The sequence below is a fragment of the Grampus griseus genome (assembly GCF_964374135.1).
Source record: "Grampus griseus genome assembly, chromosome: 1".
Lineage (NCBI taxonomy): Eukaryota > Metazoa > Chordata > Mammalia > Artiodactyla > Delphinidae > Grampus > Grampus griseus.
In genome coordinates, this window is record NC_139017.1 from 21,986,539 (window position 1) to 22,130,717 (window position 144,179).

The 144,179-nt window shown below is 46.7% G+C and overlaps 1 protein-coding gene across 3 annotated transcripts; it reads left to right on the forward strand.

Annotated features, from left to right (window-relative positions):
- Positions 1 to 1,091: 1,091 nt before the first annotated feature.
- CNIH3 (cornichon family AMPA receptor auxiliary protein 3) lies at positions 1,092 to 120,497 on the forward strand (the record flags this gene model as incomplete). Of its 3 annotated transcripts, XM_082653170.1 has the most annotated exons (6): positions 1,092 to 1,172; positions 49,602 to 49,670; positions 55,159 to 55,206; positions 111,873 to 111,985; positions 116,210 to 116,353; positions 120,461 to 120,497. In XM_082653170.1, 6 exons carry the CDS (start codon positions 1,092 to 1,094, stop codon positions 120,486 to 120,488), a joined length of 483 nt encoding a protein of 160 aa, XP_082509296.1. The 3 variants fall into 3 exon arrangements, with proteins under 3 accessions (XP_082509296.1, XP_082509297.1, XP_082509298.1); XM_082653171.1 differs by lacking the exon at positions 55,159 to 55,206; XM_082653172.1 differs by lacking the exon at positions 116,210 to 116,353 and having other exon boundaries at positions 120,461 to 120,488.
- Between the last annotated feature and the right edge of the window lie 23,682 nt (positions 120,498 to 144,179).

Here is a 144,179-nt window from a genome sequence, read left to right on the forward strand (position 1 = left end):
CTTCCCGCCTCCTCCAGACGCACGTGTTTAAAGAGTCCCTGCTCCTCCCCACCCAGCCCCACCTCGGCGCGGCCGTCCTGCCCCGCCTACGCCGCTGGCTTCAAGTTTCCTCGGAGAGGCTGGCTGGCGCAACCGCAGCGGCGGCGGCGACCGGGATCCTGCCTGCGCTGGGCCGCCCACCTTTCCCCAGCCCCGGCCGCCTCAGTCTCCGCCCGCCGGGGAGGGCGTGCTCGGCGGAGCCGGAGCCGAGAGGGAGGGGATCCCCGGCTGCGCGTCTTCACTTCTCGCAGTGGCACAGGCGGCGGCAGCAGCAGGTGGAGCGAGCTTCCGCGGCGAGCAGCTCTTGGCCTGAGATCCACTCCAGCTGCCCGGGCGGGAGCAGGCCCGCTGGGCTGGAGCCCGTGCCCGGCCCGGTCCAACCCCTCATTTCCGGGGAACTTGTATTACCGAGGCCGGTGGGCCGGGGGCCGCAGCAGGGGCCGGGGCCGGGCGCGCCCAAGAGCGCAGGGCAGCCGTGGAATCCGCGTCCGGGGCGCAGGACCAACGGGACCTGGCTCTTCCCGGCTACCTGAAGACCTGTTCTCCAGGGACTTGGGAGCAGCTCGGGGTCTGCCCGGGCACCTCGCTGGACGCTCTCGGTTGGCTCCTCGAGAGTCCCGAGCGGCGCTGTCGGCTCTCCTGTGTGGCTTAGGCGCGGAAGGCAGGGGGCTCTTCCCTGGGATTCCGAGGCCACGGGAGCTGTTCACGCGGTCCTCCGTGGAGTCCTCGCAGCCCTCGCCGTGTTGTCTCGAGAAGCTCGCCGGTTGACGCTAATCTGCAGGACTTCTCTACTGATTTGGTTTCTTCCTCGATTTGGGGACAGTTCCCGCCAACGACGCCCGACGCACTTATTTTCGCAAACAAGCAGGACTCCCGGGTCGCCAGAGCCTGCGGGAATCCTGGCCCCGTTCGCGGACCCTCAAGGCGCTTTCCGCTTGGCGTACCTTTTTTGCCCCCCTTTTGAGGGAGTGCGGTCCTTGAGGGGGACAACGGCTTCCTAGGCGCTGCTTTGTGTGTGGTGGGGTTGGAGTGCGGGCGGCCCCCGGCCGGCCATGGCCTTCACTTTCGCTGCTTTCTGCTACATGCTGTCGCTGGTGCTGTGCGCTGCGCTCATCTTTTTCGCCATCTGGCACGTGAGTAACCGGCAGCGGCTTCTAACTCTTTGCTTTCGCCCCCAAACGCGCCCCTGGCCACCTCCTTCCTCAGGTTCCCGAAGATGCCACCTCACTTTATCCACATTGCGAGTGTGGACGGTTGGGAGGCCGGCTGCGGCGCGCCCGAGGTTAGACTCTCTGCCGCTCCGTTGTCCCAGGGCGGGAGACGGTTCGCGGCAATCCTGAGGCCGGGCGCGCCTTCGGTGCCCTGGCTACTGGCTGTAGGCGGAGGGACCGCCGGTTTCCGGGGCAGAGCACCCTTGCCAGGGCCTGGCCTTGTGTCCCAGACCCCGGGGACTAGCGTCTACAGCCCCATCTACCCCGTTACTTCCCCGGCCTCCTCCTCTGCTGCCCGCGGGAGGCGAAGGAGAAGCGCCACCGTCGGCCCGGCAATTAGTCAAGTAACTATAACAACTAAACATTTAAAATGTCAGCATCTGTGGTGGGTTGCATTTAGACATAATTGGAGACAAAGTGGAAACACGACGGGAGCGCCTTGTAAGAGGAAGTAGGGAGAGGCCGGGCCCGGGGAGCGGAGTGGACGGGAACCAGGTGATGGGGTTCGGCAAGGAAGGCAGCGGGCGGTGAGGACGAGAGAAAAGCGAGGAGAAGGCAAGGGAGACTGGGGAAAGACGAGCGTGAATGAGGCTGTGCAGGGTGGTCACGTAGAGAGAGGTGGAGGAGGGCGAGTTTCCTCCTTTGCCTTCCTGGGGACCGAGACAACCAAGTCCCGAAAGACTTTACAGGTAGCACATCTCCGCTTGGCCAGGTGCGCAGCATCTCCAGCGGGCACAAACTTGCGTGCTGCCCTTCCTGGGGCTACACCAGGTTGAGGGCAGTCGTGGTGAGTCCTGGTTCTGCAGGGGTGGTGTGGGAATAGTGGACAGAGTACTTCTGAAGAGAGGGAGAGAGGAGTGAGGAATGCTGATTCTCTCATAAAGACAGCACAACATTGGCCAAGTCAGTTGAACTCCCAGAACTTGGTCCTCTGAGGTTGTTTAAGCTCCCTGGCTTCACCCTCAGAAATTTGGTGGGAAGAATGGTTAAGGTCACACGTTTTAGAAGGAGAAGCACCTCAGTGCATCTTCCTGCCCAGCAAGTCAGGCGGCAGGGAAGGATCCCAAGATGAATTCCTGGACAAGGCTCTCTGGCAGGGAGGAGGGGAACCCCGGGAGGAGGAAGACTTCTAATTATGTCACCTTAGGGAAGACGCTTAGGGAAGACATCTCAAAAGTGAGAAAGTTGACCTGGATGATCTCCAAGCCTCCCCTGATGTCTAAGATGGTGTAAGTCTGTGAATCAGTTGCCTTAGGAATCTGGGGGTGAGAGAGAAGGAATTCAGACATGGGAATTTCGGGACTGATCAAAAATGCTGCGAGTGAGAAGTGATGGGATTTTGCACCATCTCTTCCTCTGCACGGGAAGGCTGGGTCTAATCTGCAGTGGAGAACTGAGCCTTGAAGTTGTTGACAGTTGTTACGGGAAAACAAACCTTTACCTAACTTAGAATGAACAAGGGGTACAGAACAGATCGTGCCCAAACAGTGCAGTGGACCTCTACTAATGTGTTTGAAAGGAGCTTTCTGTGCTTCTTCGGATTTGGTGAGGCGTTTGCAATGTAGAAGGCTAACTACCTCTCTTCTTCAGAAATACTTTATTTGCTGTTTCTTTATGTTTTTGCCTTGGCCAGAGAGTGGCAGGTACCAGAGACCTCCATCAAACTGTCAGGCTTGGAGTTCTCTGAATTAGCCCTTGAAGCCAAGCAGGTAACCAGAAAGAATAATTTTCTCTCAGTCGGGAAGACAATAAATAATTCAAGAGCAGGTTAATTAAATGGGTGGTTTGTGCACCTGGTTGACTAACAGACATTTGACTCAAAATCAGGCATTGCTGTGATCCCATTGTTGGCCTCTACTCTTCAGGTTTCCAACACTCACCCCCTTGTCTAGGGGTAGCTGAATGCAGTCAGATTCCAAGTCTGGGTCAGGTCCTGACCTCATCCCTAACCTGGCAAGATTCCAGTTTCTAATGATGAAAAGAATTTGTGCTCTTTGAATTCAAATTGCGGTAACAACTCAGTCTCAGCCCCTTTTCCTTTCCTAGTCTTTTCCTTCTCCCTCTGTCCAAATCAAACATCCCAAAGCCCTACTGCGTTGCTTTCGTCGCTGAACATTGAAAGGGGAAATCTGAGACACATCGACACAATCTGTGTACGCATTGTGTGTGTGGGTGTTGGTTATAGGCGGGTAATTATTTAAACCAAAATTTATGTTGGTCTGTGTTAGACTCTGTGTTTGCTTTTCAGCTTATATTCCTTGTATATTTCTCGATCTGACGAACCATATTGATTGCTTACTCTATATTGACATCCCAAATAGTGAATTGGGCACTTAACAGTATATAGCAGTTAAAAGACCCACCCCACTGCCATGTCTGGGTTGTAAGATAAGAGGTTAGCACTTTTTCTTATTTAATGGTACACACCTACTTAGGGATAGTAAGAGTAGTTACTATTTATTGAGTGTCTGTAGTAGGCCAGTCTTAGGCATTTACAGAGGACCCCTCAGATGTACCTCCAACTGTTTACCTGCCTCTTCTTCCCACTGGAGGTCTGGACACAAGGATGGATGTGGCTGGCTGTAGCACATTTCTTTCCAGTCTTGGTTTTTACTTTGAAAATTTATCTGCATTTGTTTTCAAATGAGAAGATTTCAAATTACCAATTTATTTTATATGAGCCACTGTCTTTGAGTACATTTGTCACATTTGGAAGGTGCAGAATAAAACCGAGGGTTTTGGTTTTTTGTTGTGTGTGTGTGTGGCTTTTCATACCATCAGGCACATGGCCCCTTACTGCCCAGGCAGCCTTTTCATCCTCACAACTGACATTTTACAGATGAAGAAACTGTATCAGAGAGGTTATGAAACTTGCCCAAGGTTGCACAGCTGGGATGTATTAGATCTGAGATTTTAGCTGAGTCTGAGACTCTTAGGCCCGTGTCCTTTTTTTTAACCCTAGTCACTGCCTTTGGATTGTTTAACTTTGATAATAGTGAATAATGTTTCTATCCAAACGATTACCTTTCTCTGTATAAATGAAATATTTGGAGTTGGAATTTCTGATTGGCGTTGAAACAAGAAGAAGATGACACCAAACATACTATGTATCCTTTTTAAAAAGAGGAAATTCTATTTCGTTTTTAAAAAAATTATTTTTCTGCTTATAAAATTCTACAGGTTCATTGCCCCAAATTTTGAAAGTACAGGGACATAATAAAGGAACAAAATCACTACTAATCTTATCATCCAGAAGAGATTTGGGTGTCTCTTTTTCCAAATATGGTGTATACGTGTATCTTAAAACATTGCATACTGGATGTTTAGAAGAAAAAAAAAGTGTTCTAAAGGGTTTCAGATGTGAAGTGATGTCTGCTTCCAGCCAATATAAAATGAACAGTGTTTATTAGTAAGAGCCCTCTCAGCTCCAGCTTGGTTGAGCCTGTTTGCAGACTGTCTCTTTTATATAAAGACAGATGAAACCATTCTTTGGAAAGATCAAAGATTCATACCAGTTATTTCAGGTTAAAAAAAATTTTTTTTTAATATCTAGAGTCACTTTTTAAAACTCTGAGTTTTGACAACATACAACTAAAATTAATTCCCAATAATATTTCATTGGATTCCCGGCAGCATTTGCTACTGGAGAGTTTTAACGGGGCCCTGACAGATGATAACAAGTAGTACGTACTGAGGGACAGTTTTGCTAGGTGAAATGTCTTTATGGTTGATCCTTTCAGCCAGTTCTAGCCTGTCAGAGATTCTGTCACAGGGAACTGAGTAAACCTCTCAGTTTCTCAGATTATCCATCTGGAAACAAAAAATGGGTTTACATAAATGATAGGATGCCTGGGGTTGACGATAGCCTGTCCCTTGAGGACCCTCCTTTGGCCTATTCATATGATGCTGAGCTCTTAGCCATGTCTTATCTGGTCTCCACTTTGTGTTCTGTCCGAGGCATCCCCATGCCCCCCACCCCCGCCGGTATCTCACTTTGACATGTGATGTTTGCACCTCCTGCCTCCCCGATTCCCCTCCTCTCTGGTGCCTCCACCTGGTTCTCCACTGCCTCAGAGCTAGCACAGGAGGATGCGCCACGAGAGCAGGGCCCCTTTCTGCTCACCATGGTTTCTCCGGAGTCTGGAACTGTGCCTGCCATGTAGAAGGGGCTCGGTAAATCCTCATACAACTTAATGATGAGGCTGGCGATATTCTTAATTTGGCATAGAAAGAGAGGCAAACAGGAGACATTCTTACATATGCTAAAATACAGCCAAAGTATAAAACACTAAAAGAGATAGCTAAACCAAGATTAAGCTTTTGGACTCTCACAGAGCCACCAACATTTCTGTGCGAAGCGTCGGAGTCATTAAACGACTTGGTTGGGACAGTCCCTGCTACAGGGCACAGGGACTGCAGACTAAGGGTGGGATCTCAGGATATCTTACGGGACAGTGTCCACATCAGTTTGGTGTTGGGGGGGGGCCTGTCACGGAGCGGTGTCTACCTACCCCTGCCGCCAGTCTCCCACTCTTGCCGTCTCACAGCCCCAACTCCATAGGTAGATTCTATTGCCTCCTGGAAATGTGCATTTTATTCCTCTTTGCAAAAGGAAAGACTTCTACCCTCTTGGATCTAAATTCTGCACAGTTTTTTCACTGTCTCGCTCACATCTCACCATCGTCAACTCTGCTCACTCCAGCCTCCCACAGACTCCCGAGACAGCTCACATGGCTCTCTTGCTCTTGTGCACATATGACCTTGCATGAGGACACACTTTCACATGTGTGTGCCTGGGCTGTCTACGTGCAGGAGAAGCAGATGGAGGGCAGGGCCCTTATGTCCACGTTATGCATTTGCAGAACTTAGGAGGACACAGTGACCACGTGGGGAGCGCGTGGCTGGCCGTGAAAGGAGGAATGAACGTCCCATCTTTGGTAGCCTCGTTTGGCTTGGGAACTCAGAACTCCCCCTTCAAAGAAACGAGGGAGCCTGTGGCTCTGGGCTGTGGTGGCTGGCTGTGGGAGCAGTGCCTGGGAACTGGCCCGGCTGGGTGGCTGTCCGGCTGTCCGGCTGGGTGCTGTGGGTGCTGGGTGCACTGGCAGCTGCTCCTACCATCTGCTCCAAGACTCGACTCGGAAGGGAGAGTCAGCGCAGTACAGCCTCCGGGATGCAGCGGTCAGGGTCAGGGCCGGGTGCCACTGTCAGAGACAATGGCTTCGCCCTCCGGGGCTGGCCACCACCACAGGCCTCGGCACTCCTGTCTGTGACGGGATGCTGAGAACAGAACCTTCATCACCACCTGACTCCGAGGCCATTGTCCTAAATGAACAAGTCCATTGCTCTAGCTAAAGGGTTTGTAAGGGCCTCGGTTACATACAGGCCTGGAGAGACAAAGGTTGTGCAGACGCTAATTCAGCGTGTGTTGAATTGGACTGGGTGTTCCTGTCCAGTCTCCGTCAGTTAATTACTCTAGCCCAGGTTGAGACTCAGCCTGCCTGGTCAAGCAGTCTGTTTTCTCTAGTTCTATCCTGTTGCTACCTTTTGCTCAACCTTCTCTGTGTTGCCCTGGTTACCTGAGAGAGAAAGTGATTTCACCTAGGCCCGCAGTTTCTACTTTGGGCTGTCTCTGGCTCCTCTAGTTTTTCAAATTGATTTAAAAAAAATTGTTTTTTTAATTGGGTAAAGTAGACATAACATAAATTTGACCATTTTAACTCAGTTTTAAGCGTACGGGTCAGTGGCCTTAAGTACATTCACATGGTCGTGCAGCCATCGCTACCATCCCTCTCCAGAACTTTCTCATCATCCCAAACTAAAACTCCATATCCATTAAACAATAACTCCTCATTCCCCCTTCCCCTCAGCCCCTGGCAACCACCTTTCTACCTTCCGTCTTTAGGAATTTGACTACTCTATGTACCTTATATAAGTGGATTTATACAGTATTTGTCCTTTATGTCTGGCTTATTTTACTTAGCATAACGTCTTGATTGTTCATCCATGTTGTAGCATGTGACAGCATTTCATATTTTTTAAGGTTGAAAATATTCTGTTGTGTGTATGTACCACATTTTGTTTATCCATTCATCTGTTGGTTCCACCTTTTGGCTGTTTTTGTGAATAGTGCCGCTGTGAACATGGGTGTACAAATATCTCTGTGATACCCTGTTTTTCATTTTTTTGGTGTATAGACCCACAAGTGGAAATGCAGGATCAAATCGTAATTCTGTGTTTAATTTTTAGTGGCTCCTCTGATTTTACAAGCAGGAACTCTCTTGGTCCCTGGTCTTTGCTGCACCAACTCTGCCCTTTGTTGACCCTCTGGCCCCTGTGTGTTGCTTCTCTTTGTGTTCCTCTAGGATGGACCAACAGTAGGGTCCCAAACAGCCCATGTTTATTTGCTTGCTTAAATATCTGGTCTGTTTGGCTACATCACTCTGGAATCCTCAGGTCTTTTAGGTGAATAAAATAGTTACGGAATCTTTCTTCAAGTCTTAGCATTGGGTCCTAGCTGTCAGAAGTTATAAATGCTCCTTAAACAGATTTTACCAGAGACAAATCTTGCGGTTTGCCGTCATCCCTTGACCACAGTCATTTCTTCCAAGGGATTTCATCAGAAAGAGCTAGCAGTGTTTTCCAAGATTTTAGGCCTGAGAATGTTTTGGGTATGTGAGAACTGCGAAATGCACCTGACATTGAGAACGAAGGGATCTTGTACAAAAATTCGTTGTTGTTGTTCATTTAAACCATTGCATTTCAGCTCTTGAATCAATGGGAGGCCCAAAGGCCTAGCACTTCATTTGGTGGCTGCCAGGGAGGCGGACCAGGCAACCTTACCTGGGCCGCAGAGGAGTCAGAGACTCAAGTTTGGGCTTCCCTGGTGGCGCAGTGGTTGAGAGTCCGCCTACCAATGCAGGGGACACGGGTTCGTGCCCTGGTCCGGGAAGATCCCACATGCCGCGGAGCGGCTGGGCCCGTGAGCCATGGCCACTGGGCCTGCGCGTCCGGAGCCTGTGCTCCCCAACGGGAGAGGCCACAACAGTGAGAGGCCCGCGTACTGAAAAAAAAAGACTCAAGTTCATTTCTGCTCTTAAGCTGGGGACTGCTGGGGCTTGGAAGTGAAGCAGGTTTCAGCTCACAGGGAGACAGTTTGGAGAATGGCTTCATTTCCTAGTCTCTTTAATCTGCCTTGGGTCACAAAAGTGGTTTTAAAAGACAAACCAGATTTGTAAAAAAATGTCATTCACACACACGTGCACACAATTAACACCACAACGAAAAATACTCCCCAGCAATGCAAATCCCACACTTTCCTGGCCATAAATTTTGGGAGGATGGAATTAGCTTTTCTCTGTCTCTCTGGGGTCAGGGTGGGTGTAGGAGGTGGGGCATCCCTGTGTGTCCATTTGCAGTCCACACGGTTGGGGTTGAATGGCTTAGTGGGAGCAATTAACTATGCACTCGTACCCAACCCAGTGTCTGCTTCTCACCACGCAGAGGGTCGGGGCCAAGGGCCCCCACCTGTGTCTGCATAGTCTGCCCTTGAGTACAACCAACACCTGGGACTACTGGTGAGCTGAGGTCGTATTTCTGTGATGCCGTCTGGCCAGATGGAGCCATGGCCCCTTGTCCTCTGCAGTGTCTGTAAAAACTGTAGGTCTGTACTCAGGACATGTTTCCAACTGAATGACACACTGATTACTTTTCTCTGGATGCCTTTCCTTTCTAGCGAGGAAGAAACTACAGGCCAGGCCACTGTGAATCAAAGGTTCATCCCCCTCTCTCCGTTCCTTAGCTTTCCCATTCGCGTTCTCTTCCGGTTTTGGCTTCCCATTTGTATTGTTTCCTTCCCTGGCCAGCGGCCTGCACCCAGAGCTCCGCTCCCGGGCTGCCCGGCAGGTGCTCCGGGCTGGCTGGCATCTGTGGTTGTTGGTGAGTCCCTGGCATTAGGGATCCCAGGCCTTGACGGCTCTCTTTCCTTCCTTCCTTTTCCCCTTTTTCTACTGCTTCCTTTTCTTCCTTTTCCTCTGCATGTATCTTAGCTCTGCCGGAGGCCACACAATATTACTTAGCCCAGCTGGAGGGCCTGAGCGCTGGGAAGTGAGCTGACACCACCTCCCTCCCAAGGCATCTAGAACTGTGGGCTGATATTTCCAGAGCATTAGTTTTAGGTATCTTTTCTGTTTTTGTGTTCACATGGTCCATTTTGATGATGGCATAAAGCTCTCCTGCTGAGGAAAAGTGCAGGGGAGGAGAGCAGAGTCTTGGAGCTGACTTTCTTTTTTTTTTTTTTTCCTTATTGGCAACTGATTCATGAACCCTAAAAAAAGAGTTGATAGCAACATAGCCAGCTAGCGATAGCAGCCCAGATGGTCCCCTATATAATAGAGACATTTGTATCTTGGATAAAAAAATATTTAAATGTGTTCTGTGAACCTTATTGAGAAAGGAATTAGCAACAACTGCATTCAAGGGCTGTGGGTATGGAGATAGCCAAAAGATTCTAGTCCCCCTGAATGCAAAAATGAAGAAATGGAAATTGGGAGGTGTCAGGCTGAGATACGGGGGACTCCAGTGCGGGGAAGATGGGTTTGGAATACATGGCACTGCTCTCGTCTGTCGGCCTGAGGTAACCCACCCTCGGGTGTGTCAGGGGAGAGGGGTCCAGTCTGGTCGTGTGTGTGTGGAGGTGGAGCTACGTGTCCGGTCTGTGTCCACCCAGGCATACTGCCAGCTGTGGAGGCTTCACAGCAGCTGTAGGCAGACCGGGGCCAAAGAGAACAAATTTGCGCCAACGGTCTCTAAATTTTATGTTGAACAGATATACAGATGCTGCTTCCCATCTTCCTTTCTCCGTTCACTGGGAGATGGTACAGGCCCAGTGAATCCCATGGGCCGGCCTGAAATCTTCATAGAACGTTTATTCTCATTGTCCTGTGTCCTAAGCAGGCCATCGCGGGGGGCTTGGAGATTCCTGAGAGGCGTTCTGAATTGCGGTGGCATCAAGCTGACGTTGGCCACTTTGGAGGATGGAGGGGGAGGTGATTAGTAACAGTCACTGAACTAGAGTGTGTGAGGGGCCGTGCGTGGGGAAAGCCGGCCTCTTAGAGCGCGTGGAGTCACTGTCTGGAGTTAGGGGCAGGGACCAGATGCTGAGAGCGTAAAGCCACTTCGTCATTACCGGACTGTGACTTATCCCGCGATGATTCTGCTTGGAGGTTCTGGAGAGTGATGAGGAAATTGAGCTGAGACCAACCAAGCATATGTGCTGACTGGAGAAAAGTGACTGGAGAAAAATGTGTTTGGGCTTGACATCCTTTTCTTTCATTGGTTGGCAGTTTTAGAACCAGAAGGCCTGCCCTAGAAAGGGGCTGACAGCTAATGAGGCCGATGAGCTGCTGCTGCAGCAGCTCTCAGCAAGCTGCCCTGGGCTTTAGACAAGTCCCTGCATCTCCCCGGGCCTTTTGTTTTCGTGTGTGTAAAATGAAGATGCTGAGCCAAGTGCTCCCTAAGCTCCTGTCCAGCTCCAGAATTCTGTGGTCCTTGCATTGCCTGCTATATGCATCTCATCCAGTGCTTGCTACGTGCATCTTGTATTTCTCTTCCTTTTCTCTTGTCATAGCTTTTCCTTTCCAATGGCCTCCCTGGGCATTCGGTGTCCGATTTCTGTGTAGGGAATGTACTGATTAAGGTTCTTAGAAATCAGTGCAGGCCACCTTAATCAAAGAAGGAATTATGGAAATAGAATTGGAGTGCTCCTAGAAGGATGGAAAGCCTGGGAAACAAGACTTACAGCAACGGGATAACCTTGATTTTGATTGCTGCCCGCTCTGTCTTCTGTCCCTGATTCTCCTTCTAAGGATGGAGAGTCTTACGGGCTGAGCCTGGGTCAGTGCCCCCTGTGGGTTGTACCGAGTGGTGGGTAGAAGTAAGACAGGGATCTCCAGGCCTCCCCGGTGGAAAGACAGGCCCCTGGGTTTACCCTCCCACCAGGACTGTGCTCAAAGGGAGAGAGGTAATTCTCCAGAGGAAATCAGACCGGTGTAGGAAGGGGGCATGGATGTTGAGTGACCAAAAAAATGACAGATGTTCACTACTTGAGCTCTTCAGTTTAACTGTCACCTCCCCTGTAATCGGAGAAAGCAAAATTTTCTCTAAAGCGAAGGTTAACTTGTTACCACAGGCCCTGTGATGTGTTTTCCCAGGGGAGTTGCCGGAAAAGCTCTGATTTATCTTCATTCTCAGCTTGATGAGGAACAGCTGTGCTCCAGGAGGATGGACTTACTGGACTCCCGGTCCTGAGTGTGTCTCCCCCACTTGAGTGACGACTGCCCACCGCCCTTTGTAAAGTCTCCGTCTTCTCATCCTTAAAACATTCCACGGAGGCAAGGTGAGGGAGCCTGCAGCTTTCACAGAGGCCACTGGATGAAGCTTTGCAGGAATTTAGCAAAGTGCATGCTAACCTAGAAGGTGGAACAGCAGTTGTGTGAATCAAGAATAAGAAAAAATGGTGTCTTGCCAGTTTGGTGTCCTCCAGGCTATTTAGCCCCAAATTCTAGAGCGCACGTGGTAAAGTGAAACCCAACTCTTCCTTTTCCTCTTGGAAAAGCAAACCCGTACCCTCAAATTCCCTCCTCTTTCTGAGAAAGTCCCCCACTGCCCCTCATCTAGACTGTGCTGAGCAGATCTGCTCAATTTCCATTCTCTGCTTCATACAGAGCCCGGGTCAGGGGACTCCCTCCCAAGCCCTGTCTGAACCACTTAATATGACCCCTCTGCATTCCTACCAGGAGTCACTCTCTTATAATTAGCAAAGTTGGCAACTTCCACCACTGTACAGGTAAGTTATTTTGCTTACTTTGACAACTGAGGCAGCATCAGTTGTCTCCCGAGGGGAGAGGTGATGTTATGGCTCAGAGCTGTGCCGTGTGCCGGCACCTCTGTTAAAATTAGCTCCTCCGTCATTCCAGGGTTGTCATGAAGGAACCAAAATGAAGTTTGGTGTGGCAGGATTATTAAAGCCAAGGGAGAAATGACTCTAGGACCAGCATGGTGTTTTCAAGAGGTCAGTCCCACTGAGCCACAGGGAGGCAATCGAAGTGCTGGGCCTGAGACATTGACCTTGGAGAGAGAACGCCGGCTTCACCACACCGAGAATTGGTTGCTGGAGCTGATTCGTAGTCCATGTAGTCCCTCAGTTTTTCAGTTTTTACTTCCTTATATCAAAACACCAAGTGGAGGGCTTCCCTGGTGGCGCAGTGGTTGAGAGTCCGCCTGCCGACGCAGGGGACACGGGTTCGTTCCCCGGTCTGGGAAGATCCCACATGCCGCGGAGCGGCTGGGCCCGTGAGCCATGGCCGCTGAGCCTGCGCGTCCGGAGCCTGTGCTCCGCAACGGGAGAGGCCACAACAGTGAGAGGCCCGCGTACCGCAAAAAAACAAAACAAAACAAAAACCACCAAGTGGAATATCTTTTTCAAGAAAAAAAATCGATAAAACAAATGAAAACCCAAGCTAGTAAAGTGTCTGGGGTCCAGGCTCAGTCAGCTGTTAGGGAGCGTGGGTGGCTGTGCATTGGCCCACGGCACCCTGCACTCTACTTCTTCTGGAAATGAGGCCGAGTTGGATGGGTTAGCTTTACGGTCTGCTGATTTGTTTTCTTTTTATTGACTTACATTGCTGACAGAGGACAGAGTCATATAATCGTATAGTCCTGGAATCCCAACACGTAAGGCGACCTAAGATCATCTGGTCTGTCTTCACGTCTGGAATGAGGTACTTGAACCCAGAGAGGCGAGGTCATGGCCGAGCCCAGAGCAAACCTCTAGGTTTCCAAATTCCCCTGCCAGTTGCTTCCTCCAGTCCAGAGGGGTTTCATCAGGCAACTTGTCGTGTTTTACAGCTACTGAAATAAAGAATAAAAATGTATCTCCTTGACCGTCACAGCTGTGCAGACTAAATCTTCATACTTCCCCAACAACTCACCATCGGATTTTGTGACATTTGGTTGTTTTCTAGATGGAGCTAAAGAGAACAATGTTGGTTGAATTAAGAAAAGAGGGACATGTAATATTCCGGCAATCCCCGTATTTAATTTATTGCATAGCTCTGAGGAAGATGTGCGTTGAGGGTTGTTTCCAAATTTTCGTTTATTTACAATGCTTTATCTTTGAGAGGTGCCTTCTCCCCTTGTGGACAGAGGTTTCCATTTGCGAGGCCCGGACACGTGGGTAGTCCAGATTCAGGGTCCTGATTCAGGATGTGTGCAGCACCCGGTGCCCGTCCCCAAACCACGTGACATGTCAGTTCACCTCTCTTTGGGTTGCAGTGTCTTTAATCTTCAAACAAGTGGGTCTTTTGTTCTTCCTGGTGTCCTGACTTGGGGGTCACCTTCTTTCCTGCAGCTTTCGTGCAAGATGATTTGGTCACACATCTTCAGGGTCAGGTTTAGCACTGGCCCCCTGCCCCAGCCCCTTGCCTTGAGAAGGTCTTTGTAAACGGTCAGTGGAGCCACACCGTTCCTCCCTTTTGTCATGGCGTCTGTCCTCTGACTCAGCCTTGAAGGACACAAGGTCATAAGCTAGGCGACGGCTGGCTTGTTGCTCACACTGTGGCTGTGTAACCACTGCCCTCTCAGGTGGGTGTGGACAGCGCTATGGTGGTATGTCCTCCACCACTAGATTTTCAGTTGATCCCTTTGGCCAGTGAACACCTGCCCTCTGCACCCCGACTCCCGATCCCTCCCAGGTGCTCTCCTCCCTGCCAGCAGCACGTGTGACCCTTGCCTTGCAGAGGACAGTCAGATGCGCTTGTGATTTCAATGCTTTGCCAATGGATGAATAAGAAAGACATACAAAGCGAGTGGCATTTCTGGTTTAGTATAGTGACTCCAAGATAGAAACCCCGCTTTGGAGTGAGATGGGAAGAATGCTTCGCAGCCATGTCTGGGGAGAAGGTGCCAACCTGCTGGTGGACGAGACAGGGCTAACCTGCGCCTTGGACCCGGGACCCGCGAGCGTCGGCCCCGCTCCATGAGCTTTACGGTCACTCTGGGTGACGCTGAACCGCCTGGGAGACGGCGGGTGGTGTCTGCAGAGGATGCAGGCGAAGAGTTGAAAGCCACAGGGAGATGCTGGAGGGACACAGGATGGTGATGGGGCTTCAGCCCAGCCCCTGCCTCCAGGCTGGACAGGGTCCGCCTTTTGTGGAACCTCTGCGAGGCTCCACGGCCCGCCTCTGCACTCTGCCCGCCAGGGTGCTCGTCCCAACGGTCAGGTGGATTCTCTTCGCCTGTTGTGGACCCTTCTTCCCTGTGTCACGTCAGGCCTGACGTTCTGAATCTGGGCTCTAGAACTCTCCTCCCGTTTGCCTTTCCTGACTTCACCAGCCACATTCCACTGCTCTGGGCCTCACCCTCCTGCTCTGTGAAAGGAGGTGGCTGGGCTAGTGTCACCCCGAGATGTTATTTCTCAGAGGGGTAGGGGCCGGGACTCTGTATTTCTAGAAAGCTCCCAGGTGATTGGGACATGCAGGCAGCGTTAGGAAGCGGAGGCACTGGACCGGGGATCTCCCCGACGGTCCATGGCTCTTTTGAACCTTATTTGCGAATGATTCCTTTCCAGGACAACACGTTAAATAAAGTGAATCACCTTGTCGTTCCTTTACTCTCAGTTTGGTTCCACATGTGTCCCTCTAGCGTGTGATCCTTTTATTGGCAGTTCTATTTTCTATTTATCCGTACAGTATTTCCATTTTTTCCTTCTCCAGGAAGTTTCCTATGATTTGCTCCCTACTCCCTGGTTTCTCTTTTGATTCAGGGCTCCCGTACGCCCTCAAGGAGGTGTATCTATCTCACAACAGAGAGCAGTCCTTGCTGTTTTGATGAGGAAGTGTGTTCTCTTGGTTGTTTGGTCTGTGAATTTTCATTCCCCCCTAACTAGGTGGACTCCTGACTGTTCTCCCCTCCCAGCAAGGAGCCTGGTCGTCAGTAATCAGAGGCCCAGTAAACACGATTGATCTTTGACCTCTGTCTTCTACGGCAGTGGTCCCTAACCATTTTGGCACCAGGGACCGATTTCGTGGAAGACAGTTTTTCCGTGCACGGGAGGGGGGCGGGAGGGAGAAGGGGATGGTTCAGGCAGTAATGCGAGCGCTGGGGAGCAGTGGGGAGCGGCAGATGAAGCTTCCCTCACCTGCCCACTGCTCCCCTCCTGCTGTGCGGCCCGGTTCCTAACAGGCCGCAGAATGGTACCACTCCGTGGCCCGGGGCTTGGGGACTCCTGTTCTATGGAACATTGACGGCGCTGTTCACTCCCTCCTTGAAGTGGACTTTCAAATACAAGAAGCCCCTTTATCTGATGCTTCTGTGCTTCAGACCTCAGTCGGGTCCACTTGTCCCCTCCTCCCCCAACACCGCCCCAGCTTCAGGCCCAGCTGGCTCGAGTAGGAGGGGGACAGGGCGGAAGAGGAGTGACATCGGCTGCCCACCTTGTGGCCTGCAGTTTCCTTTGGCTCTCCGTCGTGTGGGAGTGCAGGCCGGATCACCTCTGCTTGGTGACAACGGTCTTCCTATATCACGGCCTCAGCCCACCTCTCTGGGCCGTGGTTTTCCCATCTGCAAAGTGAGAGCGTGGGCATGGTGACAGCTGAAGCCCCTTTCTGTTCTTAGGAGAGGCCCCACTCACGGCCCGGTGCCCTTAACAACAGGTACCTGCAGAAGCGGTTGATGAGAGCTGCTCAGAAAAGTCCTTTCTTTGCAAAGGATGTTGGTGTCAAGTCTGTCTGGGGAAGCCACGTGTGCGCTCTGGTGGTTCAGACTCTCGGGGCCCTTTGTGTCTTTTGGTTCCTGTGATGATCTGAATAAATTATTTCCCCTCAGCATCCCCACTGCCTTTTCCACCTCTTCTCTGCTCGTTAGCGTCTGTGCCCTGAGTGGGCAAGGCCCAGAGGGGCAAGGGAAGTGAGGATGAATTGGTGGAGCGGGTGCGGCACTGGGCCCAGGGACAAGAGGTTTGGGTGATGAGGGAGGACCTCTGCCACCATCTGCTGAGATGCCCTGTATGCCATCACTCGAGGGATGGTGAGTGGTCGTTTAGGGGCAGGGCTGTTAGGGGTGGGCCGAAGACCACTGCTTGTCGCTTCCTAAGCGGCGGGTCCAAAGGTGAAGGAAGAAGGAACACTCGATTGTGAAGAGGAGTTGGAGGTGACACGTTTCCCTTGAAATGGTTGACGTTCCACCACGATGACACTGAATTATTGTACTTTGCATTTGCTATATTTGCTTCCTTGAGCAGGCAAGTGCAATCCCCCAGGGCCTCCGAGGCTTATCTTCAGTGCAATTGGGATACGAAGACGCTGCAATTAGAGTCTTCGAGGCGCGGTGTGGTGGTGACAGAGCTGCTGAGGGGAGCGGCCCGGGCTCAGCCTCCCCTGCAGACCCAGGCATCACCCCGGGCTGACTTGAAGGGCGGCACCTGCTGCGTGGAAGGCGGTTTAGCCCCACCTGCAGGGCAGGCCTGCAGTGCCTTCGGGAGGAAAACAGAAGGTTCCCTTGCCAGGGAATGCACCTCCCTGCTCACCAGTCATTTCCCGGGGATGTGCCCAACATGACCATGTATGACCCAGCTGGGAATCCCCCCTCCATCCATCCCGAGCTGGCCTCTCTGAAGTCCTGCTTTTATTCAGCGATGTTGTCCTTTCCCAGGCACGCTGGAGACCCTGAGAGAGCTCTTCCTTGCCTCTCCATCCCCCAGCTCCGTGTGCGGAGAAGCAGGGCCTTGTGGTACCTTCCAGTCTTTGCTTCCCCTTGCAGCCACCAGCCCAGCCCAGGACCCCAATTTCTCAGGCCCTGAAGGAAGCCAGGAACCACCAGCTCTGTGACTAATCAACGTCATGACGTCCGAGTGGAACATTGCCGAGAGCACGGTTTCCACAGGCGTGACCTCTGCTCCTGCAGATTGAACTGGATTCCAGGGTCTATCTCAGCAGTGGTGCGTTTCTCAAACGAAGGACAGCCAGCTCTCAGAGGCTGTGGGCCTCTCGCCACAAACACACTTCCTTTTTCCTCTGTCACGTTCTCTTTGTCGTGTTCTAGCATCTCTCTCATAGGATAGGGATATTGGCCTCTCCCCACCTCCAACAATTCCTGAAGCTGCCAGGCCCCCACTTTCCTTCCGCATCAATAGTTAATGGAAACTAAATGGGCTGTCATTTGTGAGACTCCTGGGGCAGTGGTTTTTGATTTGTCAAGAAAGTTGAAGGAGCGGTCCCATCTAAATCACTTGCACGTCACCTGAGATTAGGACCGTGAACCGTCCCGTCTTGTGTGCTCTCTTCCCCCTGTTCTGTCTCCTCCTCTGATGATGGTTAATTGATGAGAATGGAACACTGAATTGTCTTTGTAAAACCGGTGAAAGCTATAGGTTCCGTTCCTCCTGCATCTTGCTGTAGTTTCATTTAGGGTATCCCCTACAGGTATGCTCAAACTTGAGTATGCACGTGAATCACCGGGAAACTTGCACAAAGTTCAGATTAATTCCTGCCCTTGGGGATTCTGGCTTGGGTGGGTGGGCTGGTCATACTCAGTTTGGGCATAGAGATTGGTTAGAGAATGGTCTTTTACATGGATTGCTATTCTGTGCATGGATGGGGAGGCTATTAGCTACGATGATAGCTAATATTGATTGAATACTTAGTCCACCAGGCACTGTCCTAACTGTAGTGACTCATTTAATCCTTACAGTGTCCTCTTATGCAGATCCTGTTGTTAGCTCTAGTTTGCAGAGGAGTAGACGGAAGCACAGAAAAAGTGCCCGTGGTCACACAGGTAGTACATGGCCAAGCCAGGAGTGATTCCAGGCAGTCCGATCCCAGAGTGTGGCTCCTTTCCATGTGTTACCCCACCTCTCTGCTCTGCCGTAGCTTTTGAGTAACAGTTTCAAGCTCTCTGTGCTCTGTAGGTAGAGATTTTTGGGTTTTTTTTTTTTAAGAGAATGATTGGTATTTCTGATTTCTCATAGTCCTAGAACTGCACGTACATGTGAGTAGCTCTGATGAAAGAAAACTCAAAGATGGTTGGGTCCTCCATCTCGAAATAGAAAGCCTGACCCCTACTCGATACTCTGTAATGACCTATACGGGAAAAGAAAAAAGTAGATTTATGTATATGTATAACAGAGTCACTTTGCTGTACACCTGAAACTAACACAACATTGTAAATCAACTGTACTCCAATAAAAGCTAAAATAAAAAGAAGGGAGCCTGACCCTATGAGGTTGAAGATAGCGGGTGAGGTGGAAGAAGAAGTTGGGACATTGTTGACCGATGCTGCTGTGAGTCATAAACTCTCCTAAGAGAGTTCTTGGCGATGCATCTGGACGTAAAAGTCAAGATGCAGCCCTTCTCCAAGACCCCCAAAGGGTCCCTATTTCTGCCTGTGTCAGCCAGCTACGACCTGGCAGCTTGGATACATCTGCAGGCCTTCTGTGGTCCTGGTGGCTCTAGGCAGGCGTTCGGAGAGTGTGCGTTTTGGTTTTAGCTCTTATATTCCTGTCCTCAAATGCATATAGTCATTCCACAATTATCAAATACCTACCGAGGATCCTGGGCCTCAGGAAGAAGGGAGGAGCAAAATATGGCCGGCCCTGAAGGAGATAGCAGTCTACAGGAGAAAATGCACACGGTATGAGCAATTGCACTCTGGTGTGCTGGTTGCTGTCTCCACAGAGCATCTTATTTGCGGTACCTTTTGCATATTGGTTCCAGCCGCATCTACGTGGAGGCTCATTCACACTTAAGGAAACTGGAGAAGATGTAATAGATGTTAAATATAACCACACTGGTCCTGCTTTGACCCCTGCAGGCCCGTCACCTTGATGGGAGTGACTGAGGCAAGACAGTGGGGCCAGGAGGCAGGACCAGGCAAGGCAGGAGGCCAGGCAGCCTCCTTGCTGTGGCCCCGATGTTCGGGGCACCTGGGGTGAGAATCCAGCCCAGGCGAGGCAGCTCCAGTGTCTCCAAAGCTGGGAGGTGGCTACAGGAGCAACCCTGCTGAATCTGGTGGGGCGTTTGAACTGGGGTAGAGGCTGAGTGACCCTGGGGGCCTCTTAGACTGGACATTCTCCATGAAGGCGGTGCTGGGTCTGCCCTGCTTTAACCATCACCCCAGCGCCTGCATGTACCAGGCACTCAACATGTGCTTGGTGACTGAATGTGTAGAAGAGACTGTAAGTATCTCTACTGGATAATTTCACATCCAAGGTGGTCGGTAGCTATGGGGCTAGATTACGGCATATCGGAGAGAGTGGGTTTGGACTAGTTGGTGTCTGAGGGACCTTTCAGCTCTAACATGCTGCCCGGCATACAGCAGCATGCATTTGTTGAAACAAATTCTACAGTTCTCTGGAGGAAAAAAGCATCCACGTAACCCTTCCCCGTTTATCTTTGTTCTCATCCGTCCTTCGTTAAGTTTCTCCTGGCTGCTGCAACGGGACGACTGTCCTTCATCCCGCAGACACCTGACCGTTCCAAACAGCCCGGTCTTCAATTTGAGACCCAGTTTTTTCTCTAATTCGCTGTAATGCTCATCCCCTGCCACTAGGTGGCTGAGGTCTTCCGGATCAGCCTCCAGTTCAAAGGTCTGGGAAATTGGACAGTAGGCAAAGGCCAGTCCTGAAGACTCAGCAATAGATGCGTAAGCGGCCAGGCGCCTGCACATCTGAGCTGGGGGCGCAGGGGGATGGCGATGGCTTCTGTGCCAGCAGCCCCTGTGCAGTGGTGGCCGAGGTCTCTGTGTGGCTAAGGGAGGTGGGACTGTATTAGACCCTGTGTGGGCTGTGCCCACGGGGGTGACAGCGGCTGCCTCGCCACTTTGAGCCTTGAGCAGTATGAAACTGCTCTCTTTCTCTGGGAGGGCGGGGCTTCTTTTATTTTAAAGGGGCAGAAATACTCAGAAGGAATATTTCTTTTCTTTACGGAGGAAAATGGTATGCTTGCTCTCTGTGCCTCCCTACCGTGTTTGAAGCTTCTTGCTGTCTCGTCTCTCCCCCCTCCCCCCTGCCCCGCCTCTCCTTTGCTGCCTTGGCTCACCCCTCTCCTCCTCTCTCCTGCATTACTCTCTTGGGTTTTACCTTCTTTGGTGTCTGGCCATTGCTGGGTGCTGCTCTGGGTACTCAAGCCCAGCTCTAGAAGGGAAATCCAAAAAGGAGTGACCAAGAGACTGGGCGTGGCCTCCCATCCCTGGTTCCCTGCCTGTTGCGGAACTTGCCACGGGAGGATGCAAAGCCAGCAGTGCCGAGCGTTTTCAACCTGCTCTGCAGTCAGGGCTGCGCAGCTCACCCAGGAACATGTGTGTAACACGGCCTCCGTGCCCCTGATGTGTCCGTTTCCGGAGCACGGAGGGTAGTGAGGTTTAGGCCCTGGTCCAGTTTGGGACGTTGACCTATGGAAGTGGTCCTAGTCTGGAAGCCTCTGCTATGGCAGCTCGTACAGCAACCATTATGGCCACCGAATGTTTACATCTATCGTAGCTTGAAAATCTAAGGAAAAGCAGATCCAAAAGCCAATCGTTTCCACCACACCACCCCCCCGCGCCCACCCCCAAATGGAGGAGTTTATGTTGTAGCGTATATATTCTCTTTCCCCAGCCATCCCTTCCCTGAAAGAGTTAATAAGGGCTGAAATGACCAACCAGCAGGAAGCAGCGGGGGAGATGCGAGGAAAGGATGGACCATGTTTAATTCATGGATCAGATAATCTCTTGCCCTTGGCAATGTGCAGGATATTTTCAGCCCTGAGCTGGGCAGCCCTTTAGGGAAACGAGTTGTATTTAATTCTATTCATATTTATTAAGCACTCGGTTGTCAGTCACTTGTGTTTGGACTTACAAGAGACATAAAGTGTAAGATAAAGGCCCAGTCCTCAGAGATCTTGGAGTCTAAGATAATAAGTGTAAGATAGGGCTGCTGAGGTCTATGATGGAGGTTCAAAGTGAGGTCACCTCTGATTGGGGGCGTCACGGAGAGGTGACATTTATATGGGCCTGAGCACTTTGGAAGATGGAGAGGAGGAGAAAGATGGAGGGATTAGTCCAAATGGTTGGGACACATTTGGGGAGCTCTTATGTAGTCTGGCCTGGCGTGTCCATGGAGTATGAACTTCAAGGAGGGAATGTTGAGGTGAAACAGGAGTGCCTGGGCCCGGGCACCAGGAGTGGGCAGAAGCTGGCTAAGCATTTGCTGGCAGACTTGGTTCTATGTGGCCAAGTCTGTGACAGGAAGTTCTCACCCAAGACTGAGGTGATGACAAGAACCAAAGCAGTGAGCTGGGTCAGAAACCCTAGGAGAAACTGAAGCTCAAACACTTGGGAGACCCTAAAAGAAATGCACCGTCAAGCCATGAAAAGGCTTGAAGGAAACCTGACTGCATATTACTGTGTGGAAGAAGCTAATCTGAAAAGGCCATGTACTGTGTGATTCCTACTCTATGACATTCTGGAAAAGGCAAAACTGTGGAGACATAAAAACATCAGTGGTTGCTAGGGGTTGAGGGAGGGATGAATAGGCAGAGCACAGAGGATTTTTAGGGCAGAGAAACTCTCTGTGTGATACTGTAATGTGGATATACGCCATTGTACATTTGTCCAGACCCGTAGAATGTACAACACCAAGCGTGACCCTTAATGTTACTGTGGGCTTTGGGTGATGATGATGTGTCGGTGTAGGTTATCAACTGCGGCAAATGTACCACTTTGGTGGAGGATGTTGTTAATGGGGGAAGCTGTGCGTATGTAGGGGTAGGGGGTAGAGGGGCAAACCTCTGCGTCTTCCACTCAGTTTTGCCGTGAACCTAGAGCTGCTCTAACAGATCAAGTCTTAAACGACTTGGGAGAATATGCGTTAACCTCAATTCTGGAGAGGACAAAGGCTGGCATGGGGCTGAGACTCCGTGAGCCAAGAGGTTGTGGCTTGGTGGCAGAGTGGTCAACAAGAAAGCAGGTTGGATGCAAGTAGGGTGGTGGAGAGAAGAGGAGACATCCTAGGAGATGGTCAGATCATCAGCCGGTGAACCCAGATCAGGGTAATGAGCAGGTAGAGGGTCTGGGTGGGTTAGGCTGGCTTAAGTGACCAGTGGCAGGTGGATGAGAAAAGAGTTAAAAATAGATGGAGTCTCTGAGCCCCTCTTAGGGGTGCCGCTTACAGAAATGGGAGGAGCTTTTGGAGAGGTGTGTTGATGAGTTCTTTTCTGGGCACGTTGTGTTTGAGGTTTTGGAGGACGCTGGTGAGGAAACTTCAGGTCTGGAGCTGGAGAGAGAGTGAAGCTGTCCAGCTAGGAGTTATCAGTCTAGCCATGGTAGTGGAACTTGTGGGAAGGGATGAGTTCACCAAAGGAAAGAGCATGGAGAGAGAATGTTTTCCATTCTTTTCCTCATTCATCTAATGTTTGTGTAGCACCAGGAACTGTAATAGGCAATCGTCATTATTCAGAGTCATCTAGGAGCCGAGAGCACTGTTTGGGCTTGGGGAGAAGTTTGCTTATTAAGGTGATGTTGGAGTTAGTGACGCAGGAATATCTGAATTTGTCACTTCTACCCTGGGATGTTTCTGAATGAGATGTGGATATAAGGAACGATAAAGCACTCTGGGAAACGAGGATTCACTTCATCACGGCCCAGGCCAGTGCTCAGGACTCTCCCCAGTGCAGAGAGCTCTAGCAAAGCTGCACGGGGGCTCACGGCTTATATTTAATGCCGAACTGGGAATCTCTACCTCCTCTTAGCTCAAATCCAAATTTGATCACCAGCTAGCGTCCACACCCACAGGGCACGATGGAGAGCTAAGACGGCAGGGCGTTTGGCTCAGGAGAGAGGAACGTCTTGTAAGGGCTTTGTGAGCTTTTCGTGCACGGGGACCTTGCCCACCAGTGAGCAGGGCACTCAGGTTCTGCAGTCAGGCTGGTAATTGTTCCTTCCTCGGTGGGAGGAGCAAGGAGGTTCTCAGCCCTTCTACACGCATGGGCTCCAACCACCACTACAAAATGCTCTACAGAATGTTAGAGCAGGAAGTAGCAGGCCCAGAACTGCGATTTGTCCTGAGTTGTGAATAACCCACGGTCCCTTGTTCCTTGAGTTTCTTCCTTTGGGAATCCCTGCCCTCTGCAGCCAGCCCGTAAGTGGTGGGGCTTCCCTTAATTATTGTGCGCACAGATTGTGGTAGAAAGATGCCCCAAAGATGTCCATGCCCCATCCTTGGAAACTGTGACTGTGTTACCTCACGTAGCAAGAGGGACTTTGCAGATGTGATTAAGTTAAGGACGCCGAGGTGGGGGAATATCTGGGTGGGCCCAGTGTAATCACAAAGGTCCTTTTAAGAGGAAGACGGGAGGGTCAGAGTCAGAGAAGGAGATGTGATGATAGAAGCAGAGGTCAGAGGGTTGCCATCGCTGGCTGAGGCCCACAGCCAGGGAATGCGGGTGGCTCTAGACGCTGGGAGAGAGAAGGAAACAGATTTTCCCCTAGAGCCTGCAGGACTGTTGACGCTTGATTTTAACCCTTTGTGACCCATTTTAGAATTCTGACCTGCAGGACTGTAAAATAATAAATATTTGTTGTTTTAAACCACTATGCTTCTGGTAATTTGATACAGCAGCTATAGGAAACCAATACACCAGTATCTACCTGATTTCCAATATATACCTACATATAGGTGCTCAATTAAATTTATTAGATGAATAATTTAACTCTAAGGCCCAAGGTAGTGCCCTTGACAGTATTTTCCCGAATCTATTTGGCTTCATTTGGGTAGGTAGAAACTTGGGGGAAACTGCCCAAGCCAGGAAATCCCCAGGGCCTGCTCCTTTGTTTTTTTTTTTTTTTTGCGGTATGTGGGCCTCTCACTGTTGTGGCCTCTCCCGTTGCGGAGCACAGGCTCCGGACGCGCAGGCTCAGCGGCCATGGCTCACGGGCCCAGCCGCTCCGCGGCATGTGGGATCTTCCCGGACCGGGGCACGAACCCGTGTCCCCTGCATCGGCAGGCGGACGCTCAACCACTGCGCCACCAGGGAAGCCCCTGCTCCTTTGTTAATTGCAAAATGATCAGTTCTCTAGTCCAGGCTGCCCAACAGAGCGGTGCGTCTGCTGGGCGGCCCTGCGAGGGCTGACTTGATCGCCTCTGCTCTGTCTCACGCTTCACTGCTTCCACACTCTCTCCATCGCAAATCCAAATCCAGGAGATTCCCAGTGAGTTCAGAGAGCCAGGTGGAGTGATAGCTGCACGTGGACGTTGTCCTTGACGAAATCTTAGAGGTCTTGGAATTGGCAGGAATTTAGAGTGAGCAAGGTGTGACAGAGAGTGGAGTCAGATGGGCGTTTGTCTCAGGAGACCTCTCTCCTGAGTGTGTAAGGGCTTGTTGAACGCGTGTGCTTCCTACTCTCAAGGTGCTCATACAGGCCAGTGGCTGTTGTCTGTAATGATCTACGGAAGAGCTCTTGTGTCGGGGCGACAGCTGAAGCTCTGCTTTGCACACAACCTAAGTATCCTGAAAGAGGTGAATTCCCCAACGCTGGGCCTGGGGCCCTGCTGGCCACACCCTCAACCAGCTTCTGAGGCCAAGGAGCCATTCTGGGCTGGGCTGGGGGGCTGGGGCTGGGGAGGGAGGATGGAGAGCTGGGAAGTGGGGGGAACCTCCCCCGGAGGACTTTCTGGAGCGTGGAACAGGCACTCCTTGCTTAAGTAGCGCTTTTCAATGCGATGGCTGCGTCTCAGGACCCAGACCAAGCAGGGAGGCTAGTTGGACACATATTTCCAAGAAGTTGCAGAAACTAAGCAATTTGATTAAAAAAACTTGGAATTAGGCCTCTTGAGACCCACGTGTAAATTTGCACAAATAAGCTCCAGAGCCATGTGGCCTGGCCCGGCTCCCTGGCTCCGGACGGCGCCCCTGACCCTGTTGCCCTGTGTGTAGCTCTGTTTTTGGCTCTCGGACTCTGGGCTGTCGTGTTGGCGAAATGTGGGCAGGAGTGGGCGGTAGAGGGAAGGACTGTGCCAACAGCCACAGCAAGGAAAATCCATTCAGTGCATTGGTGTGCTGTCCTAAACAGCTTTCTATTCACAAGGTTTGAGAGGCCTTATAAACTCTCTGCTTGGAAGTAAGAAGTTAGGAGAAGATTTGTCAGAACCCAACTCCTGAGATGGCGATTGAAGAGAAGGCTCCTTGGCTGTCTGGTGGAGCCGCCATTGCTGCTGCCGGAACTCAGGCAGGGCTCCCCCGAGCTTGGTTTAAGATCTGGGCTCCCTCCTCCCACAAAGGTGAGGAGGTAGGTATGACCCGCCTGCCTGTGTTCAGTATAGACACTGGCCTGATGGGGTCTTCTGGCCCAAGTCAGAGAGAGAGAGAGAGGAGGGTGGCATATCACACACATAAACACACACACGTCAACACTGAGTCCAGTGCAGTGGGCAGCTGCCTCTATGATGCGGTTTATTTGGTTGGAAGGAAGGACTTGGGAATGACAATACAGTTAGAAAAGCAGGGGAATAAAAACAATTAACAGTAAAATAGCTTTGAAGAGTATTTTTCTGATTATATGAATAATTCATATTTATTATAAAAATGCAAATAATACAGGAATGGTATAAGGCAACCACCTAGCGATAACCTCTATTAACGTTGTGGTGACTATACTTTCATCTCTCTTTTTATGGATAAGGATAGCATAATTTTACATAGATGAAATTACATGGAATTATGTCATAAATTCTATTTTTTTTACCACCACTTTACATATTTTTAATATTTATTTTTATTTATTTATTTTTGGCTGTGTCGGGTCTTCATTGTGGCACACGGGCTTCTCTCTAGTTGTGGCACGCAGGCTTCTCTCTAGTCGTGGCACGCAGGCTTCTCTCTAGTCGTGGTGCCCGGGCTCCAGTAGTTGTGGCGCGCGGGCTTAGTTGCTCCACGGCATGTGGGATCTTAGTTCCCCAACGAGGGATTGAACCCACATCCCCTGCATTAGAAGGCGGATACTGGACCACTGGACCACCAGGGAAGTCCCTTTACCACCACTTTAAAAAGTTCTGGTTTTTGTTGCTGTTCTTGTTGGACTGTTCCCTCCACCTGTGGGCACGTGTCTTCCCCTCCCATATTCAAGGTCACCAGCGTTGGCAGCCTGGTATACATCCTTCATATATTTCTTCATGGTCATGTAATCATATACAAACACAAATGCTCTTTAATAGTGTGTCTTGGTCTTGGTTTTAAAGTTTTCTGCACTTGCCTGTCTCACTGAATAACAACTCAGTGAAGTCCCTCTCAGCACACCAGTACAGATCCAGCTCAGGGCTGCATCAGAAGCCATGGACAGGATGCATCACTGCTTAGGCAGTAATTCTCTTATTGATGAGCACTTACTGTGTCTCCAGTTTTTTTTTGCCATGTCAAACAGTGCTTGGACATCTAGTCTTACTCAGTGGTGCCTTTATTTCAATAAGTCAGAACCCCAGAAGCAGGACTGCTGGGTGAAAGGTGTGTATATTTTCCTTCACAAGAGGTGTTACCACATTGCCTTCCAAAGGCTGTGTCCCTTCACATTCTCACCAGTAGTGGGTGGGGCTTCGTTTTTCTCTGCTTCCCCGGTATCAATTGACTTATCACAATTAAATTTCTTTTCCATCTGATAGGTATCAAGTAATATCTCGTTGTTACCTTCATTTGCATTCCTTCGCCTATCAGTGAGGTTGAGAAACTTCCATAACGTTATTGACCTGTTGGCTATTCCTGCAAAGAAGTACTGCATGGAAGTTTGACCTGTAATTTCTGGGTTTTGGGCGGATGGAAGGCAATTGGCCTGTGACCTCACCCAGACTTTTCTTCCCTGAGTTGTGCTAAAGCTAAAGGCTTGGTGGAAAGGGAGCAGGCAGATGGTGTCTGTGTTGAAGCAGATCAACAATGGGGAATGGGGGAACTTTAATGCCTGGACTGGGACTCCACATAGGGTGGCGGGAAATAATGCGGCCCCAGTCCCCGAGGGGATGCTGGGTGGTCTGTGCACAAGAGCCAACAGGTTTGATGAGTTTAGCAGTGGCAGGGAGGCTGCTGAAAGTCAGGTTGGCACAAGTATCCATTCCAGGTAATCAGTCCTTTTGCAGTCAGCTGGACTCTAGCCAGTTGCTTGGTATAGGAGGAAAGGGGGTGGGATAAGGGGAACAGACTCAAGGCCCCTAGGAGAGGGGTAGACAAGGGCTAAGCAGTGCTGGGGCCCTGACAAGTACATTCCTTATTCAGCAAGCAAGTGCTATACTGGGCGGGGTGGCTGAGGAAGGATCCTGGTTGTACAAACCACATCCACATAGAAAGAGCATGAAAGACAGCAGAGATACCCCACAGGGTTACCTCTGGACTTCCTTTAGAAACCAAACCCAGGGAAGCAAAACTAAGTCTAGTCTGCAGCAACTGGTGGGCCTGGGGCTGCTAATGTGCTTCCTGTTCCTGGTGAGGATGGCCCAGGTCATGGGCTTCTCTGTTCTGCACCCAGACCTATCCAGGCAGGTCTCAGCAGCTCTGGCTGTGCAGGAGTAGAGAGGGCAGAGGTAGTGGAAATGAGGCAGAAGCAGGAGTCATCAGAAATTTCCTTCACCAATGGTGAGGGCCGACACAAGGAAAGGAAAACATTTTGTACCAACCCAGTTGAGTGGCCACGTTTTAACAGCTAAAATAAATTGTTGATCAGGTTACATATTACTTCTAAATCATTTTTTGGCTAATCATATTTCAAACTGGGAAGACCTCATCCTTAGAAGCGACCGTATCTTATTACACATTGCATCTGCAGTTGTTTTTCTTCCTTAAGTTGTGGGTCTGCATTTCTCAGACCAGTTTACATGAGGAGCAGTTGGGTTTCAAGTATTTCTACCTTTATATTGATCACTTGAACACACTTCTCTCAGGAAGGAATCTGTTAAAGAAAATATAAGACTGTCTTAGGCTTTCACTCTGTGGATGGTGAAGCTGTATGAACGCAACAGAAACTCTGTTACTGTTGCTTTTTAACATTGTTGCAAGTCTGTAGACTCCAGAGCCCTCCTACTAGGTCAGCTATCTGTTTTGAACAAAGTAAGGCAGCTGTGTTCCAGCCCCTCTTCCTTCTTTAACCTAAGCTTAAAGATTAGAAGTTGCTTTCAGTTAATTTAGGTGCATGTCTCCTTGCTATGGAGCTTGTCTTTTTTTGAAATAGGATTTTCTATATGCTGATCATACAGTTTTTTTCTTTTTTAACTTTGGTCATAAGCTAAGAACGACTGCAATAGACACTTATTTTAGCCATTGTGTGAAGCCTAGTTCTAAAACCAGCATCAGCAGATGTCCTGCAAAATTTAATTGGTTGCATCCAATAACTCCATATAGCAGGTTACTTCCTTTAGTTACTTTGGGACACACTTTGCATGTAACTCATCCTGGAGAATTCATTAGGAAGCTGTGTTGTTCAAAGCCAGCTATTTCCAAGAAAGCTGCCAGCCCATTTCCTTATGTGTCTAGCCAACCGTGAAAAAGCACCTCTAAATTACCCCCTGCTCACTTGACTGAGGAAGTAGCGTTTGTTTTTATTTTCTAGGACAGTCCATCAGTCCTATGTGATGGAAATAAAGATAAATACCACCCCCCCCCAAAAGTCAGCTGTTTCACAGGAGTGTTACTGAGATCAAACAAACAAACAAACAAACACACCCCTCTCTCTGCTGAGCAACTGGTAACGAGTAGTACTTGCTTTGAAATTTCTCCAGGCCAAAATGGTTCCATTCTGTGCACTATATGGAATGTTGAGGACTTGTTCAATCATCTATTCACATACTGGAATGTATCCAGAGTATTTATTTGTTTGTTTTGGTACCAAATTACTTTATTTGAAGGAATGGTACTAAGGAAAGAACTTAAGTAGATGTTTTGTTATTATAGTATTTATTTGTTTAATTTTTCCTTAGACCTGGCCTAACCTTCATGCCTCTGGTTGGCTCTATATTGGTCAGGGTCCCAGTAGAAGACATATGACACATTCAGAGGAGGGTTTAATGAAAGGACTATTTACAGAGGAGGGGCTGGGATAAGAAACCAACAGGGATGGTGAAGCACCAGGGTCTAGCAGAAGGGGAAGCTGGTACTCCCCTAGGTCTGGAGAGGCAAGAGGGTGGCAGTTACCAGAACTTCATGAGAGTTATGGGGTTGGGGGTGCCTCCTGATGGGCCTGTGGCCTCAGGTGGAGGAACAGAGACACTGCCAAGCCAAGGTCCAGCAGGAAGGGACCCGGGGCATAAGTACCCTGCTGGTGGCTCCTAGTGGCCTGACATAATGAGAAGCCAGAGGGCAAGGAAGGCCAGGTGGTACCTTTCTCAAGAGACTGAGCATAGGGTGGAGGAGGGTGGAGGGGGATCTGGAGGGGCAAATGGAGACTTTTCAGCATAGCTTACCTTCAGGTGGAAGGGAAATGGACATCCAGGCAGGAGAGAGGAGCCTGGTTAGAATCCTCATTTTCGCAAATCATTGTCAGGGTCACTGGCGGCCGCTGGAGCTCCATGTGGTAGGAGCAGCACAGATCACCTGCAGTTGAGGTCTCTGCTGAAACCCAACCTCTTTCTGAGTGTTCTCCAACTGTTCAGACGCCTTGTTGGGAGATACATTAGCAGAAGACTATTTGCAGCACATTCAAAATCTGGGTGCTGTTGTCCTGCCTCCATAAAATGTTTTTCCTGAGTCACATTTTGTGTTGACTTCTCAGCCATCATTGAGGGTGGCGCCAAGGAAAAGTCTAACACCTATTGCTGTGTTGCTGTGTTAGTTGTGTGTGTCCTCTACTGTGGTTAAAATAGTGCGGTAATAATTTTCAGATGTGAGTGTTTGGGATAGTGTTTCCTCCGAGGAACCTTTTTCTTTCTGGACATTGAGAACTACGTGTCTGATTTCTCTTCCTACTTTAGCTTCTGGGAAGCTTAGATCCAAATTTTCAAACCAACTTATTTGGCTTCCTTTGGGATGTGTGTGTGTGTGTGTGTGTGTGTGTGCGTGTGTGAGTGTGAGAGAGAGAGAGAGAGAGAGATTCCTTCTCTCAACTATGGGTAAATTCAGTTAATCACTTAGGGGGTCTGGAGGAGAACGATCTGGATGGAGGTTTTGAATCCTGGGACCTGCCTCATGATGGATGGACATGTGACTGCCCTCAGGGAACTACCCTCCTGAATGCTTGAGTCCCCCAGGGCTCCATCTTTGGTGCGGAGATAATTTGTCCTTAAGCACAAACAAATCCACCTAGGAAGACTAGCGTGGGGTAGGAGAAAGACGTCCCCCACTTTGTCTGCAAGAAGCATTGGGTGGGTGGTGTGATCAACTAATGAAATATTTATACAGATATTTTGAGAAGTATAAAATGTTCCATGCTTGTTCATGCACTCATTTAATGTTTATTGCAAACACTGGGCCAAGGATACAAAGATGGGCAAACTCGTTCATTCATCTTTTTTTTTTTTTTGCGGTAAGCGGGCCTCTCACTGTTGTGGCCTCTCCCGTTGCGGAGCACAGGCTCCGGACGCGCAGGCTCAGCGGCCATGGCTCACGGGCCCAGCCGCTCCGCGGCATGTGGGATCTTCCCGGACCGGGGAACGAACCCGTGTCCCCTGCGTCGGCAGGCAGACTCTCAACCACTGCGCCACCAGGGAAGCCCCATTCATCTTTTTAATAGATATTTATTGAGTAACTACTGTCTGCCTGGTCCTGATCCAAGAGCTGAGGATGCAGCCATATAAGGAAAAACTGAGGGTTTTCCCTTTCTGTTGTGTTTCCTTTACTGCTTCACTTCTGGTCACCAAGTGTGTGGAGGTTTTTTCCCCACACCAAGAAATCAGCTGGGTGTCCTACAATTGAACTCAATTCTAACACCGTCTGCATGGAGGTAGTGTCAGATCCCACAGTTGAAGGGCTCAGTCCCACAAGACGGCTGCCCATTTCAGATGTCAACTGTAAGTGGTAGGTCCCCACTTTCCATGCAACTTCTGGCTACAAACTGGAGGTTCCCACGATCCCCTCCTCAGTTTCGATTAATTTGCCTCAGCGGCTCACAGAACTCAGGGAACCACTTCTTACGTTTACCAGGTTATTAAAGGATATGATAAAGGATACAGATGAACAGCCAGATGAAGAGATACATAAGGCGAGGTCTGGGAGGGTCCTGAGCACAGGCACTTCTGTCCTCATGGAGTTGGGGTGCATCATCCTCCCAGTGTGGATGTCTTCACGAACCTGTGAGCTCTCCAAACCCTATACTCTTGGGATCTTATGGAAGCTTCCTCTTATGGGCATCATCAATCATTTACTCATTTCCAGCCCCTCACCCCTCTCTGGAGAATGGGGAGCTGAAAGTTCCAAACTTTCAGTCTAATCATGACTTGGTCTTTCTGGTGACCAGCCGCCATCCAGGAGACCACCCAGAGTTGCCTCAATAGGATGAAAGATGTTCCTACTCCCTTAGGAATTTGTAAGAGTTTTAGGAACCTGTGCCAAGAACAGGGGCAGAGAACAATAGATCTATTTTCTATTGTCTCACAGGAGTGATGAACAAAACGGTGTCTCCTCTCACAGAGCATTGCATCCTGAAATCCCACTCATAACCCAATGGGATCCTTTGCATATATTCTTTGCATATGTGGTACGTGCCAGGACTCACTTTTGAGATCAAAGCTATGTTTCCAATTAGGGTTACTATGTTAAAGATGTTTGTATTTGCAAAGAGATTTATAGCTTTTTTCCCATTCTCCCTACACCATGGAATGGTATCTACAGGTAAGAGTTAAAGACTTAGTGATAAACCTGAGGACTGTCTGTAGTTCCTGAGAAGGCTAATGTGCTGGGCTTTTATGGTCTGAAGGGTGCTGCAGGTGATGTGACGCGATAACATTCTCCAAGTCTCACACAGCACATTAGAGCTGGAGCGATGGTCAGGTAGTTCTCAACTGGCCCTGGCAATGCTCTCCTCCAGTTTTGATTTAACAGATCCAGGGCAGGGCCCATGCCCCCTTGTGTTTTGACAACTTCCCTAAGAAAGCTGAAATGCTTACCATTCCTGTCCCACGTTCAGAAATGCTGATCTGCTCCCATGTGCTGATTTGGCACACAAGGAAACTGAGGCACAAGAGGGCAAAGAGATTGCCCCACATCACACAGTCAAGAGCAGAGCCAGGACCCAAACTCAAGTTCCTGACTCCCGTGCAGGAAAGTGCCCTTTCCGTGAGCCCAGGCTGTTTACCTTATATAAGCGTGCAGGTAGTGAGGGTAGGGAGGTGGGGTGTTGACACACCCTTGCTGTGAAGTTATCCATCCCGCTTTCTCCCCTGCTTTGGAAGGAGTGCCAGCAGGAGCATGGCCTGGGCATTTTGGTTTCGTTCTCACTTGACACTGTAGTTGCTGTTCTTCCATTGAAGTATTTCAATTATTAAATTTATAGCGCCTGGCTCTTAAGACTTCTCAAAGCAGATGGTGCTCCTTTAAAAACCTTAATAAACAAAATGTTTAGGTATTCCCCTGGTGGTGGGAGAGTCTCTCGGCAGGAGATCATTCCAGCGGGCATTTGCTACCAGAAGTGTCATAGCAGCCCGTGTAGGTTTCCACAGAGAATTATGGCTCAGCCTTCCTTCACCAAACTCATTTGTGGGCGTGTGTGGGTTTGGAGGAAATGACTCCCAGAAAATGGCTTTACAAGGAAGGAGTCTGCCCATTAGGTGCACCATGGAGGCTGAGCTGAGTGCATTGGATCCATTTTTTCTTAGTGATTGATTCCACATTTGGTTTTGAGGACTTGAATGTTAAAGCCTTACATTCTAGTCCTGGTACAAATCCTTCTAGATTGGGAAAAAAATTCTGTTTTTTTTTTTTAATTGAAGTATAGTTGATTTAGAATGTTGTGTTAGTTTCAGGTGTACAGCAAAGTGATTCAGTTATATATCAATATATACATATATATATGTGTGTATATATATATATGTATATATTCTTTTTCAAATTCTTTTCCCTTATAGGTATTACAAAATATTGAGTATAGTTCTCTGTGCTATACAGTAGATCCTTGTTGGTTATCTATTTTATATATAGTAGTGTGTATATGTTAATCCCAAATTCCCAATTTATCCCTCCCACCTCCTTTCCCCTTTGGTAACCATAAGTTTGTTTTCTGTGTCTGTGGGTCTGTTTCTGTTTTGTATATAAGTTCACTTGTATCATTTTTTTTTTAAGATTCCACATATAAGCAATATCATATGGTATTTGTCTTTGGCTTACTTCACTTAGTATGATAATCTATCTCTAGGTCCATCCATGTTGCTGCAAATGGCAATATTTCATTCCTTTTTTATGGCTGAGTCATATTCCGTTGTATATATATACAGCACATCTTCTTTATCCATTCATCTGGAAGTGGACATTTAGGTTGCTTCCATGTCTTAACTGTTGTAAATAGTGCTGCAATGAACATTGGGGTGCATGTATCTTTTCAAATTATGGTTTTCTCCAGATATGTGCCCAGGAGTGGGATTGCAGGATCATATGGTGGCTCTATTTTTAGTTGTTATTTTTTTTCTTGACAAAGTTTTTTTTTTTTTTTAATTTATTTATTTGTTTTTTTTTAAATTTTTGCTTGTGTTGGGTCTTCGTTGTTGTGTGCGGGCTTCCTCTAGTTGTGGCGAGCGGGGGCTACTCTTTGTTGCGGTGCGCGGGCTTCTCATTGCGGTGGCTTCTCTTGTTGCGGAGCACAGGCTCTAGGCACGTGGGCTTTAGTAGTTGTGGCACACGGGCTCAGTAGTTGTGGCTCACAGGCTCTAGAGCGCAGGCTTAGTAGTTGTGGTGCACTGACTTAGTTGCTCCGTGGCATGTGGGATCTTCCCGGACCAGGACCAGGGCTCGAACCTGTGTCCCCTGCGTTGGCAGGCAGATTCTTAACCACTGCACCACCAGGGAAGCCCTATTTTTAGTTTTTTAAGGAATCTCCATACTGTTCTCCATAGTGGCTGTACCAATTTACATTAGACTGGGAAAGGAATTCTAAAGCCCCAAGGATGTTCCTCTCTGGGCTGTTCTTGGGATATACAAATATTTGCATAGTCATTTTCATCTGACCTGCATATGATTTACATATGCCTACTGAGACAAGTCTCTTCCAGGCAGTTTGCAAGTGGAAATTTCATTCCTTCAACTTAGGGTTGCCCTTTCCTGACTTCTCTCATCTCCTGTCATGTCACGTGTTCTTACTCCACTCCTGTCATTGAGTCTAAGGACCATGTCCTATCTTCTACCTGCAGCTCCAAGCACACTGCCTCTCATAGTAGGTGCTCATTAAATATTCAGTGACTGAAGTAATTCTGATCCCTTGAGTTGACCCACTATAGCCAAGTCACTGGTGTTGGAGGACAGGAAAGGACTAACTAGAGTTCTATAATCTCATAAAGAAAATGGAAAATAACATAAGCGTCTATCTTTCTGTCTTAGGGGCAAGGAAGGACTTCTTAAAAAAAAAACTTTAAGAAATGGATTTCCACTCAATGAAGGATACCACAGTTAATTAATAGGTGACGGATGAGAAAAAGTATTCAAAATGTCTAAAACTGAAAGAGGATTCACATCTACAACATACCAGCAACAAGTGCGACTCAAAAAGAAATATGGCAGCCACCACATAGAAAAATGGACCAAGCAGCTCAGGTGGCAATTTACAGAAAAAGAAATCTAAAAGACTCTCCATTATATGGAGAGAGGCTCTTTCTGGAGAAATGCAAGTTAAAACAACAGAAAGATCAAACCTTAAAACCTATTAGACTTCAAAAGCTGGAAAGCTGGATGCTGCCAGGTGTTGGCTGGGATGTGGGATGCAGAGCCCTCAGCACTGCTGGGGGAGTACAGCCACTTAGGAGGGTAGCAGGGGAGTACTTAGTTCAATTTAGGAAAAAACATAAACCACATGGCCCAGCAGTTCCACTCCTAGGTATAAATCTCGATAAAATTGCCAGACCAATCCTTAAGGGAACATGCGTGGGGATTTGGGAGCATTATTTGATGTGCAAAGGTCAAATCGGTGTCTCTCACTGGGAGCATTGGTAGGCAAACCGTAGTGGCTACGCCTGTGGAGCCCTGTAGCTACGCTGCTGAGTGCAAAGGGGAAGAAAGAGAATGAAATACAGTTAGGTAAATTATTGATAAAATATATGCACACATTGGACTTCCCTGGTGGCGCAGTGGTTAAGAATCTGCCTGCCAGTTCAGGGGACATGGGTTCGAGCCCTGGTCCGGGAAGATCCCATATGCTGAAGAGCAAGCCCATGTGCCACAACTACTGAGCCTGCGCTCCAGAGCCCGCAAGCCACAACTACTGAGCCCACAAGCCACAACTACTGAGCCCGTGTGCCTAGAGCCCGTGCTCCGCAACAAGAGAAGCCACCGCAGTGAGAAGCTCGTGCACCACAACGAAGAGTAGCCCTCACTCACCGCAACTAGAGAAAGCCCGTGTGCAGCAATGAAGACCCAACGCAGCCAAATAAATAAATAAATAAATTTATTTAAAGAATATATGCACACAAACACACACATTTTGGAAGAACACAACAAAGAGAAAGATACACATTAAACATAAACCAATAATCACCTGTGATGGAGGGAAAGGGCTAATGGGAGAAAAGGCAATGAATAGATGAGTAAGTAAAGTAAGAGAGGGACTTTCTCAGACCCATGGTGATGATGTGTCATGAACCAAGGAGTACGGTTAGTTCACCCTCTGCTCCTGCGGATCTCAAACCAAAAGAAGCAACTCACCGCCAACAACTTGAAAAAACTTAAGTGCTGGCCCAGAGCTTGGAGTTCTGCCTCCCTTTATACACATTCCACCTTCAATTTGATTAAAGAGTTCACACTTACATTTGCAAAAATCAATGTCTTGCTTAATAGGCTACTGCTCCCAGAGGATGTTGCTTTTTCAGAGTTAACACAAGAGAGTAAATCGAAGTTGGTGTTAAAAGAAAAAAAAGGTCTGGCACTTGTTAAAGTGGTAAGGAAGACTTTATTCAGGGCTATTGCAATAGGGGAGAGAGATTGGGCTTAATTCTGAATACAAGCACAACAGGGATTTGTAGTCAAGGAGCAGGGTGAAGGGGTTGGCGATGGAAAATCACTAAGAGGTGATATCAAGGGTGGGGGGACTTTTACTACACTGACTTAATAGGATTCTTGCTGAAGACAGCCCAGGGTGATCAGATATCGAGAGTGGGGATTCTCTCCAAACCAGCTTAGCAGGATTCTTGCTAAAACTAGACTCTGCAAGGATGGACATGGAGCCCAGGGCTGAAGCCTAGCTGGGAAGAGGGCTCAGAAGAGCCTGGGCAAGGAGAGAGCCTTGGTCACTGGTAGAGCCCAGTGCCCGTCTGCCTTTCTTTTTGTAGTATCTCCAGTTCTTACCACAGTGCCTGGCAAATGGTAGATCCTAGTAAGCATTTTTTAAGAATGACTAATGATGGCTCTTCCTGGGAGATTCTTTGGGGTGTGGGGACCTCACTGATGCATGTTCACACTCACCCTTGGGTGTGCACTCCCCCCAGAGCTTGGGCCCGCTGGCTGTGGAGTGCTCCAGGCCTGGGGGCTGGAGGAGGCATTTGCTTGTCCCAAGGAGCAGAGGATGCTGGAACCATCAAGAGGAGAAATTCCAAGAGCCATGTGGGAGGCTGATGGCCAAGACCCCAAAGGGTGTCTGGAGGGTCCCCGAACCCTTCAGGCCAGAAATTCCTCCTGAAATCTCACGTCTGAGAACCAAGGATGGCAGAGCAAACACAAACTTGGTAGGAGGAGGTGGGAACTGGGGCTGGCACTAGTTGCTTAGAACACTCTGTGGTTTGCGACTTGCTTCACGTGGTGGGCTGTGGCGCTGTGGGTGCTGGCTGAGCTGGGGGCTGGGAGAAGCAGACGGCTGGGGCCTGATCGAGTGGGACCGGGAAGACCCCAGAAGGCTGCCTGCTGCTGCCCTCCTCCTGTTAGCGAGTCCAAGCTCGTCCAAGCTCGTACTGCTCACCACAAGACAGGTCAATAAATCAAGAGGCAAATTGTCGGGACAAGGAATAGTGACTTTATTTGGAAAGCCAGCCGACTGAGAAGATGGTGGACTAGTGTCCCAAAGAACCATCTTACCCAAGTTAGAATTCAGGCTTCTTACATACTAAAAGTTGTTGGTTGTTGCAGACTTCTTGGTGTCAGAATCCTTTGTTCTTGCAGCTGTCCTTATAGGTGTCTGTAGGTCGTGATGGTCCTGTAAACCTCCAACAAGACAAATGTTATTCTCTGTTCCGCAACTTTTTATCTCTGTGTGAGTGGAAAAGTGTTATACCTTTAAAGTTCAGAGCCTTGAGAATGGGCTATCCTGTATATTTCAGGCTATAGGCAATATTCTTGCAGAGAAAGCAATAGAATACAAAGGTTAAAGTAAAAGAAACAGATCCAATATGGAGTTAGATTTGTTCTTCCCTATTACACTCCCACCCCTGCCTCACGGCATGTGTTCTTCAGAGGGGGCTGCCTTGCCCACCACAAGTCAGCAGACGGTGGGTGGGGGGCGCCTTCTCATCCCCTCCTCCCCTCTGGATTTCACCCTGACCGGATGGCTGCTGGCTGGAGCTGGGGACTGCCCTGCTGAGTGTCGGCAGGAGAAAGTCGGCCGGACCTGCCTGGTCTCCTGCTCTCTTGCCTCCCATCCCAGATGTGCCTGGCTCTGGGGGGTTCTTTGTTTTCTGTTAACTAGACGGGGACCAGGGAAGCAATGTCAGAACCACCTGTGTCTTCAAATTCCGGCAGAGGCAATGCTGATAGGCCGTGTCCTGTGTTCCCCAATTTGTACTCATCATTCAGGTCTAGGGGCTGGTCTGGGGGCAGCTGATGCCTCCTTTCCCAGCTCACCTGCTGATCCCAGCCTCCTTCCCAGCATCCCAGTGTTCAGTCTCCCACCCGTGACAGGATGGGCCCTAGCACTTTCTCACCCACGCGTGTCGTCAGAGCAGCTCTGCCCTTCGCTCCTACCTACATCCTCCTTCCCTAAAGTGCCTGGGTTCTCCTGGATCCAGACTGTGTGATGCTAATGACTGTGCTCAAAATCAGGGAGGTGGGGCCCAAACATCTGTACGGTGGTAACAACTACAGCGATAAAAGTAGTAATTAATGTTTATTGTTGCTATGCACTAGGCATCACGCCCAGTGCTTTATGGACATTATTTCGTTTGATCCTCACAGCCCCAGTAGGAGGTAGAACCCTTACTGTCTCCTGTTTCTATTTGAGGACACTGAGGTTGGAGAGGTTAAACACTTTGCCTGCAGTCACTCAGATAGATGAGGTGGAGTTTGGATTTGAACTGAGGGTTTCTGACTCACAGGCACATGCTAACCATTCTGCCGTGTGGAGCCTTTTATATAATGGCAGTTCATTCTTCATCCAACACCATCTTTATTTCTCCTGCTCTGACACTGTGGTCTCTGGCACCTCATTTCACGTGGCAACCAGTTGACGTAGGGAGAGTTATTATTCCCATTTTGTGGATAAGGAAACCATAGCCTGGAAAAGTGATGACAAGCCCAAGGTTACACAGCTAGTCCCTGCAGGGTAAAGACCCCACCGAGCTCTCCTCCGGGTGCAGGGCTCTTCCCCCTAAAGAGGCAGCACCTGTCGTGACGCAGGTAGGCATGGAGCCAATGGTGGCTCACTCTGTGATGGTGCGGGAAGGGGACATGGGGCCTACCTGCGTGGTACCCATGAGTGTGGAGTCCATCTTCTTGGGGGTTCAGGTGTGGCTTAGCAAACAGTTGCCTGTAGCAGTTTAGAATCAGTGAACAGAACCTTTAGGACTCTTCAGCTGCTCCAGCATCAGACATAAAAGCGACACTAACCCTAAGCCCATGTGGTACAGCCAATAAATCTGTTCCCGTGCCCCGTCTCTCTCCCATCCGGTGGAGCTCCTGACTCTCAAAAACGGCCCCAAGGCTTGGGCAGTGGTTTGAAGGAATTGCTCTTGTTGGGACAAGACATGGAGAGGAAGTAAAAAACTGACTTCTTTCTAAATTAAAAGTATATTCTTAGTGTGGCTTTAGGGAACTTACAGGAAGGCTTGTAGTGAGTATAAAAGCCTGCTTCCCCGGGGAGGTATTTATTTTGGGTTGGAAATGCTCCTGTCTGTTTCTTTCACTAACTAACATTCACGGGTGGCACCAAAAGCCATTTTTTCCTGATAACATCTTAGGTCACGGCAGCAACGGTTTCAGCTATTTTGCAAGTGGACTCTATATGTTTCCCAGGGTTGCCTTAACTAATTACCACAAACTAGGTGACTTAATTGGAATGTATTCTCTCATAGTTCTGGAAGCTGGAAGTGTGAAGTCAGGGCAGGGCCCTACTCCCTCTGACGGCTCTAGGGAAGATCCTTCCCTGTGTCTTCCGGCTCCTGATGGCCCCTGACAACCCTCGGTGCTCCCTGGTTTGTAGCTGCACCACTCCCCATTTCTGTGTGTCCTTTTCTGTGTCTTATAAGGACGCTGGATTTGGGGCCTCTAGTCTAGTATGATCTCATTTTAACTGATTATATCCGTAGAGACCCTATTTCCAAGTAAGGCCACATTCTGAGGCTTGAGGTGACTTTGGGGGGGACACTATTCAACTTATAACATGGAGAAATCAGGAAGTTCTGCCCAGGTGGCCCTACTGCAGATAGGAGTCTGAATGCACGCCTGGGTGACAGAGCTGTCCCTGTTGATGGATGGATCGGTAGGCGGAAATTCTGGGGGCTCAGGCCCCACGTGTCCTCTCATTAGAAGACTTTGGACAGCTTTTCCCAGTGTCCGATTGCTCTCTGGGGTGGGTTAGCCCCAAATCATTCTCTGGCTTCCTGGGTCTGACTAGCCAGGATTCCTGGTCTTTTCTTATACTGCCTCTGACCACTGACTTTTTTTCTGGGTGAATTAGCAGCCTTGCAGAAAGGACCCAAAGATCGTCGTCCCACCACCTACTCCTCAGTGTGCATACCTGACACTGCATTCACACACACTGACCTGTCTCATCGACGTCCCCCTCGGTCACACCCCTTTGTTGGATTGTGAGACCACAAGCAGCAGACGCGCTCAGTTCTGTGAGTAACGTAGAGGCCGTATCACCAACGGAGTAGTTGGGCTGAGCAGGGTCTCAGCTCATAGGTCTGCTTCGCGGAGCCGGTTAGATGAGTCCCACACCAGGTGGGATTCTTGGCCAGTCCCGCTCTTGGCCTCATCCCCTCCCAGTGTCTCTTTCTGTCACTGGGCTTCAGCTGCCGTGGCCTTTTGGCACCTCATCCCCGCCGACCTTGTTTCCCACTAGGGCCTCTGCAGGCCCTAGTAACTTCCTTCTGGAAATTTCCATGTCTGGCTCCTGGTCATTCAGCCTCTCACCTGAAACGGCACCTCCTCCAAGAGGCCTTCCTTGACCGCCCTCCAATTCTAGGTCTTCATATCACCCTGTTGTATTATACTTTCTTCAGGCAGCCTATCATTTTAAGGTATGTTTCTTGTTTATTTATTGATTGATTCTGTCCCCTGCCCCTGTCTGTGAGCACAGGGACCTTATCTTCTGGCTCACCACTGTATTCCAGAGCCAAGGGCAGTGCCAGGGACATGGTGGGTGCCTAGGAAAGAGTCTTGGGCATCTTTAATAACTCAACACTTTCTTTGAACGATTTCAAGTCACAGAGAGACAACGCACTGTGCTACACGGAGCATCAGCTGACCAGGATTCAGAAACCCGGTTCCTGGTGTGGGCTGTTACTCGCCCACTGTGCCATGGCCAGTACTTCATTCAAACACTCCGCCTGGGGCTTGGTTTCCCAAACTGTACACTGGGGGGATATCCAGTGCACAGAGTCCTTGTGCAGATGGAATGTTTCAGTGAGATGATGTGATACAAATCCAAGATTGTGAGGCTTCAACCAGTGTAGATCTTTCAGAAACCAGAGGACACTGTGGAACGAACACAGGGGAGAGAATGTTCCAGACAAAAGAGGCTTTTCCGAATGCTAAACTCTGTGATGGGGCAGCCCTGGGGACTTATTAGCTAATGGAGGTTGAATTTTCTCTCATTCTTACTCTTCCAGGAAGGTTTTTTCATAGTAGAGCATAGTTATTTTTAGCAGAATAACTGTTTCAGACAAGCAAGGTGACTTTTGATCTCCTAATTATAAACACTGTGGGCCTAAAGAAAGAAGCCTTCTTGAGATGCTTTGTAAAGGATTTCTGTAATTCCCTGCCTCTTGAAGTGGGTCCAGGCTGCTTCCCACCTCAGGATGAGGCCCGATGGGATGGAGGCTGTCTAGAGTTAGGGCTGACCCACACCTGGCTGACATTGCACAGGAGGGGCTCTAATCCCTGGTGAGGCCTCTCACAGGGCCTTCATTTAACCAGTGAATTTTTATTGAAGTATAGTTGGTTTACAATGTTGTGTTAGTTTCTGGTATACAGCAAGGTGATTCAGTTTTACATATATACTTTTTTAGATTCTCTTCCATTATAGATTATTACAAGATATTGAATATAGTTCCCTGTGCTAAACAGTAGGACCTTGTTGTTTATCTGTTTTATATATAGTAGTGCGTATCTGTTAATCCCAAGCTCCTAATTTATCCCTCCCCCCCTTCCCCTTTTGTAACCATAAATTTGTTTCTATGTCTGTGAGTCTATTTCAGTTTTGTAAGAAAGCCCATTTGTATCATTCTTTTACTTTTTTTTTTTTTTTTTTTTTGGTATGCGGGCCTCTCACTGTTGTGGCCTCTCCCGTTGCGGAGCACAGGCTCCAGACACACAGGCTCAGCGACCATGGCTCACGGGCCCAGCCGCCCCGTGGCACGCGGGATCTTCCCGGACCGGGGCACGAACCTGCGTCCCCTGCATCGGCAGGCGGACTCCCAACCACTGCGCCACCAGGGAAGCCCTGTATCGTTCATTTAGATTCCACATATAAGTGATGTCATATGATACTTGACTTTCTCTGTCTGACTTACTTCACTTAGTATGATAATCTCTAGTTCCATCTATGTTGCTGCAAATGCCATTATTTCATTCTTTTTTATGGCTGAGTAATATTCCATGGTGTGTGTGTGTGTGTGTGTGTGTGTGTGTGTGTGTGTGTGTGTGTGTGTGTATATATATACAACATTTTCTTTATTCATCTGTCAGTGGGCATTTAGGTTGCTTCCATGTCTTGGCTACTGTAAATAGTGGTGCCATGAACATTGGGGCCCCTGCATCTTTTCAAATTTGAGTTTTCATCTTTTCCAAATATATGCATATGAGTGGGATTGCTGGATTGTATGGTAGCTCTATTTTTTTTTTTTTTAAGGAAACTCCATACTGTTTTCCATAGTGGCTGCACCAGTTTACATTCCCACCAGCAGTGTAGGAGGGTCATCTTTTCTCCACACCCTCTCCAGCATTTATTATTCATAGACTTTCTAATGATGGCCATTCTGACTGGTGTGAGGTAATACCTCATTGTAGTTTTGATTTGCATTTCTCTAATATTAGTGGTGTTGAGCATCTTTTCATGTGCCTATTTGCCATCTGTATGTCTTCTTTGCAGGAATGTCTATTTAGGTCTCCTGCCCAGTTTTTGATTTTTTTTTTTTTGATATTGAGCTATATCGGCTCTTTGTATAATTTGGAAATTAATTCCTTGTCAGTCGTATCACTTGCAGATATTTTCTCCCATTCTGTAGGTTGTCTTTTCGTTTGGTTTATGGTTTCCTTTGCTGTGCAAAAGCTTATAAGTTTGATTTGATTAGGTCTTTCTCTCTCTCTCTCTCTCTCTTTTTTTGTTTTTTTTTTGTTTTTTTGCTTTTATTTCTTTTGCCTTAGGAGACTGACCTAAGAAAACATTGCTATGGTTTACATCAGAGAATGTTTTGCCTGTGTTCTCTTCTAGGAATTTTATGGTGTCATGTCTTATATTTAAGTCTTTAAGCCATTTTGAGTTTATTTTTGTGTGTGGTGTGAGACAGTGTTCTAACTTCATTGATTTACATGCAGCTGTCCCGCTTCCCCAGCACCACTTGCTGAAGAGACTGTCTTTTCTCCATTGTATATCCTTGCCTCCTTTGTCGAAGATTAATTGACTGTAGGTGTGAGGATTTATTTCTGGGCTCTCTATTCTGTTCCATTGATACATATGTCTGTTTGTGTGCCAATACCATGCTGTTTTGATGACTGTAGCTTTGTAGTATTGTCTGAAGTTGGGAGGGTTATGCCTCCTGCTTCGTTCTTTTTCCTCAGGATTGCTTTGGCAATTCTGGGTCTTTTGTGCTTCCATATAAATTTTAGGATTATTTGTTCTAGTTCTGTGAAAAATGTCATGGGTACTTTGATAGGGATCACATAAAATCTGTAGATTGCTTTGGGTAGTAAGGCCATTTTAACAATATTAATTCTTCCAAAGGCCAGTGAATTGTTGATTCATGATCCTGGGGCCGGGGTGCTGGGGAGCAGCTGGAGGGTTTGGGTCAGGACTTTTGGGGGATGAGTTAGCCCAGGACTAGTGGTGGCAGGGTCAGGGCTCAAGGTTCACAGAAACAGCTTCTCATCGAGTGTGTTTCTCTTCTTGGAGCTCCCTTCCTTTCTGGACTTCTCTGTGGACTCCCCAGCCCCTGGCTCTGCCTCTCTTGGAGCCTCCAGCTCTGTACACAACTAGGTCCTGGCATCTGACCTTCTCTCCCTCTTGAGCATCATCTCCTGCACAGCCCAGCCCCAGGCAAGGTCATAGACAATCTGATTAGCTAGAACCTCTGTTATGCAGCTTGTGGAAGAACTGTTTCTCTTGCTGTTTCCACTGTTTAGCTGCTGCCTTTTCTAGCCTTTTCTGTGCTCACTCAAGCCTCCATCTCAAAAGTTTAGCAAGAAAACCAAGAGGGAAAATGAAACAAGCAGTGAGGGTGGCTCGGAATATAAATTTGACCTATAAATTTGACAACTTTGGTGAAATCAGCCAGTTCCTTAAGGTCACAAATGCTCCAAGCTCATGTAATAAGAAATAAATAAACGGATAGTCCTAAATCTATTAAAGAAATTGAATTTTTAGTTTAAACCATAAAGAAAACCCTAGGTTTTAGAAGAAAAACCTAGGAGAAAATCTCTGTGGCCTTACGAGTTCTTAGATCCAAAAGAGTTCTTAGATCCAACACCAAAAGTATGATCAATATAAGAAAAACTGATAAATTGGATAAACTGATAAATGTTAAAATGAAAAACTTTTGCTCTTAGAAACATCCTATTAAGAATGAAAAGACAAGATACAGAATAGAAGAAAATATTTGCATACGATACAAATGAACTTATTTACAAAACAGAAATAGACTCACAGACATAGAAAACAAACTTGTGGTTACCAAAGGGGAAAGTGGGGTGGGGGGGATAAATTAGGAGTTTGGGATTAGCAGATACACACTACTATATATAAAAGATAAACAACAAGGTCCTACTGTATAGCACAATATCTTGTACTATACTCAAAATCTTGTAACAAACCATAATGGAAAAGAATATGAAAAATAATATATCTACATACATACAGCTGAATCACTTTGCTATACGCCAGAAACTAACACAATATTATAAATCAACTATTCTTCAATTAAAAAAATTTTTTAAATTTGCAATTTGCATAACTGACAAAGGACTTGTATCCAGAATGTATAAAGGATTCTCAAAAATCATCAAAAAGAAAACAGCTAAATTTAAAAAAATAAAATAGGCAAATGATTTAAACACACACTTCACCAAAGAAGATGCACAGATGGCCATTAAGCCCATGAAAAGGTGCTCAACGTAATTAGTCATTGGAGAAATGCAAATTAAAATTATAATGAGATACCTCTACACACCCATTGAAATGGTTAAAATGAAAGAAACCCAAACTGACAATACTAAGTTTTGGTGAGGAAGTGGAGTGACTGGAACTCTCATATGTTGCTGGTGGGCATACAGAATGGTACAGCCACTTTGGAAAAGAGTTTCTCCATTTCTTTTATAAACATACACTTACCACATGAACCAGCGATCCATATCCTCTTTGCCCAAGAAAATTGAAAACTTACATTTAGATGAAAACTGTTATGCAGATGTCTCTAGCAGCTTTATTCATAACTGTAAAAAACTGGAAACAACCCACATGTTCTTTAACAGGTGAATGAATAAACTGTGGTTCATCTCTGTAATGGAATACTACTCAGCAACAGAAAGGAACAAACTGATGATCCAGGCAACAGCGTGGCTGAATCTTACATGCATTACCTTAAGTGAATGAAACCAGACTCAAAAGCCAAGATACGGCGTGGTGGCACTTAAATGACTTTCTGGAAAAGACAAAACTATTCATGGTTGCCGGGTCCGGGTCCGGGGTGGGGGTGAGGTTAGGGTTAGGGATGGGGGAAGGGTTGGCTCCAAAGGAGCAACAGGAGAGAATTTTGGGGGGTGATGGAGCCGTTCTGTGTTTTGACTGTGGAGGTGCTGGGATATAATGAGCATGCCCTAAATGTTAGCTATTATTATAGTCGTCTTGTTTATATAGCACGTATCACATTGTAGCAGAATGATCTGTCTACATGCTTCTCTTCCTTTCTAGCCCAGGAACTTGGTGAGGACAGGAACAGTATCTTGTTGATTTTTGTACCTGCAGGGGCTAGCCCCGTCAGTGCCTGTGAGTGAAAGATGCTCACTGAATGTTTGTCAAGTGAATGGAAGGATCATTTAGTGAGTAGTTACCGGGGGTAGGGATGCTGAAAGCCTTTATCCTCACTGTGCACATCGCCATCACCATCATCAGAAAACAGCCACAAAGTACCCGTTATCTCGTGGAGCTCAAAGGCATAAGCTGCACTCTGGCCTTCCCCTCTTCACACCCTCCTCCAAGTTGGGACCCAAGTTGGGCAGTGGTTGCTCGCTCTCAGATGCACTTACCAACTCGGAATCCCCATGGCTCCTCTCCTGCTGCTTTAAGCACCGGCAGCCTTTGCTCGCTTCAGCCCAGACCCACGTCCCGGCACTTAGACAGGGACATGGGCCCAGGTCAGGGCTGGAGGTGGGAATTACACAAGTGGGTCTTCAGTCATGGCCACGACGTAGGGCTTGACTCCTTCCGTCCATGAGCTCCCGGCCTCTTTGGGGAGCTTATATATGCTGCACCAACAGTTATGGGGTTCTAATGCTATCCAGAGATTTACTTTCAGTTGAATGGATCAAAATATGATGAATTGTCTTTATAATTAGGTAAATAAGGAGCCGAAAGATTGCTTATGTCAGCCTCCTGGGAGCTAGGAGTGGCGAGCTTTGGGTTCTGCCCTTGGTCCTGCTCTGTTTGTATTTAGATCACGGTGAATGTGGATAATGAACACATTATGTTCATTAGGATTTGTAGTTGGGAGATAGATCATATCTCAACAGATTAGACCCATAGGGAGGAATTAAAAGGGATAAATGTCAGTTTCTGCTCTTAGGTGCCCAAATCCAATAATGGACATGTTGGAATGAGGTGGGCTTAGTTAAACTGAAGCACATGAAGAAGACCTGGGCTTTTAGGCAATGCAAGCTTGGTATGAAACCAGGAGTGTGATGTGGCTACCAGTAGGCTAATGCTATCAGGTTACATTAACGGAGGCATAGTTTACAGAACAGAGGAGGGGAGTGAGACGTTTACTCTCTGAGCCATCTGACCTCACCTTGAGTATGGTGTTCAGTTCTGACAGTCATGTTTTAGTAAAGACATTTACAACCTGTAATGTCAGTGAAGGGCAATCAGAATGATGAGGTAACTTAGTGCCAGTTAATCTAAGTAAAGGTTGGAGAGATTTCGCCTGAAGAAGGAAGATTGGCTGCATTCACCATAGCTGGCAATACTTAAAGGGGTTGCTTGTGGAAGAGTGATTCAACGATCCTCTGTGCCTCTAAAGCAGTGCTGTACACAATAGAACTTTCTGTGATGATGGGAATGTTTTACATCTGTGCTGTTTAATAGCTACTAGACAGATGTGATTTTGAGCAATTAAAGTGTAGTAACTGAATTTTACATTTAATTTTAACTAATTAAAATAGCCAAATGTGGCTACCATATTGGACACTGCCACTCTAGAGGAGAAATAAAAGAATAGAATAGGGGTTGGCAAATTTTTTTTTTGTAAAGGGTGAGATACTAACTATTTGGGGCTTTGCTGGCCATATGGTATCTGTGCAGCTACTCAGCTCTGCCATCACAGTGTAAGAATATAGACCATATATAAAAGAATCATTGTGTCTACGTTCCAATGAAACTTTATTGATGGAAACAAATTTGAATATGATATAGTTTTTACATGCCACAAAATAGTATTCTTCTTTTGATTTTTTTCTACTATATTAGAGGTGTAAAAACCATTGTTAGCTCACAGGTTGTACAGAAATGGGTGGCAGGCTAGATTTGGCCTGCAGGCTGTAGTTTGCTGACCCTGGCTTAGTGTGTGGGTGGAAACCTTAGGGAGTTATATGTTAGTTCAGTAAAGGAAGATGATGATTAATTAGAGGTAGCCAGGGACGGAAGGAGCATCTTCAGTAAGTGGTGAGTTTCTTGTTACTACAGGGTTCAGGTATAGGCTAGATAATGAACTATCTGGCAAGGGATGATATAGAAATGTGTCTATTTAATACAACTTGTACTAGAATTTCCCCCTAATTCTGCAGGAGTATTGAAATCAGAATGACATGTGATTGCTCTAAAAGCATACTTGCTTTTTCGAGGGAAGCGTGTTGTTTTCCCTCACTTGGTACTTACTTTCACCTCCATGCTGCAGGAACAGGGACTGTTGAGGGTGGGATGGCAGCTTCATTGTTTCAGCAATTCTGCCAAGTGTTCAGGGACCCCTGGGATGTGCCTTCCTGGGGGAGTTGGTTTGTCCATTTGTATGCAGCCCAGGAGAGGACCTAAGACGTCCACACCCTAAGAGAGGACACTCTCCTGTCTGAATACCACCTTGTTCTGTCCCTGAGTCTCCCTGGGGACATCTGGGGGACAAGGTGGGCCGGGGTTAGGAAGCTTCACCTCTAGTTAGTTCTTTCTGTGCCTGGGTCACGCCTCGTTCTGTGACCAGAGAAGGTCACTTCCAACATTCTCCCCTCCAGACAAAGGGGGAAACCATTGCTCTCTGGGGACCTCTGAGTCTCTGTCCAGAATGACCTTGAGAACCCAAGTGCAATGGACCAAGGTGTGACGCCTTGACTGTCCAGGAGCTGATCGTCCAGGCTGTGGACGGCTAGAGATTGGGTTGTTTCTATTCCTGTCAACTCTGCTTTCTTGCTTTTTCTCTTCTCCCATTTGCCTGACTTCTATCCATTTAACTTCTAATCAGCATCTCTGCCAGAATAAACAAAAATAAAAAGTAAACAGCTTTTTCCTGAAGGAGAAAATGGAAAGTGCTGGTCTGAAGTTTTAAATTTTTGTATGCCTTTATCCAAACCCCAGACTACTCTCATCGAAACAGTGTTTTCTCTACATTTTTGTGAAGCACAGGAAACTTAAAAAACTTTATTTTGGGGATTTAAAAAATTGAGATATATTTGACATACAGCATTGAGTACATTTAAGGTGTACAGCATAGAGATTTGCTACACTGATGTTGCAATATGGTTGCCACTGTAGCGTTAGCTAACACCTCTATCCCATCACATAGTTATCATTTCTTCAAGTACTGGGAACAATTAAGATCTAGTCTCTTAGCAAGTTTAATGTTTATAATACGATTTTGTTGTCTGTAATCACTGTACTGTGTTAGGTCTCCAGGACTTATTTATCTGTTAGTTTTAAGTATCTACCCTTAAACAACATCCCTCCCGTTCCCTCTTTTGGGGATTTTTTTTTTTTTTTGGAGGATACATGGGCCTCTCACTGTTGTGGCCTCTCCCGTTGCGGAGCACAGGCTCCGGACGCGCAGGCTCTGAGGCCACGGCTCACGGGCCCAGCCGCTCTGCGGCATGTGGGATCTTCCTGAACCAGGGCACGAACCTGTGTCCCCTGCATCGGCAGGCGGACTCTCAACCATTGCGCCACCAGGGAAGCCCTCTTTTGGGGATTTTAAAGCATACACAGACATAGACAGGAGAGTACAATCAACCCCAGGTGCCCATTACCAGCTTTGACAGTGATTGACTCCTGGCCAGTCTTGTGTCATTGATAAACTTCGCCCGCCTCCTGAGTTATTTTGGACCAAATCAGAGGAAGCTTTTGATGTGGTGCATTGACGCTAACATCTTGATTCTGTGTTTTCTGTTTCAGATAATTGCCTTTGATGAGTTAAGGACGGATTTTAAGAACCCCATCGACCAGTGCAACCCTGTTCATGCGGTAGGTGGTGGGTGCTGGTGGCCGGAAGGGTGGTGTCACCCCAGGCCACCCAGGGCCTGTGAAGGAGGGCGAGGTCTCCATGAGTAGGATGAGTGAAGCGCAGGCTCGGCCCGGGCTGCACCTCCATGCCTGGCTCGGGGCAGCTGAGGTCTCCATTTATCATGCAAAGTCAAGTATAGCAGTCCCACCACCCGGGTGGGAGAGGTCTGTGTGCTGTGGCTGCGGAGTCCTCAAGGCCCCATGTTAGTGGGTTTTGGCTACGCCCCCTTGAACAAGGAGAGAGGCTCAGGCTGGCCACCATGTCGGCAGGTGTAGGAGCATCACCATGGCTGTCCCTGCTCTGCACTTGGCCAGGTTTCTCCGAGGGAGGCTTGCAGGGGGGTTGCTGTATGCAGCTACTCACCCCATATCCTTCACCCGGGAAGCATTTATCTCGGGAGGCTCTGCAGGCCTGAGGTCAGCTTGCCTCCCCCTGGGGAACCCGATGCGGTCTGGTTGTCCGGTCCGGGTTCAGCATGTGAGAGACCTCCTGCCCCAGCACCTGCCCTTCCCAGAGTTCTGCTGCGCCATCTGGCTTGTCGGGCCGTGCCTGCTGCCCTCCCACGTGCCCTGGAATGGATGCAGAAAGAGGCCTCGACGCGGGGAGAGGAGGGAGACCTCACGTCTGTTGAGTGGGGGTGGGTGTTGGCTGTCCGCCCCTCTGCTCAGTGCAGCCCGCATCCCAGAGCCAGGCACCAGCCCGCCTGTGGACAGAGCCTTTTCCAGACACTTTCCAGACCAGGACCACTGGGCCCAAAGGATGGAGCTCACGGTTCACGCGAGTCCGTCTCTCAGTCTAAGCTCGCTGGGCCTGCATTGAGTTGAACTTCCTTCCAGGCCCTGGTTTCCAGCGCCAAGGCATGCTTTTGTTTGAATAGTTCTGTTGATAGTTTGATAGTTTCAGTCAAAAGTTTTAGAGAGAACACCGGAATTTTCTAGTGTGAATATATATATATATATATATATATATATATAGAAAAATATATATTAGTATGAATATTAACCTGGAAGGCTTATGACATCATTCTTTAGTGACAGGGACGAGAGGTCTGTTCTCCTTAACTGCAGGCCCCCTGAAGAGGGCTGTGCTCTTAGGGAGGTACCAGAAGACCAGGGGAGCAGGCTTTGGTGTCACCCTCTCTAAAGTACAGGGTTATTATTGGAGTTGCTTTTTTGCGTTTTTACTACATGCTAGGACCTATATATATGTAACCTATAATCCTCACAGCTCTGCTAGACAGGCATTATTTACCCAGTTTATAGACTCTTATCCAAGGACTCAAAGCTCATGAGCAGTGAAGTCAGGATTGGAGCCCAAGTCTGCCTGGGTTCTTACCACCTACTCTACATTGTGCCTTTAAGAGCCTGATTTTATAATCCCTTTGGCATCAAATTCTTTGATTCTATGAAAGAGAGCCTAACCCTCTCCAAGTCAACTGTGTGAAGCGGAATTTTGTGACAAGTTGGAAGAATCCCTAAGATCCACCTGAACACTTACTATATCTTATGAAACTTGTCATTATTCAAATCCACTTTGTTTCCAACTGCCAGCCTCACCACCACCAGTGATAACTTGGCTCCTGTAGGCCTGAACGCGTTGCACCTTGGGTCTCCTTTCTTTCTGGATGCTTTTGTGTTTGGCCCCAGCGTCCCACACTTGGCTCGTCAACATCGACCGGGTGCACAGAGCTGCCCTAGTCCAAGAGGGTGCTTCTGTTTGGAATGCCAGGGAGTCAAGAGCCTGCTTCCCTTCCTCCTGGTAGCTTGGGCTCAAGTTAGAAAGCAGCCCACTTAGAACACCCAGAGTTTCTTGTGTGATCTCAGGGTAAATACTAGTGAAGAAATAGTGCCCTGCCCCTCGATTCCATCATGCGAATTCAACACTGGGGTGCAGGAGGTTGGCCAAACCATGAGACGGGTTTGTGGAGCCCGTTTCCGTCTCACCTTGGCAGGTTCCTTAGTTCGGACAGAACAAAGAAAATTAGGACCCATGTATGTCCCACTGGGAGCTTCTGTGCAAGGTCAGTGCAAGGACAGAAACTGCACACAGTAGGCGCTCAAATAACTATTTGTTGATGGAAGAATGAATGACTGAAGGGTGAGGTTGCATAGCAGAGAAGCTGGATCTCAACTCTTTATTCCTATTATTAAAAAGCCACACTTCTTCACAGATGTAGGAAACAAACTTATGGTTATCAGGGGAAGTGGGGGATGAATTGGGAGATTGGGATTGACATATACACACCACTATATATAAAATAGGTAACTAATAAGGACCTCCTGTATAGTATAGGGAACTCTACTCAGTACTCTGTAATGACCTATATGGGAAAAGAATCTTACAAAGAGTGTATATCTGTATATGTATAACTGATTCACTTTACTGTACACCCAAAACTAACACAACTTTGTAAATCAACTATACTCCAATAAAAATTAAAAAAAATAAAGCCACACTTTTAATTAGTTAATGAATTAATTAAGGAGTCTAGGTCCCAAAGGCCAGACATCTCATGGATAGACTCAAGCCCTTAAGTAAAGGACTCTTGTCTGAGATTTTTTAAAAAATCCATAGAAACCCTAAATGGAAGTGTATTAGACACATTTCCCCCAGTTTTTATGATGTTACTCCCTGGCAGGAACTTAAACGCTTTGGAAGCCCCATTTAACTCATCTTTAAGCTCTTTGGGCCCCTGTAGATCCTCTGAAGCAGCATCTCAGGCTCAGGTGGCTTGACAAAGCTGCTTCAGTGCTCGGTAACTCCAGCCCTGGATGGACTTGTGTTATAAACAATTGCTGATTGGTGTGATGCTTTTTTTTTTTAAAGAAGATGTTGGGGGTAGGAGTTTATTAATTAATTTATTTATTTTTGCTGTGTTGGGTCTTCATTTCTGTGCGAGGGCTTTCTCTAGTTGTGGCAAGCAGGGGCCGCTCTTCATCGCGGTGCACGGGCCTCTCACTATCGCGGCCTCTCTTGTTGCGGAGCACAGGCTCCAGACGCGCACAGGCTCAGTAGTTGTGGCTCATGGGCCCAGTCGCTCCGCGGCATGTGGGATCCTCCCAGACCGGGGCTCGAACCCGTGTCCCCTGCATTAGCAGGCAGATTCTCAACCACTGCACCACCGGGGAAGCCCGGTGTGATGCATTCCTAAATCAACGTGCATGAGGCCCACTGGTTCTTTGGATTTAAGCTCCAAATATTGTCAGACCCTCTGGGTGGACCCCTCTTCCATGTGATAGGAAGAGGAGGAATGTTTGTTTTAACTCCTAGTTTCTCATGTTAACCCTTTCCCCTTCCTTTTGCCAGCTGGGCATTTAATATCATTGTAAAGTAATGAGAAATGTCCTTTAGAGGATCTGACTTGCTGGGGAAGGAGCTAGCGTGTGTCCTGAACCTCCGTCTTACATGCCTGTTATCTCACACCTTTTCCCACTATTCTCCATTTAGGCAGCCTCAGTGCCCAGCTCTGTTTGTGCTTGTGTGTGCACGCATGCACACACACGTGTGTTGAGGAGGATGTGGTCTGTCTTCCTAGCCATGTGGATGCTAATTTGTCCTGATGTGGGCTCTTTCCTCTGGGCTTAAAGGGTGCACAGGAATCACTATATTTATGATTTAATTAGGGAAATTGAAGTATCCCAGCCACCTGTCTTCTCCTGATCCACGAGGAATCTCATGATCACATCGACCGCAACCAAAATTGCCTCAGTAATGACGCACTGGGAGATGCCACAGCTGTGTTCAGAGTGGCTTCAGAAATCGCAGAAGTCTCTGCGGGAAAGGGGAGGCGGCACTTCGTGTGTCAGGCGAGCATCATCACCTGTGCAGCCCTGGAGCATCTTCCTTTGGCAGCGAGCCAGACTCTGGAGCTAGACTTGGGCATCTTGAAAAGTCTTAGCCCGGGGGCACTGCTGGTGTCTAATTGAGTGGGAAGATTGCTTCCTCTAAATACAGCCACTTTAGAAAAATAAAACCAATGGGCAGAGAACTTCCCCACCTCACACACTAATCAGGCACACATGCTCTTCGCGGCTTGAATGGGAAGCCCTCCCCGGGGACCCGACCGCAGCCTTTGGATTCACGAGCATGTGGTGCCCGTTCTGCGGTTTGACTGTCTTATAGGGACACAGAGGCTGCAGGAAAAAGTACAGAAACCTGTGCTGGGCTGAGAGGGAAGCTGAGCCCATGCTGTGTGCTGGGAAAGTTCAGTTAAGAGCAAATAACTATGACAAGGTAGATGGAGAAAAGCTCAAAGCTCTTTTTTTCCTTTCCATTTTATTGAAATATAACTGACATATAGCAGTGTATTTAGTTTAAGCTGTATAGCATAATGACTTGACTTACATATATTGCTTAATTGCTTAATTGGTTAACATCCATCATTTCATACAGATACAAAAGAAAAAAGAAAAAAAGTGATGAAAATTTTGGGCTTTATTCACTTAGCAGCCTTCAAATATGCCACACAGCAGTGTTAGCTATAGTCATCACGTTGTACATTACATCCCCAGGAATTACATCTTATGACTGGAAGATTGTACCTTTTGATCACCTTTATCCAGTTCCCTCTCCAGCTCTGATTACCACAGATATGAGTTGGTTTTGTTGTTCTTGTTTTGTTTTGTTTTTAGATTCCACATGTAAGTGAGATCATACAGTATTTGTCTTTCTCTGACTTATTTCACTTAACACAGTGCCCTTGAGGTCCATCCATGTTGTTGCAAAAGGCAAGATTTACTTCTTTCTTATGGCTGAATAATATTCCATTATATATGTGTATACCACAACTGCTTTATCCATTCATTTGTCAATGGACACTCAGGTTGTTTCCATGCCTCGGCTATTGTAAAAACTGCTGTTATGAACATGGGGGTGTAGATATCTCTTCAACATAGTGATTTTGTTTCCTTTGGCTATATCCGGAAGTGGAATGATGGATCATGTGGTACTTCTATTTTTAACTTTTTGAGGAACCTCCATACTGTTTTCCACAGTGGCTGTGTCAATTCACATCCCCACCAACAGTGCACCAGGGTTCCCTTTTTTCCCACAGCCTCATCAGCACTTGTTACCTCTTTTCTTTTTGAGGCTAGTCATTCTAACAGGTGTGAGGTGATATCTCATTGTGGGTTTAATTTGCATTTCCCTGGGGATTAGTGATATCGAGCACCTTTTCAGGTACCTGGGGGCCATCTGTATGTCTTCTTTGGAAGAATGTCTATTTTCCTCTGCCCATTTTTAATTGGATCATTTGGTGTTTTGCTGTTGAGTTGTATGAGCAGAAACTTGTTAGGGAAAGCCACTTGAGTGAGAACATGGAGGTCATGACTGGGAGGGATCTGTGGTGGGTTCTGCCTCCTCTACTAGGGGCTGAATGTGGGGCTTCTCATGTTCTTTCAGCAGAAAATCTAACCTCCCCTCTCTTTTCTTTCCCATGCATCCTGATAGAGGGAACGGCTGAGGAACATCGAGCGCATCTGCTTCCTTCTACGAAAGGTCAGTGCAAGCACCCGGTGACGGAATTTGGATGGTCACGTGGTCACGGTGGTCACACAGTGGGAGGGGCTGGTGAGGCTCAGTGCCTGCTTTGGTCCTGTCTCCCCACAGAGGCGAATGGTGGCGGGGAAGGAGGAGGTGGGAGCACGTGATCACTTCTTTGGAAACCTCCAGAGACAGGAGAAGCTAATTAAAAGGGATGGCCATCAGTCAGTGTCAGGACAGCACTGGATATTTGCAAGTGCCCTCTGGTTGGATTTAGAGGTTCTTTATCTTTGCATGATGATGGATGGCATTTACAGCTGATGTTGCCTCACAGCCTTTGTTCCTGTCTGATGCGGGGCTCAGAAACGCTCCCACCTTGGCTCAGCCAAGTTTTTACCTGGTTGTTGGGTTTCCTTTGAGGTTTCAACCTGCCACTCAGCTTTGCGGTTTGATTGACAGCATCATCAGGAGTGTCGGAGGGGTGGGAAGGGAGATGTTATTAAAGCGGGAACCAAGCATTTAGAGTTGCTCTGAATGGCTGGGCAGTAGGTCACAGCTGCCCTCAATGCATTCAGGAAGCACACGTGTGCATGCATATTCACGTGTGCATGTGCAGCTCAAGTTTAGTATTTAGCAGGACTCTGTGGCGTAGCTGGGGTACCTCTGTGGCAGAGAGACCAGTCTGCCATGCTCCGGTAAGGAAAACGAGTACTTTTTTGCAGCAAAGTGTGGAGAACGGCAACTTGCATGTAAAACTAACAGTATCCATTGCCTTGAGCCAAAGGACATCCCCGATCTCTGTTCAGAGCAGATGCGCTACAGGTCATAGGAAAGCCACCTGTCAACCCAAAAGAAGTTTTTGAGCCTTATGTGAATAGGAGAGAAACCAAATGCCATGCCAAAAATTGATGGAAGGGAAACAATTTTGCAAGCATTTGAAATCTTTTCTATATTTCAATTAATGATACCTTTCCTTGGGAGAGAGAGCTTGATCAAGAAGTCAATGATTTTTCTAGCTAATTACTTGTCCTTTAATGTTTTCCAAGAGACTCAGTATGTCATAGTTCCACATTTTTGTCACAGTGGGGAAGTAAGCTCAGATAATGAAAGTACTAGTGATCCGAGGAATAAAAAATGATTAAGAAAATAGCACATGACATTTGGTATTAAGGGAACTTCATGAATTTGTAAATTATTTTCCCAGATAATGTCTCGGACACCAATAACCTGCTCCAGCTGTCACTTCCCTAGACTCTGGTTTGTTCTTTAAGACTGACACCCAAGTGTCTTTCACACTGCAGATTGCCCTTTTTTCCCCATTTTGAATGTACCATCCTGAATTCTCTGGCAGAGCAGTAACCTGCGTCCATCACATTTGAGCTTTGCTCGTTTTTCTGTGTTGCTTGACCACTGACTCTAGCCAGACAGCAGGCAATGGCCTGTGGCTGCCTCTGCCGAGGTCCTACTTTACTGTCCTGTGCTACACGGTAAATCCTGTTACTTAACCTATTTTGTGTAAAGGAGTTTGTATCTGCTAATCCCATGGTCCTCATTTGTCCTTCCCCTCCTCCCTCTCCCCTTTGGAAACCAGGCATCTATTTTCTATGTCTGTGAGTCTGTTTCTTCTGTTTTGTATATAGATTCATTTGTCTTATTTTTTAGATTCCACATAGAAGTGATTTCATTTAGTATTTCTCTGTCCGACTTACTCAACTAAGCATAATATTCTCCAGGTCCATCCATGTTGCTGCAAATGGCAGTATTTCATTCCTGTTTCATGGCTGAGTCATATTCCATTGTATATATACATGTACCACATCTTCTTTATCCGTTCATCTGTTGATGGATATTTGGGTTGCTTTCGTGTCTTGGCTACCGTAAATAGTGCTGCAACTAACATTGGGGTGCATGTATCTTGTGGAATTATAGTTTTGTCCGGGTATATGCCCAGGACTGGGATTGCTGGATCATATGGTAGCTCTATTTTTAGTGTTTTAAGGAACCTCCATACTGTTCTCCATAGTGGCTGCACCAGTTTGCATTCCCACCAATAGTGCAGGAGGGTTCCCTTTTCTCCACACCCTCTCCAGCATTTATTTTTTGTAGACTTTTTGATGATGGCCATTCTGACAGGTGTGAGGTAATAATACCTCGTTGTAGTTTTGATTTGCGTTTCTCCAGTGACATTGAGCATCTTTTCATGTGCCTATTGGCCATTTGTATGTCTTCTTTGGAGAAATGTCTATTTAGGTCTTCTGCCCATTTTTTGATTGTTTTTTTGTTGTTGTTGTAGTTATTGAGTTGTATGAGCTGTTTGTATATTTTGGAGATTAACTCCCTGTTAGTTGCATCGTTTGCACATATTTCCTCGCATTCCATAGGTTGTCTTTTTGTTTTGTTGATGGTTTCCTTTGCTGTGCAAAAGCTTTTAAGTTTGATTAGGTCCCATAATAGTCTTTTCATTTCTTCATTTCAACAGTGTCCATGACATGGCACAAAACTTATATTTACCACATGTAGTCCTTACATCATATTTGTATTTTTAAATCAAATTTAACTCTTTATTGTACTCCTTACGACACAGAAGGTCTCTAGCCTACAGTTTCCATCCCATTCCTTTCCTCTGTGTTTATGCCCTCTCCCCTCTTTGTAGTCTGTATTTTAACCTTACAAATAAGTTCTCAAGCCAGTTCTGGTTCCTTGCACTGGAAGAGTGGTGGAGAGTGGTGGTGATGTATACAGGCTTCTGCTGCTTCCTGCCTGTGCCCTGATTATCTGTGTAACCCTCAGTGTGACTCTGAAGTGGGGGTGATAAGTACAGCACCCTCCTCGTGGAGTTGTGAGAATTAAATGAGATAATACATGTGCGTCTAGCTCATCAATGCTCGGCACGTACTAAATGTTATTGTTATTATTATATGACACTTAGCTGATACCTAAAACTTCCTGTAACATCCCCGAGCACACCCGTGGTGCTGAAGGAAGCTGAGGTAATCCTCCGCTGGCGGCAGCCCCCTTAGCACCTCCTCCCATTTTCTTGGGGAACTGTCATTTGACGTTTGAGCAGAGTCACGGGGCAGGAAGGCCTGGGCCTCCTCTCTCCTGGCTCATTTTGAATGGGCTTCTGAGTTCAGATTCCCAAGCTGTGAGCACATACTGGGGGCGGTGGAGAGGGCTGATGGACTTCGTTAGCATCACCACCTTCTGGGAACTGTACCTTCCAAGAAATTTCTTGGAGCTCATCTCCTAAACACCCCAGAATGCGATGCATCTCAGCAGCTGATTGTTGTTAAACCACCTCCTCAGCTTTCTCGGGAGAAAGGAAGGGATTTTCAAAGTGGATCCATTTTTAGCTCTGTAATTATCAGAAAATGTGTTCTCTGGGTGATTGTCTGAACTGCAGGATTCTTGTGTCGATTTGTGCTCATGATTCATTCCTTCATGGCGAGAGCCACTTGCCCCTTGTGCTGTGCTCCCCACTGGGCATGCTGTCACTCTGAGGGTCGCTGTCAAGTGCGGGTTTGGGAGCGTGGAGAGCATGGAGAGCAGACGTTGGTTAGATGGCTGCTCTCGGGCACGCGAAAGGTCCTTGTCCGGAGGACACTGTCTAGGGGCCTCCTGTTGCGTCTCCAAGTTCAGGCAATGGTTAGAGGAAGTGAACTTAAGTGAGAGCCGCAGATTGGCATGAGAATAAAGAGAAACTTTCTTCATAAGCAGCTGTCCTCTAACCTTGAGGTTGGTCGTCCTGGGGGCTAAGAAATGTTCCCCTCCCTTAGGCGGAGTTAGACAGCCTGATGTCTGCGATGGTTTTGAGTTAGACGGAGCCCGCCTGAGAGGGGCGACTTAGTTGCATAGTTTGGGATGTCCCTTTGGTTTGACAAATCTGTGATTCTCCATTTCGCCCCCTGATTTCCCCAAGAGTGTGTCCAGTCTCACTGCAGGTTTTCTGACAGTGGTGGATATAAAAAGCTCTAGTGTGTGGATAATTTTCGCTCTCTTCATTGAGCAGTTGCAGTGGGACAAGAAAGAGGACAATGAGTGGGTTGGGGGTGAGGGTGAGGGTGATGGTGTTGAGTCCCTTGGGGAGGTATAACCAGTCTGGGGGCGGGGGGGCCAGGTGCTCCAAGTTTAATTCTGGAGAGAACAAGGCAGTGGTAAGGCCACGAGTGTAATCACTGATGGCCACCAATGCCCCTCCCCATTTCACGCTTCTCAGAACCACACATCTGTCTTAGGGGTGGCATCACGCTGTGAAGTGAAGCTGAATGGTGTGAACCTGGTTGCACTGCAGAAATTCCGCGATGTGCTTCTGAAAGCAGGGGCTGGGGCATCTAGGGAATGGATATGACACTTCTATAGTGTAAAGTCAGTTTGCTAAGTAGGAAGATTGCATTATTGTTCCCAATTCTTCACCCTCCCCCGTATCCAGGACTGGCTATGTAATTTGCAGGGCCCAGTTAAAAATGAAAATGTGGGGCTCCATGATGAAAGGTTATTAGGAATTTTACGAAGCTGACAGCAGAGGATTCAGCCAAAGGTGGGACCCTTCTGAGCGTGGGACCCAGGTGCATCTGCACAGGTGACATGTCCCTGAAGCCGGCCCTGCCTGTATCCATGACCTTTGCATATGATTTTGCAGTTCCTCCTGAGAGAAGCAGAGTACATTTCCCCTCCCTGCTGATGGAGGGCTCTGCCATGTGACGGGATGTGTCCACCGGAATGTGGCTGGGCTTGTGTGTACTGAGGCCTTAAGAGTTACTGGGTGTTTCTGCTCCTTTTCTTGCACTTCTGACATCATCAAGGCCAGCCCTCTGGTGCAAGGAGCATGAGAGGCAGGGGATACAGACCTGAGCCCACCTGTAGCTCAGAGCCAAGCACACTAGATCAGGTGACCCCCAGTCAACCTCTAGATGCATGAGCAAGTATAAATGATTATTGTTTTAGGGCACCGAATTTTGGAGTGATTTGTTATGCAGCATTATTATGGCAATAGCTAACTGATACTATAAGCATCTGCCACTTTTACAAGGGGGAAAATCTTTTTTTTTTTTTAAAGAGATTTTATTCTGTGCCAGAGATCAGCCATTTGCTGACTCTACAAATTTATAAATAGACAGTTTCAAAGTCTGTTCCAATTTCTTTGACCTAGGAGGAAGCTACTAAATACATTTATGTACCAGAACCTAGAGAAAGACTCATGTCACTTTGGAGCACACAGTTTGTTGTGCATTAACTGCTGGGAGAATGGTGACGACGGTGCCTTTTCTCTAATTATTGGCACTCCCTGCCACAAGGGATTGGCTTGACTTCTGGTCTTTTTAACCGTTAACGCAGTTCTTCCTGCAGGGCTCTGGAGGGAATGGTCTATTTTCATGGAGAGACATAATAGAGGGAAAAGGGACACAAAAAGTCAGAGGCAGTTGTATGGAATGCCTTTGAGAGGCCATCCTTGACTCAGAAGTTTTCCAGATCAGAATTCTCTGTGGCTTGGGGAATTGCTAAGGCGTGACAATGCTGCTTACTTTTCCTGAGTGACTACTGTATGCCTTTGAAAGGATTAACTCTTTTAATCCTCACAACATTTCTATGAAGTAGTCATGATTAATAGCCCCACTTAAAAGATGTGTCATATTTCATAAGCTGGTAGAGCTGGGATTTGAAGGCAAGTCTGTTTGAACAGAGTCCACATTTTCAATCACCACATGAAAGGGGAAATTGTTGGTTCGCTTTGAAACATGCTCCTTAAGGACCACTACTACAGCAATATTGCTCAGCTATTTTAGAGGGAAGATACAAATACCAAAGCTACAGAGGGCTTCCGGGACCCTATAATATGCTTGGCTCACCGTCATGGGGCCAAGTGGATTCCTTTAAGGCTCTTTTCTAATTCTATTTAATTTCTTGGTGGGATGGTTCACCCCTAGAGGGAATGTTTGAAGAAAAGTAAAAATCTCCTGGAATAAAACTTGCATAGTTCAGAAACCATGTCTCACGTATAATTTATCTACAGATGCTTTCTGTGGCAAACTCCTTGTTAGTCACAGGGAAAGATGGGACATTTTACTCGCTGTGTAAATAGTGATGCTGTCACGGGGTTGCTGAACCAGAAGCCAGAGGAGGAGCCCTGTCCTCGCTTCACTCCACTCCCGAGGCTGCAGCAGGAGAAGCCGAGGACTTCACAACAGCTGCCTTACGTATAGGCTCTGGCCTCTCACTCGAATCTGGGGAGCTGGTTGGCCCTATCCTCATTAGTTCTCCATTGCCATGATATTAGCGACTCAGGACAACTACGATTTATCTTTCTCATGAGTCCATGGGTCATCTGGTGGTTCCACTGATCTTGCCTGGACTTATAGGGAGAAGGGGGTGTTCTTCTGGTCTTAGCTGGGGCTCATTCAGGTGTCTGGCAGGCAGCAGACCGTAAGTTAATCTAGGATGGCCTCAGCTGGGATGGGCCATCTCATTCTCCAAAGACTAATCTAGACTTGTTCTCATGGTGTCATAGAGAAGCAAGAGAAGAAGTGGAAATACACAAGCACTTTTTCAAGCTTTGGTTTGCATCAGATCTATTAGTGTCCTATTATTGGCCGAAGTGAGTCGCATGGCCAAGCCCAGGGTCACGGTGGGAGGGACTACAGAGTTACAGGGCAAAGGGTGTGGATACAGGGAGACCATTAATGGGTACCATGAATGCCATCAATCTACCATATATTTGTAGGAGAGGGATGAGTTATCACCTTACTCCTGTTAGAATGGGGATGAGATAGCAGATGCTAGTGAGGATGTGGAGAAAAGGGATTCCTTGTGAACTGTTGGTGGGATTGTAAATTGGTACAGCCCCCTGTGAAAAACAGTATGGAGGTTCTTCAAAAAGTTAAAAATAGAACTTCCATGTGATTCAGAAATTCCACTTCTGGGTATATATCCAAAGGAAATAAAAACACTATGTTAAAAAAAAAAACAAAAAAAAACACTATGTTGAAGTGATGACCTGCACCCCCATGTTCATAGCAGCTTGTTTTTTTACAATAGCAAAGACATGGAAACAACCTAAGTGTCCACTGACAGATGAATGGCTAAAGCACTTGTGATATATATATTTCAGACACAAAAAAGAAGGAAATCCTGCCATTTGTGACAACATGGCATTGTGCTAAGTGAAATAAGTCAGACAAAGACAAATGCTGTATGATCTCACTTATGTGTGGAATCTAAAAATAAAATAATAAGAATAACAAAACAAACTCATAAAAAAGAGATCAGATTTTTGGTTATCAGAGGGGGAGAGGGAATTTGAAGAAGGTGATCAGAAGGTACACACTTCCGGTTTATAAGATGATTAAGCACTAGGGATGTAAGGTATAGCATGATGACTGCAGTTAACTGGTATATGCTATATTTGAAAGTTAGGAAAGTAAATCCTAAGAGTTCTCATCGCAAGGAAAAAAACATTTTTCTTCTTCTTTTGTATCTATATGAAATGATGGATGTTAACTAAACTTATTGTGGTAGTCATTTCACAGTATATGTAAGTCAAATCATTATGCTATCTGCCTTACATTTACACAGTGCTGTATGTCAATTATATCTCAATGAAACTGGGGGAAAAAGGCTCAGAGGTTGGAAATTTTGCAGATTTTCTCTAGGATGGTGACATAGACTCTTAGATGTGTGGGTCTGCACCTCTATGGTGGTACTCAACACTGCATCATTGTCTCTTTGGATGCCTGCCTCTCCCATTAGTTTGTGAGTTCCACGAAGGAGGAACCCAACGTCTTATTCATCTTTGAATTCCCAGCACATAGTGGGACATAAGGTTGATGTTCACTATATGATTAGGAGATGAAACGCTAGAACTGGAACAGACCTTGAAGGTCATCTAGCCAGATCCCTCCTTTTCAGAGGGGAAATTGAGACCAGAGGGCTAATGGTGAAGTGACACCAGAACCAGGGTGTCCTGGGCTGCTGGTGCAGCTCGGCCACCGAGTCCTTCTCAGAGACTGGGGTCACTGAAGCTGAACAGAGCTCGACTCAACAGCAAGCTCTCTGGAGACAGGGACCATCCCTTCCTTGTTCACTAGTGTGTCTATAGGACCAAGCGCCGTGTCTTTCAATGAGTAACATTTCCCCCATCCCTACCCCCTATCAGTGGCCATTTCACTGTGAGTAGCATTTACTATGCATGAATTCTGTCTTTCCTCCCTGGGCACTGATCTCAGAGGGACAGCAGTAAGCGGTCTTGAAGAGACATCTTAGTTTCCTGCCCAGGAATTGAACCTGGGTAGCCTGGGTGAAAACCAGGAATCCTAGCTGCTAGTCAACCAGGGGCTAGAGGCTAGAAGCAAAGTTCCCTGGCTCTTGCCCTGTTTGAAAGCAAAAATGTTTCAAGGAGGCAAAAACTGCAAAAACAGGTACAAAATTTATTATTAGAGACACAACACAATAAGTGGGAGAGCACACAGAGAAGGTTTGTTTATTTCATACAGGAGCAAGGCAGAAATACACACCTGGAGAGAAAGACTTTGGGCGCCCTCTCTAATGAGAGGTGATTTAAATCACTTATGTAGGACAGTCCTTCCGGGTCTTTGTTTACCTTTGGCCAATTATTTCTTTTCCCACATCTGACCTGTTCTAAGACCCTCCCCAACATGCGTGCGCAACTTTTTGCTAAGGTGGATTCCACCGCAGAGGCCTGTAGGGATATGTCCACACTTATTATGGGGTGGTGCCTCTTCCCTTTTTCCCTTCCCCAAGGAACCTTCCTGCGCATGTGCAGACAGGGAAGTTTTCCTTGACCTCAGGAGTGGTCATCTCACCTCTTTTCTCCAGCAGAGCTCAGCTTCTGCCATCAGCTTTGTCTTTGGAGTGTCTGGGGAAAACAAAGCTTCAATTTTGCTCCGCTTAGCAAACACCAGCAGTCCAGCCCAGGGGTCCATCTATCTCCTACCTCAGTACAACCCCACAGCAAGCTGGCATCTGATAGGCCTGGGAATAAGGCTGCACATCTTTATATTGTGGAGTTCCAGGCAAATATTGTGGAAAAGATCGACAGAGAAAGACCAAGCATCGTATGATATCCCTTTCATAGAGAATCTTTAAAAAATGATACAAATGAACTTATTTATAAAACAGAAACAGACTCACAGACATAAAGAGTGAACGTATGGTTACCAGGGGGGAAACGGGGAATAGATTGGGAGTTTGGAATTGACATGTACACACTGCTATATTTAAAATAGTTAACCAGGACTTCCCTGGTGGCGCAGTGATTAAGAATCCGCCTGCCGGGCTTCCCTGGTGGCGCAGTGGTTGAGAGTCCGCCTGCCGATGCAGGGGACACGGGTTCGTGGCCTGGTCCGGGAAGATCCCACATGCCGCGGAGCGGCTGAGCCTGTGTGTTCGGAGCCTGTGCTCCTCAACGGGAGAGGCCACAACAGTGAGAGGCCAGCGTACCGGAAGAAAAAAAAGAAAAAAAAGAATCCGCCTGCCAATGCAGGGGACACAGGTTCGATCCCTGGTCCGGGAAGATCCCACATCTTCCCAGACCAGGAAGGCAACTAAACCCGTGCGCCACAACTACTGAGCCATGAGCCACAGCTACTGAGCCCGCATGCCCCAACTACTCAAGCCTGTGTGCCTAGAGCCCGTGTTCCACAACAAGAGAAGCCTGCACACTGCAACGAAGAGAAGCCCCCGCTCACCGCAACTAGAGAAAGCCCATGTGCAGCAACAAAAACCCAACACAGCCAAAAGTAAATAAATATATAAATAATTTTTTAAAAAGGTGCTTTAAAAAATAACTAAATAAAAAAAACAAAATAGATAACAAACAAGGACCAACTGTATAGCACAGGGAACTCTGCTCAATATTCTGTAATAACCTAAATGGGAAAAGAGTTTGAAAAAGAATAGGTACATGTAGATGTATCACTGAATCATTTTGCTGTACGCCTGAAACTAACACAACATTGTTACGTAACTGTACTCCAATATAAAAGAAAAATTAAAAAAGACACAAAATAAGCAGTTCTCTAGTGCAAAGTGGTCTCTTTTAGGTGGATTCATGGGGGGCAGGCTCTGCTTGGGCAATATTATCATCTGCAGCAGAATTCCAAGTGTGAGGAGAGTTCCCTAAACATTCCTCCAGTGACTACTCTACATGTCCTCCTGTCATGACAACTATACAGAAATCTTAGTTCCTTCCCATCATAAGAGGTGGTCTCCTTAGTACTGTAAGTATTCAAGGACTTTATTTTCATAATTCTGACTATCTGTGAGCAGCTCTGAAGGTCAGCCACATGTAGTAATCTGCAGTAAATCGGCATCATGAATGTGAACCCTGCATGTTTTGAGGCTAGTGGCATGAACGAGCCTAGTCAGCTGCCTAGCACCCTCATCTTAACACGCTTCGTTGTTCTCCACTCATTATTGTACATCCAGGAGTTCTCATCAATAGCTCAGAGAGAGCACTTAGAATTTTCTGTGAAACTTTGCTGCCTTTATTGTGAAAAATCATATGCTAGGATAGTGTCAGGAAGTGGCGAACGGTAGAGTTCACTGTTCTGTTGTGTTTGTCATTAGTGGCACTGGTGGTTTCTAATCGTTATGCATCTCAAAATCCCCCATGGAGATTTTCCACTATACATCTGCTTAAGAAACACTTCCAGAAATTCTGCTCTAATAGGGAGGGTCCAGTATTTAGAAAATGCCCATATGTGCTTCTCATGGGTGGCCAAGGTGGGGGAACACTGTGGGAAATATCTGGTGAGCTGGGTAGTTGGTGAATGTGCTGGTGATTCATAAGCAGCTCCCCAAAAGATTCCCCAGGATCTGGAGAATTGAGTCTGCTGAGGGAGAGGGGAAAGGGAGAAGAGCTTCAACCCACAGAGGCTGGCAGTGGGCGGGCAAATACGGCCAGCTGCCGACTCCTTTGTGGATTGCCCAGGAGTGCTGAGCCCTGGGCTTGAGGAACGTCTCCCCAGCCTGCTCCGTCCTGGCTGTGTGTGGAGGGAGCATCTTCCTGACTCATGGCATGACGGAAGCTTGTGCCGGTCAGCTTCACAAAGGAAATCCAGAGGCCCTTGTAGTGGCGGAGGAAGAAATCCTGAAACCATGATTGACCTTAGGGTGCATCATTGAGAGTGGTCCCCCAATTTGACTCTGCCTCACATCATATCTGGACAGGTTATTAAAAATACAGATTCATAGGACTTCCCTAGTGGCACAGTGGTTAAGAATCTGCCTGCCAATGCAGGGGACACGGGTTTGAGCCCTGGTCCGGGAAGATCCCACATGCCACAGAGCAACTACAACCATGCGCCACAACTACTGAGCCTGCGCTCTAGAGCCCGTGAACCACAACTACTGAGCCCACTGGCCACAACTGCTGAAGCCCGTGTGCCTAGAGCCTGAGCTCTGCAACAAGAGAAGCCACCACAATGAGAAGCCCACACACCACAACGAAGAGTAGCCCCCGCTCGCTGCAACTAGAGAAAGCCCATGCACAGCAACGAAGACCCAACGCAGCCAAAAATAAATAAATAAATAAATTAGTTAAAAAACAAACAAACAAAAAAACCAACTTAAAAAAAAAATACAGATTCATGAATGCCCACCCCCTGTGATGCTTAATTTTATATGTCAAATTGGCTGGGCCATGGTGCCCAGGTATGTGGTTGGACATTATTCTAGATGTTTCTTTGAGGGTATTTTTTGGATGCGATTAACGTTTAAATTGGTGAACTTTGAATAAAGCAGATTACCCTCCATAAGGTGGGTGGGCCTCATCCAATCAGTTGAAGGTCTCGATGGAACAAAGACAGACCTCCCCAAATAAGAGGGAATTCTGCAGGAAATGGCCTTCAGACTTCAATTGCAAGGCTGGCTCTTCCTGGATCTCCAGCCTGTTAGCCCCCCTGCAAAATTTGGCCTTCCAAACCACTACAATTGCCTGAGCTGATTCCTTAAAATCTCTTTCTCTCTTTATATCTCTCTCTCTATATATATGTCTATATCTCTGTGTATCTGTAAACACACACATACATGCATCCTGTTCATTCTGTTTCTCTGGAGAATCCTAACATATCCCCATCAATCCTGGGAAGTTCAGGTTCAGTAGGTCTGTGGAGGGGCCCTGGGCCTGCTGTGTAACTGAATCTCCTGTGAGTTGGATAAAATGATCTGCCTTCACCAAATGGTAAATATTTGCTCCAGGTCACTCAGCTCATGGGTCTGGTTCCAGAGCCCATGCTTACTCCCCTTCTCTCTTGCTGCTTCCGTCCATAGGAGCTGGTAACTTTGCACACCTTTTGTAGAGCTTCTGTTGACCCTAGCGGTCAGTCTCTACAGGTGGCCAACCAAGAGAGTGACGACACTCAGTTTCCCCTGTAGTCTTCACAGACTGTGTGGGCCAGAAGAAGGAGGCTGGTTAACTTAACCGCATTCATCGGCAAAGCAGATTCTCACAGCAGGACCTAAGCAGATTTATGGACTCTCAGTAGTTTTGCTATGAGAAATCGCCAAGTCATTGACCGTTCTGACGGAAATCGTTTGCTTTTCTGTCACACCTTTTTCCTCTCCTTAATATACAAAGGAACTCCAGGTATTGTAGGACGTGATGGAGGCAGGAAAGCGTATTGGGATGTGGGTTCCACTGTGAGTAAAAGATACAAGGGAGCCTGCGCTGTCTGGGGGGGAGCCCGTCCAGGCTGAGGGTGGGATGGGAGGGGGACCCTGCCTGCCAGGGTTGTCTGGGGACCCAGGCTCCTCCTGCCCTCAGAGCTCTGCCATCGTTAGGGCATTTTCTTGTCCATGTGGTCCATGAGGGCGTCACACCACAATGTCCTTTCAAGCAGCAGGATGGAGGGGGAAGAGGAAAAGGGCCGTTTCCGTGAAGGATGTGACCCAGAAGCTGCACACATCACTTCCGCTTAACTCATCAGCCAGATCGTAGGCAAATGGCCACATCTGGTCTTTTGTGGGGGTCTCTATGCTCAGCTCCAAATTGAGGATTTTATTCCATAGAGAAGGTGGGTGGACGCTGGATGACAGCTGCAGGCCTTGGTCTCAGGGAGGAATTCAGTCAGCAGAGTGGCCAGGGCAGGGCACCCAGCCACCGACGTGCACCCCAGAACTCCAAGGGCAGTGTGAGGTGGCCAGTGGGGATGGCGGGCAGAGAGACTAGGCACTAGAGGTTGAGGTGATGTCTGATGGTACCTGGAGGAGCCTGGGCATGGTCGAGGGTGGAGAAAGGAGCTGGGGAATCCTGGGTGTTGGTCTTGGCTTCCGATGGGAGCCAATCTGAATTTCTTCATTCATTCAACTGGAGTTCCTTTAGACCTGCTATGTACATAGTCCTGTATTATGTGCTGGGGTGTGTGTGTGTGTGTGTGTGTGTGTGTGTGTGTGTGTGTGTGTGTGTGTGTGTGTGTGTGTGTGTGTGTGTGTGTGTGTGTGTGTGTGTGTGTGTGTGTGAGATGTGTCAGTTGTGAAGACCTCCATTCAGCTAAAGGGGGTCTCGTTTTTCTCTCTGATTTCCTTCCCAAGAATTTCAAACCTCTGATCACACAATATCTTGTATTACAGTCACTTGTACACATTATCTTCCACAGCTGTATTCTTGAAGGTGGGGATCACGTCCTCCTAACTTTTGTATCTGCTGCGTTGCCTAACGTGGTATCTGATTCATGTTAATTAGCTAAATGTATCGGTGAACGTGAGCCTGGCAACCACACAATGACTTGGATTATGAGTTTCATAATGTGTGTGGCAGAATTATCACTGCTGAACATGGGATTAAGGCAAGTGAAGGAAACCAAAGAAGGGGCCATGGCAGGTGTGACGTGCTTTGTCTTAGCAGAGCACCTTCACTGCCCAGAGGGTGAGCATGGGAATGGATGTAGTTAGAGGGCTGGTCTTCAAGCTTGGCTGTACCTTGGAATCACCTGGGGAGCTTAAAAAGTACTGTTCCTGGATCCCACCCCCAGAGTTTCTGTTTCATTGGTCTGGAATGCAGCCTGGGCATTGGTGGGGGTGGAGGGGAGGTTTGAAAAACTCCCTAGATGATTCTAATGTGTAGCGAGGCTGCAGATCACTGAGTTGGAGGGTAGGGCAGGCTTCGGCAATGCAGGTGGGGAGGCATTTTCCTTTTCTCGGTCCCCCGGAGTATGATTTAGAGAGCCGTAATTTTCTAAATGGTACCAGAGTAAAAGCAATAATTTACCAACAGGTGCCCAGGTGAACTGAAGGAATGAGCGCCTGACTTCCTGCTTCCCAGGGGATGGTCAACCCAGCAGGTGACTCATTGCAAGTAATCGTCAGACAACTTGTTTTTTCGGTGGGAGGTTTGCTTCTAGATGCTCCCTTTTCCAAAATGTGGTGAGAAGAAAAAATTCTGTTTTTCGACCCCCCAAATGCCCACCCTTTCAGATACTCAATTCTTGCCCTTTCTAAATTGCTGAAAAAGCAAGAAACATTTCTGGGTCACGTTTCTGGGCCACAAAATATGCCAGTATTACCAAATCCTGATGGCCTCTTATTCCCTGTAGCATTGGCCAGTCTCTGTCTCTCCCAACAATTGGAACCGGGTACCAGCCTCTACCCAGGCAGGGAGCCTGAGAGCCCTGCAACTCAGATGAGAACTCCTACGGGCTCCCGGCTTGTGCTGAATTAATTCCGATGCTCCAGATGTATCTTCTCCCCACGGCATAGCTGTATTGCGGCATTACCATGCCGGTTCCATTCGCAACTTGTATGTGGTTTGTTATTCTTTAAGCAGTTTGGGGCATCGGGCCTCCCCCAGCACAGAGTTTCACTGGCTCTGATTCCTAAGCTGTCTCTATGGCACAGACAATTATGAAACACATGGGGTTTTGTTTCATTAGGATAAAACCCGGCCGTAGACAAGAAAATGCACTGAATACGTTAAATGTGCTATACAAATGCAAAATGCCGTTATTATAAAGGGACAGAAAAAGCCATACTGTTCCCTTTCTGCGTCTGCTAAATGGTCAAAGCAGTGATGAAATTCTGGAAGACAGTGATCACCGATTATAGCATAGGGAGGTGGGCGGGCAACACACAGCAAGAGCAGCTCTGCTACTGTGGCCTCTTTACTGGTGATATCACTGCTGTTACCACTCAGTGCATCAGCATAAAGTGGCACCAGTGCCACTGGTGTCCTGGTAGAAACTAAATAACGGAGCCACTTAGGCAAGGTTCCTGCCTTTGGGAATGTGTACACTGTTCAGATGACGTCAGCAGGACGGACTGATAAAACGACCGACAGTGCATTTTCTGCGAGGGTCTGTATGATGCTCTTTGTATAAACTAGACTTTAATACACACACGACTGTGGTACTTCAAATGCTTTCTGATAGCGGTGATGCCAACTGTTAATAGAGACCAAAAGCGATGGACGTTGGGTTGTTTTCAAACACTTGACATTTGTGTTATTCAAGTTATTGATAAAGGACTTCAAGCCCAAATATTCTGGACTTTAAAAGGAAGGAAGTGTGGGAGGGGAAAGTCAGAGGTATGATTCTTTGTAAAATGTTTGTTTTCCTTAGTCGACTATAAAGTCGGTGAGGGCAGGGTCTGGGTATCTTGTTCACCGCTTATCATTTTACCTAGAAAATAGCACCTATTCAGTAACTCTTTGCTGGCAGAGTGGCTGAATGTGCTCTGCACTTTACCCGCAGTCTCTGATTTATTTTTACACCAACTCTGTGAGGTGAAGATGGGGAACTGAGACCCGAGGGCTTGCGTCACTTGCCCAGGTCACTCAGGGTAGTGAGTGCTGGGTCTGGATTCAAATCACTCTGACTCCCAAACTCCTGCACTTATGTCTCCAGGCACTAGGGATTAGAAGCATGTTTCTTTGCATTTCCCAGGACAGTTCCATACTCTGAGTTTTGCAGAGCACACTTGGACACAAACCTCTAACACACTGGCATCAGACGATCCACTGTCAGCCACGTGCATGTGCGTGTCTTGCACTTCTCCAGTCTGACTGTCAGAAGGAGGTGAAGAGGGTTTGACTAAAGGCCTCTTCTCAATTTTAAGAGGCTGTTGGGAAACAGAGGCTTGGGAGAAAGAACCTACAGAAGACACTCTACCCTCTAGTGCTGGTACCCTTGGGATCTGTGTTAGTCCGCTAGGGCTGCTGTAACATAGTAGCCACGGGTTGGGTGGTTTAGACAACAGAAATTTATTTCCCCACAGTCTGGAGGCTGGAAGTCCAAGATTAAGGTGTCAGCAGGGTGGGCTTCTTCTGAGGCCTCTCTCCTTGGCTGGCAGATGGCCACCTACTTTTTGTGTCCTCACATGGTCACCCCTCTGTATATCTGTGCCATAATGTCCTCCTCTTATAAGGACACCAGTCATATTGGATCAGGGCCCCTTCTAATGACCTGATTTAACCTTAATTACTGCTTTAAAGACCCTCTCTCCAAATACAGTCACATTCTGATTTACTGGGGGTTAGGGCTTCAACGTATGAATTTTGGGAGGTGGGGGCAAGGGGGGACACAATTCAACCCATCACAGGATCCACGCACCAGGGAAGAGTTTTTATGGAAATGACATCCCCTTGGTTAGGAGCAGGGATTGGCCTTACCTTGGATTCTACTCCTTGGCAAATAGCAAACAAGAGTGAAGAGTGAGCCCCTGGGTTTAGATTTCAGGAACATTTTCTTATCATCCACGGGTGGAATCTGGTGAAAGAGAAGGCAAGACTCTGATTCTTTGTGTTGGATTTTATTGCATGTGTATCAGAATAAAGAGCGAACATATTCTGAGCAAAGCCTGTGAAGAATTGCTCCCATCATTCTCCAGGAGAGATGGTCTGAGCAAAAGGGACAGAGCCTGGCCTCTTCATGCTGTCACACCCCTTGCAGGGAGCAGCGTGTGAAGCCAGTCACCCAGGCATAGACAGTTGACTCAGCGCACGTGGGACGAGCCTGGGTCATTCATCATTCTAATTAGCCCTGGCTCCTCTCTCCCCAGCAGGCCCAGGGTCAGGACCAAATCGAGGTATGTGTTGTGAGCTTGTGCAGAAGGGCCAATTGCTAAGGTGGACTGAAGTTATATAATTATCGTAACTATTTTTGTTTATAGGACATCCTTTCCCAGGAGAGAAGCACTTCCCTTCCCAGGCATTTCCCTGCCCAGAAGTTGTCACTTCGTAGCAGGACGGCATGATCCATTCTGGGGCTGGAGGAAGTAATAAAGAACACCGCCCACCCATAGGGCCATGCAGGCTACACAAAAAGTCATTATATGCATGGCTCCAGGGAAGGTCGACACGAGGCTCCTTCTGCAATGCAGACAGTGACAAGGGGGCTTGGGTTCTTCTTCTTTGCTGGGAGAGGTGAGCTTACCTAGATGTAGAAGGTTGGTCCTTGGTGGCCTAGGAAAAGCTTTTACCATGACAACAGTGTTTATTAAGTTACTGCATGTGGCGTAGAATATGCCAGACGTTGTGCCAAGAGCTTGAATGTGTCATCTCACTTAATGCTTGTCTCTGACGTGGATGCCATTATGATGTGGGCATCACTGTGGTCCCCTTTCACCGATGAGCATGTTGAGGGCAGAGGGGTTAAGGAGCTGAGGCTAGTACGTGCAAAGCCAGGATTTGAATCTAGGTTGTCTTACCCCAGAGCTTGCTCTTTGGGTTTTCTTCATTAATTATTATTATTTTATTTTATTGTTTTTTCCGTACGCGGGCCTCTCACTGCTGTGGCCTCTCCCGTTGCGGAGCACAGGCTCCCGACGCGCAGGCGCAGCGGCCATGGCTCACGGGCCCAGCCGCTCTGCGGCACGTGGGATCTTCCCGGACCGGGGCACGAACCTGTGTCCCCTGCATCGGCAGGCGGACTCTCAACCACTGCGCCACCAGGGAAGCCCTTCATTAATTATTTTAATTGTAGAAGTAGGATGTCCTTGTTTTAACTAGAAAGTGATGCTCAGTTAATATGAAGAAAATACTAATAAGCCCCCAACCCCTCTCTATTCCTGACTCTCTGACATAACTCACATTAAAAGCTTGGGTCTCTGCCCTGCTCCTATCTCCATGCACAAACACAGACAAATGTACACACACGTGTGTATGTGCATACACTCAGAGTTGGCCTTTTGTTTTTTTCCCAATAATTGGAAAAAATTTTCCTATAACTTTTCCCTCCACGTACCATTTCATTATGGACACCCCTCTAGATCAATATAGTACTAGAGATCTAACTCTTTTAAAAATAACCGCACAAACTCTCATAATATTCCATAGTACACACAATTGAGTCAGTCATGTCCATATTTATGGACATTCTTTCTGTTTTCAGTTTTATTTGGCCCCTATCAGTAACCCTGCAATAAACACCTTTGTGTATTTATATCCTAGGCGTGGGGTTATCGGGTTAAACAGTATATGAATTTGTACTTCTTAAAAATTTGCCGGATAACTTTCCCAAAAAGGTTGCAGCAATCTGTGTTCCCACCAATGGTGTAAGAAGGTGTCTGTTTCTGACATCGTCGTCACCATGGTGGGGCGTTATTGGGGAGCCCTCCCCCCCTCACTGTCTGCAGGTAAAGCCCCGGGAAAAATGCAGAGCTCAGCGGTCAGGGAGTTGTTCTCATAGACCCGAGTTTCTCTGTCTTGGAAGCACACTTGAATCTCCTGGGGAGATTTTAAAAATCTCGGTGCAGGGGCCCCATCCACAGAGAGCCTCTCTTAATTGGTCAAGGGGGCACAGGCAGCGGTGTTTGCAAAGCTGCCCAGGGGATTCTAATGGTCCGCCAGGGTGGAGAGCTTTTGAGAGCGATCCTGCAGACACCAGGGTCCTTCCTCACTTCCCTTTCTCTTTCCCTCACTACCTCACCACTCACCCCTAACCCTAACCCTAGCCCTAACCCCCTGATTGCCCTTTCTCTTCCCCTCATCCCTTCCTCCCTCCTCAGGGCCCTCTCCTCGCAGGTCAGTGGAGTCTTTACTGGAAGCTGCAGGTACTGTCCTTCCGCCAGCAGCCTCTCACTCACTGTCCTGGTCCCACAGAAGCGCACTGGTTGGAAGGGCTGACTTTAGCCCTTGCAGCACGTGCCCTGCTGGAGAGCCTTCAGGACCTTGTACGGCTAATGCTCTTGCGAGAGCCTCCTGGCTCATACGGGTTTGGAGCACTGTCTCCGGGAGACAAGGGGCTGTGCATCACTCCTCTTTCAGGACCAGAGAAGCGTGGAAATGCTGCCCTCCTGCTGCGTTGGTGACGTCATTTTCATCCCACGGTCTACAGACCTTCCGTCCTTCCACCTGGCACCCCACCCCTGGTTCCCTGCAGTGTGTGCACTGGTGTGACCTGCACAGCTGCCCCCAGAATAGCAGCCCCAAAGCCCTCACTCTACTGTAGGTATCCAGAGCGCCTGCAAAGTCTGATGCCCCGGAACTTCAGCCCGTTTCATGGCCTGATGGGCGCACAGCTCTTCACTGCCATCCAATGCTTATCCTGAGACAGAACACTTAGAGTGCCCCACAGGCTGCTGTGGGGAGCCTGCAGACCAGCAGTGACCCAGGTGTTTTATACACAGGGCGTGTGTGTGTTTGTTTGGTGGCGGGGGTGTGTCTGTGCCGGCGCTTACCTTGTTCTGCCTAAATGCCCGCTGGGTGTTGACCCAGCCCATGGCTGGATGGGACCAGCAGAGTCCTGCAGAGCTGGGAGATAGGTCACATGTATGAAAATACTAGGAATGGTTTTGCTTCATGAAAGAGGATGAGCTTCTGGACGTCCCTGGTGGCGCAGTGGTTAAGAATCGGCCTGCCAATGCAGGGGACATGGGTTCCATCCCTGGTCTGGAAAGATCCCACATGCCGTGGAGCAACTAAGCCCATGCACCACAACTACTGAGCCTGCGCTCTAGAGCCCATGAGCCACAACTAGTGAGCCCACGTGCTGCAGCTACTGAAATCCGCGCGCCTAGAGCCCGTGCTCCGCAACAAGAGAAGCCACCACAATGAGAAGCCCGCACACCGCAACGAAGGGTAGCCCCTAATCACTGCAACTAGAGAAAGCCTGTGCGCAGCGATGAAGACCCAACGCAGCCAAAAATAAATTTAAAAAATAAAAAATTTTAAAAGTGAGATATCTTAAAAAAAAAAAAAAGAGGACAAGCTTCTTTCAGGAAATAAATTCCTTCAGAAACTCTATTCTTAGCTCCAGAACTGGTTAGGATACTTGAAAGAGGCAAGCAGGCAGGTAAAGACACCTGTGATGATGGAAACTCTGTAGCTGGCCATCACCGTTGTCAGGCCCACATAATTATTAACCACGGCATCGACCATTTGCAAAACGCTCTTTAAGGCACTGTTTTTAAACTTAGCTGCACATTGGAATCACTTGGGGAGTTTTAAGAAATTTTGATGCCTGAGTCCCATCTCCAGAGATTCTGACTTAATTCGTTTGGAATAAATCCTGGGCGTCAGGATTTTTAAAACTTCCCCTGGGCGATTGTAATACGCAGCCAAGTTTGAGACCCTTAGCCAAGCAGGGTTCAGCATTCAGGTTCATTACTGCAAGTAAGTGCCCTGTGTGGCCTGACTGCTGAGGTCAGCGGGGCGGGGGATTGAATCCCACCTTGGCCCTGCCCCTCCCCTCCCTAGTCAGGGCGGGGCACAGACACCTGGTCATTAGCTCCCCCCATATCTCCTGGCATCCCCAGCTGTTGGAAAAGCCTTTGAGCAGCTGGGATGCGTAGGCTTTTAGAGATCAGAGGTATTTCCAGCTCCAACAAGAAACAGGGCAGTGGTTTTCATTCTTGCCTGAACCAAGCGCCTTCGTGGCAGTGTTCGTAAAATGCTGGGGCGCAGTCCCCACCCTCTGAGGTTTGCACATGGGAACTTAAAAAAATTTTTTTCGGGGGGAGGGAGAAATGTCAAATGTAAGGGGATGTTTTAAGAGTAGTATAATGAATACCTAAATAGCTTTCACCAAGATTCATCCCTCGCCACATTTGCTGTGTCTGTTCTCCCCTCCCCTCCCAGGTATGGAGCACACACTCTTTCTTTGGCTGGACCATTTAGTTGCACATATTGTGATTCTCCACCCCTAAGTACACTTCCCAACATCACCACACTACCACGATCACACTCAAGGACGTTGTCATAATAATGTTATCTGAATGTCGTTCGTAGTCACATTTCCCCTATTTCCCCAATCATGTTCTTTATGGTTTTAAAAAACATCCAGGACCCAATCAAGTATCATACACTGCATTTAGGTGCCATGTTTCCCACTTTCTCCCTTAATCTAGAACAGTCTCTCCACTTTTCTTTTTCATGGCACTGGCGTTTTGAAAGTGTCTCTGCATGTGGGTAGTTTTCTAAAGTTCCCCAGGTGTTTCCCATGGGCAGCAGCAGGGTTGAGAAACCCTGCATCAGAGGACTGTGATGGTGTTTTCCCCACAGGAATATTTCTGTGGGGGAACCCTGGGGGCTGCCCCTTCCTGCTTCTCAGTCCTCAGAGCGGGCTGCCCTGTTTGCTCTTTGGACAGCCTTCTACGCGCAGCACAGCCCTGACCCTGCTGTGATTACTTTTAATTGATCTAGAGTCACAGGCCCCTCTGATCATTACCTTCTCTGGTTGCCCATCACCTTCACCTCCTCCTCTCCTCTCCCCGCCAGCATCTCCTGTGCCCATTCTGTTTTTTGTGCTGGATCTTCAGGGTTTTGAGCCCTCCATACTAATTGCTTGAGGCAGCCTCACAGAGGTGGGCAGGGCAGGGGTGGTATCTGCTCTCTCATCAGCAGCTGCGGTGGGTGGTGCAGAAGGCTCTGTGGAGGGGGTGATCCTTCCGAGGCTGCCCCCCTTCCCCTGCTCTAGCCACACCCAGTTAAGCTCCATTCACTCTCCCCCTTCCTGCTCATCCCTCCTTGACTTTTTTTTTTTTTTTTGGCTGAAGCTGCCCATTCTTTAAAACTCAGCTCATGTAACCACTTCTGGGAAGCCTTTTGCCTCCTTCCTCGGTTGGGGTCTGGGCCCTCCTGGGGGCTCCCCTAGCCCCTGGGCGGACGTCCATCCTAGCACGTACCAGGCAGCATGGCATTTTCTTCTCCCCAACGAGACCATGAGCTGCTGAAGGACAGGGACTGAGTCTGGTGTAAGTCGAATTCCCCAGACTTTAGTGTGGGGCCTGCACCCTGTGGGTGCTGAGTCAGTGTTCCATGAGTGAATGGAAGGAAGTGGGAGGGGAGTTGGGCCCAATTCTGAGAATCCTATAGTCACAGTCTTCAGGGTTAGAATCCTAGAATATTAGAGCTGGGAAGGGCCTTCATGAATTCTGGTGCAGCTCCTTCACTGAAGATAAATGAAAGTGCAGAAAGACAGAGATTCAATGCCCCCAAATGGCAGAGTGAAATCTAACTGGGTCTCCTCTTCACTCTGAGTCCTTTCCCCCCGACTCACCTTTACTGCATTGGGCTATTTACTTATTGCATATTTCTAAATCCTGTTGACTTTCCATCATTCACAGATGGATAATCCTTCATACTGTCTACTGCAATATGCAGCCTCTGGTTGGCTATCTCTCCTTTCTGACCATGGGAAAGAGAAGTCCACTTTAATGAGAGTGTAAGCAAGATGGAATCAGGAGAGCAAATTTGTTGGATGAAAACTAACAATCACAAAACCACTCCTCGACCTTGAATAAAGGCTTCTGGACTGCTTTGGAACATCACAGGGACCCCCTCTATTGGTATGGGCAACTGAGAGTTTACCATCAAGTTCACGGAAGCAGTTTTTCTATTCTCCCTCCTCTATGTGGAATTGGCCAACTAGCAATGGGAGTCCAGCAGCAGTGGCATCACCTGGGAGCTTGTGATAAATGCAGACGCTCAGGCCCCTCCCAGACCTATGGGATCCTAGTCTGCATTTTAACAAGATCTCCAGGAGATCCGTATGCACGTTATTTTGAGCAGCATGGCTGAGGCCCCTCACTGTCAAATACAGAGCTGACTGGCTACACTGTTCTTCAGTATTTACCTATCTCCTTCTTGACTCCTCTTCTCTCACATCCCAAATGCAGGTGTTCATTGATGTTCTGCCCTTGGCCTTGTTATCTTCTTGTTCTATACTAGCAGTTGCAATCAGCAGCCTGTGGGTCATATATGGCCTGCAAATTTGTTTTGTTTGTCCCATTCAATATTTTAAGAATCTGAAAATTTCGTACAAAAATCTGGATTTTCAGCTTCTTCGGGGGAAAAATTGCAAGGGATCTGGCAATATTGGAACCATATCCCTCAAGGCAGCCATCAGCTGGAGTTAGGTACTGGATGACCCCTTTAGATGGGAACTGTGTTCTTCAGATCGCCTCCACTCTGACCACTCCCCCACCTGTCTAGTACTGTATGCATTTGAGTGTAAGATTCTGCTTTCTCTGAGCTCGTCCCCTCCAATGCTGGAGCTTCTATCATCATCCATCTTAGAGTGGGCCCCAAACGTATACCTTCTCTCCTACTTTCTCTTCCTTTCGAATTCCAGGCAAGCATTTGAAGCCTTCTGTTGAGTATCTTTCCCTGGTCTGCTCCTTGTACCTCAAACTCAGTATTGGGGGTAGGAGTGCTGTGGAATCACACTTCTCTACCTCCTTGGATTGCACCAACTGAGAACAGACCTGAGTCTAGATGAGGCTTGGAATTCAGTGTCATACCCATCCAGCTCTGTGGATGGTCATGGTAGGACTGCAGCACCTTGGAGAGCGAGTGCCAAAGAGGGGTGGGCTCCAGGCTTGTCTTGCCACGGAGGCAGGCTTTGGACCCTGACCACATAAACCTACTGCATGCTTGCAGAAGTGGAAGAAGAGAGTGCGTGCAGTTTAGGGACAGGCAGTCCCCAAAGCAAGATAAGTGAGGCCACAAGCTTCCTCCCTAATACTTCCCCAAGATGTGGAAACTGTTGCTTGGAATTCCGATTTTATGGAATGGGGTAGGGTAGGAATGCAGAGAAAGGAATTGAAGGGCTCAGAGTTCTCCCTTCATTCACCTGTCATAAACTTATAGATTTACAGCCTGCTCTTTTAGTTAACCCATCTTGGTTAACTGAGACACTGTCTCTCATGCCACTCAGGTTTAACACCACATCTGTTGTTGCTGTGTGGATTCTGTTTCCAAAGCGCTTCATGAATTGCAACTCTCTTCCCCCAAGCCACTTCCTCGAGAGCTCAGACTCTCACTTCTTTTGCCTGGACCATTGCAGTAGCTTCCTAGGTGTTTTTTTTCCCTCTGGCTTTTGGTCTGCTCCCTGGTCTTCCTCCTCGATTGACCCTGCACATCATTGTTGGAGTGATCTAAGCAAACCTTTATCGTATAGAGCTTCCTTATCGGGAAGCCTTCTCGGGATCCCAATTTTGGAGAGTAAATGACCGATACTTAGCATTGCTTCTAAGGTCCTCTTTGATTTCCTAACCTCTCTTTTAACCTTACTGAAATCTACTTCCCTTCAAACACTCATTTGCTCTCCCAACATTTAGTGAGTACCTACTATGTTCCAGGAATTGTGCCAAGTTCTGTGGATAGAGACATAAGACTGTGATTTTCTTTCTCTGTGCCTTTTCTTACACTATTGCATCACTTGGAATGTTCTTCTCTGTGGGCTAAAATGTTATCTTTTAGTTTCAGCTCAAATGTAACCTCTTCCATGAAATCTTTTTGAATCCACTGAACAAGAAATAGTATCTCTACTATTGGCTATTCTCTGCCTCATTGGCTTTTTAAGTGGTCTTCCTACATAGTCATATCTTATTTACATATTTGATTCCTTACCTGGCTGCAGTCTTCCTGAGGGCCAATGCTATGTCTTCTTCAACCTTGCGTTCTCTGTGGTGCCTGTGCTGTCCTAGCACGTAAGAGGCACTCTATTGATGACTTTATAAAATTGCATTTTCTCCAAAGCTGGAAATAGAACAAACCCAGAGAAAAGTGTTTAAGAACACAAATAGATTAAGCATGATCCTAGGTATTACTAAATATAGCTGTACAGAGACAAATATGTCATGACTAATTAACAACACGTTTGTGAGCCACCTACAATCCGTTTTGAAATAAAGCAGTATGTTAAGACGTTAACTAATGTTTCTTTACCTCTTCCTTTTCATTCCTACTGTAACCAACTTCGGTTTTTATTTCTTTACTCAAGAGCCAGAGGTTTCCTTATAAACTTCTTTAAAACCAGATGCCAACTTTTGCCGGTCCATCCACTGTAACTCTGCCAAATTATTTCTGCTAAAACTGCTGTACACACAGTCCCTCGTGTGATTAGAGGCCTTTCATTGTTTCTCATTGTCTGTTGTATCGGGTCCCAATTTCCCTTGACCTTCCTGGCCCTCCCAGCGGCCTTTCCCAGGCTGTCGTCCTGCTTCTCCCCAGCTTGAACTCAGGCCAGACAGGGAACACCCCCTCCACTTGGGTACCATTATCTTCCCTAGACTCTAACGGCTCACCTAAAGCCCATCCACTTCCATGAAACCTTTTATCATTTCAGCTGAGGGTAAGTTCTTCTTCCTCTCACTGTTAGCAGCTGTTTCCGAACCTGGTTGCTCATCAGAGTCAGATGCACAGCATTTCAAATCCAGATCCAGATTCTGCAGTAAGGTTTGGAATTCTGCATTTCTGTAAAGCTCTACCAAAGGATTTTGATGTGCAACAGTTTTGGGAACCAGTGACGTTCAGGACCCTACAATTTCATGATAGGATCTCACATTGCCTTGTGTGGCATTTATGGATCTATTTAATCTCTCGTCCCTGAAGGACTCTTCCTAAAGTCGGGACCATGTCATTGAGTTATCTTGCCTTTGGCAGGATATCTGGCTCACAGTAATATGATAAATTACTCAACAAGTGTTTGTTGAATGAACAAACGATTGCATGCACGTATGAGAGGCTTTTTCGAAGAGATGAGATGACGGGTAGAAGGAACTTTTAAGGCAGCCTGAAATGGAGAGGAAATTCAAGTGGAGAGAGGAGCTTTAAATTCCCATATTTTGTGCCAAAGGCAGGTGATAAAACTTTGGGGAGTCACTTTGAAATCTGTTTGCTTCCAAGGTCAAAATATTGCTCATAGATGAATTATTTCCAGTTTTGAGAAAATGCTTATCTATATAAGAATTTCCAATGTGTATCCAATTATTTGGTTGATTCATTTCTGGCTTTCTGATGATCAACTGGGTGTTTTTAAAATAGAATGTTTCAGCTCCTCCAGGATCTGGTCCCTGAGGTTGCTTTGGCAACCACCTTGAAAACTCCGGAAAGCTTTATCTGAAGTTTCCAAACTTCTCAGATTTTCCAGCTGCCACATTCGTGTTTTAGCAGTTGCCTTGACTGAAAGATTAACATTAAATCTTAATTAAGTTAACTAAATTTCCTAAAACTCCTTCACCCAACCACCCCTGCCCCCCCCCGCCCCGCCCAGCATTCCGAGCTGCGTTGTTGTATATGCCCCTCGTGACTGTACTGGTATTAAACCCTGGATCTTCAGGGAAGTATGATCTTCAGCAGCGTGTTAACCAGGCAGCAGACACACACTGCCCGGGAGACCTCGCTCTGCAGCCTGATAGTTTATTTAAAACATAATCAGTGCACCTCTGGCTTCCAGGCACGTCTCTGGTTTTACTGAAAAGCCAAATAGAGGAAAGAAACAGGTCACTGCTGAGAAGCACGTGTGGTTCTTGATCGTCATGGTGAAGTCTTTGCACAGTTCCAAGCAGTATGGTGGACATCACAGCTCTCGCCTTGTTTCGCTTGTTCAGTGTGTGTTGGTTCATACACTGTCCCTGTATGTGGAGGGCAGGGAGAGACCGAAGAGAAAGGCAGACCACTCCAGACTGGTAGGTGGCAGGTTTACTAAGCAAGGGCGCTTACCTACAAGGTTGTTTTGGGTGCCAGCAAGATGAACAAATCTCCACACCCGCCCCCCAGAATCTTTTTTTTTTTTTAACATCTTTATTGGAGTATAATTGCTTTACAATGGTGTGTTAGTTTCTGCTTTATAACAAAGTGAATCAGCTATACATATACGTATGTTCCCATATCTCTTCCCTCTTGCGTCTCCCTCCCTCCCACCCTCCCTATCCCACCCCTCCAGGCGGTCACAAAGCACCGAGCTGATCTCCCTGTGCTATGCAACTGCTTCCCACTAGCTATCTACCTTACGTTTGGGAGTGTATATATGTCCATGCCACTCTCGCGCTTTGTCGCAGCTCACCCTTCCCCCTCCCCATATCCTCAAGTCCGTTCTCTAGTAGGTCTGTGTCTTTATTCCTATCTTACCCCTAGGTTCTTCATGACATTTTTTTCCCCTTAAATTCCATATATATGTGTTAGCATACGGTATTTGTCTCTCTTTTTCTGACTTACTTCACTCTGTATGACAGACTCTAGGTCTATCCACCTCATTCCAAATAGCTCAATTTCGTTTCTTTTTATGGCTGAGTAATATTCCATTGTATATATGTGCCACATCTTCTTTATCCATTCATCCGATGATGGACACTTAGGTTGTTTCCATCTCCGGCCTATTGTAAATAGAGCTGCAATGAACAATTTGGTACATGACTCTTTTTGAATTATGGTTTTCTCAGGGTATATGCCCAGTAGTGGGATTGCTGGGTCATATGGTAGTTCTATTTTTAGTTTTTTAAGAAACCTCCATACTGTTCTCCACAGTGGCTGTATCAATTTACATTCCCACCAACAGTGCAAGAACCCCCCAGAATCTTAAAAGTTTTTATAGAGACCTTAACTGGGTTAGTCATGTATTCAGGCCACAGGGTCTCAATAACACCTCACTCTCAAGGATATGTCCTTGGAACAGGTCCCACCGTGAGAACAGTAGACAGAGTGTATATTCCAAGGACAGGGGAGGGGGTGAGGAGCCTTTGATTCCCTGGGCCCCCCCTCAAGGATTAGCCAGCAATCACATCCTCTGGGTGACCTCCTCCAACACTTCATCCTTCATGACCGGCCATTACAATCTTATATGTCCCCCTTCCGTAATGTGCCCTGAGTGGTCAGCAAGGGGTTTCCTCAGCACGGAAGTGCTCGTTTGGAGGCTGTCTGGCTGCATTGAAAACGGATGCCACGGTCTATAGACACATGCAAGAGAAAACACAGATTAAGGTAATGATTCCTAAAGTAAGTAACAATTATTTTTTCATCAAGAGCCCTGTTGGAGCTCAGGGCAGGCCACCCCAAACTGCCTCAATGGCATATTGATAATTTTGAATTAAAGTTACTTAAGAAATGGTTGATGCAAAAGGGACAATTTCACCCTTCTCTCTGTTTCCCTGAAAAGCAGTAAATAGTCTCTCATGGGAAAGGTGTACTCCCTGCATCTGGATGTAGAAGGTCACCCTTATCACCAGAGAGAGGGAATTTGGGGCTGAGAAGCCAGGTAAACATACCTTGTTACTGCTTTCATTTACTACCCCAAGACCAGACTGTTTAGATGCTTCACTAATTAAGCACCCAAAGCTTAGTTTCTTTGTCCTGTCAATTCCTCACAAATCTATTGTTTCTTTGTCTAAAAAGTATAAAAACTGCCTGCCCCTGGCCACGTCTTAGGTCCCATTTCTGTAAGACCTCCATGCAGATGAATTAAAAATTGTTTCTTTTTCTCCTGTTAATCTGTTTTGTGTCAATTTTATTATTAGTCCAGCCACAAGAACTCAAGAAGGGTAGAGGGGGAAATTTTCCCCCTCCCTGACGGCCCTGTGATCTGAATCATTGATTTATGAAGTCCCCTAGGCTGGGGGTCGGGTCACTCGGGGCATTCATCTGTGCCTTTATGGGATTTAATAAAGATGACACACTGGCAGACTCATCAGGTATGAACATACTACATTCTGTTTGGAAAATGGCACGGGTGCCTCCTTAACACGTAATGACCAAGGCCATACTCTTCTGGAGGACAGCTTTTCTCATTAGAGACGTTTCAGTGTTCAATAAGGGCAGGCTTTGTTGGCTTAAATCATTAGAAGCTTGCTGGGTGAATTTTGTGAGGGCTTCTGTGTGTGTGAAAACGTCCTCCAAGCCAACGGAGAGGACAAAGAGGGTGGCCAAATGATTGTACCAGTGGAGAGCAGAATGTGTCCATTCTGGGCTGGCAGTTTTAGGACTTGAGCTGGTCGAGCGTACCATCCATGTCAGCTGGAGGAGGGAGGCAGCACTGCCAGGCCCGAGAGATGGATTGGGGGCCGGGGTATACCAGGCTAGGACCCCCACCTTCTCCCTCTTCCAATGGTACATGTTCCACTCCAGCTACAGTGTGTTTTAACAGACCCAGCTTGCGGCAGGATAGTGGGATCCCACCAGAGACTGAGTGGTTATCCCTTACCCTGGGGGGGCGGGCAGGTAACTCACCCATCCTGGTGGTACATCCCACTGCAAATTCCAGTAGGTACCTTCTTTCCCAGGCGCGATGGGGCTTGGGGTTCTGAGCAGCAGAGCAGGTTGATACAGGGTGAGAGTCGGGGCAATGGCTGTTTCTTATCATTTCCACACTTTCATAGTGTTGGGTGCATCGGGAGGTGCCCCCAGTCTGGTGTGTGTGGTAACAGGCTCTACTGATTGATCATTCAAATCCATTAAATCCTGGAACAGTACTTGAGTCTATCCGGCCAAGATCATTTTACTTGTTAGGAATTTTATCTGCTGCTTTACTATTTCATATTATCTTTCTATTAATCCTGCTGCTTGTGGATGATAGGGGAGATGGAACCTCCATTTAATGTCATGGTCTTCTGTCCAGTCTTGCATATCATGACCTTTGAAGTGTGACCCCTGATCACTGTCTGATAGATGAGGGAGGGTATCCATACATGGTACTCAGTTTCTTTAATCCCTTAATGGGGGGGGGGGGTAGCCTGGTTGGCATGGCAACAGAGAAAAGCTTGGGTTAAGCCAGACGCAATGTCTACACAAACCAAGGCATGCTTAAAATGTTTGCTCAGAGGGAGGTGGCCAATATAATCAGTGTGCCAGTCCCTCACTGGTTGGGAACTTTGTGGATGGTCCCAGACTCCTTTGGCACTTGCCTTGGGTATAGTTTTGAATACACAGGGCATGGTGTTACTGCATTAACCAAGTCACTGTATTTCAAGGGCAGCCTAGCATTCTTGGTAAGGTGTCATCCCACCCAGGTGCTGCGGTAGCTGCTCTTTCTATGTATCCTATCTTCTGTATATACTGGAGAGTCCGTTGCTAGGGCCCGTACCTGAGCTAGGGCATCAGCTTCCTGGTTGCCGGGGGTATCAGCGCCTTCTGAGCTGGTGCATGGATGAGTGAAGACTGCCTCAGGCTCTAGCAGATGAACCCAAATGTCTTTCCGTGTACCCTGACCCCACAAGGGTTTATTTATGATCACCCATCCCCTGACTTCCCATTGTCTAAGCCACAGGATTAATTCCTTTAGAACAGCCCAACTGTCAGTGTAAAGGGTCAACAGCCTGGGCTCATGAGTAACCACCAGCCAAACTGCTCTGAGTTCAGCCCATTGGCTGGTGTGGTTGGTTCCTGTTTCCGGGCATCTGTATACCAAGCCTCAGCGGGAAGTCCCCCATTCCCTTTCTGTAGGCCATAGGGACTGCTGTGGGAATAGAAATAGGGTCATTTGGAGGATATACATACTTCACAGCGCCTAGTAACACCTGCATTTTTAGAGACGGTGGGCTGGTGGACAGGTGCTTCTCTGCAGCAGATGAGCATGCCATTGAGTCAAAGTGGGAGCCAGGGCAGAGGCGGGTCAATGGAACATATTCCAATCCATCCCTTGACAGGAAGGGATGTTCTTACCATGATATGCTGCTCCTTTGTGAGACCTTCTACCTGGAGGAGTACTGTGTACATTGCTAGGAGCTGTTGCTCTATGGGGGTGTGTCAAGTTTGTGCCCCCTTTTAGAGCTGGGACCAAAATCCTCGGGGTACTCTCACCTTCTCTTGTCTCTGCTATAGTGACTAACTTCCAGAGTCATAGATTCATATAACTCAAATGGTAGACCTGCTGGGGAGATGCCCAGAGCTTTAATCTGCTTCACTAGGATTTTTGCCTCCTCAAAGGCGGCTTGGTGCTGTGATCTCCACTCCCACATGTACCTTCTGTTTCCCAGGCAGAGAGGGGAAGGAGGCACCCTGCCAGGTGGGGAAAAAAGTGGCTGTGCCGCTTGGCAGCGGCGCCCTGGCTGCGGCGGCTGCAGCACTTGTCCCTTTTTCTGGCTCAGGGACGTGTCTTCTTGCCCACGACATTACTTCTGTGGGGAGACGGTCTTAATCTTCTGATGCTTCCACCTTTCTGTTCAGGCCGTGTGCTCAGAAACCTGGCCTGATCTTTGTGTGATAGTGAGCCTGGGCCACTGAAGAGTAACATGGCTCCATTGGACACAGGAGGATGGAATCAACAGGCAGGGGCCTTTTTTTAGCTTTTAGAGAAGGAAATGGAATGGTTTCATCTTTGGACTTTTAAATACTATTGGAATGATTTTTTTTCTTCTTTCTAAACAGGGAAAATAATGTTATAAAAGGATCTTTTTTGTTATTTGTTTGCATCCCTCCCCCACACTCTGGTGTTTTAAAAATGCAAAAAGTATATATATATACATTTTTTTGTACAAAAACACTTAAAAGATTAAAAAAAAAAACAAAAAACCCAAATCCCTGCAAAGGCTTGCATCATTTTCATGTTTTTAGGGGTTTGGATAGGCTTGTATCTTATCAATCACAGCTTCTTGGACAACATGCGTCTTACCTGACCAAATGATTCTCCAAAACTTTGTGGTGACGCCTGGACCTTCAGTTTTCTGCATTTTTACCACTTATCTCTCCCTCACAGATATTCCAGCAAAGCCTGCAGAGTGTCCTGCAGCAGAGGCAAGTCTTCATATGTTACCATTGTCTCATCACTAATAGGACCATTTTACTGATGTGGGGAAGAAAAACAGGGACAGATCTCAGGTTACCATCCCATGATATATTAGGATGCTGTGCAGGTAGCCTTGCAGGAGTACTTGAAAGGTCCACTGTTGTCCCTCACATATGAAGACAAATTGATCTTATCAGAAACCTGTACTTGTCAGAGTCCTTTCCACGAATCTCCTTGAAGATGAAGTACTTTTTCAGGAACATTTATATTAATGACATATACTTATGTAAAATAACCTAAAGAAAGTTTAGCATCATTTCTTATTTGATAATGTTTCCCATGTAACTTAACCTATCGAATAAGCCTAATTAGTTTAATATCTCTCTTTTATAAGGAGAGAAAACACATCTTTTGAGATGTTCCAGGGGCCCTCTGGAAAACCCCAAAGTTAGTTGAAAGTCAATAAGACTTCATTTAGAATTTGATTTTGGGGATTTTTAAAATTTTGTCCAAAATTTATAGCTGATTCACTTTGTTATAAAGCAGAAACTAATACACCATTGTAAAGCAATTATACTCCAATAAAGATGTTAAAAAAAAAGAAAAAAAAATCAAAAGTTTAAAACGCTTGATTAATTAGGGTTATAGGTCACTGTGAGACAATACTTAGTTATCCATTTAACCAAAGTGACAACTAAAGACTTCAAAGGCAAATGCAGAGTTATATAGTTATAAAAGAAAAACTTAGCTCTTTTAATAGAGAAGATTCAGTTTTCTCAAGACCTGATAAAGATGATATTAAGCACAGGAAATTATTTTTATGAAACACAGAATCTTTGTTTTCTAGGCAGATTACTTAAAAGGTAAAGAAAAATCTTTCATAATCTTATCAAGAACAGACCAATAGTCCAAAAACCCTATTTCCTTTTAGCAGATGAAAGAAAACTGAGTTTCAGTTTTATATAAGTACCTTATTGATATTAAAGCTCATTTTTTTTCTTTAAGCCAATTAAATAGGGCTCTTCTATAAAGTAACTTTGGTGATACTTTCCACAGGTAGAAACACTTCACATATACATAACATATATACACATACATACCTAAACAGACGGACCCAAACAGAGACCCCATAGCTTTCATTCCAAAACTTTAGCCATGAATTAGGTTCTCATTCACATGGCTAAAGCTTTTTACCAATATTTGTGAGGAAGACTTTTAAGATTGACATTTGCCCTTGACGAATACTGTCAAGGAGGCTGTGGACTAGATTTTGGGCAAGGGAGCTTCTATAACAGCTTGTATTTTAAAAAGCTCCTTTCTCCCCCCTCTTTCCTTCAGTCTTTGTGGGCAGTGACTTAGTTATCTCTTGGGGTGTTTACATTTCAAAGACCTGACAAGATTTACAATTTCAAGGGACAGAGGAAGAATGGAAGTTTGCTCCTAGGAGTTTCCTTTGTATTGGGGGTTGGATGACATGGGGCACTCTGTTTCATTGTCAATTACCGTAATATCCTCCCCTTCATTATCCTCACTTTCCCAGGGATTCTACCTCTAGTGTCCTAACCAGGCTTTGTCACAAGTGCTCAGATCTCAATCTGCAGCAGCTTGTGCCCTCCTAGCTTTGCAAAATGGCATACTGAGGTCTCCAATTTTCTGTTTTGTTCTCCCACCTGATCTGCCAGCCCCAAAGCTAGCAAGGTAGTGGACAACTGCAAGTTGTTTTTTTTTTTTTTTTCTAATTTCTGCTCTTCTTCCAACTCTCCAACCTGAGCTTTAGCCTGCAGTCGGGCATTGGTGGCCACTGACCTGCCCACGGTAAAGGCCATTTACTGGGGCAGCCATTCATTTCTCTTCTTTGCCACAGTGTGCTATGCATAGTTTTCCAAACAAACGCATGAAAGCAGTGGCATTCTGGGGGCTGCCCATACTCGTGCAGTGGTCCACAATCATCTCACATCTAGGCCACCTCTCCCCACATAGAAGTTTCTGGCCAACGTGGGATTTCCCTCGCAGATGCCTCTTTCCTAAAGCCCATTTCTTTAGCGTCCTGGCTGGCTCGCCAATTGTTGGTTTGTAAATTAGTCTTTGTATACAGAGGGCAAGGAGAGACCAAAGAAAGAGGCATACCGCTCCAGATTGGTAGGTGGCAGGTTTAATAAGCAAAAGAACTTATTTATAAGGCTTGTCTTAGGTGGCCGTAAAATGAGTAGATCTCTGCAGGCACCCACCAGAATCTTAAAGTTTATATAGAGGCCTTAATGGAGTTGTCTCATATTCAGTCCAGATGGTCTCAACACCACCTTACTCTCTCAAGGGTGCATCCTTGGAACAGCTGCCACTGTGGGAACAGTAGGCCTAGTATATCTTCCAAGGACAGGGGTAAGGAGCCTCCAGTTGCTCCGGTCCAGCTTGAGGGTCAACTGGTGGTGATGTCCTCTTGATGACCTCCTCCAATACCTTGTCCACATGTATGTGATGTGTGCGTGTGTCCAGGGGTTTACTTCTGTGAGTCTTACACTCAGTAGTCCTGGTTGAGTCAGGGCCGGATGACCTTGGGCAAGTTACTACGACTTCTCTGAGCTTCAGTTTCCTGCTCTGTAAAATGAGGATCATGAAAGCACCTACGTTAGAGCTTGTTGCAAGGAATACATGAGATAAGGCAGTCAATACTTAACATGGTGGTTAGGGCTGAATAAACATTAGCTGTTACTATTATTATCAACCAACATATATGCATATAGTCGGCTTATTGGGAGAAAGGAGAAAAGCATGTGCTATTTATTACCGAGTATTAAATCTGTCTGTTTTAGTACTTTGATCTGACTTTTGATCCTCCTGTTTCAGTGTAATTTTTAATCGTTCTGAAACACATGGCATTAATGTATATTCTAAGCAGCCTCTACAAGGCCTCGGCTCCCTGAAATTAAAACAGCCTTCAGAAACCAGCTTGGGAGTCACAGACAGGATGACACCAGTAGCCCTTATATTTTAGTCAAACATTTCCGGAGTTCTCTGTCTGAACAGCTTCACAGAAATATATACATTCATAAGACCCCCTCACTCCTTAAACTCACTGAGAATCATCTTATTGAGACAGGTTTCTTACATGGCACCAGGGAAAATGTGAAAGATACTGAGGGGTCAAGAGGAGATGTGTACTGGCCCATTTCCTTTGCTCTTTGCACGGACGTAAACACACACTGTGGACCCTCACTTTGCAAGGAGTGTGAAGAGCTGCATGCTTTGCACTTCCCCGGTGGCAGGAAGACGTGTTTTGAAGGACTTCCTGTATCTCCCGCATCTTTACTCTGTGAGGTGGTATAAGGCTGCCTAGCCCAGACCCTGGTACGTGCTAGGCCCTGAATAATATCTGTTGAATGAGTGGATGGAATGAATGAGTGGACCACGATTAAAATTCCAGGGAGAAGTGATTAATGGGACCTACGGGTCATTCCATTCATGCACTCATTGATGAGTTATCATTGAACACCTGCTCTAGGACACCTGCCAACACTGTCCCTGAGAGCTGCGGGGGCACAGGAGAAGCACGGGCTGTCCCCAACTTATAAATGGATTGTTTGCCTTCCAGAAATTCACCTGAAAGCTGATTGTTTGATTTAAAAGCCCCTTTTCCACCTGCTGTTCAGTCTTTAGGCTATCCAGAGATTCATGTCACCTATGTGGTGAGGGATAGGATCACTATTACTGTAGAACTTTATCACCACATAAAGTTGTGTTTATCTCATGTACCTTCCCAAAGACAAACAAACAAACAAAAAAAGCCCTTATTCCCATATGCTTGTCCAGCTACTGCCCTTCACCAGCCTCCTTTTCACAGCCACACTTCTCCCAAAAGTGAACAAAGTGGCAATCACTTCCCTGTCCCCGAATCCGATGGGCATCTTTCCCTCCTGTGATGTTCATCTCCCCCAGCAGTGTTTGGCTGTCCATTTCTCTTTCCATCTTTTTTTTTTTTTCGGTACGCGGACCTCTCACTGCTGTGGCCTCTCCTGTAGCAGAGCACAGGCTCTGGATGCGCAGGCCCAGCGGCCATGGCTCACGGGCCCAGCCGCTCCGCGGCATGTGGGATCTTCCCGGACCGGGGCACGCACCCGTGTCCCCTGCAACGGCAGGCGGACTCTCAACCACTGCGCCACCAGGGAAGCCCTCTCTTTCCATCTTTAACCACCAAGATCCCCTGGCTCTCCTGACCCTGTGTCCTCTTGTCCTGCCTGTCTGGTTGCCCTTTCTTAGCCTTCTCGGTCTGCTCTTCTTTCTGTGCTCATCCCTTGAATATTGGTGAACCCAAGGACTTAATCCTGGACTTTGTTCTTGATCTCATCTCACTCTGCTTTCTCCTACCAGGAGATCTGAATTTCATTTACCATCAATGTTTCTATAACCTCTAAATCCCTCTTCTGAGGACCAGTTCTCTACACCCAGCTCTCCTACAGACACCTCAAATCCTGGCCAATCCTGAGCCCTTATCTTCCACCCACCGCCCACAAAACATTTCCTCTTTCAGTGCTACTCATCTCCATGAATCCGTGATCTAGCTGTTGAAGGTTTCTGAGAGTGGTCCTTGATTCCGCCTCTCCCTCACACTCACCTCTCATCTAATCAATTACTACGTTCTACAGATAGCACCTCCTAAGTATTTTTCAAATCTATCAATGTGACTCCATCCCCTCTTCACCCGTCCCGACCTAACCACCACTCTGTCTTGCCTGGACCACTGCAAAGAAAGGATGAGGCCAGAGGATGACTCTTCCTCTTCAGGGCAGCCTTCCCAGAATTCCAGACCCCCAGACCTTCAACCATCTGTTTTGCCACCCATGTTTCATAACAGTACGTGTTTTCCACACTAGGACATAAGCTCCATACAGACAGAGGTGATGTCTTATCCCCTTTTTCTATAACCCTCACAGCATATAGGACCAGGTGTATAATGAATGTTGGGTGAATGAGTGAGTGAATAAATACAATGAATATGTGTCTGAGTGTTTGCTTGGGAATCACAGAAGCCAACTCTCCCTACTGTAGCCTTGGCTTCTCAGAGGACAGGTTAGCTCCGGGAGTGGGGTGTTGGGGGCAGATGCATAGAGTACAAGATTCTTGGGATAAGAAGCAGGGATGGAGATTTGGGGAAGGAATGGAGTACAGTATGAAGACTTGTGGGTTTATAAAGTAGACTGAGAACTTTGGAAGGAGGTTTCAAGGAGCCTAGAAGGGAACTGAGAGGCACTCCATGGAGCAGAAGGAGCTGTGGGGCAAGGAGTGAGGTCCTCAAGTGGGATCTGTCTTTCCATCCTCTCCTGCCCTTCTCTGCTATTTCTTGGCTGCCCAGAGGTGGGAATGATGAGAAATGGAGATGAGAAAGGTGGGGAAATGTTGTGTTCTTGCAACAATCTAGTGCAGCTTCTTGTTGGGCCCCATTGGAGCTCCTACATCTATCGAAAGGACTGATGGAAGCCCCTGCTGGGAGCCTGGAGCGGGGACCTCAGGAACAGCAGAGGGTTCTGGACAATAGCTGGGGACAGGTGACAGGTGGCCTTTTGTCGCTTTCTCATAACACTGGCCGGCCCATTCTACTGCTTCACACCTGTGCCCTGACAGTGGGGAGAAGTAGGAGGTGGCTACCCTGAGGCAGTCACTGTGCATGTGTGCGCATCTTAATATGCTCGGGCTGCTATAACAAAACTTCCATAGACTGGATGGCTGAAGCAAGAGAGATTTATTGCTAACTGGGAAGTCTGAGATGAAGGTGGCAGTGTTGTAGCGGTCTAGTGAGGGCTTTCTTCTTGGTTTGCAGATGGCCATCTTCTTGCTGTATCCTCACATGGCAGAGAGAGAGAGAGAGAGATCATTTCTCTCATGTCTCTTCTTAGAAAGGCACTAATCCCGTTCATGAGAGCTCCACCCTCATGATCTAATTACTTCCCATAGGCCCACCTCCAAATATCATCACATTGGAGACTAGGCTTCAACGTCTGAATTTGGGGGGGCACGTTCATTCCATTGCACTGCTTATCCTAGCAAGGGCAGGTGTTAGCAAATCTGTTTCCTTCCTCCTTTGAACCTACTTTGCTTATACTTCCATTTTGCTTGTCCCCACCTTCTGCTTTGGATTTTATAGTCACTTAGGTGTTCAGCGTATCTCCCCTTGTCTATTGTAAGCTCTCTGGGTCTTACTCATTGCTGGACCTCCTGCCACATTTAACCCAGCACCTTGGGTGCTTAGAGCTCAGAGAGTTGAGCCGAGTTTGAATTTGCACTGATTCTCCTTTGCTCAAGCCCTTCATGACCAGTTGTACACATCTGTAAGGGACCAGCCAGGGCTGGGGCTGCAGCCTGTGGATATGCGACAAACATACTAAACTGACGCCAGACGCACTGAACCTGAGGCTTGCTAAATTAGTGTTGAACTGGCACTATTTTTTAGTCTACTGAGATGGCTCTTAGGGTTTTTCATACTCCAAAATTAACTTGATGTTGGCGATAGCTTTGTTTGTGTGGGGAAAAGAGTAGTTTATTTATAAACTCAACAAAAAATTGCCCTGTGTGCCAGCCGTTGTTCTAGGCATTGTGAATAAAGTTGTGAACAAGACAGGCTGCCCTCATGGAACAGTCTAGTGTGGAAAACAGACAACAAACAAGTAAACAAGTGTATAATTGATGTATTTTCAGGAAATGTTGGTAAGGGCCACGAAGAAACTAAAGCAAATAAGGAGAGAACCATGTCGGATGGAGAGGGAAGGCTCCTGTGAGGAGGTGACCTTGAGTAGATTCCTGAATGATGAGGCGGACACAGATGTGAGAATGTCTGGGGAGGGCCTCTCCAGTCAGAGGCAACAGCACACGCTAAGGCCCTGAGGTGGGAACAGACAGGCAGGGGATCAGGAACAACCAAGGGGCAGATGCCACTGGAGTAGAGTGAGCAAGGGAGCCATGGTGGGGTGTGGGGTCAGAAGGGCACAGAGGCCAGATCATGTAGGCCCTCAGAGGTCATTGTAAGGAGTTTGGGTTTTATTCTAGGAGCAATGGGAGGGTTGAGCGAAGAACTGACATGATCTAATTTACATTTCAAAAAGACCTTTTTGGCTACTAGGTGAAAATAGATTGGGAGCAGGGGTGGGGTGGAAGAGGGGAGACAGGTCAGGAAGAGACTGCCGTTGTTCCTGTGAGAGCTGGTAGAGGCTGGGACTGGCCCGAGGTGTTTCCGTGTTTCTGCAGCAGGTTCTCTTTCCCCATGGCTGCCGGCTAGGCTGTGTGCCTGCCTCTGGTCTTCCACTGCCTCTGATTCAGGCTGTTTCTTTCGACTCGTTTGCTTCCCATTGTCTAAGTGCAGCCTGCAGCACATTCTGTTGTTCAGCTGTTGGTCTCTCGCACCAGCCTGGGGATGCCTGAAGCATAGTCACAGTGCTCATCTAATGCGTCCTGGTGCCTCCAGTGCCTGCCACAGTGTTTGACACCTCATGGTAGGCTTTCACTGCATGTTTGTTGAATGAATAAATGGTGAGTTTGCTGAGCACTTACTGTGTAATGTACTGATAGAACAACTGTATGGAGAGAGACCCACAAAGACACGTACAGACAAACACAGATATCCACATGCACAATAGTGACTCAGGAAGGATGAGGAAATCATTCTTCAGGAGCATGGGGAAGTATATTACTTAGGAGTCATTATTATTGACACACAAAAGGATCAGATTCCACAGAACACATGTTTCTAGGCATAGGAATTAGTGGAGAAAGAGGATTTTAAAAATTTGCAAACACCTAGAAATAGATTGGAGAGGGAAAAGGAAGATACATTGGTTAAATTTTCAAGGAAGTTTAATTGCTACTTTTTACAAATTATATGGAATATTTGAGCTGAAAACAACTGTAGGGGTTGTGCAGTTCAAACACCCCTTCTTACAAATCATAGTTATTATTTATGGAGTGTTACTATGTGCCAGACGCTATTTTAAGAGCTTCACACATATTAACTCACTTAATACTCATAACAGTCCTATGAAGTCGATATGATTATTAGTTCCATTTTATAGATGAGGAAACTGAGCCCATTGAGATTAAATAGTTCACCCAAAGCTCTACAGCTTAATAGGCAGGTCTAGAGCCCAAGTCTCTTGTTCCTTAATCTAATACTATTTTCACTAAGAAACTGTCACTCGAGCCCTTACTGGAAGCAAAATTTATGATATTATTTTGTATTTTTCTCACAATATTAATTTGCTAAATCAAACTTCTGGTAAACCTTGGCACAATCCAGCTAATATTAATCTTAGACAGACTTTGGACAAACCCATCTGTGTGTACTTGCATTCAGACCACCCCCTTACCTGGGCAGTCTGGAGGGCTATATTAGAATATGGTTGACTTAAAATATTATGTTAATTTCAGGTGTACAACGTAGTGATTTAACGTTTAAATACATTATGAAAATGATCACCATGATAAGCCTAGTAACCATTTGTCCCCATACAAAGTTATTACAATATTCTTGGCGTATTCTTTATGGTGTATATTATATCCCTGTGACTTATTTATTTTACACTGGTAGTTTGTACCTCTTAATACCCCTCACCTATTTCACCCAAACCCCTCCCCATTCCCCTCTGGCAACCACCCAGTTTTTCTCTGCTTCAGTGACTCTGTTGTCATTTTGTTTTGTTTTGTTTTTTTACATTCCACATATGAGATCATACAATGTTTGTCTTCCTCTGTCTGACTTATTTCATTTAGCATAATACCCTCTGGATCCAACCAAGTTGTTGCACATGGCAAGATTTCATTTTTTATGGCAGAGTAATATTCCATTGTAGATATATACCACATCTTCTTTATCCATTCATCTATCCATGGACACTTAGGTTGCTTCCATATCTTGGTTATTGTAAAAAATGCTGCAGTCAACATAGGGGTGCATATATCTTTTCAAATTAGTGTTTTTGTTTTGTTCTGTTAAATACTCAGAAGTGAAATTGCTAGATAGTATGGTAGTTTTATTTTTAATTTTTTGAGGAACCTCCATACTGTTTTCCATAGTGGCTGCACCAATTTACAATCCCACCAATAGTGCACAAGGGTTTCCTTTCTCCACATCCTCACCAACCCTTGTTATTTGTTTTCTTTTTGATGAGAGCCATTCTGACAAGTGTGAGGTGATATCTCGTTGTGGTTTTGATTTGCATTTCCCTGATGATTAGTGATGTTGAGAATCTTTTCATGTGTCTGTTGATCATCTGTATGTCTTCTTTGGAAACTGTCTATTCAGATCCTCTGCCCATTTTAATTAGATTGCTTTTTCTTCATATTGAGTTGTCTGAGTTCTTTATATATTTTGCATATTAATAACTCCTTATCAGATATATCATTTGCAAATATCTTCTTCCCATTCAGTAGGCTGCCTTTTCGTTTTGCTGATGATTTGCTTCACTGTGCAAAAGCTTTTAGTTCGATGTAGTCCTATTTGTTTATTTTTGCCTTTGTTGCCCATGACTGAGGAGACAGATTCAAAAAAATATTGCTAAGACTGATTTCAGGGAGCATACTGTCTTTGTTTTCTTCTAGGAGTTTGATGGTTTCAGGTCTTACATTTATGTCTTTAATCCATTTTGAATTTATTTTTTACATGGTGTGAGGATGTGGTCCACAACCACATGATTCTTTTGCATGTAGTTGTCCAGTTTTCCCAACACCATTTATTGAAGAGGCTGTCTTTTCCCCATTGTGTATTCTTGTCTCCTTTGTCATGAATTAATTGACCATATGAGCATGGGTTTATGTCTGGGCTCTTTATTCTGTTCCATTGATCTATGTGTTTGTTTTTACCAGTACCATACTGTGTTTTGATTACTGTAGCTTTGTAGTATAGTTTGAAATCAAGGAGCATTATACCGCCAGCTTTGTTCTTCTTTCACAAGACTGTTCTGGCTGATTGGAGTCTTTTGTGGTTCCATACAAATTTTAGGATTATTTGTTCTAGTTCTGTGAAAAATGCCATTGGTATTTTGATAGGGATTGCATTGAATCTGTAGATTGCCTTTGGTAGTATGGACATTTTTATAATATTAATCCTTCCAATCCATGACCATGGTGTATTTTTCCAGTTGTTTGTGTCATATTCAATATCTTTCATCAGTGTCCTAATTTTCAGAGTACAGGGCTTTTACCTCCTTGGTTAGATTTATCCCTAGGTATTTTATTCTTTTTGGTGCAATTGTAAATGGAATTGTTTTCTTATTTCTTTTTCTGGTAGTTCATTATTAGTGTACAGAAACACAAGATTTCTGTCTATTAATTTTGTATCCTATAAATTTATTGAGGTTATTTATTAGTTCTACTAGTTTTTTTGCAGCATCTTTAGCGTTTTCTCCATATAATGTCATGTCTTCTGCAAACAGAGATAGTGTTATTTCCTTTCCAATTTGGATTTCTTTTATTTCTTTTTCTCATCTGATTGCTGTGGCTAGGATTTTCAATGTTATGTTGAATAAAAGTGGTGAGAGTGGGCATACCTGTCTTTTTCCTCATCTTAGAGGAAATGTTTTCAACCTTTCACCATTCAGTATGATGTTGGCTGTAGGTTTGTCATATCGACCTTTATTATGTAGCGGTATGTTCCCTTTATACCTACTTTATTGAGGGTGTTGATCATAAATAGATTTAAGTTTTGTCAAAAGCTTTTTGTGCATTTATTGAGATGATTGTATGATTTTTATTCTTTAATTTGTTAATATGGTATGTCACATGGATTGATTTGTAGAGACTGAACCATCCTTGCATCCCTGGGATAAATCCCACTTGATCATGGTGTGTGATCCTTTTAGTATATTGTTGAATTTGATTTGCTAATATTTTATTTTGTTGAGGATTTTCTTTCTATGTTCATCAGTGATATTGGCCTGTAATTTTCTCTTTTGTATTGTCTTTGTCTGGTTTTGGTATCAAGGTGACACTGGTCTAATAGAATGAGTTCAGAAGCATTGCTTCCTCTGAAACTTTTTGGAATACTTTGAGAAGGATAGGTGTTAACTCTTCTCTAAATGTTTGGTAGAATTTATCTGTGAATCCATCTTGTCCTGGACTTTTGTTTGTTGGGAGTTTTTGATTACTGATTCAATTTCATTTCTGTTAATTGGTCTGTTCATGTTTCTTATTTCTTCCTGATTCAGTCTTGGAAGACTGTATGTTTCTAGGCATTTATTCTAGGTTGTCCAGTTTGTTGATGTATAGTTGTTTGTAGTAGTCTCTTACAATCTTTTGTTCCTGTGGTATTGGTTGTAACTTCTGTTTCATTTCTGATTTTATTGATTTGGGCCCTCTCTCTGTTTTATTGATAAGTCTGGCTAAAGGTTTATCAACTTGGTTTATCTTTTCAAAGAACCAGCTCTTAGTTTCATTCATCTTTTCTACTGGTTTGTTTTAGTGTCTATTTCATTTATTTCCACTCTGATCTTATTATTTCTTTCTTCTACTAACTTTGAGTTTGTTTGTTCTTCTTTTTCTAGTTCCCTTAAATGTAAGGTTAGGTTGTTTATTTGATATTTTGTTTCCTGAGGTAGGCCTATATTGATGTAAACTTCCCTCTTAGAACTGCTTTTGCTACATTCCATAGATTTTGGAACATTTTATTTCCATTTTTATTGTCTCAAGGTATTTTTTATTTCCTCTTTGATTTCTTCAGTGATCCATTGGTTGTTTAGTATCATGTTTAAACTCCACAAATTTGTGTTTTTTCTCATTTTTTTCTCATACTTGATTTCTATCCTCATACCTTTTTGTTTGGAAAAGATGCTTGATACGATTTCAATCTTCTTAAATTTATTGAGACATTTTTGTGGCCTATCGTGTGATCTCTCTTGGAGGATGTTACATGTGCACTTGAAAATAATGTGTATTCTGCAGTTTTCGGATGGAATGTTTGTATATATTTATTAAGTCCATCTAACCTAATGTATCACTTCAGGCCTATGTAACCTTATTGATTTTCTTTCTGCATGATCTGTCCATTGAGGTAAGTGAGGTGTTAACATCCCCTGCTATTATTGTATAACTGTTAATTTCTACTTTTATGTTTGTTAATATTCGATTTATGTATTTAGGTGCTCCTATGCTGGGTGCATAAATATTTACAGGTGTAATATCTTGTTGGATTGATCCCTTTATCATTATGTAAAATGCGTTTTTTTTCTTGTTACAGTCTTTGTTTTAAAGTCTATTTTGTCTGATATAAGTATTGCTATTCTAGCTCTTTTTTTGTTTTCATTTGCATGGAATAGCTTGCCCACCACCTCACTTTCACTGTGTATGTGTGTGTGTATCTTTAGATCTGAAGTGAGTCTCTTGTAGGTATCAGATATATGGGTCTTGATTTTTTAATCCATTCAGCTGCCCTTTGTCTTTTGATTGGAACATTTAGTCCATTTACATATAAAGTAGTTATTGATAGGTATGTACTTATTGCCATTTTGTTAATTGCTTTCTTTTCTTTTCTTTTTTGGTAATTCTTCTCTGTTCCTTTTTTTCTCTTTTCCTTTCTTCCCTTATAATTTTATGACTCTTCTCAGTGTTATGTTTAGATTCCTTTCTCTTTATTTTTCGTGTGTCTATTAGGTTTTTGGTTTTTCATTACTGTGAGGTTCATATATATAACAATTCAATGGTCGTTTAAGTTGGAGTGAATTCTAACTACCCTGCATTTTACTCCTACATCCCATGTTTAATATTTTGACATCATATTTTACATCCCATTGTTTTGTATATCCCTTAACTACTATATTGTAGATATAGATGATTTTACTACTTTTGTCTTTTAACCTTCCCACTAGCTTTATAAGTGGTGATTCACTACCTTTATTTTTTTAACATTTTTATTGGAGTATAATTGCTTTATAATGATGTGTTAGTTTCTGCTTTATAACAAAGTGAATCAGTTATACATATACATATGTCCCCATATCTCTTTCCTCTTGCATCTCCCTCCCTCCCACCCTCCCTATCCCACCCCTCTAGGTGGTCACAAAGCACCAAGCTGATCTCCCTGTGCTATGCGGCTGCTTCCCACTAGCTATCTATTTTATGTTTGGTAGTGTATATATGTCCATGCCACTCTCTCACTTTGTCACAGCTTACCCTTCCCCCTCCCCATATCCTCAAGTCCATTCTCTATTAGGTCTGTGTCTTTATTCCTGTCTTACCCCTAGGTTCTTCATGACCTCTTTTTTTTTTTTGATTTTTTTAAGATTCCATACATATGTCCCTGCCTTTATTTTGTGTTTGCTTTTACCAGTGAGATTATTTCTTCATAATTTTCTTATTTCTGGTTGTGCCCCTTTTTTTTTTCCACTTAGAGAAGTCCCTTTAACATTTCTTGTAAGGCTGGTTTGGTGTGATGAATGCTTTTAGCTTTGCTTATCTATAAAACTCCTTATCTCTCTTAAATCCAAATGAATGCCTTGCCTTGTAGAGTATTCTTAGTTGTAGGTTTTTCCCTTACATCACTTTGAACATATTGTGCCACTCCCTTCTGGCTTGCCAAGTTTCTGCTGAAAAGTCAGCTGATAGTCTTATGGGAGTTTCCTTGTATGTAGCTAGTTGCATTTCTCTTGTTGCCTTTAAGCTTCTATCTTTATCTTTAATTTTTGCCATTTTGATTACAATGTTTCTTGGTGTAGACCTTTTGGGGTTCATCTTGTTTGGGACTCTCTGTACTTCCTGTACCTGGATGTCTGTTTCCTTTCCCAGGTTTGGAAGTTTTCTGCTATTATTTCTTTAAGTAGGTTTTCTGTCCCTCCCTCTCTCTCTCTTCTTCTTCTGGGACCCCTATAATGTGAATGTTAGTATGCTTGATGTTGTCCCAGAGGTCTCTTAAGCTATCCTCATTTTTTTTAATTCTCTTTTCTTTTTTTCTGTTCAGCTTGTGGGATTTCAACTAATCTGTCTTCCTGATCAATGATCTGTTCCTTTGTGTTTTCTAATCTACTTTTGGTTCCTTCTAATGTGTTTTTCATTTCATTTCATTTCATTTATTGTATTCTTCAGATCTGAAGGAGATTCTCTAAGATCAGCAAGTGGGTCTGACCCAGGTGTCTTTCAAATTACTGCCTCTATTCTGGAACTTGGAGCATGTGAGGTTTTGCACATGCCCTTTAAGAGTGGAGTTTCTGTTTCCTATAGCCCTCTGGCTTTTCTGAATGCACTCCTGGGTTACTTTCAGAGCCAGATGTTCTAAGGACTTGTCTTTCCAGTGCGGGATTCCTGGGCTGGGAAGCCTGATATGGGCTTGGCCTCTCTCGATTCTTGGGGACAAGCTTTTTGGTTGTGATATTCGTCTTGGTTGTGGGCTTCCAACCTGAGGGGTGTGGGTCCTGGGTCCTGCCTATATCATGTCTCTGCTCCTCCTACCCATCTTGTTATGGCTCCTTCTTTATATCTTTGGTTGTGGAAAATCTTTTCTGCTAGTCCTCAGGTTGTTCTCACAGAGAGTTGCTCTTTAAGGAGTTGCAATTCTGGCATGCCCATAGGAGGAGGTGAGCTCAGGGTCTTTCTCCTCCGCCATCTTGATGCCCCTCCCTCAGTTAGTATTAATTGATGGTGATGTTGGCAGTTTGCTCTCCTTCCCCAGATGCCAATACTTGTTCTCTCATTCAATCTACCCTTTTTTGCTTGTTTCGAGTAAATTTCCTCTAACTTGCTGAAAGTAACAGGTAATTAACACCACTTGATGGCTGTTAAGTGGGATAATCATCTGTTTTTATCCTGGTACAGTGATGCTCAAGACCACCCAGGCTGCTGCTCAGTTTGCTCTAATAAGGGAAGATCTGTGGGGCAATGAGAGAAACTCCCTTTGCTGAAAACAGCAGGTGCCTGTTACATAAATGATGTGGCAACAGAAGCCTTACATGGAAAACACCACTCTAGGAGGGCAGGGAGTTAGGAAGGCCCTGGGGGTTTGGGACCCTTTGTTCCCTACAAGAGTTGAGCTCCTTCCCTTCCAGTTGGGCTGGGAGGGTGGTGTGGGTGGGATGGGCTGGAGAGGGGAGGGCAGGGCTAGCAGCTGTGCCTAAGTTCACTGGTGAACTCTATGAATGTGAGTCCAAGGTCGAGACTAATTATCATCCACTGTGCATAGAGCTTTCAAACACTTGGGCAGGAGATGACTTGTTTCTGGCCTTGGCCTCCTTCCTGTCGCTGTGGTCAGGTAAAATCGTCATGACTGTTCTCTGGAAATCTTACAGGCTGGTAGAAGGGGTTTTTGATCTCAAGGTCATTTGTGTGGAAGATTTGGAAGCGGTGTTTTTCTAGGACACACGAGGAAAACAGTGACTATCTCAAACACCTCCATGAAGAGTGATGCCGAGTGTCGTTGGGGAGGCCCCCAGCTTGGGTATTCTGCTTTCCCCATACAGCTTATCCTCTAAATCTCAACTCAGAGGTCATGCTCCTCCAAGGAACCCTCCTTCATTTCCTCATTCAGAGTGGATGGTTTCCTCTTTCCTTTCTCCCTGCCTCGTGTTGCTTGAATCTACCTCTGTATGTCGGCTCCCATTTTGTTGTGCTGTAGAAGCTGTGGTTTCCGTGGTCATTTACATGGCAGCCTGCCCCAGCTAGGCTGCTTTGCACTCACTGCCTAGTAAGGGCTTATAATAAATATTTGCTGACTGAGTGCGTAAGTGGGGCTCTTCGGCACTGGAAAGCTTGTTAATCACTTATCCTTCTGCCCTTCTCATCCTAGAACTTTCCCTTCTGTTAGTCTTTCTCCTCTCAAACAATCTGAACTTTTGCCTAATCATTTCCTGTATTCTGAACATGACAATTCCTACTTCCCTCATCCCTGGCTTAGAGAAAGGAAGAAAGGAGTGGGTAGCTACAAGTGTTAACTTAAGATGTCTTTGAATTTCCCACTAGTTGTAGGAGAATTTTGTCCCTTTAAAAATATGGCATTGCTTGAGAGAGTGCTTTTATTCTCACCTCCTGCCTGAGTGGGCTCTTAGTTCAGTAATTTTACAAGTATGTGAGGAAACTGGCAGAGAGGCTTTTGAAATTCAAGCGTATCTTGAAGCTGCATGAAAATGGTGATAAAGGCAGACTGGGAGGTATGGGCAGGGCAGGGCAGGGCTGGAATCCCAAAGATTTGGTCCTAAAATGAACCAGTCACCTTCCAGGTTTAGAAAGTCCACTGAGACACAGGGAAGGCCGGAGACAGGCAGAAGGAGCTTGTGACAGTGAAGGGCAGAGGTGACCTGCCGAGGACAGGCAGAAGATGGCGGAAACTAGAGGCTGCGAGGTTCTGGAGGTGGAAGGATGCTGGAGGGATGACCTCCATCCCTGGAAGATGCCAAGGCCAGCCCTTCAAGATCAGAGACCATGGCCATGGGTTCTAAGGGAGCTTCATGGGTGTTCTTCCACATGCTGGTGGCTTGGAGAGCCAGGAGCCAGACACTACTGCCCTTATCTGCCTATGCTACCTACCCAGACTCAAGTCCGTGAGCAGTAGTTGGTGAGCATTGCTCTGTGAGTGTAGGACTGTCACAGCCCTGCTGGGGCACTGGGACCCTGGGTCTTCAGAATGGAAGCCTCTGCCTTGTGTGTTTGGTCTGTGAATCTCAGCTCAAATATTTAACAAAATCACCTGGGATGCTTCTGAAAAATGCATATTTCTGGCCACAGTTTATCTTAGCAGATGGGTATAGCACCCAGAAATCTGCATTTTAAACCAAGTGTCCCAGGCAGTTCTGCTACAGGTGGCTGGAGGATCCTATTTTGGGATTCAGTGCTGACCAGTCATTTCTTAAACTTTAAGGTGCATGTAAATCACCTGGGGATTTTGTTCAAACCCACCAGGTTCTGATTCAGCGGTCTGGGATGGAGCCTAAATTCTGTATTTCCAACAAGCTCCTGGGTGATGCTGGCGATGCCGGTCCTGGGGCCACACCTGGAGGCACAAAGTTCTCAGTGCTTCACCTGGGAACTGGTTAGAAAGGCAGGTTCTTAGGCCCCACCCAGACCTACTGAATCTGAAACTGGGTGTAGGGCCCAGCCACCTGTCTTTTAGCAAGACTCCCAGGTGATTCGGAAGTACCATAACGTTTGGGAATCACTGCTGGGTGATGGTGAAGCTTAAAGACATGGGCTGGAGGAGGGGGGCCAGTGGGAGTGCCAGGGTGGTAGAGCAGCGAGCAAAACCCGTTCTGTTACTTCTTGTCCCGGTTTCCTTCTCCTCCAGAAGCGAACCTGAGACCCTTGTGAACTCGACTGGAGGGAGCCCCTTCCTCATGCTGTTGTGCACTCATGCTTTTCCTTCCGTCCCCGGCACACAGCACAGCTGGCGGCGAGGGCCCACGGGAAATGGCAGGGGGACTAGGGGTGCTGGAGCCCATGCGAGTCAGTCAGAGTGGAAGCTGGTCCCCGAGGAGCAGTTAGGACAGGAAGGCTCCCAGGCAGTTCCTGGGAGTCTGGGCAGGGAGCCAGAGTGGTCCACGGTGGCTGGGCCGGGGTCTGCAGCACGTCAGTGCACAGTCAAGTCCCAACGGGGGCCTCTGGGCCGAGCTGTGAACTGGGCCCTCCTCACTCTAGGTGGCCAGGAGCAGTGGGCAGCGGGGTTATGGGCTTACCCCGCACCGCACCTCCTCTCCCTGGACCTTTTCCTCTCTCTGTTGCCTTCTCCGCATGCAGAGTGAGCCCCTGTGGGTGTCAGGAAAGCTGCAGGAGCTTCCTCAGCGTGGATTCAACGTGCTCAGGGAGGATGGGTGGAGAGAGGGGAAGAAGCCAGAGGGCCCCATGGGGTTGGACAGTGGAAGGCCTGCAGAGGAAGCCCCCTGGGGCTGGAAGCAGCGCTCCGTGGTTCCCTGCCCCACCTCTGTGCCCTCACTGAACTCCTGGCCTCTGCAGGCCGGAAGGAAAATGCTCCTGTTTCTACGTCCTGGGTCACTCAGGCAGGATCTCCTTCCCTTGCTGTCGCCCCCTCTTGCCCCTGTGTTTCTGGGTAACAGGCCTGTGGGGAACATGTTCGGTGACTGATTTCCCCTGAGGCCTGGCTCAGTCTCCTGGGATCAGCCGTGAGGCTCTGATCCTGACCGAGACAAGGTCGAAGCAGTACTTGGCCCAGGCATTTAGAAGTGCTGGCAGCGAAGGGCACAGAACCAGGTCCACAGTTCCTGGTGTGTGTACAGTCAGCATACATCAGAATAATTTATGGGGACTTTTGTTTTTTTTTCTTACAGTGTTGTGTTAATTTCAGGTGTACAGCAAAGTGATTCATATTTTTTTTCCAGATTTTTTTCCGTTATAGATTATTACAAGATATTGAATAGAGTTCCCTGTGCTATACAGTAGGTCCTTGTTGTTTATTTTATATATAGTGGTGTGTATCTGTTAATCTCAAACTCCTAATTTATCCTTCCCTCCCCTCCCTCAATTTTATGGTGACTTTTTAAATTACAGTTCTAGACTAGGTGATTCTCTGTTGAGTATGTCCCAGAGTCATCCGCTCTCCCCTTTAAAATATTGGATAAACACTGTGCAAAATCCAGGAGGTCAAACAGTTTAACGTACCAGCATCATCAAATAGGCAACACTCTAGTCGGCCCAACCAGTGTTCCCACTTAGTCATGCCATCTGAGGTCGGGGTGCCAGCTCTTAGCCGGAGGGACCAGAGGCTGCAGGGAGCCTTGCCCCTGGGAGGGCTGGCCCGCCCTCCCAACCCCCAGGCTGGTGCAGGCTTTTGCCTGACTGCTGTGAGGCAGCGCCCTCTCTAGGAGAGCTTTACCCAGAGCAATTAAAGAAGGCCTCAGACAGAATAAGGTTTCCTGATAGTGCTTGAATGCTTTTCTCAGTCTTCCATTTAGCAAAATCCCAGGTTCCTAAGCTGCCATCCTGTCCTTCCTTCCCGCTGTCTCCTCCTGACGTGAGTCACGTGCACAGTTGTTCATTTGGGGACAAATAGAGAACAGCTCTCCATGCTGGACGTTTCTGAGAAGACTGCCTCCTCCCTGCTCATCCCAGAAGGGCTCCTCTGTTTTAGGGCCAGTTCGGTGTGGGCTGGGAAATCAGATGAAAGAGACATTATCTTTTTCTTCTTTTTCATATTCACTGGCTCCTGGGCAGATAAACCTTAGGACAGATACCACAATACAGGACAATGCAACGAAGGGAACTGGGTTATTGTTGTTTGAAAACAGGCGGGGATTGGGGTTTTTATGGTTTGAGAGGCAGGCTGTTAAACAACCCTTGGTTTTTCTTTCCACTTGGCAAAGCTGGAAGCCTGGTTTAATCAGAGCGGGGGTCAGAGGAGACCGGATGGAGAATCGGGAAACCAGATTTGGTTCTGGGCCATTTCACTGACTTTCAGGGTAAGAGTGACAAGTCCCGAGAATGGTAAATAGCTCATATGTGATTGTTAACAGTAACAATGATCACATTCATCGCGATAACGGCATCTTCCTTTCTTTGATGCTGCTTCCCCTTTGAGAGCACTGTCAGAGGACACCCTGTGTCCCTTCTACCACCCTTGCTGGTAGGTTGTAAATGTTGGCATCTACAGATGAGATAAATAAGGCTCAACATGCTTAGCTGCTTTTCTCAATATCACACAGTTGATCGTTATGTAACTGGTAAGAATTTATGTAACACTTTGAGATAGTGGGCTAATATTTTTAGCCCAATGTGATCACAGCAGAAAAGCTTGTTGTCTGAGTCAACAGTGTTCACTGAGAGATGGGTGGAATCTCTGGGTCTCACAGCTGCCACTCCCTTCAAGCTACCCTCAGCCCTGGAACCTACCCCTAGGCTTCTGTGGCTTGACTTTTAGGGTGTTTGGTCCCAGCCATGCTTATACCAGCCCCTCAGAAATCCTGCCCCCCTTGGGATGCATGGTGGGAGCCAGGAGCACATCTCCAGCACTAGGGTGCTGGCCACGCCTTCTCCTCCTTCACTGCCCCCTCCTCCCCAGTCTTAGGGAATCCCTGCTCTCCCTCTGGGGGTTAGAAGAGCTTCTCCTCTTGCCTCCTGATACCCCTCTCCTCCACAGCAATGAAATAAGGCATTGATACATTATTATAGTATTCTCCCATCATAGGTAAAGGTTACCAGTCAGCTGCAAATCGCTTGGGGGCTAAAGCCGGAGAATGAATGGATACCTGAATGAATGAGATGATGCATAAGTAGAAATAAAATAGTTTTAATACAAATAAAATAAAATTTCCAGGAAAACAAGGTTGTGGATGAAAGCTTAGAGCGGAGCTGAATGTGGCACTTACAGAGGAGAAGAGATAGCTGCTCTGTTGGACAGAGGGAGCAGGGTCCAGGGACAGAAACCTGCTAGAATGTTCCTGCACCGCCTTGGGAGTATGTGCAGGGGCCCAGACCAGTAAGGGGCAGTAGAAATAAAAAAGGAAAAACAAACCCAGGTGGCTGTGAAGAAGAAATGACAAGATTTGGAAACCGACGGGTGAGGAAATGGATGAGACAGAGAAATCAGAGATAGCTATTATTAGCAGAAATCGGAAATTTAGGAGATAAAGGTTACAGGTGTTAGGAGGAGAGTGAGTTTTCAGCACACGGTGGCTGTGGGCTATTGGGATGGAAATGACTGCCAGGAAATGAAAATTGAGGACGAGAATCTGGGCAGGAAGTCAGGACAGGCGATCCTTCCCAGATGCCACATGCATCCTCTTAGAAGTGATGGAAGAAGCGGGGGAGTGGGTGAAATCTTTGAAGTCTGCACTGGCAAGTGTCTGAGCTTTGCTGGCGTGCGCTGAGAGCTTCAGCTGACATTGGACCTCTGCGTACATCAGGGCAGGGAATAGTGGGAGGAGGCTGTGTTGTCATCATACTCTCATGGCAGGCCCCCACCCCTCAGTTTACGATGGTGACACACAAAGCCTCCAGCACCAGGGGATGAGAAGGCTGAGTCCCAGCAGGAGGGGAATGAAATGAACATTTACCCAGAACTTGACCCACATCAGGCCTGGCGTTAATCCATTAAATGATGAGTGAGTGGCCGTTTTCGATGGGCTTGTGCAGAACCCGCCCAGGTGGTGACTGTCACCTCTATGCTTTTGTTCTCACGGTTCCTCTTCCTGGAATGCTGACCTCTGGCTTCCTCGCATGATGAGGTTTTACTCATCCTTTCAAGTTCCCTTGATTCCGCCTTGATCGCAAAACCTTCTGTGAGCCCCCCTGGTTGGAGTGAATTGCAGTCTTTTCAGCAACCCCACAATACCTGTATTGAGACCACTTATTTAGTATTTATAACTCTGTAAAGCAGGGCATAATAAGACACGGGAATTCAATAGACTGTGGCCTGTGTGAAACAGTCCCTCTGTTGTGTGAAAGAATGAGAGTGGCACCATTCCAACAGCTTGTCATAAGACAAGGAAACAGTGTTCTGCAGTGTGAGGGTATGACTCAGGATGGAGGGCGGGCGGGCGGTCCTCCCCTCAGTGTTTCTGTGGTTGGCCGGGGAGATTCAGGGGCGGTCTTTGTATAACCGAGATAAGCAAGGTTGGGAGGGGACAGCTAGTCCAACTGCCCACACGAATGAATAAGCATTATGCCCGCCTGGTGGTCATTCAGCCCGTGCCTCAGCATGCCCAGTGCTTGTGAAAGGAAAGGCGGGCTGGCTGATCCGGGGAAGGATAAAGAGGGATGATTACCGCTTTGCTTTTCTCACTGATTACTCATTTTGTACCAGACAAGATGGGTTAAATCACGCTGTGGTTAAGAAACAACTCCCAAATCTCAGTAGCTTAGAACACGGTCCAGTGGTCAGGACTCCGCGCTTCCATGGCAGGGGGCACGGGTTCGATCCCTGGTCGGGGAACTGAGATCCCGCACGCCCCCCGGGCAGCCAAAAAAAAACCCCAGAACACCCCACAAGTTTCTTTCTTGTTCATGTTTGGTGTCCATCACCGGCTGCCCCAGCGCGCCTCTCCTCACTTATGGCTTCCGGATGCTGGAGGACCCTCCAGCCTAAGTGCGTTTTGCCGTGTCAGAGGGCAGAGAGAGAGAGCCTGGAGCGCTTTGCATCGGCTGGTAAATGCGCCAGCCGTTTCTGCTCACAGCCCTTTGGCCCCACCTTCCCGACGACGGATACGGGAAGTGTGTGGAGGGAAGCAGTAATGCCCACTGGTCAAGGCTGGTGCTCATGGCCCAGCCAAGGTTCACTGGGTCCATAAGTCTCCGCTGCCATTGAGACAGGGACTGCCTGGGGAAGCGGGAGAGAAACAACGTGTGGACGTAAAGGGCACCCTCGCCCTCCCACCTGCAAGGATGCGCTGCTCAGTGATAGGAAGAGGCAGCTGGGGAGAAGCCACCCCGAAGAGCAGCCTGGATTCTGCCGCTTTTATCCCACCCCCAGCAGGTGGGGCACCTCTGGACCCAGCTGGCCTCCCTTAATCAGTTTTCCTCAGTGTGGTGACAGTGACAAATCCTCCCTGCTCAGCAGGTTGCAGCTTCCGCTATAAATCAAGCCTCGAAGAGAGAAGAAACAGTGGTGCTGAATAGAGGGACCTGAGATCCAAATTGTAATCAGAGATTTGTGAGACAGGGATGATCCAGGCCTGGGGTGGCTGTCTCTTAACATGTTAATTACCTCGGCCTAAGTGGCTGAAATCAATGATTAAAAAATGTATAGAGATGTGCATAGGAGAGGTCACAGCCTCTACCCCCTGGGGCTGGCAGGCTGAGAACAGGGGCTTTCTCTTCGAATGGGAGGAGGTAAGGTGGTGTCTTGGCTGGCCGCAGATGGGGTTGGAAAGGATGGCTGCAAGGTCCTGTGAGGAGAAATGTTGAGACGTACCCCCTCCCACCAGGTCGTTGAGGCTCACGGGCTAGCTGTGCCGGTTCACCCACTGAGGCCACTGCCTCTGGACCGCTGGCTCTTGTACGTTGATTCCAGGGTTATTGCCCGAGAATTCTAAGAGGCAGACCAATGCAATTCATTCTTCACTGGACTTGAGAATGAAGAAGATGCCACTTAGTTACAAAATGCATTTCTTAACACCTGTGCCTCTGCATGTATTTATTTCAAATGTATGTCCCCCACTGTATTTCCCATCTGGGGCAGTTAGCTCATCTGACTAAAGTGAGAGATGAATGAGACCAAAGTCATGTTCTTTCCCCAAATAGAAGGGTTCAAGGCAGTTTGTTTTCCCCCCAGAGAAATCTTGGTTTGTGACCACAGGCTGCATCCCTAATGCCAGCCAACCATGCTCCAAACGTATGCACTTGGTCAGTTCAATTCATTTTATCAAATACTTGTTCAGTCTCTGCTAAGTACAAAAAAGCACTTTGCAAATGGAGATGAGAAAAGAATAGAGTTTGGCCAAGGTGGCTTATAGACTAGGGGTAGATCCGTGTGTGTCGAGAGGTAGGAAAGAAGGTAATGACTCCATCGTGGACAGGTTATGGGAAGTCCCCCTGAGTGAGGGTCGGAAAGCATGCTGTGGGGCTGCAGGGTGGGGTGAGGTGAGGTGGGGTAGGATGGGCTGAGCTTCCATTAGAAAGTGCTGTTTGAGATGGGCCTTGAAGGATGGTTAGAATTTGCTAGACGGAGCGAAGCATTCAGCGTGGTCTAAACCAGTACTGGTCCACGGCCTGTTAGGAACCGGGCCACACAGCAGGAGGTGAGCGGTGGGCGAGTGAGCGGAAGCTTCATCTGCTGCTCCCCAGTGCTCCCCAGAGCTCGCGTTAGCGCCTGAACCATCCCCCCATGGAAAATTGTCTTCCGTGAAACTGGTCCCTGGTGCCAAAAAGGTTGGGGACCGCTGGTCTAAATGACACACAGAGGCTATCCCCCCATATATATATGAATATGTATATACACATAATGAATATATATATTAACTTAATTCATTAAATATTAACTATTAATGAAATAACTAATTCATTAACTATTCATTCATTAAATATTTATTCCTATCTGATTGGGAAAGATGGTACATTAATATCTCTATTTTGGGGTTTCCTTGTTACTGGCCCGGGGACCAAATTTCTCCTTTACAGTCACTTTGATTTTTGTTACAACTTTGATTTCTGTTAAGATGTAAACACCCTTGGGGGGTGGGTTCTCAATCACGTTGAGCTCTTTTTACACCAGTGCAGGTAGATTGGGCTCACGGAGTTTAGTCTTCCTGTTGGTTGCCTTCCACTATCTGACCCTTCTTGGTCTGGGCTGGTTTCTTTCCCCTTCCTCCAGAGGCTAAACTTTCCCTCTTTTGTCATATACTACATGTTCTTACTCTTGGGTTCCTCTTCATCCACACAGCATCAAGAAAAATGCTGTTTCTCACCTTTTTCCCAACGCTCCTGTGTTTGAACAGTATATACATATTTGCTTTAGGTTTGTGAGTTTCTATGGGAGGATACACAGGGCCTAGGAGAACACGAGCAGGGCAGTTACAGAATCACTAGAAAGTCTATCAGTATTTCTTCCAGTGGGTCCTGCCTTGGGCCAGACGTCACAGGGGCTGGATGGCCTCTTCCGCTCTTCCCACCTGTGGTCATCCACAGGTGACCCCCTGAAGCAAGTGCCCTATTCTGGTAAGTAGGGTGCTGAGGGCCTGTGTCCTTTCTGGGTATAAAGCATGGCTCCGGTATCTTAAAGAGGAGAACTTACCAGAGACGGGTCACAGTCCAGGGGCAGTGACTCTGTGATGCTGCGGGAAGGACCTCTGTGTCACCAGCATGTCAGAGGAAATGTCCAGGCAGGCGGACGTCAGCCGCTATAGATGCAGGAGTGACTCTTCCTCCCTCTAACGCAGGCCTGTGTCTCTGCTCCCTCTTCAGCTGGTGCTGCCGGAATACTCCATCCACAGCCTCTTCTGCATCATGTTCCTGTGCGCTCAGGAGTGGCTCACCCTGGGGCTGAATGTCCCTCTACTTTTCTATCACTTCTGGAGGTAAGTCTGCTTGGGACTGCCCTATCCTTCCCCTTTTCTGCTTGGTCAGCCTGCCCTCCAGAGACGATGTCCCCCCAGATGGACCGGCCACTTAGTGCCTTCCTCTCGTCCCTTCCCTTGGTGACCCTTTCCTCAAAGCCTTCTTTGCAAGCTGCCCTCAGACAATAATTCAGTAAGGGAAGGCCCTTCCTGTAGGTTCCACTAACCACAGCCTCAGCTCTCACAGATCAGCGTTAAAGGCAGCTAGAGCGTTATTCACAATAGCCGCAGAGAGGAAACAACCCAAATGTTCATCAGAAGATGAATGGATAAACACAATGTGGTATATCCTTTCGATAGAGTCTTATTGGGCAATAAAAAGCAATAAAGTATTGATACACACTGGAGTCTTATTGGGCAATAAAAAGCAATAAAGTATTGATACACACTACAACATGGGTGAAGCCTGAAAAAATTACAAGTGAAAGAAGCAAGTCACAAAAGGCCATTTATATGCAAAGTCCAGAATAGGCCAATCTATAGAGACACAAAGTAGATTGGTGATTGCTAGGGGCTGGAAGGGAGAGGGCGTGAGGTGCGACTACACTGTTTTCTTTTGGAAAGGATGAACGTGTTCTGAAATTAGATACTGGTGGTGGTTCTACAACTCTTATGAATATACGAAAAACTGCTGAATTGTATCCTTTTAAAAGGTGAAGTTTTTTGACAGATGAATTCTATGTTAATAAAAATAGCCCACCTACCATATGGGCTGGATTTTCTGGGACTGTTCTGATTTTAAATCTCTACCCTGCTAAGACCGTGCATCAGATCATGTGATTTAGGTAAAAGAGAGTCACCATGTGGGTATATAGGTAAAAGAGAGTCGCCATGTGGGTATATAGGAGGCAGGGAATACGAAAGTAGTCAAGAATGCAGATGTGCAAATAAGTTAACCACACTTTCCCTTCGTCCCCCAAATATTTAATCATTGTGATTACAGCATACAATATAGCCTGTATTTAGTCACATCTAGAACATTCACCCCTTCCTTCAGCAAACATATGGAACACACACTACGTGCCAGACATTATGGGGGATTCCAAGATGAAAGTAAAATAATACCGTTACCCCCAAGGAACATATACCCTAGTGGTAGAGGGAAATCGATTCTTACCAGATATATAAGGAACGTAGGTAGGAGTGTAGAGAAGTGGAAGTGTGACACTGGGGAATCTGGAAAACCACATTCGAGGTTAAGGGACTGGCCTGCTCAGATGTAAGAAAGCACCTGGTGTGTCTGGGGAACAGTGATTGCTCCGTGTGCTTGGATGTGGGGTTCTCAGATAGAAGGGAGCAGAGATGGGGTTGAGAGCTGGGGATCAGGTAAGGAGGGTCTGAAATGATTTGATAGAAAGTTGGAGTTAATTTATTCTGTAGGAGAGGGATACCTCTCAGAAGTTTTGAGGAGGAAGGTGGCAGTGCCTGCTCCGAGTTTTAGGAAGGTGACCCTCACAGCCGTGGGAAGGCTGGGTTGGAGGGTGAAACTTTGAGGACGAAATCCAGTTAGGAAGTTCTGGTGAAATTCCAGGTGGAGAGACTGGAGGCTTGACGTTGGACGTTGGAATGGAGAGAGAAGGAGAGGGTTTGGAGAGGTAAACTGGACATGCCTTGGCCAGTAATTAGATGCAGGAGGTGAGGGAGAGGGAGTGTCTAGGCTGGGTGGCTGGGAGGTGACCAAGAGCGGGACACAGGTTGAGGGAGGAAATAAGACGATTCAGTTACATAACAAAGTCCTTCTCTGTAAAGGTAACCTAAAATCTGAATTTAGAGAGGAGTCAAATAGAAACATAATGCTGTTGAAATGTATCGCCTACCCACTCAGGGACTTTCCACGCCTACCTCCTCTGGTATCCACCACAAACGGGTGCTTTGGGGTTGCCTCTCCCTGTTTCACACACAGGTTACAGAGACTCACAAAGGTTACGTCGTGGCCCAGAATCACTCAGCTGGGATATCGCAGGGCCACCTCTCTGTGGATTGCAGGCCGTGTCCTTGTCACCTAGGGGCTGACTCTTCTTCTAAAATGAATTTATCCCGAGGTCCTTCAAATAGTGTGTTGTCAATCCAAGGTATCAGAAATGTGGTTAATTTACAAAACTTTGATTGGTACACTGCTTCTTAGGGCTATCACTCCTCCAAAAGGGAGGGCAGGAGAGCCAGCCGTTTCCTTAAACTTGGAACGTTTCCGTGTAAAAGAAGGGAGTGACTGCAGTCTCCTTGCCAGTGGGGAGCTCGTCTTACTTTTTTGAATCCCTGACAGGGTCTAGCCTAGTTCTGGTAATTTGTTACGTACTCAGAAAATGAAAGAAAAAGGAGTGAGGAGGGCAAATGTCCTTTAAAAAATAAGAGTCCTGATTTCCCTGGTGGTCCAGTGGTTAAGACTCAGCGCTTCTACTGCAGGGGCACGGGTTCAATCCCTGGTCTGAATGCTGCGCGGTGAGGCCACAAAAAAAAAAAAAAAAAGAGAAGAAGAAAATAAAAATCAGAGTCCTTGAAACCCCTCTATTTCATTTCCGCTTTCCCCTCCTTTCCAAAGGTCCAGCCGAGCGATGTTTCTAGTGCAGATAAAGCCCCCTCTGCCCTAGCTCCCAGTTTGTTTAAGTACAAGTAGAACCGCAGAACTTTTGTTCAGTACCTGTTCTTGGAGATTTTTTGGACCCATCACCTCACACAATTGTCACAACAGCCCTTTGGAGTAGGCAGTTTCAGTCCCATATTGCAGATGAGAAAGTTGAGGCTCAGAGAGGTTAACAGTTGACGTGAGGAGTCTCAGTCTGGGGACGGGTGGGCCTCAGGGCCCTGGCTCTGTCCACTGGGCCACTCAGCCACCCTGCCACCCCTTCCTCCACTTAATGAGGCCTCCTGGGAACAAGGCCACAGCAAAAGCAAATAGGTTGTGAAATCTGCTCCTGGGCAGAGGAGAGGTGAGTGGCCTGGAGGGCTGAGACCTGGCAGATGTCATTGAATCTGGCTTGCGGTTTCCTCTCTGCATAGCGTGGATGACAGATAATGTCAGTGCAATCCTTTGAAGCAGATGAAGAGGGATCTGAAATACCAGCTCTGTGAGTTGCTACATTACAGGGATGCTCTTCAAAGCCGATGTGATTAAGCCCGTCAGACCACGCGTCCGGTCCTCGCTCTCACTCGAGGATCACGGCCTGTCCCAGAGCCTCACAGGAGCCATTAATTTGCACCTGGCCTCCTGATTCCATTACCAGACTGACAAAAAGAACAGCCCGCTGCGTGATTTCAGCTGCACTTTGTTCTCTGGCTTTGAATGAGGCTCTGGCTGAGGCCCTGGGGGCAGCCATCTGGTGAGGGCCAGAGGGACGGCCTCAGGGACAGGACTTGCCTCCTACCTGACCACTTCCCAAGGTCTCACACAGCGCAGTGGGAGAGTTTCTCTCCTTCCCGAAGCAAGGCCGGTTCACGTTGAGCTGAGGTGATGCTTTGAAGAAGGCCAAGTCTGCATTCACCTCTCTCCTCCCACTGCTCTTAGGCTTACCCAGTTTCCCTCGGGGGCTGCTCTCTCCCCGCGATGGCCAGTATTCTGTTCGCTGTGCTGGGTCCTTACATAAAGAAGAAAATGACCTGTAAACGACTCCACACTCAAGTGGGAATATGATGTCCCTCCCAGAGTATTCAGGATTCTAAAAGGGGGTCTGGGAGGAGGATAACCCAAAAGTAATTAATGTTTAATCCAAATAATTAATGTTGATGGTAGAGTTGTGGTACAGCGACACCAGGCAGCGGATATGCAACTGACATCAACCCGCGCCTGTGCCCCTACTGGCAACGCAGGTCCATACACATTGTGGGCCTCCCTCCGCTACCCCCTCACCCCCCCAACCCACATCCCTGGAGAAAGGAGGCTCTTCCTGGTATCTCCCAGGTACCACCATGGGACACGTTTTCCTTCTGTCAGAGCAGCTGTGTGTGAGGTGTACCTGATACTGGTGGATCTGAGTATTTGGGCGTTACTACCTGCTAGAAGACAGTGGCTGAGCGACTTTTTAGCAGTGCCTGGGCTGTAATTTGGACAGTGATTCTGGCAGAAGGCAGACAGCTGCTTAGCAGAGATTCCTCGGATTGGAAGTCTGGCATCAGGGGGACTCAGCCCAGACGACTTCAGATGTCCTGTCCAAGCCTCAGAGCCGATGATGCCGTGCGCTTTCTCTGCAGGTACTTCCACTGTCCGGCAGATAGCTCCGAATTAGCCTACGACCCGCCGGTGGTCATGAACGCAGACACCTTGAGTTACTGTCAGAAGGAGGCCTGGTGTAAGCTGGCCTTCTATCTCCTCTCCTTCTTCTACTACCTTTACTGGTGAGTTTCTGCCCCTTCTTGTGGGTTTGACCCCTGCAGCAAATGGAGAAAATTTCCGGCTTTTGCAGGTAGGAGTCCCAGCCTGTCAAGGATGCTGCCAGCCACCTAACTGGTTCAGGAGAGAGAGCTTCTGTGTAAAGAAGTGGGAGGGGTGGAAGGTCCTGCTGGAGGCCTTGCTGGCTGATAGGAACATCCTTTGGGCTACATGGTGCCAACCCCTCTTAGGAGATTATTGGTGAGGTGCACTTGGTGACTCCTTCCCCATGCATGGGGCACCCTGCCCCCAGCAACTCCACAGCTCAGACACTCAGGTCACCTGTGGCCCCGGATACATAGCCTCGTTGCCCCCTAGTCTGTGTGAAAGCAGTCTTGGGGACCACAACAGAGACCCCCCCCCATGGCAGTCAATGCTTCACAAATGGGCATGTTGGGCCATTAAGTGCTTATACTTACAATTCTCCTAATATTATGTAACGCCATTCTAATTAATTAAAACATGCTGGCTTTGTAATTCTGTTTCAGGAATCTCCCCTCTTTTCACCTCTTTATTCAGAACATCCTAACTAAGCAGATAGCTATAAACAGACTGTCTCGTGGTTTGATACCCCAGACAGTGTCTTTTCTGAAAATGTCTCTCCTCCTTCCTGTTCCTCTTTGGGCTCATCTCTGGGGTGTCTCACCTGTCACCTTGCTCTCCTGTTGCTACCTGCACCAGACCATGCTATCTCCAGGTACCCCAGCACTGTCTCCAAAGTGGCCGGGTGGCCAGTAGCCAGGTGAGGAAGCGGAGGCTGGGGATGTTAGACTCCAAGGCTGCCTCGGGGTTCAGGTTAGGCTGGGGCAGCGTGGGAAGCAGCTGCATTTATCCAGCATTTAGAAACGAGCCGTTCTTCGAGCAAAGAGCGCGATACATATTGCTCAGTGTATGAGCTAAAGGCTATCATTATCTGCACGTTACCAATGAGGAAACCTCGTCCGAGACGTTAGATCATTTTCCCACGGTCACAGCTCAGAGTGACGCAGTGAGAAGTCCCTCTCAGGTCCTGTCCCAAAGATTGAGCTCTTAACTGCTGGCTGTCTTAGGAAACCTCTAGAAAAGTCTTTATCGAAGTGTGGTCTTTGGACCTCCTGTATCAGAATCAGGGGTTGAGGAGGGTGTGCTTCTTAACAGTGCAGATTCCTGGGCTTAGATATGCTGATTCCGAATTTTGGGGCCAAGCGTCACTCTGGAGTTGCTGCCTGGGTCCACCTCGTCTCCCCTCTGCACCCCCAGCATCCAGAAGACTCAGACGCCCCGAGTCTTCTCCTATAACCCTCAGGGCTGTAACCTCCTCTGGAATAATTCGGCCCTGGAGGGGATTCGGAATATTCTACCACATTCTTGTTGGAGTCAAGGGTTGGTTCAGGCTCAGGGTGACCCCTTCCCTCCTCTTCCTGGATGGAGTGTCCTGGGACAACGCCTGCTTCAATTTGCAAGGAGCCTGAGGGCCTCCGAAGCCTCTCCGGAGCTTTCCGAGGTGCCCAGCAGATTGGCCCAAGTCTCCCTGATCTAAGTCTGAACTTTCTAGCAACTAAAGCTTTCTCAGGCTGCTTCCTGCCATGGGCAACCCTCACGGGCTTAGCGATTTGGCACCTCGCGCTAACAAGGAGGTTCACTTTCTTCCCCGGAGTGTGCCCAGCCTCTTTGCGGGGCTGCACACAGCTCCTCTGCTGAGTCATGGGCTGAGGGGCCTGTCCCCAGAGACAGCATTGCCCCTCCTCAAAGCCAGCAGAATAAGGGCAGTGCGTTCCCTGGCTCCTGCCCCGTTAGCCTGGGATCCTCCTTAGTCTGGGTGGAGACTGAGGCAGATCAAGCTTCCTCATTTCAGTTTTGTCGCAGCAGCTGCTGGAGCCTAAGGCGCCGGAGGGAACAGGGCCTAGGGGTCATAGGAATTTACAGATAGAGAGCTCCTCTGCTCTCTGTCTGCTGGGCTGTGGCGGCCATATTGGGGCTTCTGCCCGTTAGATGACTGTGATCTTCCTGTAACTGATGATGTTCCAGGCATTCTGTTCAGTTTGGCGCTGCCTTTAGGTTACATGTGTTAATTACTTTGTTTCCAAAACAAAATGGGTATCAATTGCTCCTCCCGCCTCAGCTGGGACCCTGGGTGGCAACCAGGGTTCTGCCTTCTTTGTTGAACCTGACGTCTTGGAGCTCTTCAGGGCTCCTCAAAGATCCTGTTTCTCCCACCTCAGGGGCTCTCAGCCCCTTAGATCCAGGCTTGTGGAGAGCCAGGACTCTCAGCCCAGGCCACTCTTATAGGGACGGAAGGGGACCCACGTGCATGGAGAGCTGCCTCTGAGCTGAGCACAATGATAGAGACTCAAGTGACAGCAGCTGGGAACCCTATAAAGGTGGGGTTGGTGTTTTACAGTTTGAGGTTCCTGAGGGGCTCCTAAGGACCTCATGGAGATTAAGAAATGTGTCCGAGGTCCTAGCGGATAGTTAGCAAAGTATCTGGCCCCGGATTCTGGGCTCTCTTCCCACTGTGCTGTGCGAAGCATCCCAGCGTCCAGCGCCACCCGCTTCTCAGGTTGCCTTGTGGACCAGGAGACGTTTGCAGGTTACATGGGATGGGGATTACTTAATACGAATACTGATGCTAATATTAAAACTAAAAATAATAGAAGCTGGTTAGTCTAGTGTGGATTCTGCCTGCTTAATATAAAGATCTTTTCAAATCAAGGGTGTAAACCAGGATGATATTATCTGCCTACGTGGTACCACCCTCCTATCCATTTACTCTGGATCATGCCTGCGTCCCCTTCTGTTCATTTCTCTCACTCAGATTAGGTTGTTTATGGTTAACTTGATGGCAGAGGCCTCAACTGTTTCATTCCCTTCTGTATCTGCAGTGCCCTGGCCAGCGCCCGGCACACAGTAGGTGCTCACTAAACCCTTGTTTGCGCTACAGCTTAGCCGTACACTCCCTCGAGGCAGGGGCTGCACACTCGCCATTGTTTCCCGGCACCAAGAATGGCGCCTGGCCCGCAGGAGGCGCTCAATAAATATTGAATGAATGAGGGAAATGAAAGTGAGTAGACAAATACAGGGAAGCTGTGTGTTACAGTGGAAAGAGCACTCGCTCTGGTGTTGGGACGTGGCTCCTAGCCTTGCTGTGTGACCTTGAGCAATCCACTTTTCAGCTGACCCCCGTACTTCCCCATGTGGAAGAAGACCCCTCTAGCGCCAGGCCTGGCCAGTGAGGCTCTGTGTCCATGAGGTGCATCAAGTTCTCAAAGGCAGAACTTCAGCTACTCAGGGGGGCTTGTCCGGGCTTTGCAGCTGGAGAGGTTTAGAAGTAAAACACTTTAGTTTCTCGCCTTTGGTTTTGTTTCTTAGATTATCCTTTCTTCTCTCTATATTGTGAAAAGGTGGTTGTTTTTCTTTCTGCCAAATGGATAGAGTGTATATTTTGGTGTGGAACATTCTTCATTGTTGCAGAATTAGCCTGCAGCCCTTTCTAAGAGCACAGGGATGCGTGACCCCCTCCTTGGTAGTGCTGGGGCTCCACCTTAGGACACAGGCTCGTAATGCATGTTTAATGCCTGGGCTCTGTTAGAAAAAGTAGGGCCAGGGAGTTACCCAATTAAAATTCATCCAGTTCGTGTGCCCAGAGGGCCTGTGTTCACACAAAAGACCTTACAATAGTCATGCTCATCATTTCCCTAGCACTGCCGTATCATCCACCATAATCTGGGAGCCCCTGGACACAGCCATGTGGCAGCTGGTGGCATAAAGAATCCACTGCACCCCTCCCACCCCTGGGGACCTGCCCTGCGATTGCAGGAAAGAGGAATAATGGCCACGATAATCGTCCTGATGAGAATAATGATAGCAATCACATCTCTCATCCGAGGAACACAGTATGGTCTCGTAATAGCGTTTAGTCTAACATTGTGGGAAGTAGTAGGGGAAGAGTCCGGGGAGTAGACAAGATGCTCTCGTGACAGGAATGAGAAAGAAGCAAGGGGTCTGGCGTTTGGAAGGTGCCTCTTTTGAGGGCCGTCTGAGGTCTTCTGTGGGCTCCCACTAATGCCTTCTTTTCCTCTTCTTTCTGCATCCAGCATGATCTACACTTTAGTGAGCTCTTAACTCAAAGACCACGCACATCCTCAGAGACTGGGATGGGAGAGGCCCGAGGCTGCGCAGTCCACTTCTGCTGGTGATGGGAGAAGGGACCAGTGTGGGGATGTGACAGAGACGGGCAGACACTCTGAATCGGGAGCCGGAAGCATGCAGCAGCCAGCGGCTGAGTGCGCACGTGTTGTCACCCTGTGTGTCAGTCTTTGGCGTTCACACCCCACACTCGGGCTGTAGATCCCTTCTGAGCAGCGGGGGCACGAGGGGTGACGAAACGCGAAACCTCTTCTGAGCGAGAATTGCGGCTTCCTGAATCCACTTTATTGAATGGCTCCCTGAAGTTCACACTGCGTTCCTGGGCCGTGGGCGTGGAGGCTGGATGGCTGGCAGGTGCCTGCTAAGGAACAGCGTGACCCAGGGTCAAGGCTGTATCTGTGGGACTGATTGAAGTCCTCAAGGACGTCACCGGCTACCTGAGACTCTCGTGTTTCTTCCAAGCCCTGGCCACGCCCTTCACTTCAATGGGAGGGGCCTGGAAGGTGTGCAGACTTGCCTTGGGCTATAACCAGCCCTGAGCCTGCAGGGGTGTGTCTATTTTCCTGCTGTGCTTTGTAAGAGCCCAGCTTAGGATGTTAGTGACATCACAAGCTGAATTTGGGACAGTACGTTGGTAAAGAGTTATGGCCAAAGTCAGGGCTTGGGGGTGGTGAGATGGGAAGCGGGGAATCATAGGAAAAAATGATTTTTTAAAACACTGATGACATGTTCAAGGTGTTATTTCTTCACCACCACAAACTGTATTCTTCTGTTGTCATCCCAAACTATCACAGAGTCGCTGAATGCAAATCAATTGGTCAACACTAGTCAAAGCTACTGACTTTTAAGGCTCCCAAAACAATTCTGAGGCCAGAAAAAGCTGGAGTGGCAGCTCTGTACTGTGGGCATCCGGCAGCCGAGAAGTGAGACGACATAATTACAGCTTCATTTATGATGCTGCATCATTCGTGCTGTTCGGTTCAACACAAGGACATTAGCTCATTTAGAATTTTCCATTCGACATTCTCTCCTTTTTGGGTAGGAGTTGTACTCGGGGGTTGTAAATAATGACAAGGCTGAGATTTTTATTATGTTTAAATTGGGCACCATGATTCTGACCTTATTCCCCAAACTTCCCTTCTTTTCTTCTGTCTGACATACACAGGCTATTTATACATATACCAGCTTCCACCTGAAGTCCATGACTCAGGTTGATGAACGGTGTTTGTGTAACACATGCGCTGTGTTTAAAACGCAGCGACCGCTTGAGTGTCTCGCCTACCTGGCTGTCTCATTTAAACGCATTACAGGCTGGCTTCATCTCCATATGGATGGTAAACTGGTAGGTAGACAAAGAGAAGTTTCCAAAAAGCATTTTCCTTCTAAAACTTCTACCGAAAACAAAATGTAGACTTCTGCTCTGAGGTTGAAGGTATGGAACCGGAGGATTCAAGGCAATATTTTGGGGAGCAGACTTCCCCTTGGCCAATACCCACTGTCCTGGCCGAGTAACTGTGGTTGTGGTGGAGAGTTTCCTTTAGGGCTGGTTGGCTCCGTCTTTGACTCCATTCCTGAGACAACCAGCCACCTTCATCCAGAGAAGCCAGCTCTGGATTCCAGGCTGCAGGCAACAAATCTAACCCCACCGCCATCTTGAAAATGCAACTGAAGTCGGAGGGTAAACGGTCCATGTTACTTCTCACCGCGGAGCTCTTGTTTGTTTTTATACTTTGCCTCCTTCCAAAAAGGTTTGAAGTGGCTTATAATAGCAGGCACAAGTATGCAAAGACTGTTAAAATGGAAATAGGAAATCCAAACTTAAAAAGGAGGACACAGAGATACTGACTTCCTGAGGTACTCCATTTACTGGGAATTGAGCATTAAATTTGATATCATTTCTTTTAACAGTAAATAATAGCAATTCACATTTACACAGCACTTTTCAGATTGCTTTTGTATCTCATTTGACTTTCCTCACTATCCTGTGAAGTTGATACTATTCTTTTTCTCATTTTCTAAGTGAGGAAGCTGAGGTTCAGAGAGGGTAAGTGACTTACCTATAGTCACACAGCAGTCCCAGACCTGCCTTTGAACCCAGATTGTCTGACCTTAAAAACCCCATGTTTTTCCGTTTTAAACAGAGCATACGTGTTACACAAACACCATTCATAGACCTGAGTCACAGACTTCCTATGGAAGCTGGTACACTGAAGAGCTGACAAAGTAGCTTAGGGTTCTGTTAAGGTTTGATTAGCATTAACTTTTTGAGAGAAAGAGAGTATTTTAAAAAGAGAGTTATAGAGAAAGTATATCTTCCTTCAGGTGCTAGCCTCAGTCTTGCTTTATTGTGGGAGGTTCTTCTCTAAGGCGGTCCTCTAAAAGCTTTAAAGGTGTCAAGTGTCTCTTGGGCAGTTCTTATGTTTATGACAGAGAAACATCCAAATATTTCTCTCCCACGAGTTGTGACTGGGAGATAATTCCAGTGGTTGTTGGGAGTTTGAGCCAATTTTCAATTGCTGGGAGAAGCTAATTATGATGATAAGAATCAGAGTAATACGCACAGTTGGTGGAGCCCTGTTATGTACCAGGATTTATGCCAGGACCTCTTCCAACTCTCACACTGATCCTACAAGGCAGGTTGCATATTCTCACCCCCAATTTACAGGTCAGAAAAACAGGGAGGCTCGGGACGGATGAGTCTTCCCTGGGTGAATCAGCCAGACCAGAGCTCGAGGCTACAAATAAATGGCCAAATAATAACAATGGCTAAAATTGAGGTGTTGAGCATTATTCTATATGTTTTGTGTGCTTTTGTCTGATCCTCATAACAATACCATGACGTCGATATTATCTCCACTTTATAGATGAAGGAAGTCCCGGAATATGAGTTGCTTGCAGAGACCCAGAGCTAGTAAGGGGTGCGTATATAGCTACAGCTGGAATTTAACCCCAGGTCTGCCTCTTCACACATAAATTTTTCCTTCTTGGATATCTTTGTTGCTCACTGTTTGTCCCACAGAAATGACCGAAGGGAGGAAGGGGAGTGAAGCAGGAGATACACACCCTGGATAAATCACAAAGTGAATATTACCCTTGGGTGATGGAGAGCTCATCCTACCAAGCATGTATGTGGGCATCAAGGAAGCGGGGGGGCACACACATTATGTGAGGGTGGCACTGGTGGCCTGGTTCCCATTGCCTTAGGGAGGCAGAGTGGATAGGCTTGGCATGACTGTGCCCAAAGGGTCAGAGCAGAATCGGGGGGGGGGGAGCTAAATTTACTTTTCACTTCATTAATGAAGTGAACGATGGTACCCACTGTTCTGACTTGCTGTAAAGATTAAATGAGTTCACATTTGCAGAGAACTTAGAAGAGCGCCCTCACATGGTAAGCACTGACTCTTTGTAGTAGGTGAACCTTCCTCGCTATCCTTATTCTGCCCGGTGCCCACCCAGGGCAAGGTCCTCTGTTGGGAAGGAAGTCACCTGGCCATGTGGGAAGGGAGTGAAGACCCTGGACCCTGCTACCCTCCTCATGTTTTCATCTGTAGTGTCCTGAGTGGAGGTCATGCTGGGACATGACACCTCTTTTCAATGCCATGTTCTCTGGCCAATCATGATAACAACTGCTGTTGAGTACTCGCCCTATGCCAGGTGCTGTACAAAGCACTTGACGTGCAAGGTCTCATTTAATCCCCACAGCGATGCTATGAGGTAGGCACTCTTCCTGTCTCCAATGTATAGTTGAAAAACTAAAGCTTATAGAGGTTAAACAAATGAGCAAATGTCACAATTCCTAGGAAGTCATGGAGCCTAGACTCCAGCCGAAGTCTAGCCTTGACTATTTGTTCATTCCTGTAAGGGAGGGCAATGGGATGTGAGAAAGAGGAGAAAAGGGGACAGAGAAGGGAGAACAGGAGGGGCACTGCCGGGAAGTGTGGGTTTGCTCACCTCACAGGTTTCACAGCCAGCAAGTCCCCGTAAATGACTTGGTAATCAGAAGCATTTGTGCCATGGGATCTTGTACAAGTTGCTTAAACTTTCTGAGACTCAGCTTTCCCATCTGTAAAATGGGAGGTAATAATACCTCCATTTGAGTGAGGTTGTGATAAAGTGATTATGTACATAGAGTTTGTACAGAGAGCCTGTCTCGTACTGGATGCTCAGTAGATCTTGGTCCTTAGAGCTTTGTCTACTCCCCCTCCCTTCACAGAGTTGAAGGGATGATTATGTCGCATAAAATGGTAAAACGCTTCTCATAGTAGCACATGGCAAGATTCAATGAATCTTAGCTTCCTTCCTCCCCTCCCTCCATCCTGGGGGCGGACATGGGTAACAGAGCTCAGCCCTCTCAAGCAAATCTCCCCTCTGCTTCCTATTTTTAGGCTTGGTAATTGCACCAATGTTGAATAAAATTGTCACGGTTATGACAGTTTTGTTCTCCTACGTAAGAGAGAATGCAGCCAACAAAATGCTTTGACAACAATTAATTGCACTCACGCTGTGTCATTGCACAGATCCATTTCATAACCTTCTCTTTTCCTGGACTTGGGCTGCTCTATTCTAAACCGTGCTCTGGTAAATGAAGTTTAGATCTCAAGGCTGCCTCTGCTGCCGAGGCTTAGGCAGAAGGCTGTCATCACTGTAGGTGTTCGAGGAGGCATCTTGGAACGTGCCCCGTGACTTGCCTCATCCAGGCAGAGGGAAGCGTGAGCCGAGCAGAGAAGTGATTCTTCAGGATACAGCCAGGCGTTTCTAGGGAAAGATGGGAAAGGTTTTTGCTTCATTCGGCCCGCATTTTCTTCCTCCTCAGCTAGTAGTGTGCTCAAGCTGGCTCATACAGGCTTAGAAGAGCCAATCATTAAATTTTGCTAAATGGGATTTTTGCACAATGGTTGTTAAACACAGCTATTATTAAAACCGGTTATGTAAGCTTACAATTATATTAATTAAATTAAAACAAAGATAACGTATAGTCGAAAGTCATCACTTCCTAATTATTTTATTACATTTTGCTGTGATCTGTGCTCTTGAGGCTATGTCTATCGTATCTACGGTAGAAACTCTGTATAACAGTGCTCTACTGTGCACCTCCTCCCATCTTTATGTTCAGTGGTGTCCCATTAATAGCTTGAAATCGGCCATGCTGGGAGTATTTACACCACAGAAAATGGCAAATGCTACAGATGAGACCCCTCCCTCTCCTTTACCCGCCCCTTCTGGTGCTAGTTGTTAAACATTCACTAGTACACCTTGTTCACATTCACCAGTAAACACTGTTCCCAGCTCTGGCACACTGTCGGGCTACACTGGGAGCCAGTGACCAGAGTGGCACCTGGGACCAGTACCCCTGAAGGCTTGGGCACCAGAACCCACTGTTCACCACCCTGAAGGAGCCACTGCCATCGTGGCCAGAGCTGCCACCCACCCACAGCAGTGATGCCAGCAGTACTGCCACTTAAGCTCTTTTTGTCCCCTAGAGGTGATAGAAAAGGAGACTTTCAGTTTTGTGCACTGTAGGCCATGAGGGCTAGGGCTTGGGCTTGGAGATGATATAAGTGCAGCACACTCTGCTGAGCGTGAACCTACTGTTATACTTTGACCCTAGACTCACTACCCTTGAATTAACTTGGGGACCATCATTCTTGCTGTAGGATGGGTCTCTTCCCAGGAGGCTTCCAGGGTCCCCATGCAGCCAGGCCCATGCCTCTAGTCTGGATGCTGGGGGAATACAGACTGCACTCTGCTATGTTCCCACCTCCTAATGTGGTCTAAGGATGAGTAAGATAAGCCTGTAAGGGGCCTGGTGCTGTGCTTTTGCACACAGTATAAACTCAGGAACCCTTGCTCTGCTCCTCCTTTCTCTGCTCGGCTTTACAGGCTGTTCACGGTATGGGTGGCCCCTCCCTGCCAGCCTACAGGGACCATTCTTCTGCATGCGCTCTCTCCTCCAAAAGCCAGTCTCCTGGTTGGGCCCCTGGTACCTCAGGGGACAGACACACAGCTTTTGGTTTAGAGACCCAACAGTCAGAGGTTGTTTTGTTTCCTGGAATGACTACCTCATGGCCAGGGAGGGAGACTAAAATGCCATGGCAGTGTTTCTGTTCAAATGTCGTAACAGGGGTCTGAGTAGTAAACCCCATCTGTCCTTTTCAGAAATGCTTAGCACATGAGAAAAGCAACATCATCTTTCTGGTAGGAATAACTTCTGACATTTTAGAGCAGGAAATGTAGGGAAAAGGAGAAACCAGTTAAATACCAGTCCCCACATTAAATTATAAAGGAGCACATCCATCAAGCCCCCATGCCTGGGATAGTCTGTCTTGAATGCATCAATGAAAGCAGCAGGGTAGCACTAGAGGCTTCCGGGGAAATGTTGTTGGTTAGTGGCATCAGAGGACGGGTCTTGTGATGCTGTTCTTATTTTCCCAAATTGAGAGTGAGTTTGATGTTGAGGAAACTTTCTAGACTCTACAAGGTACAGAGATCCCTCTCAGTGGGGTGCAGACCACAGCATAATTTAATGCCTGGCAGATGGGCCAGATCCCCAAGGGACCGCTCAGAACCCTGCACTCTGGGCAACCAGTCTTTAAAATTAGCGGTTCTTTGTATTAATCAATATTTCATGATTAGATTCAAATAACTATTCCACAAGATCTAGCCCTTACCTAACATGGTTACAAGTGCAGTGGAAAACTTAGCAGGAAAGACCCAAAAGCAGCTCTAGCTAAAATAAGAAAAATGAGGCCTGATCGCATTCTTCATTTGAGACACAAGCCATCTGGGTCTGGGTTACTGGGGACCCCCACTGCACATTTCAGCCTTACAGTTTGGGGGAGCCCAGCCCCAGCCAGACACACATGTTCAGTGCCAGTTGGATTATAATACTTTCTAGGGAGCTAAACAGAGGGAACCCAAGAGTGCTGGTTCATGGATTAGCAGCAGGCTGCAAAGTGGAAGGTTGTCCTGAAAGGGGTGCTGTGGGGCTTTGCACTTGACCCTGTCCTGTTTGACATTTCTTTTCAGTAACCTTCACGTGAAGGCAACAGATCAACTCTGGGATGAGTGGGTCCAGAGCAGGGCATCTAGAATCCATTTCACAGGACTAGGCAGAGAAGCTTCAAGAAGACTGCGCAGGGTGCTTCTGCACGTGGTCCTGAGCTCAGGGGTCAGCAGCGTGGCTCTGCACCAGGAGCTCTGGTCTGAAAGGCTGGTGTGAGGCCTCTGCCCATGACTCCCTGTGAGCAAGTGAAACTAGATGAAGCACAAAGGGAAAGAAAAAAGGGGCTCTGAGAATCATGGGGACCTTGGGAAGCTAGAAATAAGAGAAGTTAGAAGAGCTGCTATACATGAAAGAAGAGGTGAAGCAAATGCTTACCTGACTCAAGGGTTTACCCTGTGTGGGACTCGCTGTGCTTCATGGACTTGGGTGACTATTTCCTTTCCCATGTTTAGCCGTGTGGATGACAGGGTCTTGGTGCTCCGGCTGGGTGTCAGGCCTGTGCCTCTGAGGTGGGAGAGCCGGGTTCAGGACATTGGTCGACCAGAGACCACCCGGCTCCGCATAATATCAAACAGCGAAAGCTCTCTCAGAGATCTCCATCTCAACGCTAAGACCCAGCTCCACTCAACGACCAGCAAGCTACAGTGCTGGACACCCTATGCCAAACAACTAGCAAGACAGGAACACGACCCCACCCATTAGCAGAGAGGCTGCCTAAAATCATAATAAGTCCACAGACACCCCAAAACACAACACCGGACGTGGTCCTGCCACCAGAAAGAAAAGATCCAGCTTCATCCACCAGAACAGGGGCACCAGTCCCCTCCACCAGGGAGCCTGCACAACCCACTGAACCACCCTTAGCCACTGGGGACAGACACCAAAAACAACGGGAACTACGAACCTACAGCCTGCAAAAAGGAGACCCCAAACACAGTAAGTTAAGCAAAATGAGAAGACAGATAAACACACAGAAGATGAAGGAGCAAGATAAAAACCCACCAGACCTAATAAATGAGGAGGAAATAGGCAGTCTACCTGAAAAAGAATTCAGAATAATGATAGTAAAGATGATCCAAAATCTTGGAAATAGAATGGAGAAAATACAAGAAATGTTTAACAAGGACCTAGAAGAACTAAAGAGCTAACAAACAATGATGAACAACATAAGAAATGAAATTAAAAATTCTCTAGAAGGAACCAATAGCAGAATAACTGGAGCAGAAGAACGGATAAGTGACCTGGATGATAAAATAGTGGAAATATCTACCACAGAGCAGAATAAAGAAAAAAGAATGAAAAGAATTGAGGACAATCTCAGAGGCCTCTGGAACAACATTAAACACACCAACATCCAAATTACAGTGGTCCCAGAAGGAGAAGAGAATAAAAAAAAAGGCACTGAGAAAATATTTGAGGAGATTATAGTTGAAAACTTCCCTAATATGGGTAAGGAAATAGTCAATCAGGTCCAGGAAGCGCAGAGAGTCCCATACAAGATAAATCCAAGGAGAAACATGCCAAGACACATACTAATCAAACTATCAAAAATTAAATGCGAAGGAAAAATATTAAAAACAGCAAGAGAAAAGCAACAAATAACATACAATGGAATCCCCATAAGGTCAACAGCTGATCTTTCAACAGAAACTCTGCAAGCCAGAAGAGACTGGCAGGACATATTTAAAGTGATGAAAGGGAAAAACCTACAACGAAGATTACTCTACTCAGCAAGGATCTCATTCAGATTTGACGGAGGAATTAAAACGTTTACAGACAAGCAAAAGCTAAGAGAATTCAGCACCACCAAACCAGCTTTACAACAAATGCTAAAGGAACTTCTCTAGGCAGGAAACACAAGAGAAGGAAAGGACTTACAATAACACACCCAAAACAATTAAGAAAATGGTAATAGGAACATACATATCGATAACTACCTTAAATGTAAATGGTTTAATGCTCCGGTCAAAAGACATAGACTGGCTGAATGGATACAGAAACAAGACCCGTACATATGCTGTCTACGAGAGACCCACTTCAGGCCTAGGGACACATACAGACTGAAAGTGAGGGGATGGAAAAAGATATTCCATGCAAATGGAAATCAAAAGAAAGCTGGAGTAGCAATTCTCTTTTCAGACAAAAGAGACTTTAAAATAAAGACTATTACAAGAGACAAAGAAGGACACTACCTAACGATCAAGGGATCAATCCAAGAAGAAGATATAACAATTGTAAATATTTATGCACTCAACATGGGAGCACCTCAATACATAAGGCAAATGCTAACAGCCATAAAAGGGGAAATCAACAGTAACACAAACATAGTAGGGGACTTTAACACCCAACTTTCACCAATGGACAGATCATCCAAAATGAAAATAGATGAGGAAACACAAGCTTTAAATGACACATTAAACAAGATGGACTTAACTGATATTTATTGGACATTCAATCCAAAAAAAACAGAATACACTTTCTCTCAAGTGCTCATGGAACATTCTCCAGGATAGATCATACCCTGGGTCACAAGTCAAGCCTTGGTAAATTTAAGAAAATGGAAATCATATCAAATATCTTTTCAGACCACCACGCTATGAGACTAGATATCAATTACAGGAAAAAAAACCTGTAAAAAATACAAACACATGGAGGCTACACTATACACTACTAACTAACCAAGAGATCACTGAAGAAATCAAAGAGGAAATCAAAAAATACCTAGAAACAAATGACATTGAAAACACGACGACCCAAAAACTATGGGATGCAGCAAAAACAGTTCTAAGAGGGAAGTTTATAGCAGTACAATCCTACTAAAGAAACAGGAAACATCTCGAATAAACAACCTAACCTTGCACCTTAAGCAATTAGGGAAAGAAGAACAAAAAAAACCCAAAGTTCACAAAAGGAAAGAAATCATAAAGATCAGATCAGAAATAAATGATAAAGAAATGAAGGAAATGAGCAAAGATCAATAAACTAAAAGGTGGTTCTTTGATAAGATAAACAAAACTGATAAACCTTTAGCCAGCCTCATCAGGAAAAAAAGAGAGAAGACTCAAATCAATAGAATTAGTAGTGAAAAAGGAGAAGTAACAACTGACACTGCAGAAATACAAAGGATCATGAGAGATTGCTACAAGAAACTCTACGCCAATAAAATGGACAACTTGGAAGAAAAGGACAAATTCTTAGAAAAGCACAACCTTCCAAGACTGAACCAGGAAGAAATAGAAAACATAAATAGACCAATCACAAGCACTGAAATTGAGACTGTGATTAAAAATCTTCCAACAAACAAAAGCCCAGGACCAGATGGCTTCACAGGCAAATTCTATCAAACATTTAGAGAAGAGCTAACACCTATCCTTCTCAAACTCTTCCAAACTATAGCAGAGAGGGCAACACTCTCCAGCTCATTCTATGGGGCCACCATCACCCTGATACCAAAACCAGACAAAGATGCCACAAAAAAAGAAAACTACAGGCCAATATCACTGATGAACATAGATGCAAAAATCCTCAACAAAATACTAGCAAATAGAATCCAACAGCACATTAAAAGGATCATACACCATGATCAAGTGGGGTTTATCCCAGGGATGCAAGGATTCTTCAATATACGCAAATCAATCAATGTGATACACCATATTAACAAATTGAAGGAGAAAAACCATATGATCATCTCAATACATGCAAAAAATGCTTTTGACAAAATTCGACACCCGTTTATGATAAAAACCCTCCAGAAAGTAGGCATAGAGGGAACTTACCATAACATAATTAAGGCCATATATGACAAACCCACAGCCAACATTGTTCTCAATGGTGAGAAACTGAAACCATTTCCTCTAACATCAGGAACAAGACAAGGTCATCCACTCTCACCACTATTATTCAACATAGTTTTGGAAGTTTTAGCCACAGCAAACAGAGAAGAAAAAGAAATAAAAGGAATCCAAATCAGAAAAGAAGTAAAGCTGTCACTGTTTGCAGATGACGTGATACTATATACAGAGAATCCTAAAGATGCTACCAGAAAACTAATAGAGCTAATCAATGAATTTGGTAAAGTAGCAGGATACAAAATTAATGCACAGAAATCTCTTGCATTCCTATTCACTAATGATGAAAAATCTAAAAGAGAAATTAAGGAAACACTCCCATTTACCACTGCAACAAAAAGAATAAAATACCTAGGAACCAACCTACCTAAGGAGACAAAAGACCTATATGCAGAGAACTATAACACACTGATGAAAGAAATTAAAGATGGTGCAAACAGATGGAGAGATATATCATGTTCTCAGCTTGGAAGAATTAATATTGTGAAAATGACTATACTACCCAAAGCAATCTACAGATTCAATGCAATCCCTATCAAACTACCAGTCGGATTTTTCACAGAACTATAAAAAGAAATTTCACAATGTGTATGGAAAAAAAAAAGACCCCAAGTAGCCAAAGCAATCTTGAGAAAGAAAAACAGAGCTGGAGGAATCAGGCTCCTGGACTTCAGACTATACTACAAAGCTACAGTAATCAAGACAGTATGGTACTGGAACAAAAACAGAAATATAGATCAGTGGAACAGGATAGAAAGCCCAGAGATAAACCCACACACATACTGTCACATTATTTTTGATAAAGAAGGCAAGCATATACAATGGAGAAAAGACAGCCTCTCAATAGGTGGTGCTGGGAAAACTGGACAGCTACATGTAAAGGAATCAAATTAGAACACTCCCTAACACCATACACAAAAATAAACTCAAAATGGATTAAAGACCTAAATGAAAGGCCAGAACTATAAAACTCTTAGAGGAAAACATAGGCAGAACACTCTACGACATATATCACAGCATGATCCTTTTTGACCCACCTCCTAGAGAAATGGAAATAAAAACAAAAATAAACAAATGGGACCTAATGAAACTTAAAAGCTTTAGCACAGCAAAGGAAACCATAAACAAGATGAAAAGACAACCCTCAGAATGGGAGAAAATATTTGCAAATGAAGCAACTGGCAAAGGATTAATCTCCAAGATTTACAAGCCACTAACGCTGCTCAGTATCATAAAACAAACAACCCAATCCAAAAATGGACAGAAGACCTAACTAGACATTTCTCCAAGGAAGATATACAGATTGCCAACAAACACATGAAAGGATGCTCAACATCACTAATCATTAGAGAAATGCAAATCAAAACTATAATGAGGTGTTACCTCACACTGGTCAGAATGGCCATCATCAAAAAATCTACAAACAATAAATGCTGGAGAGGATGTGGAGAAAAGGGAACACTCTTGCACTGTTGGTGGGAATGTAAATTGATACAGTCACTATGGAGAACAGTATGGAGGTTCCTTAAAAAGTAAAATTAGAACTACCATACCACCCAGCAATCCCACTACTGGGCATATACCCTGAGAAAACCATAATTCAAAAAGGGTCATGTACCAAAATGTTCATTGCAGCTCTATTTACGATAGCCAGGACATGGAAGCAACCTAAATGTTCATTGACAGATGAATGGATAAAGAAGATGTGTCACATATATACAATGGAATATTACTCAGCCATAAAAAGAAACTAAATTGAGTTATTTGTCGTGAGGTGCATGGACCTAGAGTCTGTCATACAGAGTGAAGTAAGTCAGAAAGAGAAAAACAAATACTGTATGCTAACACATATATATGGAATCTAAAAGAAAAACAATGGTCTGAAAAACCTAGGTGCAGGACAGGAATAAAGACGCAGACGTAGAGAATGGACTTGAGGACATGGGGAGTGGGAAGGGTAAGCTGGGACGAAGTGAGGGAGTGGTATTTACATATATACACTACCAAATGTAAAATAGCTAGTGGGAAGCAGCCGCATAGCACAAGGAGATCAGCTCGGTGCTTTGTGACCACCTAGAGGGGTGGGATAGGGAGGGTGGGAGGGAGACACAAGAAGGAGGAGATATGGGGCTATATGTATATGTATAGCTGATTCACTTTGTTATAAAGCAGAAACTAACACACCATTGTAAAGCAATATACTCCAATAAAGGTGTTAACAACAAAAAAAAAGACTTTTCAAAGAACCAAAGGCTCAAGAGAGACTTCCCTGCTTGTCCGGTGGTTAAGACTCCACATTTCTACTCCACGGGGCACGGGGTGGATCCCTGGTTGGGAAACTACGATCCTGCATGCTGTGTGGCATGGCCAAAAACAAAACAAAACAAAACAACCCCCCCCAAAAAAAACCCCAAAGGCTCCAAGTGGGCAGAGGGCAGGATTTGGGTGGAAGCAACCTTCCCCCCTTCTTTCCTCTTCTTATGGAGCTGCAGCAGTTGTTCCCTGGGAGGGTTCTGGAGAGGTGTCAGGTAGAAGGTGTGTTCTGTGGTCAAGTACCTGGGGGAACTGGGCTGAGCGCATCAGCAGACTTTCCCAAACCCTGCAGTCACGAGCATCACGAGGGATGACGGCCTCCGTGAAATGTAGCAGAAGAGACTCAGAGAGAGGCATGGGACAGATGAGCTCATGGTGACTGAGAGATGAGTATGTACTATGGGATGGAATAGGTTCCACCTATGGAACTAAGCATTGCAAGTAATGTGAAAAAGTCGGGCTTGCTCCACATTGGGTAATACCACTAGTGATCATCAATCCACATAACGTAAATGTAGGTTGAGTTCAGGATTTGATAGATTATAAGCTCTTTGAGGATAGGTATTTATTTCAATAGTTCTGGAACTGGGCTTAGTTCTTAATAGACCACAGTAAATATATGTTGAAGTGAATTGAATTTTGGATTGCTTTTGGAACCAGCAGGAGGCAGAGATAAGTGCTACGGTCAGTAGGAATCAGTGTCCTATGAGGAATGTAGGAGGGAAGAGTGTTAAGACAGTGGGGAGGCCTGCAACCTGGAGACATCTTTCTGGGTTCAGTAGCAGGAGAACAGGCAAAGGCTTAGACAGAGCGCCTGCAGGTTGGTTCCCGCTGCAAACATCCCTGGGCTCGTTCTCCTCCGCATCACTGAAACATAGACTCAAAGGAGCAAAGACAGCTGGGTCTCCAGAGTCACATAGTGACTAACACTGAACTCCATCACCTTCTGCACCTGTAACAGTCGAGAAAACCTTGAGGGAAATAAAGCCAGGTCTTTCTTTGACTGTTGTTTATCGTCTTGAGAGAGTCTGGCTCATGGAAGCAGCTGTGGGGAGGAACATACAGAAAGTCACGCGCCGTGCCCTGGGTATTGCTCAGGTGTCTGAAGCCCATCGTCAGCTTAGCCCTTGTGTGGTTCTTCTGGCAGAAACAGGGCCTTCGTGGCTCCTGCTCTGTCCTCAACCCCTGGGAAGTTCTCCCATCTGGGGCTGTGGGGGGAAGGGAGCAGGTGGGAGCAGAGTAAGTGCTCAGGGAGAGTGACTTTAATGCCAATCACTTCTACAAGGTTGCCCTCTGTTCATGTCCAGCTTTTGAGCGGTTGGTCGGTCTGGTCCCAAGAGATGCAAGGGAGAGGTCAGGACTGTGCTGGGTAATGGATGGTAATGTGTTCGGTTTTGATGTTGTATAGATCAAGGTGATTCCAGCTATGGTGTGATAGAGACTGGCTCCATTTTTGATGTTTGACTGCTGACAGCTTTCAAGCCTCATCAGGCTCCCTTTCCCTTCCTCCCACATCTGGGCAAGCCGATAAGAAAGTCTTCATGCTCCCTCACTCGACACCAGAGGAGAGTTCCAGCCACAAAAAACCCGGCTTGTTTGAGAGCCCTCCTTAGTCCCATCCACTAACCACGATAAAAGCCCAAGCCAGTCACCCCTCTTCCCTGTCTCAAGCCATCTTTAGACCTGATTGGGAGCCGGCCCTGCTTTCCCCCGAAAGACTCATTCTGTGAGTGATAGATCTCTTCATGCCCTCTTGTGCATGTGTGGCATCATCAGTCTCCAAACCAAATTTTGGGTTGGGGGTTGGTCTGGCCCTCACGCCAGGGCAACCAAAACATATGGTAGCAGATGAACCCTGAATACAATAGAAGTCTATTTCGGGTTCATGTCCTAGTCCATTGCAGGAGTTCCTGGTCAGACAGGCTTCCATGAGCTCATTCAGAGACCCAGGCTCCTTCTATCTTGTGGCTCCTCCCATCTTGTGGCTCCTCCACCTATTCCAGGTCTTTAGAATTCTCTCCATTCAGTCAACAGATGGGAGAAGAACAGGGAGAGTCACACGATAGGTTTTGGAAGGGGTCAGACTTGGAACTGGTACACATCACTTCCCAACTTTCCTTTGCTTAGAACTCAGTCATAAAGCCATACCCACCCACATGGAACATTGGGAAATGTAGTCTAGGTGGGTTTTGGTGAATGTGTAGCAGTCCCCACCACAGACATGTTGGCTTTGAATATCAATTGGTCATTGAGGTGAAATATTTAAAAGGCAGTAAGATAGAGGGGTCGGAGGAGAAAGTTCTGGGCTAGAGCTATGCATTTGTAAGTCTAATTTCTAGGCAATGAAAGGGAAAAGGGAAAGAAAAGGAAAAAGAGGATAATTCTATTCATAATTTCCTTCTTGTTTGATTTTCATCTTTGAGGATTGCCTCCTAAAACCTCACTAGCAGTGAGGCGTGTTGACAGGGGGAGAAAAAAAGCAGGAAGATGTGAAATTCCACCCCTTGAAATTAGAACCAGCAGCTTGTCTACACACACGCGTGCGCACACACACGCACACACACACACACATATACACACATCACGCACACTCTTTTTCTTTTTTTTTTTTAATGATCTAACCTCTCCAGTCTCCTGCCCTTCTAAGCCTCCAATGAGAAGAAAAAGGAAGTAGCAGGCTAATTGGAGAAAAGGGTGAAGGAACGGCAGACTTAGTAAAGGAGAGAGGAACTCAGTCTGCGATTTTAAGGCTTAGAATGTCTTTCCATAAGTCATTATGGTCTCCTTGCCAGTTAATTTCATTTCAAATGAAGTTGAAAGGTAATCTGATAGGTTTCATTATCTCCGCAAATAATTCATCAATTCAGATGAACTCAGAACCATGACATAGCATGTAGGAGGATTTCAAGGTCTGACAAGGTGATAATTACCAGGCCTGCGCTGGAACTGACAGCTGTTATCGGAATGATCTACTTTTTATTGAAATTCTTTGTGTGGTTAGAAAAAAAGATGCCTAAATCAAATTAATCTGCAGCAGTTGGCAGACCCATATTGCTCCAGTGCAGACCAGCAGAGCTGTGTGTGGATGTGTGTAGAGAGGACAGAGTCTGTGCCTGATTTAGAACTTCACAGGCAGAAGACTCTCACATCTAGCTAATGACAAGAGCTGTTCAGATATGCAGAGCCGAATGGTATGTTCAGTTCCAGAATCCTGGAGAAACCTGAGAAGGGGAATCAGACACATTTATCAGCCCAAGCCAGTTCCTTTGTAGTAGCTCCCACCTTACTCAGGCTGGCGATGTATTGCTGCATTAGCAGGTTACATCCATTCTACAATCTCCTCTCCCACTCCCCTGCCCCCAGATGGATGGCAGAAAGTGAAGATGGAACATAATTGTTTGTCTGGTGGACCAGAAGGAAAGATTATATCTTCTGTGAGCACTAAATCATTGCTTTAATGTAAGTATACTTAAGCTGATGGAATATCTTCTTCAGCCTTGACATACATGTAAGCTTATGAAATAAACTCATAAGGTTCAGGATAATTGTAACAGTGAATGGATAGATAGAGTGCATATATTAGAAGATCAGTACTTGCAAGTTAATGATCTATTTATTCATTTGTATATCACTCACTCATTCATTTATTCTATAAGGGTTTATAAAATATCTGCCATGTACAGCCCTGAATATATCAAGATGAATAAAATGTAGCTGATGCTCTCAGCCTTCAAGGAGCTCACACCTGTTTATTTCTCTACCTCTGTCTCCATCCATGCAGCCACCCATCCATCCATCCATCCATCCTTCCATCCATCCGTCCATCCTTCCATCCATCCATCCACCCATCCATGCAGCCATGCAGCCATCCATCCTTCCATCCATCCATCTTTCCATCCTTCCATCCATCCATCCATCCTTCCATACATCCATCCATCCTTCCATCCTTCCATCCATCCATCCATCCTTCCATCCATCCATCCATCCATCCATCCATCCATCCATCCATCCTTCCATCCATCCATCCATCCATCCATCCTTCCATCCATCCATCCATCCATCCATCCTTCCATCCATCCATCCATCCATCCATCCATCCATCCATCCATCCTTCCATCCATCCATCCATCCTTCCATCCATCCATCCATCCTTCCATCCTTCCATCCATCCATCCATCCTTCCATCCATCCATCCATCCATCCATCCATCCATCCATCCATCCTTCCATCCATCCATCCATCCATCCATCCTTCCATCCATCCATCCATCCATCCATCCTTCCATCCATCCATCCATCCATCCATCCTTCCATCCATCCATCCTTCCATCCATCCATCCATCCATCCAACCATCCATCCATCCATCCATCCATCCTTCCATCCTTCCATCCATCCATCCATCCATCCATCCTTCCATCCATCCATCCATCCATCCATCCATCCTTCCATCCATCCATCCTTCCATCCATCCATCTGATGCCCACTGAGTCCTTAGTGGTTCTCAGAGATTCACCTGTGCCTCAACCCCCCAGTACTATAGCTCTCTGAACATCTAAAAGCCCTTCCCAGAGTTGATTTGTGTGCTGGATGTTTACTCCTCCTTCTCTCTGTTTCTGTGCTTTTGGGGCTGCCTGGACAGTCCTTATTCCAATACTTTAGTGTGAACACAAAGCCTTGCCCCATCACTGGTTTCTATCTCTCCAATTCATATGTCTTAATTATTTTGTGAGTTTAGTGATTTTATATAAGATGGGGGAAAAGCAAAGGGAAGAGTCATACCCTGGAGCCTTTGACCTCTACCCATTTCCTCTCCCTTTCTCTCACCCTTCTGTGTTTCTTCTAAAGATGTAAAAATATATGAGACTTCCAACCCTCCCTGCCCCAACACACACACACACACACACACACACACACACACACACACACACACACACCCTACAGTCTCCCACTGAATAAATCATTCCCTGGGGGCTCAACTTTTACCCCAAGTCAGTTGGTCAAACACAGTTTTCCAAAGAAAACTTCCCAAAAGGAGTTCTAGAAAGGAAATGGATTCTTTCCCCCTCTACTATGTATTATTTATCTATGTATATTTTATCTTAAAACCCCAGTCTTAAGACAGGGCATGGATAGCTGAATAAGTGATGGGAAATGATTGATAGGCAGATAGATAGGCAGGTAAGTAGTTTACCTTAAAACTAGGGTCAGCTTTCATGTACCTCAGAAAAAGCAAATGAAAAACTTCAACAATTACAGTTCGGTTTGCACCTCTATTTCTTAAGCTAAAGTTTTTAACGTAGGTGTCTTGGCCTGAGATCTTGTACTGCAAGGTACGAAAAAGCATTTAATCAAGTTTAAGCAATAAGGCATGTACTAAGTTATCTACTGTTGTGTAACAAGTTACCCCAAAACTTAGTTTCATGAAACAATAAACATTCATTATCTCACCGTTTCTGAGGGCCAGGAGTCTGGGAGCAGCTTAGCTGAGTCGTTCTGGCTTAGGGTGTCTCTTGAGGCTGTAGTCCGGATGTTGGCCAGAGTTGTGGTCATGGGAAGACTTGACTGGGATGGAAGATCTGCTTTGGAAATGCTCCTCACATGGCTATTAGCAGGAAGCCTCAGTTCCTCATAACGTGGGTCCCTTCTCACAACGTGGTGCATGGCTTTGGAGTAATCTACAGGACAAGGGGAAATCACAATGTATTTTATGACCAAGACTCAGAGGTGGAGGGGAGTACGTGTGGGTGTGGCTAGTAGGGGTGAGGATCGTCAATGGCCATCTTGGAGGTGGCTTCCATAGCGCATGTACTTAAGGGCACCAGATTCAATTCCATGAACATCTGAGAGCAAGAAACTAGTGGAAGCAGAACTAGGAAGGTAGGAAGCTGTGGTCTCTTTCAACCTTGCTTCTTTCTAGTTCCTTTCCGTGTACAAGTGTTTGTGGCCTAATATGGTCACTTCAGGCTCCAACCCCACATACTTTTCAGTACCACATGAACAATGACAATAATAACAACAATGTGTGCTTTCTTAATATATTTTATAGTTATCACTATTGCAATGGCTAACATTTCTTGAGCAGTTATAGTCTATGTTCAAGGTTAAGTGCATTGCATAAGATTACATTCAATTGCAAAGTCATATGCCTATTTTATAGATGAAGAGACTGAGAACAGGGATGTTGAAGGTTACCTGGCTAGAATTTCTGTGTCATTCATTTCACTTCTTTTGAAGGCAAAATCGCTCTGGTCACTGCCAGTTAGGTGACAGTACAGTTAGGTTACAGAACAGAGACTGTTCCTTTTGAGGCTGTGGGAACCACGCACCAAACTAGATGGAAAAATTAAGCATGGCAGGAAAATGGATTCACATATCTGCTGGAATAAGCAATCGTTTTGTTAAACTTAAGACTTTGCGTTAATTGCCACCATTGGTAAATAGAAATCTACTTGTGCAATGTTCAGACAGCAGCTAAAAGCATGAAAACTGCTATAAAAGATTTTTTTCTCAGAATACCAGCAGTTTAAATGTATGCTATTATTTTTTCATATTAAATCTTGCAATCTCGTGGCTTGCCTTACAACTACTGAAGAAGCAGGAGGTTTTTGAAAGGCTACACAAGTAAAAATGCCAGAGGAAGGAGTGGATGTGTATTTCAAATATACATTCAGCTCCCTTTGCCAATAAATGAGAGGTTAAGGAGCCAGAATTTCCCCCATAAAAAGTAGAGAAATCATTTAACTACCAAGTGCTACATCCCACTGTATTATATTTTTGTCTCGTTCCATCTTTTTATATTTGTATTGTTTCTGGTGAATTCTTATTCACCAAGCCAGTGAATAGAGGAATGTGGATAAGTAGGATACATTTCCAAGGCGGGAGCTTTCACTCATTCATTCAGCAAAACACCTGTTGAGCTTTGGCACGTGAGGTGTCATGCTGGGCGATGGTGTATTCAGGATTCATTCATCATCCTCTGATTGTATTTACTGAGAGCTTTTTAGCTTCCTGAGACTTTGAGAGATGCTGTGAAGATTAAAGAAAAAGAAGAAGAAAAGGGAGTAAGATAAATGAGATAAGCTTCTTGTTCCTAAAGGGCTTTGAAATCGCATTGAGAAAACAAAATTAACATGAAACAATCAAGAAACAGAACAAGAAAGTCTTTTTTTCCCCCTGAATAATGGGACTTTATTTCTATGCATTCTCTGTGCTCTACATGTTCAGAGAAACTCCTCTGGTAACAAACTATAGAAATGCTCCCTGAGAGTATAGTCTTAAGACAGTTATTGTGTGAATTTTTGTGGTACAATCTCTGAGAACACCAGGAGGTTATAGAAGGGGCTGAAGGGCCGAAGGGAGGGGCTGGGGAGGCTTCTCAGGGGAGGTGTCACGGGGGCAGGTGCCCTCACAGGGGGCTGCTAAGAGCCCTGGAGAGTGGGGTTGGGGGAGGGATGGTAAGGAAGAGAAGAAGGGGGTGCTCTGGAGAAAGTGCCCCCACTCTGACTTGGTTTCACCCCGGGTCAGACATTTTTCTGCCTTACATCTCACCCTCCCACACCCCTAAGAACGTCCAGAGCTAAACTGGATGCTGTGATGAACACTCAGGTTTGGACGAGGCGGGTTTAGAATCTCATGGGCCCTGAAACTGCAGCCCATGACACCCCCTGGATTCTAAAGATGAGAGTTTGACCCAGAGGAGGAACCCAACTCCCGGAGCCTTTGGTCCTTCTCTGGTTCCAAACAGAAAGGCTGGGGACCATCGTGGAAAGAGCTCAGAGGAGAGTGACAAGGGGATTATGACGTGAGTGCACAGCCTCAAGGGACAGGTATTATTCAATCTGGAGAAAACGGAAGGATGAAATAAATATGATCCTTAAGTACATCAGAGGTCTTACATAGCAGAGGCTGGGGACTAACCCTGATTTCTCTGAAGGGCTATGACAACTCCATCGGAAAGTTCGGGGTCAGTGCTGTTGGGCTACTGCCTACCCTGACATGACCAATGCCTCTGGACAGGCACCACCTATGAGGGGAACTCCAGGATTCTCCTCGGGTGGCCAGCTGCCCCAGTTTGCCCAGGACTTTCAGTCCTAAAACTGGGACTTTCCTGGGCAAACTGGGGCCAAGAGTACCTCCTTTTGGTACTTGCGTTTTGACTCAGCAGCTCACCTGGTCCAGGCTCAGGTGTGCTCCCCTCCAGTACTGCCCACGGGGGGGTCATAACCCCCAAGATGATGACCCCCATGACCATCAGTTCCAGGGGCAAGTTGAGCTGAGATGGCGTTTACCCAAGACCACATGGTCTGGTTGCTCAGAGAATCCCAGGCACGGCAGGAACCTCGGTGCCACTTACCAGGCTTGGGGGTCACCGTGAAGAACAAAAGGAGAGTGAGTGAGTGAAAATAATAAATGGATTGATTCTTCCGTCCAGTTGTCCAGTTTTCCCAGTTGGGAAAACAAATGGGTGACAAAATGGGTGGGGCCACAACTTCCCCCTGTCTGAGGCTCACACAGTGAATTTATTTACAGTCTCTCGGCTTCTAAAAGACAGGTCACGCACAATTCCTGACAGTTTACAAGACTAACTCTCTGCTGGGAGCATTTTTAAAAGGGCCGGATCTCTCTGGAATAATTTTAATTGTATCTCAGACAGCGACGATTTTTCAAAAAGGGAATGGTTTTAATTACACTTAAGCATTTCGACATGCTTGGCAACGTGCTAAGTACCTCACTGGGAGGATTTTGCTAAACCCTCATCATAATCCTACAGGCAAGGTCCCATCACACTCCCCATATTAGCAGGTGAGGAAACTGAGGTCAGGAAAGTGAGGTCACACGGTGGTAAGCTGGGCATCCGGCTGATGAGTTTGGCCCCAGAACCCGTGTTCTGCCCTGTGTCAGGTGCCTGGGCTAACCTGGCAGCCGAAATGAGCTTTAGAGGCTGAATTTTATCTTGGTGTCCAGGAGACACCTGCCACTCCTAGTTGGCACAAGTCATCAAATGAATAACCAACACCTTTTATATTTAGCTGATTTCATCAGAAACTATGGAAATACCTAAAAATAGCCTCTTGTTGGCGATGCTGGTTCTCATTTTTGAAGGTAAGGACATGGTGGCAGAGAAGCAAATCTACCATTCTATTTAAAGGATCATTATTCTGGTTTTGAATAATGTAAGACTATGCTGGGATGAGGGTTTACTAGTTTAAATTCTATTTTTCATGCATGAAATTGAAAGGAACTAAGCTTAAGCTGTCAGGGGAGATGAGAGAGAGACTCAGGCCTGAGCTGCTTTGCTTCAGAAAACTCACAGCTACATGCTCCTCGCTGGGGCTTCAAGTTCCCAGACAAGATGAGGGAGAATAAATTTGACCTAATCAAGACCTTTATCTTGAAAAACTTAAGTGGTTTGACCCAAACCAGGCACCTCGGAGCACATCCTGTCTTAGTCTGTTTGGGCTGTTATGACAAAGTACCATAGACTGAGTGTCTTATAAACAACAGACACTTATTTCTTACCGTTCTGGAGGCTGGAAGTCTGAAATCAGGGTACCAGCAAGGCGGAGTCCTGGGGAGGGCCTTTTTCTGGGCCCTCCAGAGTCTCTTGTGACTCTTAAAAGGACACTAATCCCATTCATGAGGGCCCCATCTTCATGACCTCATCTAACCCTAATTACCTCCCAAAGGCCCCACTGTCTAATACCATCACATTGAGGGACAGGGTTTCAACATATAAAATTGAGGGGACACAGACATTCAGTCCACAGCATCCCCATCAATGACATTTAACAACTGGATTTCCTAAACCAAACTAGATTGGAAGCCTCTGAGCTGTATGATGTGGATTCCAGCTGTCAAACTGTTAATGCTCAGTTCACAGTGGCTGAGTTATCTCATGGGGCCCTTTGTGAGCACTAAAAACAAAGCCACCCCCTCTGGGTGGATGCAGCTCCAGGCAGGCTGAGTTTTGGTCCCATTTCATCCCACTTAACTCCTCAACCCTGCACCCCTCAAGGGCCTACACGGTGGCTCCAGTCTCTGGGCAAACCTCAAAGCCTTTAGGTTCAGCACCTCTATGGGCCAGGTTCTACACAGGGTCCAAAGATATAAGAACAAGTAAGATATAGCCCTCGCTCTCAATGGCCATACAAGATCCTCACTCTGCTGAGGGAAGCAGACACAACAGCACATGAAGCAGGGCATCTGTGGGCAAGACGTGGCCTGGGAGTAGGGGAGCTGGAGGGTGTGAGGGGTGGGACTAAGGAGGGTTCTCTGGGGGAAGGGGCACTGGGCCTGAAGTGCATGCCTGGCTCCTCGTACTCAGAAGCATCTGGAGCGCCACACAGTTAAGTGTGGTTAAGAGCTTAGGGTCTGCAGTCGACGGGAACTGAGGGTGAATCTTGGCTCTGCCACTTACTAACTACACAACTTGGGCAAGTTATTTGTCCTTTACAAATCTTGGTTTCCTTATCTGTAAAATGGAAAAACAATAATCCTACTTTT